General features: G+C 36.3%; 1 protein-coding gene across 1 annotated transcript; it reads right to left on the bottom strand.

Moving 5' to 3' along the window:
* Positions 1-23,398: 23,398 nt before the first annotated feature.
* Positions 23,399-140,938, bottom strand: LOC149556267 (uncharacterized). The gene is made up of 5 exons (XM_089830469.1): positions 140,426-140,938; positions 139,127-139,283; positions 25,110-25,194; positions 23,759-24,908; positions 23,399-23,642 (listed from the first exon to the last, which is right to left on the bottom strand). Exons 1-3 carry the CDS (start codon positions 140,431-140,433, stop codon positions 25,189-25,191), a joined length of 171 nt encoding a protein of 56 aa, XP_089686595.1. The 5' UTR covers positions 140,434-140,938; the 3' UTR covers positions 23,399-23,642; positions 23,759-24,908; positions 25,110-25,188.
* Between the last annotated feature and the right edge of the window lie 3,241 nt (positions 140,939-144,179).

The following is a 144,179-nucleotide window of genomic DNA, read 5'->3' as shown; positions in this document are numbered from 1 at the left end:
TTAGTTGATCAAGGGTCAGCATTGGTCAAACTTTTAACCAATATTTGGTGGAAATTCCAACCAAAGCATTGACTAGGATGTTGTCATGGGTTTGGCATCCCGGTCGATGCTTTGGTTGACATTTCAACCAATGGTCTTATTAACAAGGGAGGCCATTTTTTACCAACTACTTCATTGCAATTCTGACACCTTCAAGACTTAGTTGAATCTTCAACGAAAATAATATATTTCCAATATTGCTAATATTATCCGACTAAGCTATACATTAACACTCCCTCTTAGATTAGAAGGATAAACACATAATAGAACAAAGGAAGTCTTTGATCAGAAGAATTCCAATATGTATGATAGCATGCAAGTATTGGCCTACTAGAATATCAACATAAGATATTCACCAAATACTATTTTGATATCATATTAGGTAGCATGGGCATTGACCTATTAGAATATCAATCAAATGATATTCATCAAATACTCTGAGTAATGATCTATTAGTTGATCAACTAAATGATATTCACTAGGTACTCAATGCAGTAATGGCCTATTAGAATATCAAGGCAAGATATTCACCAAGTACCTATATCGATACAAATAGCTTATAGACAGTTAATTAAATGACATCTAACACTTGATTATTGATTTATGAGCCTTTCATGATCTATTTCAACAGTAAAACAAAATGTATATCATGATTTAAGTTATTGTAAGGTTGTTACCTTCCAATAACTTTTGCAAGTACAAGCGATAGTAATTTGGAAGTTGTCACTTCCTCGTGATCTACACAGGAGGTAGGCCTATACACACATGAAGTCACCACATATATTATCATGTGGTGTTGTCATGACATCCACCATGGATCATATTAGACCATAAGTTTTTCACCTCAAACTTATCTCTCAAAGACAAGAATGTATTACAAAAATTGTACCTGGGATTTCTTCTTCATGAAGAAATACTAACCTTTTGATCTCCTTGTCAAGGTTACCAATAAAGTGTCAAAACTCCCCCAGAGTCTAATATCAACTTTTCTGACCTTTTACTTCAAGGTTTTCTCTGATGAAGTGTTAGACTCAGTCTGAATATTTTATCATCCTTCTAACCTCCTACCAACAAGTCATGTCATGCTTCCCTAGTTCATAAGACATTCCAACCTAAACACATGAATGTTTATCCTATGAATTGTAGCCATTTAACCACTATAGTTTCTAATAATTGGAGAATCTATCTTGACATGATCTACTCCCTCTGAATCAATAAAGCCAAAATCATCAAAAGCTTGACTAAAGCATATCTTCTATCTTCTCCCTCTCATTCTCCAAGGTTGCCTCTAATGAGCTATTAAACTAATTAATATAGTGGGATACTTCATAATTTTAGTCATCAAAGATATTTGCTTCAAGAGCCTCACATTATCCAGCATGAGACTAACCAATTCAAGATGAAAACTTCATAAGATTGAGTTCTGCACAAAATTTAGTAGCATGTATAAAGTATCAATCTTCTTTTCTTGCAAGAACATCTCTAGAGACAAAGGAAAAGATCAAGGAAAATAGCTCTTTTAGTATGTGTAGAGATACAATTAAAAGAGAGAATACAGTGAGTAGATATTACAACACTTCAATTCTCTAGACTACTTATATGTGCATTATTAATACAAGTTTCTCCAATGAGGGTCCATATGCCTCCATACAAGTGTTTGTCAAACAATAGGAACGAAACATTGTTACTATTCCCCCCACAATGTAAAGTTTCCACTTACTACATAAATCAAGATTCTTCTTTCTTATTACAATGTCGCATTGTAATATCCCCTTCTAGGGACTATTCAATTTCTATTACTCACAATGTCTATTGTGCATTGTAGACTCATGGAGTCAATTAAGGATGCAAAATGTGAGTGTAATAGCCTTGTAGTTTATTCTACTATGACTAATGAAGCTCTACTAAGTTCTACATCATACTATTTCATTGTTAGTTCCTCTTATACCCATTGTATATATTCTACAAAAAATTCTATAATTATTCTACCAATGTCTTATCCACCTGGGGGCCATATCTCTATTATGATATACATTTTTACTTCTTTTATATATATCGTTCTTTCTACACTGTGCACCTAGGAATAACAACTTCTCGAAGACATTAGATCCATTTTTATAGACTCTTTTAGATCAGGCAAAGCTTTTGTCTCACTCTTCTTCTGGTATTGTAGCTCATTGATAAACTGAACTTGACAATCCTTTGTCCTTTCCACATTATCCATATCTCATAGTTGCATTGATTTTCTTGTTGAAGACAACCACCCTTAAACATCACACACTAAAGGAGAAAATTAAGCTTGGAAGAAGTCAACTTTGATTATTTAACACTTTAGTCTTGAAATGAAGCTTTGTGTGTGATTTTTACGCTGTTTGGTTGAGGACTATCATGGTGACAAATAGATATGATAAATTCTGTGATCTCCTCCAATAATTCATTGCCTAAGGCTCAATGCATATATATTTTGATTGGGCTTGGCATTTGATAGTATCAAATCATTGATCCCATCTATATTCTTGGAATCATATTTTCTTGTTATCAAAGCTGAAGGTCATGATTGATTTATTTGCTAATAGATGTCATTATAATACTAGCTAACAACCTTACTCTTCAAAGGAGTGCCCACACTTTTCACTGAAGAGTCACATTTCCTCAATTTGACAAGAATAGCAATGGAAGTTAAAAACTCAAAGGCCTTCTCAAATAAAGCCAACATAAAATAGATAGACCATCAACTTAGTCAACTAATAATGGATTTTTTAAATCGATATCCATTTAATACTTAAAAGCACACATCATGTGTGTGTGTGTGTGTGTGTGTGTGTGTGTGTTTTATCATATATATATATATATATATATATATATATATATATATATATATATATATATATATATATATATATATATATATATATATATATATATATATATATATATATATATATATATTTCAATATGTAAAATATAGTATGTTATAATGTGCAATAATGATATCAAACTATAACAATATAAATATATTACAATAATATATTTCCAATATTGCTAATATTATCCAACTAAGCTATACATTAACAAGTGGAATGACCCAAAGTATTTGTAGCTTCATTAACCCCAAAAAATTGGCCAAGGGAGTTCCCAATAGCCTCAAAGCAAGACATCTCCTAAAAATGGAGTGATAAATTTGGGAGGCAAATCTAAGTGAGAGATTGAGTTGTTTAGTGATAGGAGTGAATGAGACTGACCAGGGTTTGGAAAAATAAAATGCTTCTCCTTGTATCACCTAATATCTAGTAGTGTAAATTGAATACTAATACTAACAAGAGCATTAACAAAATTAAACAAAGCTAACACATAATATGGGACTCAATGGTTATCACCACAAAAGGAAGCAAAACAAGAATGGTAGGCTCCTTATGGTATAACCCATGATAAAGTGGATTTTTCCCTAATAAGTAGAGATGTGTGCTCACGATTGTGCTCAAGCTTCAAGTGGATGGATAGTGTGCATGAAGGATGGTTCCAACAATGGAGGTATGGAGGGATTTCAACATCATAATGGTATTTTGGTAGTTTTCAAGCTCTCAAAATAGCATTATAACATTGTTGGAAATAATCCAGACTAACAAGGTTACTGAGAGGGGAGGGGTAAATCAGTAACCCTAAAACTTTAATTCAATTCTGTATAAAAACACATTCACCATTCATCCATCTAATGTACTGTATGCATGAAAACATTTATAGCACATGAACACACTGATTTGGTGACCCAGAAACCTTCCAATTAGAAAGTAAAACTAGGGTGGGGATGATGCCCACAAAAATTCAATACTGCAGTATAAAGTTGACCGGTTAAGGCTTACAATGATCACTTCTGATGATCTGCCTTGTTAGGAGCAAGTAGGATTGCTAGATCCACCTTGTTAGAGAATTTACAAACATACAATGAAATATGCACTCTGTTAGGAGATTTACAAAAGACTGCTAAGTCTACCTTGTTAAAGGATTTACAAACTGGTTCACCTGTTAGGATGAAGCAGTGGATCTGGTTACAACTGATTGCTAATAAGATCCCTTGTGCTCTGATAACCTGATGTGATGGATATAGCTTTTTTGCATCAATTGTTGACCTTACTATATTCCTCTGTTGTGCTGGTGACTCGCTTTTCCTCTTTTCAAATATTTTAATATAATACCAACGATGATCAATATTTCATTATTTCAAATGATATATATCATTCCAATATTTACACTGGCAAGGTTGGCCAATTACAAGTGAGCAAACATTACTGAGTCGGCCAAATAGTAGAAAACTCGGGTTCCTCAAACTGACTCAGTGACCTTCTGATACTCGGCATCCACTACAATACACTGCATTGTCATGCACTCGGTAAGAGTAGAGGCACAGTCCATACTAATCATTCTAAGTAGCTTGGAACTTGGTAACCATTGGTGACTCGGTGAATATTGTGTCACTTGGTAAAAACTGAATCCATTGATAACCTTCTTCACTTGGTAAACATTGATTCCTTCATTTACCTTGTTTACTCGGTAAACACTGATTCCTTCATTTACCTTTTTTACACGGTAAACAATGATTTCTTTGATTGCCTTGATCACTCGGTAAACACTAAGTTCTTTGTTTACCTTGATCACTCGGTAAACACTAAGTTCTTTATTTACCTTGATCACTCGGTAAACACTAAGTTCTTTGTTTACCTTGATCACTCGATAAACACTAAGTTCTACTAATGACTCGGTGAGCACTGACTGCTTGGTAAACACTGCGAAGCTCGGTAACCACTAACTTCTTGGAGAACATTTTTCTGCTCAGTAACCATTATGAACTCAGTAAATACTGTTGAACTGCCCATATGCTCGGTTTCCAAAGGAATGCTCGGTATCAACTATAGACTGAGTGATGAGCTCGGTAATCATTCATAATCGAATAAGTGTTGTAACTAATGACAAATATATCATAATTCCAACAATCTACCCCTTTGGCATTAGTGACAAAAACACTTATGAGCCAAAACTTATACACAATATCTGACATACTGATGACTGATTCTACTGAATATACATGACTTCCTTACATATAACTCCCCCATAAAATATACACAAGGTATTTACATGAGTTATATGACTCTTATTCACAGTATCTCTTTGTCCCTTTGTACATTTATCTCACCAATATTTCTTCCTGAGTATCTCTTTCTCCCCCTTTTTGACAATAATGCCAAAGAATAAAATAATGTATTTACATAGAGACTCCAAAATGTGAGATAAACTCTGAATGTACCTGAAGAATGAGTTGCAGAGTCTTATCCCAATTCTCTTGCAAGATTTTAGATGTGGATAGAGCTATTTGAACTTCTGCAGAGAGTTCAATCACATGGTCTGCAACAGAGAAATTGTTGTCATGGATCAATGTTTTTGAATGGGCAATGTGCTTCTGCATTGTGTCCATGATGGGAAGGATCATATTCTAAATATCTAACAATGTAGATTAGATCCTTGACTCTTCTCTCAGCAATTCTACTTGCTTCTCTGAAAAAAATTTGATCTTGAGGTGATGAGATGAGGTTGAACTGGGGTCAAACTTCAGGTGTTGTGCGCTTGCCTTTAGATCCTCATCTATCTTATTCAATTTCTCTCTTATTTCCATAGTATACTCGGTAACATCACAAAGCTTAGCAAAAAGAGATGTTACATTATTAAAAGAATTTTCAATGTTGGCCAAAACTGTGGTTAATTCAACCTGTTTTATTGCTATATGTTGAGCAATGTGCTCAAGCACCTCATTATCAAACTTCTTTTCTGCCTTCTCTATCAACTTTTCTTGACCGGAGGTATCCTCATTGAATTTATTGACTGCCTCTTCTAATTGTAGCAAAATGTGTTGAGAAGTATCAACATCAACATCTATAGCCTCAATAATTATATTTTTCACTTCATCAGTAATTTTAAACTCTCTATCTCTCTCATTCCTTAGTTGTTTCTGCTTTGCCTTCAGTTCTATGCGCTGACTAAGTAGTCTTAGTTCATCAACTGAAGCAGTATCCGTATCTATCTTGGGAATGGCAATTTCAGTATCCAAGTCTACATCCTTATCAATTGTCTTCCCTGTAAGTAGAAGTTTTAATGGAGTCTTTGGTTTTTCTGATGTTCTAACATCTTTGTCTTTGAAAACAGAGACAATGGTTGATGAGGTTGGACTGGCTGTCAAAACTGGAATAGGACCAACTAAAGGAAGACTGAGAGAGGGGCTAAATGTATCCAAAATTGATAGACTTCCCAGAATTGATGTGCATACCGGAATATTTACAATTGAAGAGCTTACTGGTGCAAAAATTGGTGCTAATGTAGCTAAAGTTGACAAAATTGGAGAGCAAACTGAAAAACTTACTGTACATACTGTAGGAGGAATTGATACTTCTGATGTAGTGACTGCTGTAGTGGATGACTCGGTAACTGAAGAAGTTGCCTGCAGCTCGGTAGATGAAGTGCTTGGCACTTGCATTGGGAATACCTGGAGCTGGGAGGAGATTGGTGAAGATTGAACAATTGATGTGGCAGTAGTGCTCACAATGTCACTAGTGGAAGCTGTCTCTATAGTAACAGATTTTGGTGGAGAGTGAGGAAGGGATGCAATAACTGCTACTGCAATTTTCACCGGATCATCTTCCTCCTTATCTGCCTCTTCGGCTTCTTCCTCCTTGTCTTCTTCCTCTTTATTTTCCATCTGTGCATGTAGTTCTCCTGGTCAGACTGTGATGGATGGAGTGCTATCAAGCTCATCATCATTGTTGTTGTCATCATCTTTAATTTATATTGGGTCTTCACTGGGCTTATGTAGATGATAGATATTTTTCCACATGTTTGTAGCATCATTTACAACATGTTCAATGTCTTTAATCAAAATCAAACAGGTGTGGAATCTAATCATCATTTTACCTTCATGGCTTTTCATTTCAATTTTTACTTCTGCTCTAGTGAGACTTGGTCGAAGATTCTTCAGGGATTGCTCATAAATATCTTTTACCATTTGGGTGGCTAACTCCCATCTCGGTTGCAATCTCTCTAGTAGTTCTTTTGAGATTTGAGGGGCAATCTAGTCTGGGGAGTATTTCTATTTACCCATTTTACTGAGTACCAGATCCTCAATCTGCATTTTCTCAGCATCAGTTCTAGTTTCAAATTTCAATGCTTTGAAATTTGTGATGCCAACTCCTTCCTCCAATTGTTTGAGCCTTTGCTCGAATGAGGGTGCAGGCCTGACTAGTATAGGTTCCTGCTTACCTTTCCTGGTTCTTCTGGAAAACATTGTAGTAGGCTTCTTCTTAGGTTTAGTAATGATTACCTTACCTTTCTTCTTTGGCTGTTCTTCTGCAGATTCTTCTTCTCCTTCTTCTTCTCCTCCTTCTTCTTCTTCACCTTCTTCATCTTCACCTTTTCCCTCAATGAGAATAAGAGGACCAGTAGAAGTTTTTAATTTGTCTATTTTCCTCTTGCCCTTGCTTATGGCCTGTGGTAGCTTGATTTCAAGCTCAATTCTGGCCTTAGCTTCATCATAGGTTCCAAAAAATTGTTGCCTTAGGTCTACTGGCTCATTTACCAGTGCTTCTATGATATCTCTGGTTTCATCAATATTTACCTCATAGGGAAGAGGTTTCACCCATGCAACTCGGGGTTTGACTGCTTGAATGTATACCTTATCACAGTCAACCATGAAGCATACATCATCCTTATAATCTTCAACAAGCTTTGGAGGAATTCTAAATCTGTTATTCATTCTTTCCTTGAAGTCTTCAAAATAATTATCCATAATACTATCAAAATTTTCATCCATTTCTGCTACAAATTCATTTATTTGATACAAAACTAGAATATCTTTTCTCCATACAACTGTACCTTTTAAAGGGAAAAACTTTTGTACATAGAAAAATAAACAAACTAACAAAGAACCAAATTTACAAGAGTTGATTTTTGAGGTCCTTATACTATCCATGTTCTTATTAAGTTGTTTCAACAGCACATCTGCTAGGTCAAATTCCATGTTTTTCTTCACGACCTTATAGGCTAAGTCTACAGCCTCACAAGGCACGCTATTCAATCTGCTGGAACTATACATCTTATATGCAATTAAATAAATTCCAAATCTTAGCTCTGCATCAGATACATTGTTAGGTTTCAATCCTCTACCATCCCATCCAGCTAGGGTTAACTTCTAAAGTTCATCTCGACTTAGGGTTTTAGTGGTTTTGGATTTTGTTGACATAGGTAAACTCGTGATCTTATGAATCATCTTCTTTGTTATTAGGACGGGTTGCTCTAACCACATTTGACCATTATGCACACAACTTAAAATGTATCTTATCCATTTCATTTGAAAGTTCCTTGGCAAGTACGGGATATGGGTCAAACCTTTGGTTTCCAGGTGTTTGAACTTGCATTTGAGGGTTCCATCCACGCATAACTCAGCTAGGGCATTATCCATATATAGTGTCCCTATTTCTTGAACAGTGCATTTGAAATGAGTATGAATGTCGTTTATAAGTAGTACCTTTGGTGGAATTTGCTATTGGGCTCTGTGTAGGTCGAGCGATTCAGCTATGGCAGGAATGAGCTTGAAGCTAGGTGCTTTCCATTCTACTCCCTTCACAAGCATTTCAGAGCCTCTCTTTGCCTTGCTGCTGCTGGTGCTTGCGGATGCCATTGCTGCTCAGTGAGTGAATGATTTCGTTAAACAAATTCTTCGTTGGAAAATCACTTCAAATCGCTTGAAATCACTTTCGTGCTCTTGGAGATCTCTTCGCTCTGTAAATTCTAAATTCGTGGTGAAAAATGAGATCAAATTCTGCCTTTTTGAAAAAAAAAATCTGCCATTAATGCTCGGGTACGAAGGTAGCTGAGATGACCTAGGGTTTGTCAGATAGTCACTGACTTACTTGGTAAACCTAGCAACTCGGTGAACAAACAAAACTTTTCATATTCCCGACCTAGCTCGGTTAAGTCTAAAACCAACCTTGCTTGGTAGATGCACCACAATGAACTATGTCTTATATCTGAAATACTGATTTGTCTTTTGCACTCCTTTATTCTGGAACTGCTTAGGATATTGCTTGAAGATGCAGTCCCTGATCCCCTTTTGATGAGTCTAATTAGAAGTGGAGTCACCCACTTCTTGAGTGACATAGCCATTATTTGAATTTTCTGGCTCGGTAGATTTTGGAATCCACTGTTGTCTCATCTGTTTTCGAATGTTTTCAGCTCTGGCTTTCTTTTCATCTTCAATTCTTCCTATATTCATGCAATTCTTGGATATATGACCAAGTTCGGTACATGTATAACATCTTATAGTAGTATCCTTTTTTCTTAGGTGATGTCTTGCACAGTTTATTCCAATGTGTCCATATTCTCCACAATAGTGACATCTGCACCAAGTATTGTAGTCCCAACCAAATATTGCTTTGATAACCTGTTCTGCTGGATTGAATGCTTTGGATCTACATTCAGATGCCTTGTGACCTTGTTTCTTGCATTTGTGACATTTGCCCTCAAACTTTGGTTTCTCTTTGCATTCATTTGCTTTGTGACCATGTTGATTGCAATTGTAGCATTTACCATTGAATTTTTTTTACCATTGCTCCAACATCTGTTAGATGTATGACCTAACTTACCACAGTGATTGCAAGTAGGTCTTTGATTCTTTTGGGTACCCTGTTTGGAAGATTCACTTTCTTCATTGTATCCAAGGCCTGGTTTACCTTTTTTTCTATGAAAATTTTGCTCACTTTGCAAATTGAATTGATCCATATCTGCTTGAGATTTTATCATCATTTCATTGGCTTGTTTTTCAACATTTAAGTCATTTTTCAAAATTTCATTGATTTGTCTTTCAGATCTCAGATCACTTTGTAAGCTTGCATTGATTTGTCTTTCAGTGATTAAATCATTTTTCAAACTTTCATTCTCAGACCTTAGATTCATAATTTCTTCATTTGCATCAGATAGTTGCCCTACAAGATCTTCATGCTGAAGGGATTGATTATTTCTTACCTCTAAGTCTTCATTTGCCTTGTTTCTTTGTTCCAAAACTTCACATAGCCTAATGGATTGGATTTCTTGTTCTCTTTTGAGCTTTCTTACTTCTTCCTGTAGAGAACCATTCTTTGTTAGGAGTTCCTTGATTGCTTCATTAGTTGCATTTGAACTGCTTGATGGTAAAAGGTCTTCAATCCTCTTCAATATACTGATGATCATTCATTTGTCTTGCAAGTTCCTTCCTTCTTTTCAGAGATTGAGAAAGATTATCCTTTTCTTCATTGAGTTGAGTCATGGCCATTTCCAGATCTAGCTTTTCATTCTCAATAGATTTGTCAAGTCTGAATATCTCCATTGCCCTTGAATTTTTGCTCAATCTGTCAAACTTTATCCTGAGAACCACAAGGCTCTGATACCAATTGTTGGAAATAATCCAGACTAACAAGGTTACTGAGAGGGGAGGGGTGAATCAGTAACCCTAAAACTTTAATTCAATTCTGTACAAAAACACATTCACCATTCATCCATCTAATCTACTGTATGCATGAAAACATTTATAACACATGAACACACTGATTTGGTGACCCAGAAACCTTCCAATTAGAAACTAAAACTGGGGTGGGGATGATGCCCACAAAACTTCAATACTGCAGTATAAAGTTGGCCAGTTAAAGCTTACAATGATCACTTCTGATGATCTGCCCTGTTAGGAGCAAGTAGGATTGCTAGATCCACCTTGTTAGAGGATTTACAAACATACAATGAAGTATGCACTCTGTTAGGAGATTTACAAAAGACTGCTAAGTCTACCCTGTTAAAGGATTTACAAACTGGTTCACCTGTTAGGATGAAGCAGTGGATCTGGTTACAACTGATTGCTGATAAGATCCCTTGTGCTCTGATCACCTGATGTGATGGATATAGCTTTTTTGCATCAATTGTTGACCTTATTGTATTCCTCTGTTCTACTGGTGACTCGCTTTTCCTCTTTTCAAATATTGTAATATAATACCAACGATGATCAATATTTTATTATTTCAAATGATATATATCATTCCAATATTTACACTGGCAAGGTCAACCAATTACAAGTGAGCAAACATTACTGAGTCGACTAGATAGTAGAAAACTCGGGTTCCTCAAACTGACTCGGTGACCTTCTGATGCTCGGCATCCACTACAATACATTGCACTGTCATGCACTCGATAAGAGTAGAGGCACGGTCCATACTAATCATTCCAAGTAGCTTGGAACTCGGTAACCATTGGTGACTCGGTGAATATTGTGTCACTTGGTAAAAACTGAATCCATTGATAACCTTCTTCACTTGGTAAACACTGATTCCTTCATTTACCTTGTTTACTCGGTAAACACTGATTCCTTCATTTACCTTGTTTACACGATAAACACTGATTTCTTTGATTGCCTTGATCACTCGGTAAACACTAAGTTCTTTGTTTACCTTGATCACTCGGTAAACACTAAGTTCTTTGTTTACCTTGATCACTCGGTAAACACTAAGTTCTTTATTTACCTTGATCACTCGATAAGCACTAAGTTCTACTAATGACTTGGTGAGCACTGACTGCTTGGTAAACATTGCGAAGCTCGATAACCACTAACTGCTTGGAGAACACTGTTCTGCTTAGTAACCATTATGAACTCGGTAAATACTGCTGAACTGCCCATATGCTCGATTTTCAAAGGAATGCTCGGTATCAACTGTAGACTAAGTGATGAGCTCGATAATCATTCAGAATCGAATAAGTGTTGTAACTAATGACAAATATATCATAATTCCAACAAACATTGCATAAAAGGTGGATGATATTTGTGAAAGGAGAGGGTTTCATTTATAGGCTAAGGGGTAGAGAGATGGATGGTCAAGATGCAAGGATGACAAAATGGTGAGGGAGGGTCAAGATGCACTCAAAAGAGAGCACATAGATTTTTCTTTTTTATGGCCAATAGGGAAGTGACATATGTCACAGGGTGATTAGATAAAGGAAAGGGCAATGTGGATGGTCAACAAAGGAGGCTCAAGAGATATGGGCTCCATATTGTTCATAAATACTTTGTAAGAGTCATAAAGGGGGATGTAAGAGTCATAAATGTTGGAGGGTGAGGGGAGGAGATATTTTGACTTTAGCTTGGGTTAGCAAGTCTTAAACCTTGCTTACGGTTGTGCACATGTTTAGGAGGGGGATTAGGATTAGCTTAAAAAGGGGGTTAGGGGGTAAGTGGTTTACCTATGATGGGATGGGTTAGTTAGGTGGCTAAGTGAGGTTAGTATGGGTGAATGGGTTGAATTAGGGGTAAAGGTTAGGTTTATGGATGTTTTAGGGGTTTGGATATTTTATTAAATGATTTATTTAATAAAATGGAGATATGAAATTAAATTAAATAGATTTGAGGATTTATTTAATTTAATAGAGGAATAGGGATTTAATTGATTAATTGATTTTGGGTTATTATTTGATTTCATCAATTGGACTATAATTAAATTAAATTAATTAATTAACTAGGGGATGATGATTAATTAATTAAATAGTAAATATTTAATCAATAATGTCTTAGGAGATGACTAAATACGATTACCTATTTATGTAATTAGATTTAGGTGTCTACACTCCCAAATTTAACAACTTGTTCAAAATCAAATCTTAGTCCTCAAAATAAGGAAAATTAATCAATAAAATAAATCCTTTGCACAAGGTTAGAGTTGGAAACCCAATTGTATAAGAGTTGTTTAACTGTTATTGTATTTTGATGAAGTTATTTTTTTGTGGCTTTTATAGAAGATTTGAAATCAACATTATCCAGATGCATACAAGACTAACTTATCTATACTTATATACCAAGTTACCGAATTCTCTCCTAGACCTAGGAATTCCTGGTTCAATTCTCTCAAAAGTCTAGTCCTTCTCAGATTCTATCAAAAGTCTGCTGCAAAGAGAAAATTTCACTAGGGATTCTCTGAGAGGAACCCTGACAGAGTTCAGATGACTTTTGTGCGATCTTGATTTCCAGCAGAGGAACCCGAACAAAATTTCAAAGAATTTTGAGAGTTTGGTCAAAATACACATTTTGTTTAGTTTTTTATTTTTATTTTTAAATTCCAAATTACATAGTTAGTAATCATATTTAATTTGAATTCAATGCTACTTGAGAAAAGGAATCGAGATGTATAAAATTGTCGTGCATATCTTATGAAATATATGCATTACCATAATTCATGCATATAACCTAACATGTATAGAAACCTATGGATTGAACAAAATCTAAAGAGATCTTTATCGTGGATAATTTTAGACCCAAAGCCTGCTTTCTTGGTTTCATCAAGTCTGATCCAAATATGCTTTCTTTGAATCATCTAGTATGATAGTTAACATGTGAAGCATACAATTTGGTAAAATCACAACCTTGGCCTTGAATGGGCCTATAGCATTATTTTTTGTGCTTCTAATTTGCAGCAACAACAAATTGATGATGATTTACTTTGGTTTTATGATATTTAATCAATGATGGTTACTTATTAATGTTGTCATTATTGTATTTGAACAAACATCAATATGGTGGTGTATTTTGTTATGTTTCTTTAATATTAACATAGTGGTGTATGAGGACTTATTTGTTGTTGCATCTATGTACACACAGATATATATAGAACATATATTTTTGTATGGATGAAGCCAAAACAAATTTGAACCCAACCCCAAAAAAGTTGAACAAATTTCAAACCCAAATCTCATACCCAAATCCAAACCGACAACTTAGCTTATATATACCAAATCCTTTTAAAGGCACCCATTTCTATCAAATCCTAAATTTTTTTTGTGTGGGTTAGGATTTAATGAAAATAAGTGCCTTAAGAAAGATGTGTGTGTGTGTGTGTGTGTGTGTGTGTCTATGTATATGTATACATATACATGTATATATGTATACACATATATACATACATACATATATATATGTATACATGTGTGTGTGTGTGTATGTATGTTTTTATATCTATATATATACATATAGATATACAAATATATATACACACACACACACACACACACACACACAAATACACACACACACACACACACACAAAAGGTAGTAGTAGTCATGGCATGATATGAAAGCATTTAATGATTTTTAGTATTCAAATATATGATAGTAAGGGTTACTATTGTTTGTGTACAATTATCAATAATGATAGTGGTCTAGGGTTACAGTTAAGGTTAGAGGGAATGATAAGATATTATATGAATTTAAATCTATATTTACATAAGGGAAAAGTTTAGTGTTACAGATAGTGTTAGTATTACAATTAGGGCTACTATTATAGTTAAGGTTATGGTTAAGGTTGGTGTTAGGATAATAGTTAAGGTCAATGTTGTAATTATGATCCGTCTTAAGGCCAGTGTTAGGGTTAGGGTAAGAACTAAGGTTAGTATGTTAGCATTTCACCTATGGTCAATAGTAGAGTTATGGTTACACTTAGGGTGAACAATTTAAAGTTAGGAGTAATATAAAGTTAATGGTTACAATTATAGTTATAGTTAGGAGTAGGGTGAGGGTTGAGTTAGGGGCTAGGTGAGACTAATATTAAAGTGATAATTAGTATTATTATGTTAACAATTACAATTAAAATTATGATTAAGGTTACAGTTATGATAAGGGTTTAGGATTAGAGTTAGTATTTAGATTATAGTTTATTTGGGTTCATATTAAGGTACATACATATGGTCAAGGTTAGGATAAAATTTATGGTTAGATTTTAAGGTTGAGCTTAGGGGTAGGGTTAGGGTTAGAGTTAAGACTTAGGTTAGGTTGAAATCAACATTATTCAAGTGCATGCAAGATTATGCCATCTTAAGGGCAAAGGGCAAGTTAAATGGTAGCAGCCTTGTAGGGGAGGTGACCCACTAATGAAGCATGTTTCAATAGTTGTGATGACGCTTGTTGGCTACTTTCCATTATTTATTATGACAATATTGCATCAATAGTTGTCACTTCAAAGTTGTAATTATTGATAACGACTACCCATAATTGAATAAAAATTATTTGTTAGATATAAAGAATGACAAAACAAGTGGTGCCACTTCAAACCACCATTAAAACATGGCATGGTGCTCAAGCATAGATCTTACTTTTTGTGGTCCTTTTTGGACACCTCTTCAAAATCCATGTCGTAGCATTATATTTCATGACATGGCATTGAAACCATATGTATTTGCAAGGGACTCACCAAGTAAGCTCAATTGGCAAAATGGGAAGTGATTTGAAAGTTTCACTTAGGGTTAGGGTGGTTAACTTTTGGGTCCTTTCCTCTATATTGCTCTTATAGAGATCAGATTTTTGGTGGAAATGGTTATTTGTTTTTAAGCATTTGATCTCATCAAAGTTATTTTGTTTTTTTTTCTGTATTATGGATAGGGACACATTTTTTGGTGGGTGAATGTATTTCCCTCCCTTTCAAATAATACTCTATACTTATTGTGACGATCTTTAATAAGTTGTCTAAATCAGAATGATTAACATTTGTAATGAATGTTCTCCATCAAGTTATTGGATCGTACTATGCCATTCACAATGAATGCCCTCCACCAAATTATTCTTGGACCATTCATGGCGTTCATAATGAATGCCCTCCACCAAGTGCACTTGGATCATAATATGAAATTCATATCAAATGCCCTCCACCAAGTTGATGTTGGAAATATAGGATAGGCTAAGTTACTGAGAGAGGAGGGGTGAATCAGGAACCAATAAAACTTATTCTTATTTCACCAATTAATCATTCATATATATTCTGATCTAATTGCATGTATGAAAAACTAAAAGCATTAAAGCATTCATACACCTTAACACAAGATATGGTGACAGAAACCTTCCAAATAGAAAGTATAACTAAGGTGGGGATGATACCCACAAGCTTTAGTACTACAGTATAAAGTTGGCCAGTTAAGGCTTACAATTGATCACTTCCGATGATCTGCCCTGTTAGGGGCAATAAGGACTACTAGGTTTAATATGTTAAAGGATTTACAAAACATACAATGAAGTATGCATTTGGTAAAGAGATTTGAAAAAGACTGTTAAGTCTACCTTTTGAAAGGATTTAACTGTTCCACCTATTAGGATGAACCAGTGGCTGATCATTGATCTGAAACTCTGATTTGCTAGTTGAGATTTCTTTAAAGTGTAATGATCACCTTGTTGTGATAGATAAATATTTGTTGCTCCTTATATTGCTTATAGCCTTCTTACTTCGCACTTCTGCTCTTATTATATCACACACACACACACACACACACACACACACACACACACACACACACACACACACACACACATTCTCTCTTTAAATGTGATACAATACATTTCATATATACCAATCCAAATTATAATTCATCAAAGTCGGCTACAATACAAGTTTCACCAAAATACGTCTAATATCATTGGTATTATTTAGTCTATATTTCATTGGTACATATACTTAATCAAGGCTCATTGCACTTATCCACAAGATTTTTTTTTATTAGCTACCTCACCTTATACTTCACTACTAGTTTGAGACTTCCTACCAGATCCTTTTCTTCAACCCTTTTGTTTAAGTCATTTTGGCACTTTAGCAATAAGAACTACTACAAACATCCCCATAGAATCTCTAAGAATACCATCCACCCCCTCAAGATATCAAGGTTTCCTTTCAAAGCCCCATCAAAGTTCAAATTGATAGGTTTTTAATCAAGAGGTATCCATTTAACTTCTTTCTTGTTAATAATCTTTGGAATATTGCTTAGCAAACTCCTTTTGAATGAGATAGATGAGTTTCCATTTCAAGAGGATCCTATCAACAACAAGAGTAAATTTTTTATATGCTTGGTAGCATGCATTTATTGATTCTAATATTTATTTTTCAATATTTATGAGAATGGTTAAAGTATTTCTATTATTTCTAAAGATGTGCTTATTTCTTTCCCACAAGATGTTCCAAATCAAGATCGATAGGGCAACATTCCAAATTAAAGAAAATAAAAAGTTTTGGTGGAGGAGAGCAATATTTGAGCACTTCTAGAAAATTTGAATATAGTGACTCACTCTAATGTAATTTTCCTTGTAGCCATAACTAATAAGACCTTGAGTAGAGGGGGATAGTTCAAAAGTAAGATTTATAGTTTGATACTATGAATCACATAGCACATAGAGCAATTCCTAGAAGAGAATGGTTTTCATTGGTTGATTGTGTAGCCTTGTTTGACTAAATAATTCTCAAAGGAGACAAAATAAGAGCCTTGGGATTCTTTAAAGAGAAAAAATATTTGATTGAGTTCCATTTGTAGAATGCATTTTTTATTTGCAAGAGTGGGAAAGGTGGAGAGGTCTTTTCTAGGTTGTTTAGAGGAGGAAAGTCATTCCAAGATTCCTCCCAAAAAGAGGCCTTTCGTCCATCATGGATAACCCAAGAAAGAAAGAAATATGTTTCTCTAATTGACCATGAGGTACCACATTTGGGAACCTAGCAATACTTAGAGCTATGAAAATCCTTTCCAAAGATTATAATCTATATAGTTTTCTCTCATTATTATTGTTACCCATTTAGAGTTGTGGTTGGAAAACATTTTCCAAAACAATCTTCTACCTAAGACCACATTTTAGCATTCCAAAAGATGAAGTTTGTCTTTGTGATCCTTATTGCCTTTCTAAAGAAACCTCTTAATTTATATGCCGACCAAAAAATCCTTTGAAATAGGGAGAGCTAACATGATTTAATCAACAATGATAGCCAAACTAATTTTGATCATGAAGAGTCTACTTCATAAAGAGAGCCAAGTTTTTTTCGACAAATAAGGTTATTTTGAATTGAGTTTGACATTTCATCCAGAAATGGTCTTTTTATTTATCCATACAAAGTGAAGAACATTTAGATATTTACTTGCCAAAAATTCTCTTTTGAATAAGGAAACTGGATAATTTTTAGGAAAAAACAAAGTAATTATGAAAAAAACATTTTTGATTTGGCGGCATTAATTCTTTAACATGGGACATCTCAATACTTGTCGGCATTAATTCTTTAACATGGGACATCTCAAACATTTTCCAAAACAATCTTCTACCTAAGACCACATTTTAGCATTCCAAAAGATGAAGTTTGTCTTTGTGATCCTTATTGTCTTTCTAAAGAAACCTCTTAATTTATATGCCGACCAAAAAATCCTTTGAAATAGGGAGAGCTAACACGATTTAATCAACAATGATAGCCAAACTAATTTTGATCATGAAGAGTCTACTTCATAAAGAGAGCCAAGTTTTTCGACAAACAAGGTTATTTTGAATTGAGTTTGACATTTTATCCAGAAATGGTCTTTTTTATTTATCCATACAAAGTCAGGAACATTTAGATATTCACTTGCCAAAAATTCTCTTTTGAATAAGGAAATTGAATAATTTCTAGGAAAAAATAGAGTAATTATGAAAAAACATTTTTGATTTGGCGGCATTAATTCTTTAACATGGGACATCTCAATACTTGTCCGACACTCATTTGATAGTTTGAGCCTCTTACATAGTTGCTTCACCAAATAAAATTGTATTGTTGACAAAGAGGATACATGTAATGACCACATATAAGCAAGGGAATCCATTCCTCAACTAAAAGCGATGATCAACAACAACAAACCAAGAGCCTTAGCCAAATGATAAACAAATATGGAGAACATATCACCTTGCTTGATTCCTTGAGACAGAGAGAAGAAACCACATGGCTGCCCATTAATTAGGAAAGAATGTTTGACACCTCAAACAAATGAAATTATCCATTAATGAAAGTCCAACTTAAGCACCACTTACTTTAAGATTTTTTAGTTGACTCTGTCATATGCTTAAGCATATCTAGTATTATAATCATATACTATATACTTTGTCTATACTTATGTTTCTTGATAGAGCGAAGAATCTCATGGGCAATATAAATCCTTAGCAAGTCTGATTGAGAAAATCTTGGTGAAGATCTTGTGTAGATTGAATTGCAAAGAGAAATTTCTCTAAAATTAGCAAAGGTAGAATGAAACTCTTTAGGAGTAAGAACTAAGAATAATGTGTTTAACTGATGCAGAGCCACACCTTGGAAAGCTCAGGAGGAATCAGTCACTCAACTGAGTTGCTTCAAGGGGCATCTACAACCTTCAGGATCACACACTAAAATTAGATTCAATAAACAAAACTTTGAAAATAAATTCCCCAAAATATCTTCTTGCTGCCTTCGGATAGACCCGCACTCAGACATAAATAATTTTCGAACTAGAAAATATTTTGCGTAACTAGGTTTCAAACAACATATAAAAATTTGAGAGAAATCTAACGGTTCAAACTTGAGATATTGACCACGCATCAGAGTACATTTTTTTGCAAAATATTGCTTCTTGCTGTCTCTAGATAGACCTGCACTCAAATATGAATAACTTTTGAACCAGATCAAAACTCTTCGATCGCTCTGGTGAAGATGGGCGTAATTAGGCCTATAACAACATATCCAAAGCTCATCAAAATCCAACGGTGCATTTGGGAGATATTACAAACGCACTGAGACTGATTTCTGCAAACATACCGAATTCAACTCAAAAATAAAAACTTGTCTTCTTCCTCTCTCTTCCTCTCTAAAAACTGACTCCCTAAATAAGGAATATGAAACGTCCCTATCCAAGAATAGGAGACTGTTTCAAAAATTATGAATATTCCTGCTGCCAACTATCTATCCTTTTTTAGGATATGATTAGATTCTTCCACTAAAACAAACACACATGGTCCTAAGTGGCTATATTTGGAGAGTTTATCATTTCACTCATCCATTTATGCCACCACATCATAGGACATTATTTTAAAACATAAAACTCTAAACTCACACACAAACATTTCAAAATTTAGATTTTAAAATCAAAACTTTCTGATATTTGCTTTGTACCCTGCATTTTAGTCATATTGCAAGTTGTCTTCCTGTCGCCACCAAACTTCCTATCGCAGACGTGCTCCTGCACCATACTCCCAAATTTCAAAAGTTTTCAAGTCCCTTGGAAACACCTACAAAACAAAGCATTAGAAAAACATATGTATCCCTTCATCTTGACTTTTGGTTTGTACTTTTCCTCCATTAGAAAACTTGGCCTTTCTTGAACTTGTATCATTTGAATTTTCTCTTTCTCTTTCATCTTTACCTTTGGTTTGTTTTCCATTGGTAAGATAAAAATTATTTGCTGCTCACTATGCATCCACTTCATCATATTCTGAATTTGTATGGCTGCTACATACACTTGTAACTTCATCACATTCTGAATTTTTATTATTGCTACATACACTTGAATTTTTATTCTGAAATTTATGTCCCAAAAATAATTTGTTGCCCTATCATAAATATATCCAGCCTCATCTTTTTTGTCCATAACATCATCTGATACCTCTTCTTTGGAAACTTCTTCATGTTGAGTCTCCATACTACCACCATTGCGTTGCCATTCTCCCATGATGGCTGTAAACTCTTCCCATAAATCAGATTCTTCTTCAGAACTTGCTGCTACACAATCTTTATCTCCATCCTCATGCCATTGCTCTTGACATTTCACTACATCATGCATTTTGAAGGCTTCATTATTTTCCTCCAAACTCTCTTTCATAGGAGTACCTTTCAACATTGTACTCATCTCTATTTTCAAAGGACACATTACTGTTCCAACCATAACTTTATCACACTCAAATCCCATAGGACTTTCCTCTTTATTCTTCTCATCAACATTTACTTGCTGCAATTTATCTTCTTTCTGCTCTTCAGGTTCTTTCCCTTCCAAAGGACAACTTACATCTATCATTGTTGAGATTTTTGTACCAACTTCACATACATCTACACTCTTTATGGCTGCCTTCTCTGTAGTTTCATTTGCCTCTACCAAAACTTCTTTCACTTCCTCTTTCACTTCATCATGCATTGGAAATGCTATCCTATCAATAAGACCTATACTTCTTGATTCCTTCCATGTTGTATCATCCTTCAATGGAAATAAAAGCATCTTCTTCCCATTCTTGTTGACGATATATGTGTTCTCTCTACAATCATATATGGTTGACCTGTCATATTGCCATGCTCTTCCCAAAATCAAGTGACAATCTTTTAAAGGCATAATATCACATTCAATGGTATCAAAATATGGTCCAATTTTAAAAGAAACATATGACTTTTCGAAGACATCAATCCACTGTTCATCTCCTAACCCATAAGCTCTGTAAGGTAAATCATGAGGTACTCTTGGAAGATTCAGTTTCTCAACCATTTCTACTGAGATTATATTTTCAAAGGAACCACTGTCAACTATAACTTTGCATACCTTATTCTTGCACTTGCACGTTGTTCGGAATATAGAATGTCTTTGGCTATAGCTTTGTCTTTTTGCTTCTTCTTCTTCCATTATGATGCAGAGCTACAATTTGGAAACCTGTCGCGGATATACTCAACTCAAAGGGTTGCTTCAAAAGCTCAAACTCATCAATCTGGAAACCTTCACAAAGGCTCTGATACCAAAAATGATGCAGAGCCACACCTTGGAAAGCTCAGGAGGAATACTCACTCAACTGAGTTACATCATGGGGCATCTACAACTTTCAGGATCACACACTAAAATTAGATTCAATAAACAAAACTTTGAAAATAAATTCCGCAAAATATTACTTCTTGTTGTCTCTAGATAGACCTGCACTCAAATATGAATAACTTTTGAACTAGATCAAAACTCTTTGATCGCTCTGGTGAAGATGGGCGTAATTAGGCCTATAACAACATATCCAAAGCTCATCAAAATCCAACGGTGCATTTGGGAGATATTACAAACGCACTGAGACTGATTTCTGCAAACATACCGAATTCAACCCAAAAATAAAAACTTGTCTTCTTCCTCTCTCTTCCTCTCTAAAAACTGACTCCCTAAATAAGGAATATGAAACGTCCCTATCCAAGAATAGGAGACTGTTTCAAAAATTATGAATATTCCTTCTGCCAACTATCTGTCCTTTTTAAGGATATGATTAGATCCTTCCACTAAAACAAACACACATGGTCCTAAGTGGCTATATTTGGAGAGTTTATCATTTCACTCCTCCATTTATGCCACCACATCATAGGACATTATTTTAAAACATAAAACTCTAAACTCACACACACAAACATTTCAAAATTTAGATTTTAAAATCAAAACTTTCTGATATTTGCTTTGTACCCTGCATTTTAGTCATATTGCAAGTTGTCTTCCTGTCGCCACCAAACTTCCTATCACAGACGTGCTCCTGCACCATTAACGATTTGATTTATAAGTCTTGGTGAAGATCTTATAGATTATATTGCAAAGAGAAATTTCTCTGAAGTTAGCAACGGTACAAAGGAACTCTTTAGGAATAAGAGCTAAGAATGATGTGTGTAACTATTTGAGGATGTCTCCATTCCTTCTAGCCTCTTCAAGAGCTGACCAAATCTCAAATCCCAAGAATTCCAAACATTTTTGGAAGAAAAGGGTAGCTAGTCCATCAAGACTTTGAGCTCTTTGATGGGGCACAATCTAAATTATCTTGACTGGATACCAAAGGAGGGGGAAGGTTGTCTAGAAGACCTCAAACGTCATCAATATCTATACTTACACCCTCCTGTGGAGCAGCAAAGAGATGGGAGAAAAACTGAACTACTTCAAGCTAGATTTTGTCATTCACATATAAAAGTCAATGCCAATTGTTTATAACATTGATGATAAATAATAAACAAACCAATGTTGAAACCTGCTCTTCACAACTAGTGAATGCAATCAATGTATGTTGACACCCATACCCACACCCACACTTCATATAAAGTGTATAAATGCAAAGAAAGTAAATGTTAGTGTCAAAGCTCAAATATACAAGTGAATATTGAAATTCAAACAGATGCTTTGATAACTCAATCAATATCCAAGAACACAATTCACATTGAATTCTAAAAATAAATAAATAAAAACATCAAATACACACGTTTGGATCACAACCTAAAATAACACAACAATATTTTTTACAATGTCAGTAAATTACATTATAACAAAACGATATTGTAATACTTAAATAAATACACTACATAAAAAAATTCAAATCATTAAGTGTGATGAAGTAAACAAATATAAAAAAAAAATATGTTGATCATTATAAAAACATCAAAATCAACACAAAGTCATTAAACTGAAAATAATGACCATGACCAATGAGCACTCCCTCCAACCTAAAGGAGGGAACAAATTCAGCCCCTCCCAAAAAACAATATTAAACAAAAAACAAATTCCATCTACATATAAATTTACAAATTAGTTGAGTGATTTGATCCAATAGTACGATAAAAATAAAATTCACTCTGCATTGACTGCAATTAACTATTGAGATAATCTAGCATCAATCTACAAATATCACAAAGATATTTATTAATGATAAGATATTAATTATCAATATGCCTATAGCAGAGAATGCCAATAGCATCCCACTACTTGAGGTGACCCTTGGCTTGAGCAACCTGCACACAAGAAAATATAGTCAGTAAAAAGTAAAATTTAATTATTTAAGGTGTGCAAATTTAAGGCGGGCAGTGAGATAATAGAGCTGAAAACCCCAAAAAACTAAATGCTTTACCCCTCTTTATTCCAGTCAGCGAATTATGTGACCAGTATTAGAATGAGAGTCTACAAGGCTGTTCCACGATCATACCAGTCCAGATGCCTTATTTCAACATGCAATTTAAGTTTCCTGAGTATGCGATGAAAGAAAAGCAATTTGAGAATCTGGGAAGCAAAAGTATAAGAAGGCCCAGGGGTACTACAAAATATAGTAGCACCCTATGTTTACATGGGCTAAGGTTTTCGAACCTCTACCCACAGCCACGCCTATATGTTTCCATAAAGAATGAAATTTATAATACAATAGTGTGAACCGAAAACCAAATTGGCCAACTTCAAGAATTAGTCATATATAATTTATCCAACTTGTCCAACCTCAAACATATAATTTGATTAAACTTCTGCACTGTAATAGAATGCAATAAGTAAAGACAGATTTTGAAGGTTTAACTTCCTAGATTGTTTCCTTCCGGACCTTATTCAAGTTATGTGCACTTGTGGCTTGTTTTCCCTTTGCCATGTTTTGGCCAATTGTCAAAATTATAAAGCGGATCATCACCTTGTTTTCAAATACTTCTGTCTCAAGGACAACTCTCTTTCTGATGCTATTCATCTAATCTATTCCCTTAAAAAAAACTCAAAATTATAAAGCGGATCATCACCTCGTTTTCAAATTCAAGGACTCTCTTTCTGATGCTATTCATCTAATCTATTCCCTTAAAAAAAACTATCTTATATCATCTATCTCAAGGGCAGAATTCTCTTTCTGACGCTATTCAGTTCACCTTCTCCTACCACACAAAAAACCTCCTGATCCTAACCATTGAAGAAAAGGTTCCTATGCGGAACCGAAAGGCTTTCCACCCTTACTCCACTCAATAACTCACCTGCAAGTTTCATCCTTGTCCACGCTTTGACACATTCTATTGCAAACAAACATATGTTGATTTAATCTCAATTATTATTTACATTTTACCTGATAGAACCGGCTGTGAACCACTTACTACCTTTCTCAGTCCAAGTAAAATATTGTCATGTAGGAGACATTTTTCATGACCACTTCGCTATGTATGTGTAGTACAAAAAATCATCTTTGGTAGCTAAAATGTCACTATAATTCCATGGCTCTTGGGTGACCAGCTCCTTTTTCATTTGATATTCTGACACTGCATAAAGTCAATACAGGCTAAGCAGTTAGAAGCTTCCTAAATATATGAAAAGCCGGGGGTCGAAAATAGTGACGAAAACTTTTACATTTTGTAAGTGATCTGCATCCATCTTTTGTAATTACTGGATATGATATCTAGTATTAGGAGAACCTAAAAAATAAAACACAGAAAAAGAGTCTATTCACAGAAAGTTCATACCTGATGCCAGCATTGAAACGGAAACCTATAAAGATCATGACTTCCCATCCATTCAAAGTCATGCTACAGAAGTAATAGATCAAAACTGTCAAACAGTAAGAATTACAACAGATATCAGATTTTAGAAACCATATGCACCAGGACTAAAGGACCTGATTCATACACAGTACCCTGACCTAGGAAGTAGAAAACAAAGGGTCTTATTGATAAACCCACCAGTTCATCTCAATCACTAGGAGCCTGTAATAAGGTTATGCTTACCAACTAGAAGATTAAAAACTACATTTTGATACAAATGTAAAATCCTTGAAGTTGGAAGATTTGGAAAAGCTCCTTACCAGACGGATAATGCATCAACTTCAATTGCTGCATCTTTTAGATGACATGTCATAATAGTGAGTGGCATCATATACCAGAACACTAAATCGAGAATACCAACCACACAAGTGAATGTGACCAACACAATCTTAGCTCTTCAAAGATTTTGTTAATTCATGCTCTTAATTTATGCTTTTCATTACCAGAAATTGAGTTTGGAAGAGAAAACAAACACTGATGTTCCATTACTAACCATAAAATGATAGCTAAAGCCATTGAAAGTCGACCCAAGCCCACAGATCCAAAAAAGGTAGCTAGGAAAATCCACTCCAGGTATCTTAGCAAAAGTAAACAATATACAAAAATTAACTGATATCAACAATTCACCATGAGTAGCTAGTCCAACTAATTTCAACCCCAGTTTTAATATTATTAATCCAACTGAAAAAATGATGGATTATAAACCAATCAAGGCAATCCAAGCCACAACCACGAATTTCCTCTGTGCTTCAAGAAATTTCTGCTTTGGAATAATGGATGAAAAAGAAAACTGTGATAATAAAAAGAAACAAATTTCCCAGCTATGCTACATCAGCATATAAACACCACGACCATGACTTTTCTGTGCTTCAAGAAATTTCTACTTTGGAAGATGGATGAAAAAGGAAACTGTGGTAATAATAAACAACAAATTTCCCAGTTAAGCTATATCAACATATACTTTGGAATGATGGATAAAAAAGAAAACTGTGGTAGTAAAAAGAAACAAATTTCCCAGCTATGCTACATCAGCATACAAACACCACGACCATGACTTTTCTCTGCTTCAAGAGATTTCTACTTTGGAAAGATGGATGAAAAAGGAAACTGTGGTAGTAATAAACAACAAATTTCCCAGCTAAGCTATATCAGCATATATACTTTGGAATGATGGATGAAAAAGAAAACTGTGGCAGTAAAAAGAAACAAATTTCCAGCTATGCTACATCAGCATATAAACACCATGACCATGACTTTTCTCTGTGCTTCAAGAAATTTCTACTTTGGAAAGATGGATGAAAAATAAATCTGTGGTAGTAATAAACAACATTGTTCCCAGCTAAGCTATATCAGCATAGAAACAGCAAACATGTAAATTTGTTTCCTGGACCAAATGTAACATCCAAAGCTTTATGAACATAATAAAATAAATATTAAACACTAATTACGGAAATGAAAAGCTGAATTTGACAAGAACTTGATGAGTAGCAGTTAAAGTTCAAATTGCAGTTACTAACTACTTTCACATGAAACTGAAATAAACTAACTTAATCAATTTACTTTTTAGGAGATCTATAATACTTCACATAAATTTGAACTAAACAGAACCTAATTCTTTCCAGAAAGTTGGAACATCAAGGGCAAAAGAGTATCATTGGGGGTTTTGGCCACCATACCATGGATCTTTTGATCATGATTGTCATCTGCACGACTTACATGGGAAGTAGCCTAACCCTTACTAGAGCACAATGAGCATGGTATCCATTTTCTGGCCATCTAAGACTTAGAGTAGAATCCACAATCGTTATAGCCAATCAGCCTAACGACATCCTTGCCTAATAGGTGACCTTCCTAGCTAGATGTTGCACTACCGGTTTTCGTAACTAATGTGTGCTAGCCTTAACATAGTACCCACCTTGGCCAAGCTTTTTGAAAGAAAATACAAGCATATTCCCTATGCAATCAATGTCACCACCAATCTCATTCCATGGACCTTGTGTAGCCTGAAGGTTTGCATAATCCTACTCTAATGACATTAACCTTAATAGGTTATGTTGGTGTTTTTTGGACTACTTGGTTGCTCTAAACCCAATATTAGGATGCACAAGATTGAAAACAAGCCTAGGGATTAGCTAGGTCCCATACTCATCAAGGTTAATCTCAGCTCTGAACCAACTTCAACAGAGTACATTAGACTCTCTACACTTTAGGCTCTGCAAAGCCAAGGTGGGTGCACCTCAGGGATATGAATGTGGCTGGTTATTTGGGTTTTCTCTTCAAACACTTGCTCAACAATACTTCTTCTTTTAGACCTATCCCTTATAGCAAATATTGGTCACAAATTCTTCTTAGACTTGAAACAAGCTCTTTGATTACAATAGCTAGTTATAACTAAAAGGAAAGCTATTACAAAAAAGGGCTGACCAACAGTTTTAGTACTTCATTATATAAATGGAAAATTGATTTTTGATTGATATATCTATTTTGCAACCATATGAACCATCAACTTGCAACTGAGATTAATTGATTAGTGCCTAATCTATTGTTATATGGAGTCAAAACCAGCAACTTTAGACCTTTAGTATTAATCTCCTTTGAAAATGTATACAATAGTAATATAGACTCGAAATATAACTCAGAACTTGACAATTTGATCATTTATATTCACTATGTTTTCAAGTTCGCAAGACTGAATGAATTCATACAATAAACCAAACTGGACGGACTGTAAATGACGTAAAAACCAAAATTTCTACAAACTTCGGACCTCTACTCCACATCTTAGAAATCCTTATAAAGGATTGCAACAAGCTACAGATGGGAGGACACATGTCAAAACCCTAATGGAAGAAAAGGTGGCAAGACATGTACAAAAAGTTGTAATTTAAGACATTCCTCTGCGCTTGATCCAAAAATAGGAAGTAGTTATAAAGTCAGCAGGTAACAATTTATTGCTTTTAACTTTAATCTTTTGTCTTCTATTGTCTTCAGCAAGTAACTCCTCAACTACCTCTCATCGGCAGAGCTTTAATCTCTCCCACCGCTTCCCATACATAGATCTCCCTCTTGGTGGGCCACTCAGTTGATTTAACTTCTTCTAGGTCCTTTGTGGCTTTAGTCCACCTAGCATCGGTTATAGCTTTTGACTTCACAGAAAATTTATTTAAATCTATTTTAGCTCTGAACAAGGAGTCAATCAAATTGTTGAATGGGACATCACTATAATCTTCAAAAATTGATGTTGTAGCCTCCTGGGTCAAAACTGCACTGAATGAATCAGACCATTCCTGCCATTCTCTTAACTTGTTATCAGCGTCCATAATTAGCGGAATGCAGGGCTCAATTCCCTAAGATAAGACTTTCAATTTTCCTTGTATGATTTGCATTTTTCCAGTGAAGAAGCCAATTAATTCCTTTACCATTTCTATGTTAGTGTAAATAATTAATTTTTATTACACTTTACTTAAGTTTACTTAGGTTAAATGCATTATTTTATTAGTTGTCATGTAGACACCTAGGAGTATGCGTACTCATATGAGTTGTCTTGTTGACAACACAAGAGTTAGCAACTCATTTTAGCACATGGTGTCTACAACAAAAGAGTTTGCATATTCAACTAAGTTGTCATGTAGACAACACAGTTGTTCGCACTCTAATTAAGCACATGGTGTCTACAACATCTCTTTATGAAATACACCTATGTAAGCTTATCCTTTCATCATCGCACAAACTTTTGTACTCAATGGAGGATGATCCACTCTTGGTGGACATGTGCTTAGTTGTGAGGCTTATCATTTTGCTAACTCCTAGTCATTCTAGAGGCCTTAATATACATGCACTTCTAGTGTACATATACATTAATTATTCATTCTCATATTGTTATTATGGTCATAAACCATTTGGTCCATATTGTGCTTTGTTCTTGAGCTTCTTGATCTTGGTGTCATTTTGCTCTAAGGCAAATTCTTACATGGTATCAAAGCCATAGGAGTGTCATTGCATAGTCATTGGAGATCATTTTTGCTTCACCTCTTGGAGGACCACGATTCAGATCCAAAGTATCTGTAGTCATTGGGAGCATCTAGAGTCAAAGCGGACCTCACCATTGCGTTTGGAGCATCGATTCGATGAAATTTGACAATAAATTTGCCTACCCTAGGCTATAGTCAAATTTGAGACAATTTTTTTTTGCAAACCGGCACCCGAAGGCTCGATTTGCGGAATTGGTATGATCTTTTCAGATCTATGCATTTGATTTTCGAATCTGCATTTTTTTTTCATTTTTGTCTTTGCAATTTCTCTACAATTTTTTTAGAGTTGTATCTGCGAAATTTTTTGGCCATCACACCTGTAGAGAGCATTTATTGTAGGCAATCGAGCGATCAATTTCCAGTGCCCATGGCCGAAAATTCCTCAACTCGGTGGAAATATTTAGTCATCATAACCGGTATCTCCCACCATACCGGCCGGCACAACACATTCCAGCGGATCCAACAACATAGCAGATCAAAGACCCGACGGCTCCTTAAGCCACTTTAACCGTTGAGGGTTCTACCTTTTATTCCCCTCTACATCTTGAACGGGGTGCATGTGGGATTAATCCCACACCATCACTAGCAATACTCACCCTCGCCGGTGCCTAAAACCAGCCCTCTTCGACGCTGCTGGCACAAATCCACCGCCGGCCACCACAGAGCCAACGATCACTTTGTCGACCTCCCATCGGCTAACTCTACCATCGATGCCACATCAACAGTTCCCAGTGATGCCTCATCAACACCCCCTGCGATACAATCAGTGCCACGCGGAGACACATCAACTATTTCATATAGCCCACGTTAGCGACAAATCATTCATGCTGCCACGTAAGCCAAAGGGTTTTTTTTTGCTGACATCATTCATACAATGGCTTAAATTTGACAGTCATTTGACCATCAGCAGTAGGGAAAATTGCACTACCATGACGGCCATTTGGATGTCAAATTTAACCTCGCAGTTTCCCGAGCAGACTCCTCTCCATAAGCAGTTTTAATTTGACAGTCCAACTTTGGGAGGCCATAACTCAGTCATCCGGACTCCAAATCAGATGCAATTTTATTGATTTTTGGCTAGAATTTTCTGAATTTTTTAATGGTACTATTATTTTCGAGTTTTGGTGCACGGATTTGTCAGAAAATTCAGTTTTTGGCGATTGTACATGTCCAATCTTGCATTTTGCAACTTCAAATGCTCTATACGGGCTCATCTGGACACATAATCAGGTTTCGTTTTTTTAAAAAGTGCTTAATTTTTCGTCTACTTTCCAGATCTGCAATCAGATTATAGGCTTGTGTGGATAGAAATACCACTTTCAAAAATAGGTCCTTTTTTTGCATTGTATTGCTTTGATCAAACTTCAAAATTGTTGTACATCTAAGCTACAGTGCTTAGTACCCAATTTGAACTCCAAAATAAGGTTGTAAATAGCAAAATCAGAAGTCCACTAAGGCCAAAATTGGCAAGTGGCTATTGCAAACGCACTAAGTATAAAGTGCCAAAATCATTCATTTGGGGGGGGGGGGGGGGGTTGATTGAGTGAAAAGGGGGGGATTTCTCTTGTTGTTGTGTTCCTCTTTTCTTGTTGTTATCTTTCTTTCCTTGCATTATGAGAAATCTTAAGATTCCAAAATTAACACCACATAACTATGCCACATGGTTTGTTAAAAAATGGTGTGAATTGATGAATAAAGAAGTTTCTCAATATGCAGATGGATCTTTTCCTAAACCAATAGGTGATCGAGTATCTCAAAGTGATATCAATGCTTGGGAAACAGTAGATAGGAAAGCCCTAGGACTCATTAGGTTAGGGGTTGATGACAAGATCCTCTATCAGATCATAAAAAAAAAAAACATCCAAGGAAACTTGGGATGCCCTTAAAAACCTCTATGGGAAAGTGATTGAGGAGGATGTCTACAAGATTGAAGATGAGCTTATCTCCTTAGATCCTAAGATCTTTGATTCTATCCAGGATTTTATCATTAAGGTGAATGAATTGAGAACAAAACTTAATGATTATGGTAGTCCCATTAAAGATGACAGGTTGATTTATCTAATTCATAATAAGTTGTCATCTAAATACTCCACATTTGTCTCTTCTTTCAACACCACAAAGACTACCTTAGGGGGCTTCCTATAAGAAAATCACTTTTGATGACTATGCTCAGTTGTTAGACGATGAACAAGCTAAGTTGATAACAATGGGGATTCTGAAGTCTTCAAAGTCTAAGGCATTGGTGGCTAACAATGAGAGCTCTAAAAATTCAGCTGGTGAAAGTTCAAACAAAGGAAAGGGCAAAAAGAAGAAGTGGAAAGATAACAAACAAGGGGACACAGAAAAATCAACTCCTACATCAAATCAACAAGGAGGCAAGTCTTCTCCTAATACCAACAAAAAGGGGGACACTAATCAGGAAAAGAAGAAGTGTGCCTATTGCAAAAGAATTGGTCATGACAAACATTAGTGTTATCACAAGCAAATTGATGAATTGAAAAACATTATGAAGAAACACAATGTTCCATTGCCTAATGCTTATAAGGAAAAAGGATCTTCATCTTCAGATTATAAGAGCAAAGGGCAAGCTTTATTCACAAACACTATTAGTCAGGGAGAATGGATTATTGACTTAGGTGCCACACATCACATGGGTGCTTCGAGGAGAGATTTTTCTTCCATGACACCTTTAGAGGTACCTCACATCTTTGTAGGCGATGATACTAAAGTGAAAGTTGAAGGAAAAGGTGAAGTTGAGATGTAAAATGAAGTGTTCAAGGATGTTCTCTATGTTCCTAATCTTACCTCCAACATTCTTTCAAATTACCAAATCAGTCACTATGGAGGTGGAAATAAGGTTGAATTTCTTCTAGATTCAGTGGTAGTGAAAATCATCGAGGATGATTCTATGGTTGCAATAGGTGAAGCTAATCATGATTCAAGGCTTTACACTTTCTCTTCCTTTGTGCCTAAATCTAATGCACAAGCCTTGTTAATGCATTCAAATACAGAAAGCAAATTGTGGCATGAGAGGTTTGGACATCTCAACTACAGGTATCTTCAATAGCTTAGCAGCAAGAACATGGTTCATGGTCTACCTCAAGTCCAGTTTTTAGATGGTGTTTGTTCAGGTTGTACACTTGGGAAGCATCCCAAAAAAATATTTGACAAAGGGGAAGTCTTGGAGAGCACATTGTGTTCTTGAACTAGTTCACAGTGATGTGGCAGGCCCATTTCCAGTGCCATCATTTGGAAAGTCTCACTATATGCACTCACCTTCACTGTTGACTAGTCTCACTATACTTGGGTATTCTTCATGGCTCATAAGAGTGAAGTGTTTGAACAATTTCTCATCTTCAAGGCTCAAGTAGAAAAGCAGTTAGAGAAAGCCATCAAAGTCCTTCGAACAAATAATGGAGGGGAGTATGTGAACTCAAGACTTATAGACTTTTGTACTCAAGAGGGAATTGACCTTCAGCATTCAATACCATACACGCCATAGTAGAATAGTGTTGCCAAAAGGAAGAACAGAACCCTTAAGGAGATGACCACTTGCATGCTATTATATAAGTCTCTTGATCAAGTCTTTTGGGCTGAAGCAATGAATTGTGCTAACTACATCCAGAATAGGAGTCCTCATAAAGCTTTGGATGGTGTAACTCCTTTTGAAGCTTGGACTGGAAGGAAACCTTTGGTAAAGCACTTTAGAGTCTTTGGTTGTCCAACATGGGCACAAATACCTCCACAGAAATGCAAGGCATTAACCTCCACAGAAATGCAAGGCATTGGAACCTCAAAGCAAACCTTGCATCTTTGTTGGATATGCAAACTCTCATAAAGCCTATAAGTTGATGGATCCAGAGACACATGACATTTTCTATGAGAGGAGTGTACACTTTGAAGAAAGTTGTCCCAGCTTTACTTCTTCAACTCCTCCTTCCTCCTTCATTGAAGAGAGTGACAATGATGACAGTGACTTGGAAGACATTCATCCACGACCCAAACAGAGGCATCAGCTAGATGAGGTTGAGGATATCCCTTCTACATCTTCTTCCACTAGACCTAAATGGGCTCAGCTGACATTGGATGCAGTAGGACCATTGGCAAGGAATCCTTCAGATACTAGGAGGACAAGATCACAACACAACTCACTCCCTCATGCTTATATTGCAGTTGCTTCCAATCCACAATCATTCAAAGAAGCATCAGGAATTCCAGAATGGGATAGAGCAATGGAGGAAGAATATAATTCTCTTATAAGAAATGACACATGGGACTTAGTCTCTCTTCCTAAGGGAAGAAAACTGGTTTGGTGTAAGAGGATTTATCGGACCAAGTTTGCAGCAGATGGAAGTGTTGATAAGCATAAGTCTAGACTTGTTGCAAAAGGTTTCTCTCAAATACCTGGCAAAATGAACTCCATTCGTTTAACACTAGCTATAGCAGCAGCTCAGAGATGGTTGTTCATGAGATGGATGTGAAGAGCGCATTCTTGAATGGTGATCTTCATGAGGAGATTTATATGGAGCAGCCATAGGGATTCATTCAGGATTCTACCTTGGTTTGCAAGTTGAAAAAGTCTATGGGCTAAAACAAGCTCCAAGAGCTTGGTATGCCAAGATGGATTCTTTCCTTCTCACCAGATGTCATTCGGATCCAAATCTCATTATTCTTGAGAGAGATGATTCTCACTTGCTACTTGTGCTTTATGTAGATGACTTGATCATTACAGGGAGTACAACATCCATCATTGATAGTGTCAAGGCTACTTTGCAGGACAGATTTTCGATGGCAGACTTGGGTCTACTTCATTATTTCCTTAGTATCGAGATACATTAGTCTTCATCAAGAATCACATTATCACAACCCAAGTATGCTCTTGATCTACTTGCTCAGTTTCGCATGAGTGATTGCAAGGCTGCATCTACTCCATTTCTTTCAGGTGTTAAGTTAGAAGCAAAGTGTTTCACTCCACTTGTTGGTGCTACTTTGTATAGACAGTTGGTTGGAAGCCTTATCTACTTGACACATACACACCCTGACATATAATTTGCAGTTGGCATGGTTTCTCGCTTCATGCAAGAGCCACATGAACTTTAGTGGAAGGCAGCCAAATGCATCCTACACTATATCCACAATACACATACATATGGGATATGCTATGCAGCTGGTACTGGACTATAGTTAGTGGGTTATACCGACTTAGACTATGTAGGGGATCCTGATTCTCGCAAATGCACTTCAGGATACATGTTTCATCTTGGTTCTGGCCCATTTGTTGGTAGAGTAAAAAGCAAAACACTACTGCTCTTTCATTGACTGAGGCTGAGTATCAAGGAGCTGTCAATGCAGCTACAGAAGCTATTTGGCTACAACAAATTTTGAAGGAGTTTGGTTTTGACATACCCAAACCCACAGTCATACATTGTGATAATCAAAGTGCCATTGAAATCTCAAAACATCCAGTCTAGCATCAACACACCAAACACATTGGGGTTCATATGCACTGCATCAGAGAGCTGATTCATGAGCAGGTCATTGCATTGCAATATTGTCTTACAGAGCAGCAGATTGCCAACATCTTCACCAAGCCCTTCACTGAGGTCAAGTATCTTCATTTGCGAGATCTCTTGGCGGTGCGGGATTTTTCACCAGGGGGATCTCATGACTCTTCTATTCTTTATTGTACATATCTCTCCTTTTGGGGGAGGGTTTTTCCCATGAAGTTTTCCCTCTTTCTCCGTTTCCAAAGAGATTGCATTGCATAGCATTGTATGTAGAGCTTTGCATTTGTACATGGGTATCTAACATGGCCTAGTAGCCAGGACCCATCATGCATTTTCATCATAGCTTTTGTGAGCTTAAGTACATTCCCCTAAGTTGCAATTAAGGGGGGGTGTTAGTGTAAATCATTAATTATTATACACTTTACTTAAGTTTACTTAAGTTAAATGCATTATTTTATTAGTTGTCATGTGGACACCTAAGAGTATGTGTATTCATATGAGTTGTCTTGTTGACAACACAAGAGTTAGCAACTCATTTTAGCACATGGTGTCTACAACACGAGTTTGCATATTCAACTGAGTTGTCATGTAGACGACACAGTTGTTCGCACTCTAATTAAGCACATGGTGTCTACAACATCTCTTTACGAGATACACCTATGTGAGCTTATCCTCTCATCATCGCACAAACTTCTATGCTCAATGGAGGATAATCCACTCTTGGTGGACATGTGTTTAGTTGTAAGGCTTATCATTTTGCTAACTCCTAGTCATTCTAGAGGCCTTTATATTTAGGCATTTCTAGTGTACATATACATTAATAATTCATTCTCATATTGTTATTATGATCATACATCATTTGGTCTATATTGTGCTTTGTTCTTAAGCTTCTTGATCTTGGTGTCATTTTGCTCTAAGGCAATTTCTTACATTTTAGGCCTTTTCCTTTACTGTAATGATCTTATTAGGCAAATCTGACTTTTTAGCCATCAACATGATAAGCCTCTAAGAATTGAACATATGGCCCCCAAAGATTGAAAGTGGGTGATAGCCATGAAAATGCTTCATTGCAAAATTGCTTAGCATCTTGTAAAGAAACATATAATGTATGAGCTTGTTGTGATATACTCTTTAGAGTTTCAACCCTATGGCCAATCATACCTCTAAGGACAGTTGTCCTTACCTCATTAGCTTGTTGTGTTGGTTGAGCATCAATGCTCATCCTTCTAGACTCTGTTGTATCCTCTACCCCCAACTCATTTGTCTGTATTGTTGTCTCTATTGTGACCTTGGATGGTTGTTCCTGATCTCTTGTTCCCTACTTTGTTCTGCAGTAGCCATTTTTTCTACATTTGATAGTTGCTCTCTGAGAGATGCAACTCAACCTCCAATCCTTGGACCTTAGCCTCAAGCTCTTAAATATTTTCTTTGTATACATTGCTTTTCCTGAGCTCATCCTCATATTGTTTCCTGACATCAATGTAGTCATGGAAGGATTTGGCTAACCTTGTCTCTATCTCCTCTACCTTTGCCTCATTCATAAATGAGAAGTGTTTTAAGGCCTTGGAGATCTTTGTATCAGAGGTACCTCATATTACCCTATTTTGTGCTCTGCACATCCATCAGCTTGGGCTTGTTTGATGCAGGAGCCATGCTCCACACTGCTAGGGCTTTTGTGTCAATGTTGAATCTAGATCCTCTTTGCAGTCCACCAGCACCATATGCCTCATATGAGATGGCACTCTCTTGTCTTCTAATTTGGTCAAGCATAAATGTTTGTTCCAAATCCCAACCAGGCACTAATAGCATCCCACTCCTCTGCACTAGATCCCTTGCCTCCTCAGGGGTCATGACTTCACTTTCAAGATCATATGCTTGTAGTTTCTCAATTAACTCTTGCTTCTTTTCATTTGATTCCCCTAGTTTCATTTTCAACACTAGTTCACTTTGTTTGATTTTATACAAGAAGCTCTTGAATTTAGTAGATTTGATGAATTCATCATCTTCTATGAATTGTTGGGCCTGGATGATCCTGTCATCCAACCATGTTGTTGCAAACTCCAAGTCAGTCAAAGGTACTCTCTGCTACAGTGACTCTATCTTGGATATAACTTTGTCTTAAGTCAACAAAGTATTGACTTTTACCAAGCAAGATCTACAGTGTCCTCTATTTAACCTTTTTAGGGATGTGGACAACCTTTTGCCTCTTATTTGCCTTGGTGACCTGTGATGCCTCAAGGGGCTTATCTTCTTTAATCTCTAGGGTAACATCAGGTTCAGGGCTGTCTATGTTCACCCTCTCTTCTTCCCCAAGTGGTTCAGCGGGCATCTATGCCATGATTTCTGCATGGTCAACCAGCATCTTTCTTATCCTTTGTGGGTAGGGAATATCCAAGTAAAAACCTTTGAAGTTGGGATCTATTCTCTTCAGCTCACTCTCTACTCCCAACACATCATCAAACTTTGACAGTTTATTAGCTGCCTCCCCCCTCAACTAGGTAGCACATAGTTTCTTATTTCCTTGAGGGTGTTCCTCATCCAATTATTAGGATCATACATCCTATAAGGGCCAATGACAAATTGTAGTGGTGGAGGAAAGAATGAATCTAATCTAGAGATTCTTTTCCAATTGAAAGTCCCCTACCTTAAAGCACCTACATAGGAATGTACTTCTATGTACCTTAGGTCCTAGGTACTCCTTGTTTACCATGAATAACTATCACATGAATTCAATGATGGCCAGTCTAGGGCAAATGAATTTTGGCAATATATGTGGGGTTGGGGACAACCATAAACCCTCATCAAGGAAAAAGTTGGAAATAGGAAAATATCTCCCCAATTATGATCTAATATTCTATTCTTTGGGAGCAGGGCTGGTCTCAAAAGACTCATCAAAATATTAGGGGCTCTAAAATAGCCTAGGTCTAACATTTTCATTGTGATAGTTCTAAAATTATTGAAAAATAAGATAGAATCAGAATAATGATAGGAACTATCCCATACCCATGTCCACAATTGAACTAGCAACTCTTCATTGGCATCATATGTGTGATCAATAAAGTTTGGTCTTATATACCCCACATTCTTGTATAGGATCAGGTGCATCGGCAATGAGTAATGATGGAGTTTGATCTTTTCTATTTCTTCATTCTAGGCCAGTCCAATGTTCTACTTCATCCTCTCCACAATATACTCAACATAGTCATATTCTCCACATCTCAACATCTCTGACAATGATGAACTCTGCTCCATACACCATGTCAGTTCCATCCTTACCAACTACCTTGTGGACACCATACACAGTTTTCACAAAATAATTCTTGAACTTGTCCAAAGGCATCATCTTCTCCACCTACTTTAGGTCCATGGGAATATGCTGTAGCATTGACTTCCATATGTAGGCTTTGGTGTTTCTCTCAAATTTTTCTTGTAGGTCAACCAGATTTACAGGTTCACTCTTGGCACCATCCAATCCAAATGCTTGAATAAAAGAGGCATGGTCCAATGTGCACAGAATGGTTCCACCTCTCATATGGAATGATTTGGTGGTTGGATTATATGATTTAATTAGGGCCTTTACCAAATCAATGTCCACAAAGACCTCTGGAAAGATTAACTTTGCCAAGTTCTTCCATGGATTGCAAACATGGATCCTCTCTGCTCTGCTACGATAGAAATACCTGAAAAGTTCATAACCAGTGACTCCACGATACGTAGCATCTCTACACAGTCTATAAGGGTCCTGGAACTCATGGTCATCTATAGAAATGACATTTGAGGATTTCGAGAATAACTTAATTCATTCTTCCACAAACCTATTAGGTTTCTTCTACCTGGTTTTTCCTCGCTTTGAAGCTGAAGTTTCTACAACTTCCATGTCTGAAGCCTGAATTTCTTCGACTTCTTTGTTAGACATCTTGTAAATTGACTGGAAACACTCAAAAAAACTTCTGCAAATAGCTCTGAAAATAATAATCTGCTGACACTAAAAACTCTGCAACTGCTCTAAAATCTCTAATCTCTGCAAATGGTAATGGATTACTAGATTATGGAACGTTTTATGCGGAGCGTACTCTCATCAACCTTCTTTGTGCATTGATATTCTACATGCTTGAGCTTTAAATTTAGTGTTGTTTGTCACCTCAAATGGAGTGTCCACATAACTATCCAGCTCAGGAGCCTTTGTACTTTACTCAAATTTCATTGGCCAGAGTTTCTTGTCATTATTCTAGCTCAGAAAAGTAAAGTTCACTTTATCATTTCAAACTAGGGTTTAAGATCTTACGATACACTAAAGGAGTCCTTCATATTATCTTAGGCAGGGAACTTTGGCTGTACAATCTTACAATCGTTTGAAATCAAAACCTATATCGTGTTATCGTAAACTTTGAAAATGGCCTTCACAACCTCACCATACATTAATTACCATGACATCGAAGCTTACCTTTAAGTCTCTTACAATCTCATGACACATGGTTTATACACATTGGCATAGCATCTTATCTTGCTTTCCTTTGCCTCATGATCTTACAATCTCGGTTTTGTGGACCATTTCGTAACTTCAACAGTTACCCTTCAAACCCTTGCGATGTTACAAGCACAACATTGGCATAACATCATGTCTTCATTTTTTTTTCCTTACGACCTCTCAACCACAGTTAGTAAACTGGCTTTGTAGCTTTGGAGGTTACTTTTAGCTACTACCCTTGATCTACAACCACATGCTGGTGGTTTAGCTTTCTTCATCGTAGCCTTAGAAGCTCTACTTTGTATCTTTACGATCTCACGATCTAACACTACTTCATTGCTTTGTAAAGCTTTGAACTTGCCCTTGAGATCTTATGATCTATTACTTGTAGTAGCATCGGAAAATATGACTTGCCGCGTGTCTTAAAAACTCATGCAAATGTGCCTGACTCCATCTTGCTTTATCATCTGATCCTTATGATCTTATGATCATCTCTTTATCGTGCCATCGGACATCAAAAAATTTGCTTCCACGATCCTACAATCATGACCTTTTCGTATCTTCAGAAGTCTTCTTGAAAACCTTCACAATGCCTCGATCATCCCCTTGTCGTAAGATTAGAACTCGGTAAATCCCTTTGCACTTTTGTGCCCTTGCTATCATCTTACAATTACCACTTTATCACATGGTCAAGAGCCTCTCGACCACAATCAATAAATTGACTTTGTAGAATTGGAGGTTACTTTTAGCTGCTACCCTTGACCTATGACCACATGCTGGTGGTTTACCTTTCTTCATCATAGCCTTAGAAGCTTTACTTTGTATCTTTACGATCTCACGATCTAACACTGCTTCATAGCTTTGTAAAGCTTTGAACTTGCCCTTGAGATCTTACGATCTACTGCTTGTAGCAGCATCAGAAAATATGACTTGCCACGTGTCTTAAAAACTCATGCAAATGTGCCTAACCCCACCTTGCTTTATCATCTGATCCTTACGATCTTACAATCGTCTCTTTATTGTGCCATCGAACATCCCAAAATTTGCTTCCACGATCCTACAATCATGACCTTTTCATATCTTCGGAAGTCTTCTTGAAAACCTTCACGATGCCTCAATCATCCCCTTGTCGTAAGATCAGAACTCGATACATCCCTTTGCACTTTTATGCCCTTGCAATCTTACGATCACCACTTTATCAAATGGTCGAGAGCCTCCAATTCTTTTTTTATGATTCCATGACATACTATTTATTGTAACATCAAAACTTGACTTTAAAACCATTACAACAGACACTTAAGACAACATGACACAAAGGGAGTTGTAAGATCGGGAAACTCAAACTTTACCCCTATGATCCTCCGCTAACCCTTATATCATAACATTGGAAGAGGGAAAATTTTAGCTTACGACTAGACACCTAACACATGATCGGAACTCGGCACATCTCTTTGCATTTTTATGTCCTTGCAATCTTATGATCACCACTTTATTGCATGGTTGAGAGCCTCCAATTCTGTTTTTATGATCCCATGACACACTGTTTATCGTGACATCGGAACTTGACTTTAAAACCTTTCCAACAAACACTTAAGACGACATGACACAAAGGGAGTTGTAAGATCAGGAGACTCAAACTAATCCTTCTATCATAACATCGAGAGAGGGAAAATTTTAGCTCACAAATAGATGCCTAAACCCTGATTGTAAGATCATAACACATGATTTGGAAGATATACAATCTCCAGCTTAGAATCAAACCTAGGGTAAGGGTAAAATTATTGTGGATTTTAATGATTTTTTTCATGACAATGGTGCAGACACAACCTTAGGATATCACATTATTCCACTAGGGAAAACTCTTTAACATTGGGCTAGGGAAAAAATAACCAGTTTGGGTTGTTTCAGGAAACTGAAAATAAATGAAACACAAGCCCTAACAATACAACACAATTCAAAGCATTTTCACAATAAATTTTCAAATTTTTAGCATAGGGAAAATAAGGGCTATCAAGTTACACTAGTTTTACATGGGTTCAAACCGTCCCTGGGCTCAAATATAAAATTATGACGCAGTGGATATATACGTATACCTTTAAAGTTGGATTCATCGAGTTCAGGAATCAAGGCTAGCACAAGACCATTACACATACCCCCAAAGGCTTAGCATTAATTTTTCAAAACAAAAATATCAGTTTTGAACCAAACCTATATGTATTGCAATGAACTGACACATTCAAATCAAAGAACCAAAAATCAGAATTGGATCAGAATCGACAAGGCTTACTCGAATCATGAATCCCCTATGAATTGGCAAAGTGAAAAAAACTTTTTTTTTTTTAATGTTTTTAACGATATAAAACTTATTTCAAGCACCCTTTATTGAATATAACTTAAAAAAACTATAACATCATCAAATAGAAGTTAACATACATAAACAAGAAACATAATTGATAAATCCATCACATACATGAAATGTAAATTGTAGCTTAAGTAAATAGAAATCATAGGATCATAATGAGTCATCACATAGACATATAGAATTATAAAAATTGTCAAATCATAGATGTATGTAAGATGAAGATCCATGAAACATGTGTCTATCTGTAAACAAAATGAAAAAAACAAGGCTCTAGCTCAAGCCTCATCATCATCCTCAAGCTCAGCTTGTAACGTCCCCTTTTTGGAACATTAGAAGATTTAAAGACATTCATATAATATTAAAATTGACTATGAGAGTGTGAATTGAAGTTAAAAAGGGTCAATTTAATATTATAAGGTGTGCTAAAGGTGACAAGTAGGGATAAGATGAAAAGACAGGAAGGGAGTTGAAGAGTCACAGCCTTGGGGATTAAAAAGGAGAGAAGCTCATTCATTTGGATATAGGTTTATGATTCAAATTTCAGTTTCTCTCTTGTGAGAGTTATTCGGAAAGCTTCAACTTTCATCTAGCGTGAGGACGTCAACCCTCATGCCAGTAGAAAGTGGATGCAAACCCATTGTCTGTGGAGACATCAATTCAGGTGTCTTGCATGTGCTTATAGGTTCTTTTCTTAGTATTCCAATCCAGCTATAAAACTGTGTTTAAGATTGGATTTTGCATGCTAGTTATTGTATTGCTGAGGTATAATGCAATAACATTATTTTTAAGACTTTATAAGAATTTACTAGTGTATATCGTTGGTTTCTAATGCATCTTCATATGTTTAAGTTCTGAATATTATTTTTGGGAAGAAATCGGGTAAATATCTATTGGGGATATTTCAGTGCTATTAGAGCTAAAATCCTATCATCCTGTACAATTATATAAGACAAAGTAATGGATTTTTTCTTATTAAAATTAGTATTGGCTGAAAAGATTGCACTCAGAATATTGGGCAAATTAATAAGTAGAGAAAAAAGAAAAGGGCTCTTGGTATTGAAACAGAATACTATATTCTGAAGGTTTCTTGTTGGGCTTTATACATCTGCAAGCACATATTGATTAGGAATTTGAAACAGGCTTGGCACATATCCTAAGTAATATAAAGCTTTATTTGCCATTAAAAGCAATTGTGGGCCTTGGACATTTTTAATTGCCAGATCTATGGAATAAATATTTGACAAATATTCCATTTTCGTTTGGGTTCAATATTTTGCGGTGGTGCAAGTGATGGGTCAAAAATTGAATATGATTACTTGAGCACCATCCTTAAGAATTGAAGAAGAGGAATATTAAAGTTTGGATTTTATATTATGCGAGCATGATAGGCAGCGGAAGATTAAAAAGTCTTGCGAAAAAAAAATTTTGGTGTCGTTTTGCAGCTGCATAGTGTTACAGAGCAAAGGATTATGGTGCAAGGCATTTGAAAAATTCGAAGAGTTCGAATACTTACTGGGCCAGTCTTAGTAAGGCTTGGGAATTAATTCAATCGAGCTAGAAAATTCTCGTCACTAAGAACCATTCAATTCTGGAAAGTAATTTGTGGAAGAAGTGTTAGAATATAATAATGATTTGTTTCATGAATGAAATTACCACTTGTCCTAAAGTAAATCTTTAATCTACTATTGGACTCCGAGGAAATAATCACTATAGAAAAAATTGTGATGTTGATGGTAAAAGGATTGTGAAGGGAATAACATTATAAATCATTGGGCACTAAAAGGCTGTTGGAATATTATTATGGCCAAAAATTTGAATGATATTGATGCCAATAATAATTTAACCGGTTTTATAGAGTGAAGACTTGCCCTTCTTTTGGTGCCGAAACAATTGATGAGTGAGACTCAATAGTTTTTAATGAATGTCAAGAAAGTGATAACGGCCACATATCTTAAAGAAAAGAAACCGTCAAATGCAAAAACATACTTGACACCACTATGAAATGAGATTGTAAAGGAGGGACATTGTCAAAGGTATTGATAGGAGTCTTAATTATTGAACAAAAAGATGCAGGGTCTTTGTTACATTGGGCAATATTGAATCATGCCGACATGTGTCCATTTGAGTTAAACATGGGGGAACTATATTAGTGTTGTGCAGTTGTTACATTGTGTGCATTGGTGGTGCAGTTAGATACCAGACATTATGTTTGCAACTAAACAACTATCTTACTGAAATTTCTGGGAGTTAGAAATGGATTTGCAAAACTTCTGTCACCTATTGTTAATGGGGTGGTTTAGTAGTTGGAGACAAAATTGCCATCAATTGGTCTGGGTGGTCCGAGGTTGGTCATAGTTGTTCCAATTAAACAACTAAACAGAGTTAATCTCTAATTTTAGCAGAGTGCGGGAATGTAATTCACTAGCAAAGAATAATATTATCTGATAGATTTTCTTTGAGAAGTAGTTGTTTTCAGTAACAAGAAAAAATTGCTGCCACAAATTTGGAGTGTGTCCAGAGAAAACAAAAGATAGATCTAGTTCATAACTCCATCCATTTGAGCTATTCCTGAGACAAATTTCACACCCTAATATTATAGGTGTGCTGAGTAGTAACAGGTGAATGCACAAGATTGGACTTTGGGAATCTATTCATGTCTCTTGATTTGGTGAAAGAAATTGTGATCAGATACAAGGTGCTGGAGACTTAAGATTGGCTTTCCTTATAATCATGTATATTCGTTGTTTCTTGGCAGTGAATAATCTGACAGTTAAAGTTGTTCTGAAGAAAGTTCAAATTGGAACCATTCAACATGAGCGTACAAACTATTGACTAAATACCAAGCCCGTTGCATTATCATATTTTATTGCATTTATTGAAACCACACACATCTCCTATAAGTCATTAAACAAATCCAAACTTCAAATTTATGACTAAAAGTCAAAAGCAATTTTGAGGTTTGCACAAAATAATGAAGTCTCACGGAATGATATTGGTGGAGGTTGTAGAGGAAATATTGTGCAGATAACATATATAATCTATCATGGTTGTTCAAGAAGATACAGACAAGCATATACAATCTGAACCCTTTTTATGAAGGAGTCCAACAGTGTATTTTTTGGGGAATTAAGTAGTAGAATTTAAAAATCAGGTTTGTGGTTGGAGGGTCTAAGTAGCATGCGTTCCCTTTATTGTGAGGCTATTCCTTAATTTCAAAGCAGGTATTACCAGTTGATATTCATATCATGCTATGAATTAGTTTTGAGGGGCTAACTCAATTGCAAGAGTACTACAGTAATTTAACAGGTCAAAATTCATTGTTTATAATTAATTCTATGGTACCTTGTTGTTTCCAGAAAAGCTTCATTATTGTTAATTACATTGGTCACTAACTGAGTCTCAAAGAAAAACAATTCAAAATCTTCTGACTATCATTACTGCAATCAAGAGTATGTTGTAAGATGGAAATTTAATGCCCCCACACTCTCATGAATTGTTTGTCAGAATTCCTAAGTATTTTGAGTTGGGAAGTTAGTTGAAAAGAGTGCAGATAAATAAATAGGCATAGCATATTACATTAACATTTTACACTTGTGAGAGTGCCTGATTTGGTCTAGTTCAGTTTAGATAATGGAAAATCTGAAACACACGGTATTTTCAAAGGGTTTTAATGACATATTTAATGGTGAACAGCTAAGAAATTTGCAAAAAGAAAAACAACTGGGTCAGCTATACATACTTGGGTTGCAATTAGAAAAAATGGAATCTTTAAATGATGTTCTCTCCAAATTGGAAGAGATAGAAGCCTATTTGATCAATGTAGAGAAGGCAGATAGTACTCTTAAATTGGGCCTTACAACCCTCAATGGTGACCTTGGTGACCTTGATCCAGCTATACGGGTTAACCTTGTGGATGCTTCTTGTCTCAATAAGATTATGCGAATAACATCTCCTACAACAACTTACAATGATGTGGTGTTAAAGAAAATTTTATAGCTGATAGTGAAGAACTTGAAGGGTTTACAAATTAAACGAACCCCTATGAGGTAGCAATAAATTTGCTTGACCAGTGAGACCACTGGCATACTCGATCCAGTTTTGTGGGAACCGTAATAACAAAGGGGAGGCTAAAGAAATTCAGACCAGCACAAGGAAAAATGTAGATAGGGTGATTCTAGCTATGGATAATGAACATACAAGTTTCTGGTGACTTGGAGGTTAGCCTTGACAAACATGATGATGAGGCTGGTTGTACTCAAAGTGACAGCATGTTGGATTCTTTGTATGATGAACCATATGTTTTGTACATGTATGATATTAACTTCAATAAACTGTCCAAGATGACACTACAAGACGATGAGTTGTATCAACATGATAATGATGAAATGCATGCATTGAAGAACCAGCTAAAGGTTATTGAAGACATGGTTGTGACATCTTTGGTATGTTATGACAACACTCATAGGATGGTGGAGGATCTCCATAGGAAGGTTCAAAAGGGAGTGGAAGGAGATTGGTCTATTGCTGATTTGCAAGTAGTCAAAACAGCCCTTGAATCTATGAAATCAGATTATTTATGTTTTCTTTCCAACGAGGATTATCTTCTTAAGATTGCGGAATATATGTTCATCAGTTGAATAAAGAAAGGAGTGAGATTATGGACCTCAACATGGTGCTTAAGTATGCTCATGAGGCATTGGACGATACTCAGATTTCTCTTTAGGAAGCAGAAAATCAGGTTAGGATCACGAATCATTTTCGAGAACATAAGGGTAAAGAGAAGCAGGAGTTTTTCCAAGAAGTAATTAATGAACTTAATAGCATTCAGCAGACCTATTAGACCTATTACTTGGATAGTTGCCCCAAAAGACCAAGTACCAAAATTTCAAATCACATTCAGCTTGTAGACAACCCCATGTTTGAAGTGGATGGTGATTGGACTTCCGATAATCCCCTTTTTGAGATAAATGAGGGAATCCTTTTTTATTGTCATGAAGAGGATGATCTTGACTTAAGAATACTGGATCCAGATATAGTCCCTAGCGGTGAATATTGGTCACAAGATTGGTGTGGTGAATTGACTACGGTCGCTCATCCTTTGATCAGCCCAAATGTGGTCTCCGATTTCAACCCATATCGAAGTTGGATGGATTTCATACATCAGCCATTAAATAGATCTTGGTGGAGTATTGATGAGAGTTATATTTCAATCATAGGGAATGGTTTTTCAACTTCATTCTTACTCACAACACCTATGTACTTAGGCGTCTCCTAATTGATGATGACAGTAAGATATTTGATGTGCCCTTGGTGTTGTTTTCATCTTTTGAACAGATCGTTTCTTACATAAACTATTTAGGTCGGGTCGTCACTATCTATTGGGTTATACATAGCTCCTTGATACATTTCTACCTCATCATATCAACTGGTCATGACAACAGGGTTTGGGATCCAAATGTTGACCGTATGTATCTATGGCATTTTGAGGATTTTGTTGTAGTTATAGACACTTTGAGAATGGATGCAATTAGGATCAGAATTACACAACCTACTGATACAGTGATACTACATAGATTAACATGGGATCCAAAGATCTAGTTGATGGATGGGTTGCAGTTTGACACCTTGCTTCGTCGTAAGGCAGGATTTGTTTTCAGATTGGGCTACAGAGCTACCTGTAAATTCATATGGGATCCTGGTACTGATTCCTTGAAGACAAGCAATCTTGAGGAGGGAAGATTTGTATGTCCCCATTTTGGAACATTAGAAGAATTAAAGACATATTCATACAATATTAAAATTGACTATGAGAGCATGAATTAAAGTTAAAAGGGGTCAATTAATATTATAAAGTGGGCTAAAGGTGACAAGGAGGGATAAGATGAAAAGACATGGAGTAGAAGAGTCATAGCTTTGGGGATTAAAAAGGAGAGAAGCTCATTCATTTGGCTATGCATAGGTTTATGATTCATATTTTAGTTTCTCTTGCGAGAGTTATTCGGAAAGCTTTAGCTTTCATTGAACATGAGGACGTCAACCCTCGTGCTAGTAGATAGTGGATGCAAACTCATTGTCCATGGAAACGTCACATCAGGTGTCTTGCGTGTTTACAGGTTCTTTTCTTAGTATTCCAATCCGGCTGTAAAACTATGTTTAAGATTGGATTTTGCATTCTAGTTATTGTATTGCTGAGGTATAATGCAATAACATATTTTTAAGAGACTTTATGATAATTTATTGGTGTATATTGTTGGTTTGTAATGCATCTTCATATATTTAAGTTCTAAATATTATTTTGAGGAAGAAATCATGTAAATATCTATTGGGGATATTTCATAGCCTTTGAGTATCTTTTATGCCTTATACAAAGTTGTCTAAGGTAGGTCCTAGAGGACTAATGAGCCATAGCCCCTACATGTGAGATGGGTGCATGAACATCACTAGGGCTTATATCTCTGGCGTGCTTTGTGTGTGCACATGTGTGTCTGCTAGTATCTAAATGTGCTCTAGCCTCCTTTGTCATTGCTACAACCTCAACGTCTCTATCTACCTGGTCAACCCACTCATGGTCTTTCTCAGTGAATACTGTTGCATCTATAGCCTTAGTGAGTCACTCTGACTTTGGATCAATCTCCTCTAGAATGATCAAAGAGGAGTTAGTGGCCAAAATTTGTCTAATCCTAAGGCGTAGGTTGTAATGAACAAATACAAAATTATTCAACCTCTGCACAGACAACCTGTTTTGCCTCTTTGAGTGGATATGCTAAAAAATGGACCAACTGGGCTCACATCCAGAAGCATTGCTAGGCTGACTCAAAATACAAATAGCAATCTTCTAAAAATTTGGGGTTGAATGCCCAACCATTTGCCATCATCTATCTGAAATAAGGGAAAAGGGAAAACAATTAGTCTCATTTACAAGCACACCTTTAAAGACAAATTCAAAAACTAAAATTCATAAGTCATAACAATTAACTTAAAAAATATATTATTTTTACCTGGTTGTAATGAGAGCCTCAATGGCTATCCTGCTAGAGAAAAGCGTCCCTCATTATTGAATTTATCTAGCTCAATAGTTCAGCTGAGGCATTGTCATCAATACTCAACCTTTGCATGACTATAAATAAGTTGGTTAGAACCTCCTCATCCACCCTGAAGACAGGAAGGAAACGATATGCTGGATTCATAAATAATAAACAATTGCATGGATGGGCATGTGGATCTGATTCTACCATCTCCTATGAATAATGTCCCAAATGGATCCATACTTCTCGAGCACTCCTGCATACTAGGCTCTAATGGTCTCATATATGTAGCCCATAGAGGGCTTCTCCCCATCAGCAGTTCCTAAGAGAGATACAAGGGGCTAACTGATCTATATATAATGTAAAAAAACATTTGAGTCAAAACTAAATCATTAAACAATTAAATAATATTAAATGTTAAATTGTACAAAGTTTACCTTAACTATTTCTTGAGTATATGCCCAAAAACCATCCTCATCAAAGAGGTGATTCGCCACATCTATTCTCGCGGTGGAAAAGGAAATCAACTCCTCTCCAACAACCATGCACCTCAATTCTTCCCTTGAGTCATCAAGGAGTTAGTGTGATGAAATTCGAGGCAAACCTCATGATGCCTAGATGAACTAACTTCCAATTTCTCATATATTTACTCATTATTGCGAGGACAAATGCATGATTTTATATAAACTTGCATATATGTTTGGCCCTTTCTATGCATGATTCGATCTACTCAATCTTACCAATGTCCTCTAACATGAGGTCCAGGCGATGTGCGGCACAAAGAGGCCAAAATATTGTGGCGTGCCTCTCTATCAATAATTTACCTATAACAATTTTAAATTAATTAGAATTTTACACATGTTAAGAAACTTAGAATTAAGAAAAGTCAAAAACTTGATAAGTTAAACTTAAAACTTTACCTGCAACAACATAACTTAGATGCATTATTCGTCACTACTTGCACCTCTACTATGACTTCCTCAATAACTTTAGAGAAGTATGAGGTGTTTTTGACATGAGAGGATGTATCAATAAATTTGACAAACATGGTGGATCCACTAGCTCAACCTTCACGTCCTCTAACCATTTCATCTATGGGCTTTAAATCCCGTACCACAAATAGTTACGACATCTATCATGCCTTGCCAATAAGGAGACCTATCACAAATAGATCATGATTAGAAATTTACATAACAAATCATTGTGTAATCAAATCCCCTATAGAGGCCGAGTTGTGACTACCTCTTACATGAAATAGTAGAGGACATGAAGGTTGAGCTAGTAGACCGAAGAAAGAAATGAACTGTAAAGGGTTGCACCATCATGACTAATGGTTGGATAGATAGGAGGGGAAGAACACTCAATTTTCTTGTTTCATGTGGAGGTGATTGATCATTCTACTTTTCTACACGCATTGTGAATTATGATTGAATAATGTAAATTTTAATTTGTTGATTGCTAATTTGTTGATGATCCATGATAATTAAATGTTTTGCTCGATTTAAATTTTATAGGATCCACCATGTTCATCAAATCTATTGATGTTTCCTCTCATGTCAAAAAAGTCACATACTTGTCTGAGGTTATTGAGGAAGTCATAGCAAAGTGGGGAAAGAACATGTGGTGCAGGTGGTGACAAATAATGTATCAAGTTTTAAGTTTTAAAATTTACTTATGCAATTCTTAACTTTTCTAATTCTAAGTTTTTTAACAAGTGTAAAATTCTAATTAATTTATAATTGTTACAAGTAAAGTATCGATGGAGAGGCACCCCACAATATTTTGGACTCCTTGTGTCACACATTGCCTTGACCTCATGTTGGAGGACATTGGTAAGATTGAGTGGATCAAATCATGCATAAAAAAGGCAAAAAATATATATAAGTTTATATACAATCACGCATTTGTCCTCGCCACAATGAGGAAATACAAAGAAAATTGGGAGTTAGCTCATTCGGCCATCACGACGTTTGCCTTGAATTTCATCACACTGAAGTCTTTGATGACATCAACAAAAGAATTGAGGTGCATAATTGTTGGGGAGGAGTGGATTTTCTCTTCCTATGCTATGACCACCAAGGGAACAAATGTGGTGATTTGCCTCTTTGATGAGGATGGTTTTTGGACACATACTCAAGAAATAATCAAGGTAAATTTCTTATATTTAACATTTTGTATTTTTTATAATTATTTATTATTTAATAATTTAGTTTTGACTCAAATATTTTTTTTACATTTTATACAGATCAGTGAGCCCCTTGTATCTCTCTTATGAATTGTTGATGGGGATAAGCCCTCTATTGGCTACATATATGAGGGCATGGATAGGGCTTAGGAGGCCATTAGAGCCCAGCATGCAGGAGTGTCAGAGGTATGACCCCATTTGGGACATTATTGATAGGAGATGGCAAAATCAGCTTCAAAGGCCCATCCATGCTGCCTATCACCTCAATCCAACATATAGTTTCCTTCCTAATTTTGATGAGGGAATGGATAGGGCCAAGGAATCCATTAGAGCTCAGTATGCATGAGTGTCAGAGAAGTATGAACCCATTTGGGACATTATTGATAGAAGATGGCAGAATTAGCTCCACATGCCCATCCATGCAGTTGCCTATAACCTGAATGTAGCATATCGTTTCTTTCCTAACATCAGGGTTGATGAGGAGGTTCTAACTGGCCTATATATAGTCATGCAAAGATTGTATAGTGATGGCAGTGCCTTAGCTGCAACCATTAAGCTAGACAAATTCAATAATGAGGGGCCAACTTTTTCTAGCAGAATAGCCATAGAGGCTCACACATCATTACAACTAGGTAAAAATGATATAGCCTTAAAGTTAATTGTTATGACATGCATTTTAGTTTTTGATTTCATAATTTAGCCTTAAAGTTGTGCTTGAAAAAGATTCTAATTGTTTTTCTTTTCCCTTATTTCAGATAGATGGTTGCAAATGTTTAAGTCCTCAACCCCAAATCTTCATCTATATTTTGAGTCATCCTAGTAGTACTTCTGGATGTGAGTGTTGTTGGTCCATGTTCAAGCATATCCACTCGAAGAGGTGAAACATGTTATCTATGCAAAGATTGAATGATCTTGTATTTGTTCATTACAACCTCTGTCTTAGGACCAAACAAATTTTGGCCACTGACTCTTTGATAATTCTAGAGGAGATAGATTTAGAGTCAGAGTGGCTCACTAAGGCTACAGATGCAACAGTCTTCACTGAGGAAGACCATGAGTAGGTTGAAAAGGAAGATAGAGAGGTTAGGGTTGTGACCATGACAAAGGAGACTAGAGCACGTTTAGGCTTTGACAGACACATAAATGCACACACTGAGCACACCACAGATAGAGGCCCTAGTGATATTCATGCACCCATCTCACATGCGGGGGCTATGGCTCATCGGTCCTCTAGGGCCTACCTTAGAAGCCTTTATAGAAGGCATACAATATACTCATAGACTGAGGCAGAGGAGGAGGCTAGAGCATGTTCAGGCACACAAATGCATACATAGAGCACACCACAGACACAAGCCATAGTGATGTTCATGCATCAAAGCACACTGCAGATAGAGGCCTATTGATGTTCATGTACATGTTCATCAATCCTCTGAGACCTACCTTAGATGCCTTTGTGGAAGGCATACAATATACTCAGAGACTGAGGCAAAGGAGGAGGCTAGAACACGTTCAGACACTGACAAATGCACAAATGCACACACAGAGCACACCACAAACACAAGCCCTAGTGTTGTTCATGCACCCGTCTCACATGCGGGAGCTATGGCTCATCGGCCCTCTAGGACCTACCTTAGACGTCTTTGTAGAAGGCATATAATATACTCAGAGATTGAGGCAAAGGAGGAGGCTAGAGCACGTTCATGCACTGGGAGAGGCACACATGCACACATAGAGCATGACCAGACACAGGCCCTAGTGATGTTCATGCATCCATCTCACATGCAAGGCCTATGGCTCATCGGTCCTTTAAGACCTACCTTAGACGCCTTTGTAGAAGGCATATAAGATACTCAGAGACTAAGGCTAAGATTGCGACCGAGCTTGAGGATGATAATGAGGCTTGAGCTAGAGCCTTGTTTTTTCATTTTGTTTACACTATTACTATAGAGTCACAGACACAATTTTCATGGATCTTCATCTTACATTCATTTATGATTTGATGTCATTGGTTGTATAGATCTTCATCTTACATACATTTATGATTTGACAACATTTATAATTCTAGAGCACATTCAAGCACTAGGAAAGGCACACATGCACACATAGAACATGCCACAGACATAAGCCCTAGTGATGTTCATGCACCCATCTCACATGCAAGGCCTTTGGCTCATCGGTCCTTTAGGACCTACCTTAGACACCTTTGTAGAAGGCATACAAGATACTCAGAGATCAAGGTTGAGGTTGCAACCAAGCTTGAGGATGATGATGTGGCTTGAACTAGAGCCTTGTTTTTTCATTTTGTTTACAGAGACACTTTTCATGGATCTTCATCTTACATTTATTTATGATTTGACAACATTTATATTTCTATATATCTATGTCATGACTCATTATAGTCCTATGACTACTATTTACTCAAGCTACAATTTACATTTTACATATGTGATGGATTTATCAATTATATTTTTTGTTTATGTATGTTAGCTTCTATTTGATGATGTTATAGTGTTTTAAAGTTATATTCAATAAAGGGTGAATAAAATAAGTTTTAAACCATTAAAAATCTTTAAATTTCAAGGGTTTTTTCATTTTGCTAATTCATAGCTAATTCATAGGCGATTCACGATTCGAGTAGGGATTTCTGATTCCGATCCAATTGTGATTTTTGGTTCTTTGATATACACATGCACACACATCAAAGATAAAACATGCAAAAAGAACTACTTTAGATGATATGAAAATATTCAACAATATGATTAAGGAATTTATCGCTTACGTTCCCTTACTTTTACCGTTTGCTCATGTGCTCTGAAGCTAATGATATTTTCCCCTCTCATGGGACAACTCTCCTACATCCACTGACAAGGGTGGATTAGATATGCATAACATTATAATAATCTAAATTTCTAAACTAATCATAAATTCACATCAATAATTAAATTTTCCATTCTTAATAAAAAAATTAAATTCCTTATATAAACAAATATACACTAGAAACTCATGTTTTGAAATGTTTCCAACTCAAAACTCTCCCACACATTCGAAGACTCCTACTAGTGTTGGGAATGTCATTTGTACAAGGTTGTTGTTGGCTGAGGATCTATTGCTAATTGTGTCGTGCTTGGGGGTTGTTACCTTGGGTGATAATTGGAAGTCTTGTGTTGTTTCTGGCTTGGATATTATAGGGATTTCAACTACGCTCTTACTTGTCAAACAACTCCTACTAGTGTTGGGGATGTCGTTTGTGCAAGGTTCTTGTTGGTTGAGGATCAATCACTAATTGTGTCATTCTTGGGGGTTGTTACCATGGGTGATAATGGGAAGTCATGTGTTGCTTTTGGCCGAGATGTTACAAGGAGTTCAACTACCTATGGCATCCAAGAGCCCCCTTGGATTGTATGTTGCCCCTAAGTTAGCGGCTTCTTCTACTCCTACTTTCTTGTTGGGCAACAAAATTCTATTGCCTCTTAGCTTGGGTTATAGGCTCTTACTTGTCAAACAACTCCTACTAGTGTTGGGGATGTCGTTTGTGCAAGGTTCTTGTTGGTTGAGGATCAATCACTAATTGTGTCATTCTTGGGGGTTGTTACCATGGGTGATAATGGGAAGTCATGTGTTGCTTTTGGCCGAGATGTTACAAGGAGTTCAACTACCTATGGCATCCAAGAGCCCCCTTGGATTGTATGTTGCCCCTAAGTTAGCGGCTTCTTCTTCTCCTACTTTCTTGTTGGGCAACAAAATTCTATTGCCTCTTAGCTTGGGTTATAGGCTCTTACTTCTACTATTGGTATTGATGGTTATGGCCTAGGGATGTCAAGGATGGGGTCCCCCTTCTAAATGTTATTGTTACTAGTGGAAGGAGCTATGCTTGTAAATCTATTGTTACCATCTCGCCACAGGTAAGCTCAACCTATTGCCTGTGTCAAGACCTTCCTTGTGGTGGTTTGTGGCCCAGATTTGGTGGACAATGTGGATTTCTAGCAACATCGTGGGCTTGTCTATAAATTCATGTGCCTTTGGCTTTCTCTTTCGAATTTGTGTTGTTGGGTACTAGTTCTTGGCAACCCTTAGTTTTTTGTTTTTTTATTGCTTTATTTTCTTCTTATGAAGATCGTGTTCTTGTGGTGGTTTGTGACCCAGATGTGGTGGACAATGTGGATTTCTACCAACATCATGGGCTTGTCTGTAAATTCACGTGCCTTTGGCCTTCTCTTCCTGATTTGTGTTGTTGGGTACTAGTTCTTGGCAACCCTTAGTTTTTTGTTTTTATTGCTTCATTTTCTTCTTATGAAGGTCATGATTTGGTTTTAAATGAGCTATGAATTTGGGGGAATAACTCCCTTTCTGCCAAACCCTAGTATCCTTTAACCCTCTTACTGAACCACTCAATGTGCACTGAGTGTGCGTTCTCGCATTCCATTTCTAGGAGATGCCTTGCTTTGAGGCCATTAAAAACTTTCTTGGTCATTTCCTAAAGGTCGATGGAGCTACAACCACATTGGGTCACTCTACATTCCCTCAAGTTTTAGTTGGTATGTATATCTCCACATAACTTCCGAGGGATGTGGTGCACTGGATTATGAGGGCTTTTCCTTCTGTTGCTAGTGTCGCTTCTTTACTGAGCATATCGCTAAAACCTACTCTTATGCTTTGGAAAGTTGTGAGGAAGGATGCAAGTGACAATTTGTGCTTTTGTTTCTCTTTTTGATTCTTCCTCTAAGGATTCACAAGTTGTTATTGAAGATGAAACTCATGCTGAAAAATCTAGTTGATACCCCTGCTACTGATCGGGGTCAACTTTCTACAATTAATTTAGATCATAGCTGCAACTTTGGACGTCGACCTTGCTACTATATGTGTAGCCTCCTCTAGTCATGAGAACCATTCATCTCATACTGCTTTTTCTCTTGCTTTGCACCAAATGTTTGCTGACAACTCAACTTCTTCAACAATTTGGTCGTTGTGCTAACAAATGTCCTAGCAGAGGTTCCTTTGTCGAGAAGCCTAAGGATAACATTGTCTAGACAATTGTACGACGACATAGAAAGCGGAGGCTCTTGAAACTCTTACTCATCTTCTCATGGTGTGCTTTGCTTTTCCTTTGAAGAGCTCCTAGCCTTTGTGCTATGCATTCTGTCTTTTTCGTTAGCATCTATTATGATGTCTATGTGTCGTTAGTGGCCTATATCTCACTTTCGGGTCTTGTTTATGTAAGGCTCTACCCCCCAGCTCACCCCCCCCCCCCCCCCCCCCCCCTTGTTAGGTTGCTCTAATACTCAAAAACAAAATATATGCTAGAATCAATGTTACGCCAACAATGGTGTGGCAGTGCAAGTTTTGGGTGTAGGAAAAAAGGGCCTCAATTTGGGGACGACAGGAGTGGGAGTTGGTTGCATAGTATACATATAGGACCTGAAATGTTAATTGTGAAATGATGCTTCAATATAACATACCAAATATAGTTGAATATAGAAAATTGAACATGATGCAAGAACCATAAGTTCAAACTTCAAACTTCAAACTTCATAACCAATGACCATTGAACTTAGTAACGTACTCATAGCAAGTTGTAACATGAATAACATTAAACCAGTGAAACACGAGGTAAAACCTAGGTGCATTGGATGTGCATATGTCTCGAGTGTGGAGACGCCATGCTCCACCACTGTTGCCTGGACAACTACACACCGCAATCTCACTGATCAACACACCCAACCGAGACATGGGGGCGTCAGTGCGTCTCAGGTGCACAAGTACCTTGATGCGTGCGGGGTGCACTCACACACACGAGGGGTGCGTTCGATGCCCAAGTTAAAAAGCCATTTTTTAAAAGATTTTTTATACTTTTTTTTATTGTCATTTTTTAAATGGGAATAGTAATTGGGTGTGAGTCCAATGAGGTCTCTTTCAAGTCAATACACCTCGTTTCCATTTCACATTTGTATTTCATTATTTTGGAGCAAGAAGCAAAGTGAGAAAAATAGATTAGAGGAGTTTGGGAGAGCTTAGTTTGTTATTTTGCAAAGGATTGCAATATCAAGAGTAGCAAGAAGATTTTATTTTACAAGTGAGTCATCAAACTCAAGATAGGTTTTTTACTAGTTTTCATTCTAGATTGTAGAATTTATTTTTACTTTCAGCTTTGCATTTAATTTTTCAATGTTCCATTCTTGATTCTTGAATCTTGTTGATACTAGATAATTCTACGTTATTATTATTTTTATTTTATTAATGTTTTATGATTTTTAATTTTGTTATTAAAATAGGTTGAAACATATTTAATTTATTATTTTTAAATTTCCAAAGTTTTAAGTATGGTGAAACTAGTTTATTTTAATGTATTAAAAAAATTAAATTGCTAATAATTAATTGGGCCGAAATGTATCATAATCATTTTCATTTTGCGAAATGCAGTTTCTAGTTTCCTAATGACACCCAGTCAAAGTGTAGAACACAAGGAAATTAATGAGGAAAGTGCATTTGAATATAAGCCCAAGGGAAGTGATTGTGGGGCTAATGTAGATGCTCAATCTAATTCAGAGTCTCCTTATGTTGCACCATAGGTGCCTTCTATTGATTGCCCTTCACAGATTTTGGCACACTTTGCTAGGGGTCCTTATGATCCAAAGTCCTCTCTAAACGAATTCGTTGTCAAAATTACACTCCCTATAGTTGCAGGTGGTGGCAAACGAAAATGGAAGTTCAATATATGTGGCACAGAATGGTATGGTAGCATTACGAGAGTTAACGCACACCTTTTTTGGACTGGATATAGTGTGAGCTTGTGTCAATTCTTGGTAGATCCTAGAAATGCGAAATACAAAATTGAAGTGAACAAACTATAGGGCCTAATGATAGTAGTCCCAGTGCCTAAATCTTACGCTACTAGGTAGCAAGTACAAAATATAGAGTAGTTATAGGGGCAACGAGATACATCTACACATATACTACATCAAAGAACAAGGACTATGTTACCTACATCATTCATTCCTTTATCTAAACATAGTCCAGTAGGGGATAGCAGCAAGGGGAAACGGAAAAAAAGTACAAATAATAGTTCAGTAGAGGATAACATTGGGGGAAAAAGGAAATCAAGTACAAGTCCTAGTGGTAGTAACCTCATTGCTCAGTTATTTAACATGCACATAAAGTTATGATTAGATGATGTCATTGGTAATTTCTTCTTTGCCAATGACATCCCAACACATATGGCTCAATCTCCCTATTTTGAGAGGATGATGTCCCTGGTGGTGAAACAGTGCCTAAATCTTACGCTACTAGGTAGCAAGTACAAAATATAGAGTAGTTACAGGGGCAACGAGATACATCTACACATATACTACATCAAAGAACAAGGACTATGTTACCTACATCATTCATTCCTTTATCTAAACATAGTCCAGTAGGGGATAGCAGCAAGGGGAAACGGAAAAAAAGTACAAATAATAGTTCAGTAGAGGATAACATTGGGGGAAAAAGGAAATAAAGTACAAGTCCTAGTGGTAGTAACCTCGTTGCTCAATTATTTAACATGCACATAAAGTTATGATTAGATGTTGTCATTGGTAATTTCTTCTTTGCCAATGACATCCCAACACATATGGCTCAATCTCCCTATTTTGAGAGGATGATGTCCCTGGTGGTGAAACAGGGAGGGCCATCATTTGTGTCACTAGGTGAGCACAAGTTGAAGACCACGGTGTTGTATAGGGACTATGACATGTTTGGGGTCTTGATGGAGCAGATGAAGGCATGTTGGATTGAGTCAAGATACAACATTACCAGGAATCGGTGAATGGACATTAGTCATGGTATTTTATTCCTAATATTAACTTACTCTAAAGAGTAAACATCATGTTAGGCATACCACTAATGTTCTATTATTGGAACAACTAGACCTTGCCTTGAGCATTATTGACTGAGGAATCCATGAAAGAGTAACATCATGTTAGGCATACCCCTAATATTCTATTATTGGAACAGCTAGACGTTGCCTTGAGCATTACTAACTGAGGAATCCATGAAAGAGTAATAGCTTGGACATTGCTGGAGCATACATACCCACATGTATCTATCTATCCATGAGTGTACTTTTTTCTGAAAAAAGGTACCGTAGTGTATTTCCCTTTATTTATCGAAATTCGGTACCTATGGGTATTTCTCTTGGAAAAAGGTCCCTACGGGTATTTCCAATTCTAATCAAGTCATAGGGATGCTTGGAAAAATGTCCCTATGGGTATTTCCAATTCCAGTCAAGTCATAAGAGTGGTGAAGCCCTTTTTAAAGGTGTGACATACTATTTTTCGCACCCGTTGCTCATTTTCATTATCTCAATATAGCAATTGCATAAGTGGGTAGCATACAAGTATAGTCAGTCTTAGTCCTGAGACAATGGCCAACCTAGGAACTTCATGACTTGTTGCAACCATTGGACCTTGTCTTGAGCATTACTAACTAAGGAATCCATGAAAGAGTAACAACAACTTGAGGCATTAACTTATTCTTTATAGTCAATTAATGCCTCAAGTTGTTACTCTTTAGGGATTGGATTCGTTCTCCCTTGATGGCATCCTCGTTAATTTGGTGGAGGGTATTGTCTGCATCATTTGGAGTCTTCTAGCATATTCTTCCTTGAGGGCGTTGTAGGCATCCTCTCACGAGGGCACTGTCATCATCTAGCTTGAATCCTCGTTAAGGTTGTCGAGGGCACTGTCGACATCCTCAACACTTTAGCGAGTTCTTTTGAGAGCACTATCGGCATCCTCCCATAAGGGTAGTTTATTCAAATCGAGGTCACTGTCTTGGCATCCTCAAGTCTTTAGCGAGATTCATCTATTGAGGGCATTGTCAACATCCTCATTGAGGTCTATACAACTGTCTTGACATCCTCTCACAATGGCTAGTTACCTTTTTCATGGCTACCATTTTGGCTAGGCACCTTTTTTGCTAGTCACCTTTTGTGCTTGGTATAGACACCATTATTTTGATCTCCTATGCTACCCATGGATAGAAACAAGCTCACCAAAACATCCCTAATACCTTTTATCTCTAATGTTTAGCTACACGGCGACTTATGCCTACTTGGGATTAGGTAATTCCCATAAACAGTCATGTGCAGTTCAGATCTATACCCAACTTCAACAAAATCAGAAAGATCTTCTACTCTTTAGGCTCTACAAAACCAAAGCGGGTGCCCCTAAGGGATGGAAGATTTACAACATCATATTACATATACACTTCACTCATTCTATAACATTCAATAACAATACACATCCCTTATAACAGATTGGTCACAATTCTTCTTAGATTTATAAGTAACTCTGGGCAATAGGAGCTAATTAGGACTCAGAATTTAAATGTAAACAAGTGTTGACTAGCTTTAATATTCTTCAAACATTAAAGTAAAATTGATTTTGAAATTAAGCTTGATGCTTATTCATGGTTTCTTCATATGCAGACTGGACTAATTGATCAATGCCTCATCCATTGGGATTCAGAGTCTATTCAAATTATGGACCTAATTGACTGCATTACAATCAATATTATTAACAATTCTCACTAAAACTCATTCTTGTACACATCCTTCCTACTACCATGGAAATTTTATTAACTTCACTGGAGTATTTACCTAGTCTATTCAAATTATGGACCTAATTGACTGCATTACAATCAAGATTATTAACAATTCTCACTAAAACTCATTCTTGTACACGTCCTTCCTACTACCATGGAAATTTTATTAACTTCACTGAAGCATTTACCTAATTCATTGAATTAAAAGCAATAGTGAAAATGATATACAACTTTAACATCACTGCATTCAATTGAACAAGCTTTGCTTATACAATTTCAATATATCCAGGTAATAACAATGGAGACAAGATTCAGTAAGAAAATATATGGGGACCGTTTATCTTTGTATTAATTTTCTTTGAAAATTGTATAACAATTGTAATAGGACTCAAAATAACTCAAGATAAGACATCAAGATCCTAATACATCACAAAGTTTGCATCGAGACTGGACTGAACAATACTTAGCAACACTAAAATTGTAAGTGACTCAGACCATTTCTCTAGCCTTAGAATCTCACTTTTATAGTATGAGATGCAACAAGCTTCAGGCATAGAGAACTGATAGCTGTCCTAAAGACAAAAAAATGTATAAAATATTACTACCAGAAAAAGACAAAAAATTGTGCAACAGAAAAACTTTACATCATGATATTCTTTTGTGGGACCACTTTCTGTTGCACCTTTTGTTGCGTTTCTTTATTGGTGAAAAATTGATGATTGGCTTCATTATTGTTGTAACCCCTCAGAGGATGTAGCCATTGGGATTGATGTTGATTTATCTAGCTTTATTTGTTGTAGGCTTACTTCCACTCGAAGTTCTTTATGTTCATCATCATAAATTGATAAGACAACAGTTATATCTAATCTCTCTTCTGCCAAGTCACCAATCTGGGTTTCTGTGCTTATCACTAAGGATGATTGTTCTATTTTGTCTTCTTCTGCTGACGTATCATTTGTTTGATCTCTTTCTAGTCCACATCAGCTTCCTCTCTTTCCAATTGCTTAAAATATACAAAATCTTCCATCCATTTGTTGAAGACTGTATCATCAAGCCAATCAAAGCTTAAGATATCACGCTGCTTCTGGATTACAAAGTCTCATATTTTTATTATCTCAACAAATTCTTCTCTAATGGAATTATAGAACAACAACACCTTAATAAACTCCTCATTATTCATTGCCCATAGTAGACATCCTTTCTCATTTATGACTTCATTCATCCTCTAGCACAATAAATCATCTAACTCTTTTCTCCACTCTTCCTATCCTTTTATCTTATCAATCTTTTTAAGTGCCTAGGGAAAAAGATCAAATTTCTCACCTAAATATCTAGAAAGGAAAATCATTATTCTTTTATGAACTGCAACCCTATTTTCATAAAACTCAGAGAGATTATTAATCATATCAAATGTTCTTTCTATCTGTTCATAAGAAAAAGTAATAATTGAGATACACAATAGGGTTCACAAGAAAGAGTAATAATTGAGATACCAAAAAGGGTGATATCTTAAATCTCTTCCACCTCATTTTTTCATAATAGGCTTTAAAGTGTCTTCAACACTTCTTATTTCATTCCACATGTCTAAGATTTTCACCAATTGCTCATAAAATGCTGCCCAGTCAATCTTATCTACTAGATATAAGATTGTTTTTCTGAATTTTTCTTCATACTGATTATTTAAATCAACATGTAAAGCTCACAGCTTATTCCTTTCCTCTTCAAACTCCTCAACAGTATAAAAATCTGACCTTTGTGGAGTGTCAAGTAGCTCTACAATTGGAGTTGACTTAAATGACTCAATTGGGGGCGAGGATAAACAATTCTAGGCCTATTAGACTCTCCCACTTTTCTTCTTCTCAATTGCTTGCCCATCAGGGATACTTGAGTCTCCAATTGTTGTATCATATTCTCTCTCTCTTCATATGCCTTCAGTATTTCTTGAAACTTGGCATTGAGCTCTAGGAATTTATTTTTCTCTTTTCCAGCAACCACTATCCCAAAGTCCACCATTTCTATAGTCATTTTACTTATATCCTCACTGTCCACTTCATCTGCTCTATATACTATGGAAGTGCTTGTATGCTCAAGATTTGAAATTTCTTGTATCCTTATTTTGTTTCTTTTCTGAATAGACCAAATCACCAATGCTTGGTGATCATTGATGTACTTTATTCCTCTATGTGCTTGCAAAATCTCCTCAATTTTATAGTGGACATCGTTTTCTTTTCTAACAGAATAAAAAATCATAGCATTAGCTATGTCCCACTCAGGTAATATCAAAACTCCCGACTCTTTCAATAACTGTCTTCCCCCTTCAAGGGTCAATTGTGCAAAATCTTCTATGAAATTAGCCTTAACTTCTTCCTTAATCTCAAAGTCCAACTTATTTGGTTGCTCTGTTTTTAATGATTTGCTTTTATTTTCAAAATTTTCAATGTTTTTTCTCCATAGAAATTGTGCAAAGGCCCTAGATTTTACAAAAAATTTATCATCAATGAATTTTTGAGAGGCCTGTGCAATTATAGAGTCTATCTCCCTACCTCTAAAATCTGAAACAGTAAGATCCAAAGATGGCACCGAAGGCTCTTCAAGTATTCCTCCTTGAATATCAGCAATGGTAATCACAATGTCTCCTTCCCCTCCAATTTGCCTCAACTATTCTCTCAAAGATGCTTCATCATCTATTCTAAGCGGAGTCTGGAATAGTGAGTATTCTTTTGCATGAGAAGATGACCCTTGTTCTAACATCTGTTTCTTGAAGGCACTTGTGTCAAATGGGCTTTCTGATCTTGGCCTCTTGTAAGAGGGAACATATTGTATGTTCTAAGCCACTACATACCCTGTTTTCTTATGTAATGTGTTTAGTCTTCTTTCCACCTCAACAACTTTATCTACATGTGCCCTTGCTATAATGTCTTTCTTCTCATTTAGGGTTTTCATAATTCCAGCAAAATTATTCATCAACATATCCATTTTGGCCCCCCAATATTTCTTATCTGCCACAGGATCATATTTGGGCTCAAAAACATTTATAAAATCCAAAACTTTGCTATAAACTATCCATTTTTCTTTTCTGACTTCCTATTCCTGCAGTGAGAATTTGTTTTTGATTATATCCTCAGGGAAATATATAGTTTGTATAAGAGCCTTAGCTTTACTTCTTTCCTTGAGGAGGTCATAAAATCCCTCTGGATCAATATAGTGAGCGTAGGATTGGGTCATTTGATACTTATTTAAACAAAATTCCAAACTTCTCTAACCCTTCTTAACAAATACAAAATCATGAACAATAGTAACCACTAGAAAGAATCTAACTTTGGATTTTCTTAGTAAATCCCTTTCATCAATTGACCCAATCTGCCATAACAATCTGCAATTTCTACCTTCAAAGGGACCTAATATGGTAACACATGGGGTTTTCCTAAAAAACTATAAACTCTAAAAACAATAAAAACAGGATATGAAATGATATCTCCCCAATTATGACTTATCAATAGTCTCTTAGCATGATTCCTAGGGCTGTGGTATTGTAGGGCTATCCCCTCTTAACAACAATTTGAGTCTTGAAGCGAAATATCTGTGAAATCTAACAAAACTAGCATCAGTGACCTCCCATATCATGTTTGCACTTCACAACTAAACTGGAGTCTCTCTCAATCTCTCGCCAATTTCAATTTCATCTCTTTATAGAATAAAGTAACTCCTTTATATAGATATATATACATCAATAAAGAGTACAAGCAAAGAAGCCTATTAACCTTAGCCTGTGTTATTCCAATTAACCCATTATGAATCTCCTCAACTAGAAAAGTTGTTGTTACAAAAAATTTGCATACATGTAAAATTTAAGTATAAAAATAAAAAGTGCATAAATATTATTCATTATGTGTCAATAGAATAGATAATGTCCTATTATTTATCATAAAAATACAATTGATATTTACAATCATTGAACAATGAAATGATTTAAAAGCTAAAAGTAAAATGTCTCTCACACAACTAGCTATGAGAGAAGCTCCTAGACTGTTGCTACTAGTTCCTACTTTTTAAAAATAAATAACATAATAGAATTAAAGAGCAAAGAAAGGGTCATGCTGTATCTTTTTGTCCATGTTTGATTCTTGTTCTGCATCACGTTTGCTCCAAGCTTCCAAATCCTACATGGTAGGAGGGAATATGTTAGATCCAATGGATCTAAGCAATGCTACTATCTCATCTTTCCATCACTTTCCAATTCCTAAGATGCTACGCATTTTCATGAAACAAGAACACATACCAATGGTAAAGGAAGTAAGCAAACATATCAAAAAAAATTATTGCTAACGTGTTTGTTAACTGTGCAGCGTCCTATTTCTAATAAATACAGAAATATAATAGTAGGCTCCCCACAAGGGTTATTGAGTCTAGTGTATTTTTTAAAAATAAGACAAACATGAAGTTGTTCAATTTCAAACCTCAAAACATATATATAACAGAGAAGATAACATTCAGAAGTAACAATGAAATGTAATGAGTACAAGTTCAGCACTTTCTAAGATCAAAGATAGAAAGGGAAAAAGTAAAAACAGAGTCAAAAGAAAATACTAGATATGCATACAAGAGTTGTTTTATACATCGAACAATACAAAGATAGGTAAATAAGTAAATGGAGAACAAATTCAGAAAACGACTAGCAATGTATAAGAATAAAAAATGCAAAATTATCAACAAGTAGATGGAACAGTTCAAAAAATGCATTTTTGAACCAATCAGATTGTTTTCGGGAGTTCAATTACAAGAACGGAATAATGTTTCTTGCATTAATCATACAAACATATAGAAAATGAGAGTATAAATATGTGAGCAGTGAGGGGATATCATAATTGCTACAAATCACAAAAATTTATGTCATAGTAATAAGAACAAAGAAAATTGAAAATGACATAATGCATAAGTAGTGAACTTGTATACCAGTTGCTATAGGAAGATACTATTCAACTATAGCATAGAATAAAAAAACGGTTTCCAAATAGAGCGGCAGTTTCACATAAGCAAAGAATGCATGCACTCATCATTAAACATTTTTTTTTCAAAAGGATGCTAAGTACAGTTGGGATCTCTTAAAATACAATGAAAGGAGAAGTGATACAAATGAATATCAACAAAGAGTTCCCAATCAATCAACAACATATACTTAACAAGGTTCAATGTTTATTTGCAAACTTTCATTCCCAAAGTGTCATGGTCATGTCAAAAGTAGAGGGGTTTTCAATTTTCAAAATTAAAGTAGCATGGAGGAGCTCAATTCTAATTTCTTTTATAGAATTTTCAGCAAAGGCTCTCATGGTGACTTTTGATACAGATATTTGAAGAGACTCGTTATTAAACTTCTAGTTTTTTTCCAACTTCAAAATTGAAAAAATCAATCATTTCCAGAACATCAAAGAGAAATAGTAACTGTTCGTAAATAGGAAGAAAAATATTATCATTTCTTTCATACACAATGTAAAAATTTTGACAGTAAAAAACCTCTTACATTTTTCAGAAAAGGTTGTGATAAACTTTTAGATTCTCCAGTTTTCTAAAACAAATATAAGAATGTCATGATCTTCAGCCAAATGCAGAGATGTATTTACTATTTAAACTCAGAAAATGGATAAAAAGAATGGCGTCTTTTTATTTAAGCCAAGGAAGAGAGAAAGCATTCTTACCGCGATAAAATACAACAATAAAATTGTTATTTGAACTCAGAAATCTTCTATTTATCTCACCAAAATGCTCATAAAATCATAACAACAAGAAAAACAAAGCCAAAACGTGCCCAAAAATCTGTCAATTATCTCAGAAAAATGTCCTGCTATAAAAAACGGCCAACAAAAGAGAAATAGAGCCCTAAAAAGCACAGAGATCTCCATTATTTTCTCTCTTTCAAACCCTCTTCTCCTTCCCATGGCGGCGGCGGCAACTCAAGCTCAAGAACAAAATGAAATGAAAGAATGAGAATCCTTTTAGAGTTGGATTCCTAAAATCCACGTGAATGAGAAAGGTTTTTCTCTTTGTTATTTTTTCACTTCATAAAATCTCATTTCTTTTTATAAATTTACAAGTCCCTAACGTGAATAAAGGGAAATGTTTTATTTTTCATAAAGTTCAAAAAAGACTTTATCTATTTGTCTTTCCCTTTTTCATACTCACTTAAGTCTATGCAAGAAGGCACAAATAGTAAATGTTTTAACTATTAATGTTGTTCAACATGAATATAAAATGATTTTTATTAGTGATTGATGTGAGATAAAATTTATTTATTAGTTACTATAAAATAAAAATATTTCTTATATTCATTATGTTTTAATTTCTATTTGATAAATCATTAATATTAATAATAAATATATTACTATCTTAATATTATTAAATTGATTTTATAATCAATTGAATAATATTAATATAGTTCATATTTATCATTAATAAATGTATTAACAATAAACACTAAATGTTAATGTTATTAAGTGATTTCATAATCATTTAAATAACATCAATGTACTTCGTATTTATTATTATTAAGTTTTTTTTTTTTTCAAATAGATATTAAAATATATACAAAATAAATATCTATTTTTATTTTATATTTAATTAGTAGATTTTTTTAGTAACAAAGAGTTAGAATAATGTGCAAAAAACAAGGAGATAGTTTCAAAGAAATTATTTAAGAGTCATTATGAGTCTTTAATGATATATTTGACTTCAGTGGATGGCCATTATGATAAAGATAAGAAAACATACTTGTTGGAGCATTGATTTTGAGAACTTTTTGAAATATTTTGAGGGTTAAGACTGCATTTGTGGCGAGCATTTATGATGATATTATCAAACCATGGCATTTGGGCCATTTGTACATCTTTTGAAGTCTTTTTGTGAGCTCAAAAAGTGTCTTTTTGACCGAATTCACCCAAGAAGTGGGTGTTTTGCATTTATGATGCAAGTTGGCTGTAAAAGATATAAGTATTGAGCTTTGAGCTCATTTGTAAGGGGTTTCAGGTTTTGGTTATGCAAGTGAACTTCTGTGACACATCTTTGTCACTAGTATTCTTTTGTAGAGTTTTGTAACTCAGTTTGTAGTTTTAACCTTCTTTTATTTCTATAATTTGTGTTCAATGCATGTTTGATAAAAATAATCAATGAATTTGTTATTCCTTATTGTTTTTTTCTTAGCGAGTACCTTTTTATAGAAGTGTATGTTGTTTGCAGGTCATAATTTGTGTCCGCAATATTGTTAAGTAAAAAGTTTATTTTCTTAATTGTTATTTTCAAGATCTGATTGTGAAATACTTGTGCAAGCCTATATAGAAGAGTTTTTACCTACAAAATACAACCTTGCAAAATTCAGACCAGTTACCTATTTATCATTTTTGGTGTATCATATTTCTAATTTTTAAAATTATTTTTATTTTCCTTCTCTCCCTTTTCCTCCCAAGTTTTATTTTTCTATCTAAAAGAGCATACAGGTGATTATCTAATAGGAACTGACCTAGAACTCGGATATTCACTCATATTTCTAGTATACCCACTACTCAGGAGTGTTTTCATGTTTCTCAGAGTGACTGAGTTTTAAGATTCAGTCAAGGTGCAACTTTTAGAGATAACAATAGCAAAATTCAGAATTGAACTCATTCCAAACTGCAGAGTTTGAGCTATGATGAGAACAATAGAGCTTTGAATGTGATCTTGCTCATCCATTCTAAAGATTTTGCAAAGAAAAATATATACAAGGCCTGTGTCTTAGGATTAAAATATTTTTTCAACAAGGGTTCTAGGATATTTAGTGTCCTATTGCAATGGTCCAATTTTAACAAAATGTTGTTGCAATGGTCCTCCTCTTAGGTATACCCTCTGTGCATCATACCTAGCTTGAAATTCTTCCATATCAATTCTCTCATGGATAGCATGGTTAGGGTTAAGCTTGAACACTTCTCTAATTAATTCATGTCAAACCCTAAAAAAGTTATCTCCTTCATAGTTTTTAGCAATCTTGGTAATTAGATCATATTTTTTACTCATGTTTGCTAGTAAGTCACCATCAAAGAAAACTCTAGGGACAATTAGTTTTCCTATATCAAATTCTGAGACATTACTCATTGGAGTATCTAAATTTCGCTTTGCAAACCACTTCTTGAAAAGCTATAAATCTCCAATTGAGACCTCTTGTCTTATCATAGAAACTCTCACTGACTAACAACTTAGAGTTTTTTGGAATGAATTCTCTACCCTTTGTTAGCTTGTTTACTGATGGAGACATTTATTCAAGAAAATATCATGAACTATTCTTTTTAGGTAATCTACTTTGCCAGATAATTTCTTATGAAGAAGCATTTTCTCAACTTACCCTAGCACAATTACAATTTTTCAATATTTAGAAGTTTCAAACCACTTACCCACTTTTTTCTTGCTTATTTTCCTCTGTAAATTACTCTACACATCGCTGAAAATCTTAAAGAATTTCGTGTCCTAGTTTTGGAAACACTTGCGTTCTGATAATTTTGTGATCTTCTACTTCAAAGAATGGTGAATTCCAAATTATACTGTAGCATTAAGGTCGCACGAAGTGGCACTAAACAAAATTAATGCTCCTAATAGTTGATTTTCATATCGCACCTTGAATTTGAATTCCATTTGTTGATCATGGCTAAAACCATTGCTCACAAAGTGATGAGAGCTGGGTTCTGGTGGCCTTCCCTTTTCAAAATGCTTAGGTATTGGTTAGAAAGTAGTGATGCTTGCCAAATATTTGCAGGCAAGTTAAAATTTTTTGAAACACTCCATTGAAACCAATTGAGGTCCAAGCACCATTCCAATAATGGGGGGTGGATTTTACAGGTGAAATTTTTTCTAAATGTAGCACTAGTTATTCATGGATTCTGGTAGCTACTAACTATTTGACAAAATGGGTAGAGGTTATTCCAACAAGGAATGCTACTAGCAAGGTTGTGAATAATTTTCTTCTCAGTGATATCATTTCAAAATTTGGATGTTCTCAAAAGATTGTGACAGATAATGCAATGTGTTTTAGATCTAAGGAATTTATAAAATTCTGTGACAAATATGATATAATAAAGTCAAAATCTTCCCCATATCATCCACAAGGAAATGGACAAGTTGAATCCACAAATAAAAGCTTGTTAAAAGTTATTAAAAAGACTCTAGAAGATAACAAGAAGGCTTGGGATACCAAATTGCAGTTAGCAATATGAGCTGATAGAGTAAATGTGAAGAAGGCCATAGGTGTAGCACCTTTCGACATTCTATATGGAATCCAGGCAAGGATGCCTCAAAATAACCTAGTAGGTCTATATAATTACATTCAAATGTATGATGAGGACAGTATTGATGATATGCAGGAGAGGTTGGATGAATTAGTAGGGCTAATTAAGACTACGAAGGAAGCTTCTCTCAGGAATCAAAAATTGCAATTACAAGTCAAAACACTCTATGACAAAAGAACAGTGAGCAAGAAATTTGAAATTGAAGATCTGGTCTTCATGTAGAATGCCAAAATTGAAGATAAAGAAAAACATGAGAAATTTGAAGCCACATGGGGGGAAGACTCATTTTTTGAAGGATTTATTACACAATATTCTTGAACTGTTAGTTCATGGATGGTTCTTGAAGAGGTATTTTTGCTAAAATACTTGTTTCTTCCATGAACAATAGTCTAAGTTTTCTCTGTATATTTTGTAAATTCTTTGTGTCTTTTGTGTAGTCTCTGTTTAGTCCTTTCTTGGTGTTGTTGCTCTCTTAGAATTGTCAAATAAGAGAATTGGTCAGATGTGTGGTCTATTTCTTGCAAGGATTTTGAGCCCTCATATGAGTTATTGCTTATTCATTTTCCCCAGATAGAGCCTGGTTTTTCACCCTTAATGTTGTATTTTGCCCTAGAGTGGAAAACTTAACTTTAGGGTTTCAAAAAATCTTGTGAAATTTGTTAAAAACCTTGGATGAAATCTTTTGGTATTTCATAAACCCTTGTTTATTTTGCCCTAACCCACAAGAGTGGTCAAAAGTAATATTTTAAATAAAATTATGTGGGATACTCATATCCTAAGTTTTCATTTTCCAAAATTATTTTATTACTTCCTGTGAAGTAAACCCTTTCACTTTAAGCATGCCTTAACTGCGATCATTTTTTTAAGTGTCTGACGAAGCATCTTAACTGTGGTGGTTTATTTGGTCCGGTCATTGATCTATCCAAGATCAACGCAGGGTGCATTTCCCGCAAGATGAATTTACTCAACGTTTACGTGAAGCGGGCAAGTGCCTTTGTGCCACGTAGCACTTGGTGTAGTTGGGTTTTAACTGCACCGCAAAGACTGGAGCTTGTCAGTACGTTGTCAGAACCTTTTTCAAAACTATCAGTAAAAGTCAGTGCACGTTCTATTCTCCAACAATATCATTGGTTAAGCCGAGTAGTGGGGTTACTTTTGATGCCATATCACTAAGTCATTGATCTTTGGAAGATCAATGGCGAGTGTATTACTGCTTCGTCAAGATGAGAAGATTTTAACCAAAGCGGGGAAGCGCCCTAGTGACACATGTCCATAATGCCATCATAAAGGATGTTTCATATAGTTCAAAGGACACAGGTTATGTATGTCATTGATCTTGAAAATATCAACAGTCATTGATCTTGAAAAGATCAACGGGCAGCACATTCCTGTAACATAAAGGTGGAGGATTTTTAACCAAAGCGAGGAAGCGCCCGCACGCCATGTGGCAAAGTGGGACCTATCATAAACAAGACTATCGGGGCATGCCAGCGTGGAAAAATATGATGATATGGAATACAGTAATTGGTCAAAAAATACATGTGTTGGCTAGGCTAGAAATGAGCAAGCTAGTGGGGCCATAATTTTAAAGCCATATTTGTCAAGTTGTAATGATCGTCGATCCTTGGAGGATCGATGACCAACGCTTCACCGCTTTGTGAAGATGCTCAAAATAATGCGGGGATGCGCTTGTTTGATGTGTGGCATATTTTCTAAAATTTTAACGTAGCTTTTTTGAATTTAAAATAGGTCGTCTAATGCTTTACGATCGACGAAGGAAATTCAAATTCAAGGTGTGACATGAAAATCAACTGTTAGAAGCATTAATTCTGTTCATTGCCACTTTGTGCGACCTTAATGATATAGTATAATTTGAAATTCACCATTCTTTGAATTAGAAGATTGCAAAATTATCATAGCACAAGTGCTTCCAGACTAGGGCACAAAATTCTTTAGGGTTTTCAGTGATTTGCAGAGTAATTGACAGAGAAAAATAAGCAAGAAAAAGGTGAGTAAGTGGTCTGAAACTTCTGAATATTGAAAAATTGTAATTGTATTACAGTAAGTTGAGAAAATGCTTTCTAATAAGAATTTTTTTAGGAAGGTAGATTACCTAAAAAGAGCAGTTCCTGATATTTTTTTAAACAAATGCATCCATCAATAAACGAGCTAAAAAGGGTAGAGAATTCATTCCAAAAAACCCTAAGTTGTTAGTTAGTGAGTTGTTAGTTAGTGAGGGTCTCTATGATAAGGCAAATTATTTGAGGGATGCAAAGGTCTCAGTTGGAGGTTTAGAGTTTTTCAAGAAGTGGTTTGCAGAGCGAAATTTGGATACTCCAATGAGTAATATTTAAGAATTTGATATAGAAAAACTAATTGTCCTTGGAGTTTTCTTTGATGGTGACCTACTAGAAGACATGGCTATAAAATATGATCCAATTTTCAGGATTGTCAAAAACCATGTAGGGGATAAATTTTTTAAAGTTTCACCCAAATTGATCAGAAAAGTGTTCAAGCTTAACCCTAACCATGTTGTCCATGATAGAATTGATATGAAAGAATTTCAAACTAGGTGTATACCTAAGGGGAGGACCATTGTAACAACATTTTTTTAAAATTGGATCATTGACTCTGGTTACATTGAATACCCCAGAACCCTTGTTAAAAAAAAAATTAATCCTAGGGTACAGGCCCTATATTTTTCTCTATGCAAAATCTTTGGAATGGATGAGCAAGATCACATTTAAGGCTCTACTATTCTCATCATAGCTCAAACTCTACAGTTATAAATGAGTTAAATTCTAGATTTTGCTACTGTTATCTTTAAAAGTTGCACCCTAACTGAATTTTAAAACTCAGTCACTCTGAGAAACATGGAAACACTCCTGGATAGTGAGTATATCAGAAATAGGAGTGAATCTCCAAGTTCTAAGCCAATTCTTATTAGGTAATCGCCTATTTGCTCTTTTAGATAGAAAAATAAAACTTGGAAGGAAAAGGGAGAAAAGAAAAATGAAAAGAACTTTAAAAATTAGAAAGATGATACACCAAAAATGATAACATAACAGGTAATTGGTCTCAATCTTGCAAAGTTGTATGTTGTAAGTGAAAACTTCTCTTTTATATAGGCTTGTACAAGTATTTCACAATCAAGTCCTGAAAATAATAGTTAAGAAAATAGACGTTTTACTTAACAATATTGCAGACACAAATTATAACCTGCAAACAACATACACTTCTGTAAAACTGAGACAAAACAATGAGGAATAAAAAATTCAAAAATTATTTTTATCAGTTATGCATTGAACACAAAATACAGAAAGAAAAGAATGTTAAAACTGCAAAAGAATTACTCCAAAATGTTTAGTCACTACGTAGTTAATTTTCAAACTGAGTTACAAAACTCTGCAAAAGTAAACTAAGAACAAAGATATGTCATAGAAGTTCACTTGCACAATCAGAACCTGAAACCCCTTACAAGGAAAAGGGAGAAAAGAAAAATGAAAAGAACTTAAAAAATTAGAAAGATGATACACCAAAAATGATAACATAACAGGTAATTGGTCTCAATCTTGCAAAGTTGTATGTTGTAAGTGAAAACTTCTCTTCTATATAGGCTTGTACAAGTATTTTACAATCAAGTCCTGAAAATAATAGTTAAGAAAATAGACGTTTTACTTAACAATATTGCAGACACAAATTATAACCTGCAAACAACATACACTTCTGTAAAACTGAGACAAAACAATGAGGAATAACAAATTCAAAAATTATTTTTATCAGTTATGCATTGAACACAAAATACAGAAAGAAAAGAATGTTAAAACTGCAAAAGAATTACTCCAAAATGTTTAGTCACTACGTAGTTAATTTTCAAACTGAGTTACAAAATTCTGCAAAAGTAAACTAAGAACAAAGATATGTCATAGAAGTTCACTTGCACAATCAGAACCTGAAACCCCTTACAAATGAGCTCAAAGTTCAATACTTATATCTTTTACAGCCAACTTGCATCATAAATGCAAAACACCCACTCATTAAGCGAACTCAGTCAAAAAGGCACTTTTTAAGCCCACAAAAAGACTTCAAAAAGTGTACAAATGGACCAAAAGTTATGGTCTGATAATATCATCATAAATACTCACCATAAATATAGTCTTAAACCTCAAAATATCTTAAAAAGTCCTCAAAATCAATGCTCCAACAAGTATGTCTTCTTATCTCTGTCATAATGACTACCCACTTAAGTCAGATATATCATTAAAAACTCATAATAACCTTCAAATAACTTCTCTAAAACTGTTTTCTTATCTTTTGCACATTATCCCAACTCTATGTTACTAAAAAATACCTACCAATTAAATATAAAATAAAAATAGATATTTATTTTCTATATATTTTAATATCTATTTAAAAAAAAAATAACATAATAACAATAAATACTAAGTACATTGATGTTATAAATGATTATGAAATCACTTAATAACATTAACATATAGTATTTATTGTTAATAAATTTATTATTAATAAATATGAACTATATTAATATTATTAAATTGATTAGAAAATCAATTTAATAATATTAAAATAGTAATATATTTATTATCAATATTAATGATTTATCATATAGAAATTAAAACATAATGAAAATAAAAAATATTTTTATTTTATATTAACTAATAAATAAATTTTATCTCATATCAATCATTAATAAAAATGATTTATAAATATCATTTTATATTAATGTTGAACAACATTAATAGTGTAAACATTTACCACTTGTGCCTTCTTGCATAGACTTAAGTGAGTATGAAAAAGGGGAAAACAAATATATAAAGTCTTCCTTAGACTTTATGAAAAATAAAACATTTCCCTTCACTCACATTAGAAATTTGTGAATTTATAAAAAAGAATGAGATTTTATGAAGTGAAAAAATAACAAATAGAAAAATCTTTCTCATTCATGTGGATTTTAGAAATCCAATCTTAAAAGCATTCTCATTCTTTCATTTTTTCTTATTCTTGAGCTTGAGCTACTGCTATTGGAAGGAGAAGAGGGTTTGGAAGAGAGAAAATAATAGAAATCTTTGTATTTTTCATGGCTCTATTTCTCTTTTGTTGGTCATTTTTTTATCGCTAGGCAGTTTTTTAAGATAAATGACATATTTTTGGGCACGTTTTGGCTTTGTTCCTCTTGCTATTCTAATTTTATAGGCATTTTGGTAAGATAAATGGAAGATTTATGGGTTCAAACAGCAACTCTATTGCTGCATTTTATCACGGTAAGGATATTTTCTCTTCTTTGGCTTAAATAAAAAGACGTCATTCCTTCTATGCATTTTCTGAGTTCAAATAGTAAATACATCTCTGCATTTGGCTGAAGATCATGACATCCTTGTATTTGTTTTAAAAAACTAGAGATTATAAAAGCTTATCACAACCTTTTCTGAAAAATGTATGAGTTTTTTTACTGTAAAAAATTCTGCATCGTGTATGAAAGAAATGATAACATTTTTTTTTTTATTTACAAATAGTTATTATTTCTCTTTGATTTTCTGAAAATGATTGGTCTTTTCATGGAAAGAAATTAAAAGTTTAATAATGAGTCTTTTTAAATATCTATATCAAAAGTTCGTCATGAGAGTCTTCTGAAAATTGTATAAAAGAAACTACAACTGAGCTCCTCCATGCTGCTCAAATTTTGAAAATTGAAAACCCCTCTACTTTTGACATGACCATGGCACCTTAAAAATGAAAATTTGCAAATAAAAGTTGAACTTTGTTAAGTATATGTTGTTCATTGCTTGAGAACTCCTTGTTGCTATTCATTTGTATCATTTCTCCTTTCTTAGCATCATCTTGAAGAGAATGTTCAATGATAAGTGCATGCATTCTTTGCTTATGTGAAACTGTTGCTCCATTTCGAAAGCATTTTGTTACTCTATGGTATAGTTGAATAATATCTTCCTATAGCAACTGGTGTACAAGTTAACTATTCATGCATAATGTCATTTTCACTTTGCTTTGTTCTTATTATGATGACACTGACCTTTGTAATTTGCAGCAATCATGATATCCTCTCACTGCGCACATATTTATGCTCTCATTTTCTGTAGCAACTGGTGTTTGTATGATTAATACAGGAAACATTATTCCATTCTTGTAATTGAAGTGCTGAAAACAATTTAATTGGTTCAAAAATGCATTTTCTGAACTATTTCATCTACTTGTTGATAATTTTGCATTTTCGATTCTTATACACTTGGTTATTTTCTGAATATATTCTTTATTTACTTATTTACCTATCTCTGTATCTTTGGATGTATAAAACAGCTCTTGTATGCATATTTAGTATCCTCTTTTGACTCTGCTTTTACTTTCCCCCTTTGTGTCTTTGATTTTAAAAGGCACTGAAGATGTACTCATTACATTTTTTTGTTACGTTTGAATGCTATGTTCTCTGTTGTATATATGTTGAGGCATGAAATTAATCAGCTTCATGTTTATCATGTTTTAAAGAGTACGCCAAGCTCAATAAACTTTGTGGGAGCCTACTATTATATCCGTGTACCTATTAGAAACAGAATATTGCACAGTGAACAAACACATTAGCAATCAAAAGTTTTGATATATTTACTTACTTTTTTTTATTATTGGTATGTGTGTTCTTATTTCATGAAAATGTGTAGTGTCTTAAAAATTGGAAAGTAATGGAACGATGAAACACTAGCATTGCTTACATCCATTGATTCTAACATTTTCTCTCTTATTATGCAGGATTTGGAAGTTTGGAGGGAACATGATGCGGCACAGCAATCAAAAAAGGACAAGAAGATACAACATGACCAATCATTACAGGCAATGACTAGTGCCCATGACCCTTCCCGTGCTCTTTAATTCTATCATTTATTTATTTTCAAAAAGTAGGAACTCATAGCAGCAGTCTAGAAGCTACTCTCACAACCAATTGTGTGAGAGACATTTTATTTTCAATTTTAAAATCATTTCATTGATCAATGATTGTAAATATCAATTGTATTGTTATGATGAACAATACAAGTCAGAATAATACAAGGATATTATCTACTCTTTTGACACATAATGAATAACATTTATGCACTTTTTGTCTTCATACTTAAATTTTATAGGTGTACAAATTTTTTGTAACAACTGTTTTTCTAGCTGAAAAGATTCATAATGAGTTAATTGGAATAGCACAGACTAAGGTTAATAAAACTTTTTGCTGGTACTCTTTATTGATGTTTATATGTCTGTATAAAAGAGTTATTTTCTTCTCTAAAGAAATAAAATTGGAATTGGAGAGAGATGGAGAGAGACTCTCAGTTCAGTTGTGGAGTGTAAATATGACATAGGAGGTCACTAATACTAGTTCTATCAGATTTAACAAGTATTTTGCTTCAATGCTCAGATTATTGTTAAGAGAGAATAACTCTAGAATACCACAACCCTTATTAGAATTAATAAGACCTAAGGATCATGCTAGGGGACTGTTGATAAGTCATAATTGGAAAACTATCATTCCATATCCTGTTTTTACTATTTTTAGAGTTTATGGTTTCTTAGGAAAACCCCATGTGTTACCATATCAAGTGTCTTTGAATGTAAGAATTACAGAATTATTATGGCAGATTAAGTCAATTGATGAAAAGGTACATTCAAAGGTACATTCTAGGAGATTCATAGCTACATTCTAAGATTTTTCTCCTAGAAAAATCAAAAGGTACATTCTTTCCAGTGGTTACTGTTGTTCATGATTTTGTATTTGTTAAGAAGAGATGGAAAATTTTGGAAAAAAATTTAGATAAGTATCAAATGGCTCAATCCCACGCTCGCTATATTGATCCAGAGGGATTCTATGACCCCCTTGCCAAGATTACCTACGTAACATACCTACGCTATCGAGCTTAGCCCCCCACTTAATCTACCAGAAGACTACCGGGATGGCCCTACCCCCTACTATTAGAAGGGGCAAGGGGTCCGCCTACCGATGTTGGGGTTAATAATGGTTGGGTCGCCCTCTAGTATCTACCGACTAGAGGGATTCTATGACCCCCTTAAGGAAAAAAGTAAAGTTAAGGCTCTTATACAAATTGTATATTTTCTTAAGGACATAATCAAAAACAAATTCTCACTACAAGAACAGGAAGCCAAGAAAAAAAATGGACAGTTTATAGCAAAGTTTTGGATTTTTTAAATACTTTTCAGCCCAAATATGATCCTTGGGAAGATGAGAAATATTGGAGGCCAAAAATGGATATATTGATGAATAATTTCGCTAGAATTATGCATACCCTAAATGAGAAAAAAGACATCATAGCAAGAGCACATTCAGACAATTTTGTTGAAGTGGAAAGAAGACTAAACAACAAGATGATTGTAACCCCAGGCCAGTACACATTATAGAAGAAGGCAGAGAAGGCAGGGTATGTAGTGGCTCAGAACATACAATATGTTCCCCCTTACAAGAAACCAAGATCATAAAGCCCACCTGACTCAAGTGCTCCCAAGAAACAGAGGTAAGAACAAGGATCACCTTCTCATGCAGGGGAATACTCACCATGCCAGACTCCGCTCATAATAGATGATGAAGCATCTTTGAGAGAACAGTTGAGGCAAATTGGAGGGGAAGGGGGCATTGTGATTACCACTGCTAATATTCAAGGAAGAATACATGAAGAACCTCTAGTGCCATTTTTGGATCTTACTATTTCAAATTTTAGAGGTAGGGAGATAGACCCTATAATTGTGAACGCCTCTCAAAAATTTATTGATGATGAAAATTTTGTAAAATCTAGGGCCTTTACACAATTTCTATGGAGAAGAAACATTAAAAAATTTGAAAATAAATGCAAATCATTAAAAGCAAAGCAACCAAATAAGTTGGACTCTGAGATTGAGAAAGAAGTTAAAGCCAATTTCATGGAAGATTTTGCATAATTGACCCGTAAAGGGGGAAGACAATTATTGAAAGAGTCAGGAGTTTTAATATTACCTGAGTGAGACATAGCTTATGCTATGATTTTTTACTCTGTTAGAAAATAAAAGGATCTCCAATATAAAACTGAGGAGATTTTGCAAGCACATAGAGGAATAAAGTACACCAATGATCACCAAGCATTGGTGATTTGGTCTATTCAGAAAAGAAACAAAATCAAGATACAAGAAATTTCAAATGCTAAGCATACAGACACTTTCACAGTATACAGAGTAGATGAAGTGGACAGTGAGGAAATAAATAAAATGACTAAAGAAATGGTGGACTTTGGGACAATGATTATTGGAAAAGAGAAAAATAAATTCTTAGAGCTCAATGCCAAGTTTGAAAAAATACTGAAGGCGTATGAAGAGAGAGGAAATAGGATACAACTGAAGACTCAAGTATCTCTAATGGACAAGCAATTGGGAAAGAGAAAAGTGAGAGAGTCTAGTAGGCATAGAATTGTTTATCCTCGCCCTCCAATTGAGTCATTTAAGTCAACTCCAATTGTAGAGTTGGCTGACACTCCACAAAGGCCAGAGTTTTATACTGCTGAGGAGTTTGAGGAGGAAAAGAATAAGTTGTGGGCCTTACATGTTGATTTGAATAATCAGTATGAAGAAAAATTTAGAAAAAACAATCTTATATTTAGTAGATAAGATTGACTGGCCAGCATTTTATTAGCAATTGGTGAAAATTCTAGACATGTGGAATGAAATAAGAAGTGTTAAAAACACTATAAAGCCTATTATGAACAAATGGGGTGGAAGAGATAAAGATATCACCCCTTTGTGTATCTCAATTATTCTTCTTTTTTGTGAACAGATAGAAAGAACGTTTGATATGACCGAGATAGAAGATTTGAAGGAGAAGAATTCTGGTTGACAAGATAGAAATAGAGGAAGTACATTTCAATTCTATTATTCTTCAAGGAATAAAGCAGAGATCACTTGGACAGTGGGTTCTTTGATATTAACCTTGAAGTTGTTTGAGTAGTGGGTTCAACTATCTTCCACAACTCCTAACAGGGTTGGCACAACTCTTAATAGGGTTGGAATCTCCTAACAGGGATTCAAAGTCTCCTAATAGGGACTCATATGTATTGAATGTTGTAACAAACTCCTAATAGGGTCTATCTTCTAAAAAGGAATATTTATATTGGTACATCATCTTGTGGGTACCATTCCCACTGGGGTTTTCCCTCTGATCAAGGATTTACCTGGTTAACATATTTGGTGTTAATTGTGTATGAGTATCTTGTTGTGGTTTCAGTTTGTATTACTCGCATGGTTAAGTTTGTTTAAGGTTAATGATTGTGCTAATAGTTGTATAACCAATAACCAATGAGTTTGATGAAAAGAGGGTGGTAGTTCAAAAAAGAATAATGATTTTCCTTTCTAGATATTTAGGTGAGAAATTTGATCTTTTTCCCCGGGCACTTAAAAAGATTGATAAGATAAAAGGATAGGAAGAGTGGAGAAAAGAGTTAGATGATTTATTGTGCCAGAGGATGAATGAAGTCATAAATGAGAAGGGACATCTGCTATGGGCAATGACAAATGAGGAGTTTGTTAAGGTGTCGTTCTATAATTTCTTCAAAGAAGAATTTGTTGAGATAAAAAAAAAAGGAGACTTTGTGATCTAAAAGCAACGTGATATCTTAAGCTTTGATTGGCCAAAAGACAGTCTTCACCAAATGGATGGACGATTTTATATACTCTAAGCAATTGAAAACAGAGGAAGATGATGTGGACTAGGAAGAAAATCAAACAAATGATACATTAGCAGAAGAAGACAAAACAGAAGAACCATCCTCAATGGGATGCACAGAAACCTAGATTGGTGTCTTGGCTAAAGAGAGATCAGATATAACTATTGTCTTATCAATTCATGATGATGTACATGAAGAACCTTGAGTGGAAGTAAGCCTACAACAAGCAAAGCCAAATATATCACCATCAATCCCAATGGGTACATCTTATGAGGAGTTATAACAATAATGAAGCCAATCATCAATTTTTCACCAACAAAGAAATGCAACAAAAAGTGCAACAAAAAGTGGTCCCACAAAAGAATATCATTATGTAAAAAATTTATGTTGCACAAATTTTTGTCTTTTTGTGGCAATAACATTGTATACATTTTTTTGTCTTTAAAACAACTATCAGTTCTCTATGCCTGAAGTTTGTTGCATCTCATACTATATAAATGAGATTCTAAGGCTGAAGAAATGGCCTGAATCATTTACAATTTTAGTATTGTTAAGTATTGTTCGGTCCAGTCTTAATGCAGACTTTGTGATGTATTACGATCTTGATGTCTTATCTTGAGTTATTTTGAATCTTATTACAAATGTTATACAATTTTCAAAGGAAATTAATACAAAGATAAATGGTCCCCATATCTTTTCTTCTTGAATCTTGTCTCCGTTGTTATTATCTAGATATCTTGAAATTGTATAAGCAAAGCTTATTTAATTGAATGCAGTTATGTTAAAGTTGTTTATCATTTTCACTATTGCTTTTAATTCAATGAACTAAGTCAATGTTTCAGTAAAGTTGATAGGATTTCCATGGTAGTAGGAAGGATGTGTATAAGAATGAGTTTCAGTGAAAATTGTTGATAATATTGATTGTAATGCAATCAATTAGGTCCATACATTGAAGAGTTTAAATTCCAATGGATAAGGCACTGATCAAAGAGTTCAATCTGCATATGAAGAAACTATGAATAAGCATCAAGCTTAATTTTAAAATCAATTTTACTTTAATGTTTGAAGAATATCAAAGCTGGTCAACACTTATTTACATTTAAATTCTAAGTCGTAGTTAGCTACTATTGCCCAGAGTTACTTGTAAATCTAAGAAGAATTGTGACCAATTTGTTATAGGGGATGTGTATTGTTATTGAATGTTATAGAATGAATGAAGTGTATATATAATATCATGTTGTAAATCTTTCAGCCCTCAGGTGCACCCGCCTTAGTTTTGCAGAGCCTAAAGAGTAAAAAATCTTTTTGATTTTGTTAAAGTTGGGTTCAAATCTGAAATACACATGATTGTTTATGGGAATTAGCCAATCCTTAGGTTGTGATCTTTTCAACTTGATATTAAGTATTTTGTTGCTTGATAATGTGAAAACACCAACAAGGCCCACCCCCACCCATGTTGTAGAATCTAGATGCAGTCGAGTTCACTGATAGATAAGTTTCATTGAAATGCTAATGATAATCCCTCATATTTACTTTGTTCATATGAGTAACCAGATTCTATATGTAACATGCTAGAGACGGCCCTACTATTCGATTGATTCCAAGACAGAGTACGACACTATGCCTCACACTCTAATTTAAAGACAAATATTGATTGAACGGAAGGTTGTCAGATATTCTGAAAATGCATTGATTCGAATAGTTCTTCCTCGCCCACTATATACTACTTTGATTGCTCTATCATATCATTGTCTTCCAATAGCTACTTTTATCTGTAATGCCTCTACAATCACATAGATAGGATAGTCGAGTCGAAAACGTTGATTTCTCTATCCCTTTGATATAGTGAGAATCAATAGTCTTGAAGCTAGAACCTGCAACTATCTCTAATTGTAAATGACCTAACAATATTTAACAATACCAATACCGATTTCTTCCTTAAATAGTAAGTACTGTCAGACTAACCCCTAATGATTGAGATGTCTAACCCTAATTACTCAATAGAGTTTTTGTGTGGGAAAGATAAGTTTCGTTGAAATGCTGACAGTAATTTTTTTATTCACATCGTTCATATGAGTAACTAGATTTTATACGTAACATGTCAGAGAGAGCTCTACTATTCAATTGATTCCAAAATGGAGGACGACACTATGCTCCACACTCCAATTCGAAGACATATTGATTGAATGAATATAAAGTTGTCATATTTCCTGAAAATGCACCAATTCGAATAGTCCTTTTTTGCCTACCATATAATACTTCGATTGTTCTGTCATATCATTATCTCCAAATAGTTGTTTCCATCGATGATGCCTCTACAATCGCGTGGATAGGATAGTCGAGTCAAAATCGTCGATTTTTCTCGATATAGCAGAAATCAATAGAGCCTTGAAATTAGAACCCACGAGCCAAAACCGTTGATTTCTCTAGATATGGCGGAAATCAATGGAGAACTTTAAAACTGGAACCCACAACTATCTCTAATTGTAATCAATTTAGTGTTGTACTTTCTCTCACTCTTCTCTCTTGAAATTGGTACTGATCCCTTTCCAGTACCAATACTAATTACTTCATTAAATAGAAAGTACTATCAAACTTACTCTTTATGATTGAAATGGCTGACTCTAATTATCCGATAGAGCTTTTGTGTGGGAAAGAGAAATTTCTGGAGAGTTTAATGATAAATAAAAAAAAAAGCGATGCATCATGTTAGATTCTTAGGTATTCTTATTTCTCAAGCCAAAGAAGAGTTCATTCCACATTTAGCAGGTTGGGTGGCTACAACTGCTATAAAATCAAACTCTCAATCCATCTGTTTTACATTGACCTCTTGACTATTGATCTGATTGTCAAAACTTGCTATCCTTGTGCCCCCATGGTGGCTTTCATATTGATACTACAAAAAGTTGGAGCTTTGTTCTTATCTCAACAAGGGTCACGCATCTTTTTTTTCCTGCCATCTTTCTGCGACGCACTACTTTGGAAAAAAAAGGGTGGTCGACGAGGAGGTTGCTCCATGAAGAAAAAGTGAAAGGTGGATTTTTTGCTACTTGTTCATGAATCTCGAATTCTCAATTCCCTCTCTTTTGACGAAATAAAACAACAATTTCTCTAGTCCTAGGCGACCTCTTAACTATTTATCCGATTGTTAAAACTTGCTATCCTTGTGCTCCCATAGTGGCCTTCATATTGATACTACAAAAAGTTGGAGCTTTGTTCTTATCTCAACAAGCGTCGAGCATCTCTATTTTCCCACCATCCTTCTGCAACACACTACTTTGGAAAAAAAAAAAAGATTGGTTGATGAAGAGGCCGCTCCATGAACAAAAAGTGAAAGGTGGGTTTTTCGCTACCTACTCATGAACCTCGGGTTCTCCTCAATTCCTTCTCTTTTGACAAAATAAAACAACAATTTTCTTAGTCTTAGGCGACCTCCCAGGAGATCATAATTTACAATCTTGGTGTATGCGTCATGATCCAAAACTTGAGCGGCCTTCATGGCTCCATTGATCACGATCTGACATGTTTTCGGAATGCAACTAGAACTATTTTAATACATGGGCTAAATCCCTCAAAAAAATGGGTGGAAAGACTGATGTGTTCCGCTGGTCAGCCACTACCTAGACCACCTCTGGTGAAAAATATTATAGGCTATGCGGATAATTATGTAGGAACTATGTATTTTAAGTTTGGTTGTTTTAGATAGCTTGATAGTAACTTTATTTGTTTAATGTGTGTTTGTACCAAACTATCTAAAACAACTAAACTAAAATTACATAATTCTTACATAGTTATCTCCATAGCCCATAATATTTTTCAGGAGAGGTGTTCTAGTTAGTGGCTGACCAGTGAAACACTTCGGTCTTTCCACCTATTTCTTTGAGGGTTTTAGCCCATGTATTAAAAAAAATTCAACCTATGTTGCCCCAGTTGCATTGAGGAAACATGTCCACCAGAGTATGACCGATGGAGGAGCTGCGAAGGTCAGCCAACTTCTGGACTGTGACGCATATGCCAGACTCGCCGAAATCATAAATTATAATCTCTTGCGAGGTCACGCAGGACCAGAGGAATCATTGTTTTATTTCGTCAAAGGAAGGAGAAATCGAGGAGAACTCGAGGTTCACGAATAGGCAGCGGGAAAACCCCCCTTTCAATTTTTTTTCATAAAGCGGCCACCTCGACTACTCTCTTTTTATTTCTGAAGTAGTGCATCCTCAAGGGATGGCAGGGGAACGGAGATGTGTGGCCCTTGTCGAAACGAAAACAAAGCTCCAACTTTTTGTAGCATTGATACAAAAGTTGTCATGGGGGCGCAGGGAAAGTAAATTTTGACAATCAGGATGTAGCAAGTAGATAGGCGAGAGGTCAATGTGGAACGGATGAATTGAGAGCTTGACTTTATAGCGACCGTAGCTGTAGCTACCCAACCTACTAAATGTGGAATGAACTCTTCTTTGGCTTGGGAAAGAGGAATACCCAAGAATAGTAATCAGTATCAACTGCAGAGCCAGCCTGACATGCATCGCCCTTTTTTTCTCTATTATTAAACTCTTTAGAGATTCCTCTTTCTCACACAAAAGTTCTATCAGGTAATTAAGGTCAAACATCTCAGTCATGAGGGGTTAGTCCGACAATACCTACTATTTAACGAAGGGATCAGTACCTATTTCGAGAGGGAAGAGTGGGAGGAAAACAACATTTCTGACTTACAACATTGAATTAACTATAATTAGAGATAGTTGTGAGTTCCAGTTTCAAGGCTCTCCATTGATTCTCACCATATCGAAGAGAGAGGGAAATCGACGGTTCCGGCTCAATTATCCTATCTATGCAATTGCAAAGGCATCATCGATAAAAATAGCTATTCAAAGATAGCGAAATGACAACATAATCAAAATAGTATATGGTGGGCGAGAAAAGACTGTTCAAATCAGTGCATTTTTGAAAAATCTAACAAGCTTCCATTCAATCAATATCTGTCTTCGAATTAGAGTGTGGGGCATAGTTTCGTCCTTTGTCTTGGAATCAATCGAATAGTAGAGCTCTCTTTGGCATGTTACATATAAAATTTGGTTATATGAACGAAGTGAATAGGAGGGATTACCATTAGCATTTCAATAAAACATATCTATCAGTGAACTTGATTGCATCTAGATTCTATACGTAATGTGGATGGGTTGCCACTACTATTACAATCATGTTTGCGATAAAAATGATCAAGTTAGATAGGGTTTATTAGGGGAATTTATAAAAATCACTTCACCAACCTATAGAGCCAGATTTTTTATCAACAAGGTGTTCATGTGGTAGCCAGAAGCATTGGAGTTTGAAGAGGTGTTAGGGCTATAATGGTGGTATCTCATCATCGATCTCTCAAGTTAGTAATAGTGTTGATAGAAACATTGGTCCCAATAGCATTAGTAGCTCTCTTGTGGTAGCAGGAATATAGCCGGATTGCCAGTTTTGTTGGTAATCAGACCAATCACTCTAGTATAATCCCAAGTAGGCATAAGTCACCGTGTAGCTAAGAAATAGAGATAAAAGGTAGTAGGGAGGTTCTGATGAGCCCGTCTCCGACTGTGGGTAGCAATACAAGATCAAAATAGTGGTGTCTATACCAAGCACAAAAGGTGAGTGCCAAAAAAATGCCTAGCCAAAAAGGTAGCCATTAAAAATGATAGTCATGAAAAAGGTACCTAGCCATCGTGAGAGGATGCCAAAACAAGTGTATATAGACCTCAACGAGGATGACAATAGTACCCTCAATAGATAAATCTCGCTAAAAAGTCTTGAGGATGCCAACAGTGCCCTTAAGGGGGGTGTCAAGAAGATGACCTCGACTTGAATGAACTACCCTCGTGAGAGGATGCCAACAATGCCCTCAAGAGAACTCGCTAAAGTGTTGATGATGTCGACAATGCCCTCCACAACCTTAAAGAGGATTGAAGCCAGATGAATGATAGTCATGAAAAAGGTACCTAGCCATCGTGAGAGGATGCCAAAACAAGTGTATATAGATCTCAACGAGGATGACAACAGTACCCTCAATAGATAAATCTCGCTAAAAAGTCTTGAGGATGCCAATAGTACCCTCAATAGATAAATCTCGCTAAAAAGTCTTGAGGATGCCAACAGTTCCCTTAAGGGGGGTGTCAAGAAGATGACCTCGACTTGAATGAACTACCCTCGTGAGAGGATGCCAACAGTGCCCTCAAGATAACTCGCTAAAGTGTTGATGATGTCGACAATGCCCTCCACAACCTTAAAGAGGATTGAAGCCAGATGATGACAGTGCTCTCGTAAGAGGATACCTATTGTGCCTTTCGGAAGAATATGCTAGATAACTCCAAAGGATGTGGACAGTGCCCTCCACTAAATTAACAAGGATGCCATCAAGGGAGAATGAATCCAATCCCTAAAGAGTAACAGCTTGAGGCATTAACTGACTCTAAAGAGTAACAGAATATTAGGGGTATTTTTTAGTGTAAGTCAATGCCTCAAACTGTTACTCTTTCATGGATTCCTTAGTCAGTAATGCTTAAGACAAGGTCTAGCTGTTCCAACAAGTCATGGTGTTCATGGGCATGGTGTTTCTTGGTTGGCTACCGTCTCAGGAATGAAATTGACTATACTCATGTAGCTGCTATATTGAGATAATGTTAAAAATGAGCACATAAGTCAACGAGTGCGAAAAATAGTATGTCTCACATTTAAAAAGGGCTTCACCACCCCTATGACTTGACTAGAATTGAAAATACCCATAGGGATATTTTTTTGAGCACCCCTATGACTTGACTAGAATTGGAAATACCTGTAGGGGCCTTTCTCCAAGAGAAATACTCGTAGGTACCGAATTTCAATAAATAAAGAGAAATACCCTACGGTACCTTTTTTTTTTAAAAGTACACTCATTGAAAGTACAATTATCCATTGCCCATCCCCTTCCCTTTACCCCCTTCAACTTTCTACCCTTTTTCCATAGTAGGACGGGTGCGTGTAGAGGTAGATTATTGTAGGGCCATAGAATTTTAGGGGCGGGGGATGGGTATTTTAATTGCATCCACACTACCCTCCCTAAAATTAGATGGGGTCACTCTACTCTTCTATATGCTGATTTTGGCAACAATACAAAAGATATCCATAGTTCATTGTCGAGTTCATTCCAAATCCCCAATATAGCATCAGAACTACCAACTGATGAAAGTCGTTTGAAAGCCATCATATTGCATTGATCCATATATAGTTCCACAATAAGTCAATCTTGCAATGGAGTACAATTGATTATTGTAGGGTAGAAAAGAGCATGTGTTTCGTCATTCTTTGTAGTTATTCTAGGCTTTGCTATAGCATTTGCATTGTTAGTAGCCTCCTTGTGATGTTCCAACATTAGATAGTGAGTGCTATAGTTCCACGACCAGCACCAGCTCGTAGGGGCCTTTGCCCTATCATTTTCTAGGCAGACATACCATCCCTGGGCCCTACAATTCTATGGGCCCTATGGGGGAGCATGGTAGTATGAACCGGTTGAGCCACCTGAGCTTGTATCCTTTCTGTTGAGCCACCTGAGGTGTGGTCGGAAGGGTGGAACCCATGATGGAGTTAAGGATGGAACCTGTTGGTTCCCAAAATAGCAGATTGAAAATCCAAGAGTCTGTCACTTCTTCGATAGGACTTCTCAATCAATTCTTGCCAACGAACGAGAATACTTCTCGATTACCCTGCACTTCAAGCTTCGCTACAACTAGGCGGATAGACCTTCTCCTCGAACCTGATCACTGGGTTTAGAGATTTTTTATAGCGAATTTAAACTTTAGAGTTCTCTAGCTGGCAAGGTCCTTGAATTTGATGAAAGTGACACTAAATGCTAAGTACTTGAAATAATTGACTGCTTTGTATAAGATCTTGTTAATAAAGGATTTGATGCTTGTAGGAAGGAAATATATAGATTTCTGACTTAAATAATAGAAAGACTAGTGTCTCTGCTCATTCGGGCAATAAAGTCAACTTCAGTGAATTTTCACGTACAACTTTATAAAGTTCTTATGCACTTATATTGCCAACAATTTAATAATCAAGATGCGACAGACCAAAAATTACACAATCTTAAATTAGTCCAGATTGAATTTTAACTCCTCTAGTAGGGAGACAAACTAGACACGAATATGGAAACAATTTGATATTTCACAATATTTGTGATGATCAAATTTAAGATGCTAAATGACCATGTCCACTTATCCGATATTTAAATTGTATACAGAATTTCAAAAATTAATTACAAAGGACGATTCATCTGTAGTTTAAATCTCCATGCCATTTAGAAATAAACAAAGAACTTATTTATTATTAAAATAATTGAATTTACATTACAAAGTCAATTAAACCCCTTATCCCTCCGTACAAGTAATATAAAATATTTTTTCAGAATATGAATGTTCTTCAATATGTCTTCTTGACTTCCCCCATTTTTACAAATGAATTCTCTTACTTATATACATGATATTGTGACTTTTTAGAGAGTCACGTCACGTTTTAAATGAACTAAATCTTTGTAAATTATTTATTTATAAACTATGGTAAACACATTATGTGACATTGTCCATTGAACCGTAGGAGATAGACTTTGGTGATAATACTTTGTCATCACTTTAATCTTTTAAATCCATATACTCAGATTCACCAAGGATGGGTAGCTATTGATAGTTATCTCAATTTACTTGTCGAGCTTTGTCTCTGTCATGATCTCAAAGCTAATATTCAACATATAGGAAATCTATCAATTGTCGGATTTCTTCATCGGTTTTTGCTCAATTAATAAACATATGCAGTATATCGCCATCTCCTTGAACATTATAACTCCTCATCTATGTGTGGCGTTCAAGACATAAGTTCCTCTATTGCTTGTGTGGTTCCATTCATACTAAAAAATGTGTTGTTTTCTTCAACATAGAAATAGTCGACTCCATTGTGACATATTTACATCTTTGCATACATACTAATATCCTCGGTGGCACTAGATTTGTTTTCATTCGATTCAAGAATTTTCATCGCTAATCTCTCTAGAGGCAGCAACACATCTAGGTGGATATTTATCTTTTGTATTATGGTGCAACATTATCAATTTTCTTCAGAACTCTACGTTTTATATCTGTATGGCTCCTCCAATCTATGCTATACCGAATCCTTCACAATTTTGGCTTGAGATACAAGTATGTTTGCTCCCTTTGATTTCTGTGATGTTTTCCTATTTGTAATGATCCCATCTTTTGGTCTTCACGTTCTCCAAAGTCTAAGTGGAGGATAAGAAGAAATTAAATTAATTTCTTATAAAGTCATTCAATTAAAAATAAAAAGGTGACTTTGTATTTAATTAATTTAATTATTATTTACAAGGGAGTAGTTTCTAGGGTATGTATTAATTATTGGAAAGACGAAAGCCTCTCATAATTTAATTAATTATTGCTAGGGAGGGATTTCTAGAGAATGCATTAATTATTGGAAGGAGGAAGCTTCTAGCACTTGCAATTAATTAATGTTTTAGTTCTTTCTAAAAGGATGAAGGAAAGGATAAATAGGGGTGAGAGTCTCATTGTTTAGCATGGGATTATTGTATCGGATGATTGTGAATTGCATTTGATAAGAGTTTGGATGTGTGAATCACATATCTTTCTTGGCATTAGAGGACGTTCATCCTCTCTTGTAACATTCTAGACGTCATTCCCTTAGGGTTTGGCCTTTGGAATACATCTCTTTGTACTTGATTGCAGTATTTTTAGAATTAATATAATTTCAGCCTTGGTTCAGCTTTTGGGCATTCCTGGGTGTCCATTACAGTGGTATCAGAGCTATTAGTCCTGCCATCCTATGGAGTTCTTATAGGGAATTTGGAACAGCGAGATAAAGAGAAAAGAGTCTAACAAAATGTATACCAATCCAGATCAAGAAAATGCAATGCTTAGGTTACTTAGTTCATTAGAGGAGGGGCAGCAGATGCAACAGGAGCATAATAGGCGAATGGATATGATGTTGCAACTTATGGCTAGACAGATGGGCATCAATATTGAAGATTTGTATGTTGCTCCAGTGCAAAAAGAAGTTGTTTCATTAGGTGGGATCGAGACACATATAGAGCCACCTAGCTATGATGCTGGTGATATGGAGTCCATCGATGTGGGATTAGAAGAATGCAAGGATACTATCATATCAGCAGCCACTTCTATGTCAGTTGAACCATCCAATGAGGAGTTTGGTAGTATGCATGCGGTTTTAGATGTGTGTTATGATGATAGTACACTTGTTATTGCTAATGAGGTGAGCAATATAGTGACAGAGTCATATTATACTATTGATCAACAAAGTGTTAATGTTCACTCTTGGGATAGTACTATGTTCAACATGGATGCAACATTGTCTTATGACAATTTGATGTTTGACGCTGATGTTGATCATTCACTTGAGGGGCAGCAGATGCAACAGGAGCATAATAGGCGAATGGATATGATGTTGCAACTTATGGCTAGACAGATGGGCATCAATATTGAAGATTTGTATGTTGCTTCAGTGCAAAAAGAAGTTGTTTCATTAGGTGGGATCGAGACACATATAGAGCCACCTAGCTATGATGCTGGTGATATGGAGTCCATCGATGTGGGATTAGAAGAATGCAAGGATACTATCATATCAGCAGCCACTTCTATGTCAGTTGAACCATCCAACGAGGAGTTTGGTAGTATGCATGCGGTTTTAGATGTGTGTTCTGATGATAGTACACTTGTTATTGCTAATGAGGTGAGCAATATAGTGACAGAGTCATATTATACTATTGATCAACAAAGTGTTAATGTTCACTCTTGGATAGTACTATGTTCAACATGGATGCAACATTGTCTTATGACAATTTGATGTTTGACGCTGATGTTGATCATTCACTTGAGTGGAGTTGGGCTCAGTTTTCACCATCTATAAAGATTCAATTTTGTGTTGCAGCAGTTGGGAGGAAGAGGTTTCATAGATCTTCTATGGAGCCGCCTTCTGGTGACATCTAGACTTATACTTCTTCAGCACAAGTTTTGAGAGCTAACTTGCAGGACATGTAGTTGGTCTTAATGATGTTCATTTGCAGTTTGTTTAATGTCCATATGGGATATCACATATTACTTCAATTGGGATCCAGGTGGAGGTTGGAGTCCATTATGTTACTTAATTGCTTGAGGACAAGCAATTTCAAGGAGGGCAGATTTGTAATGATCCCATCTTTTGGCCTTCACGTTCTCCAAAGTCTAAGTGGAGGATAAGAAGAAATTAAATTAATTTCTTATAAAGTCATTCAATTAAAAATAAAAAGGTGACTTTGTATTTAATTAATTTAATTATTATTTACAAGGGAGTAGTCTCTAGGGTATGTATTAATTATTGGAAGGACGAAAGCCTCTCGTAATTTAATTAATTATTGCTAGGGAGGGATTTCTATAGAATGTATTAATTATTGGAAGGAGGAAGCTTCTAGCACTTGCAATTAATTAATGTTTTAGTTCTTTCTAGAAGGATGAAGGAATAGGATAAATAGGGGTGAGAGTCTCATTGTTTAGAATGGGATTATTGTATCGGATGATTGTGAATTGCATTTGATAAGAGTTTGGATGTGTGAATCACATATCTTTCTTGGCATTAGAGGACGTTCATCCTCTCTTGTAACATTCTAGATGCCATTCCCTTAGGGTTTGGCCTTTGGAATACATCTCTTTGTACTTGATTGCAGTATTTTTAGAATTAATATAATTTCAGCCTTGGTTCAGCTTTTGGGCATTCCTGGGTGTCCATTACACTATTCTACTTCATAACGCATCTCTCAATAGTAATTTCATCACCACATTGAAGGTATAGGATGTGTCATGTGTTATGTACAGATGGAGAGGGGATTTATAATCTGTTTGACACCCTTACTTCCTATGCAGAGGATTCTTGGTTATCATTTTGGATCTTTCACGTCATGAAAGTGATCATCATATATATATTTAATCTTGTTCAAAAGGCATTTTTCGTTCACCAATTGCTCAATTGGTTCTTGAAACACTAGTGGACAACGGAGGAAGATTACTAATATCCTTACACAATCATTTTTGAATATAGAGGCTTCTAATGATAAATTTTATCCCATTGAGAAAACCCAAGAATATGTCATGATTCTATCGCATACACATTCACAGCTTTGAAATGAAACTCACTGCTATAGAGCAGGTTGCTGACGGGCTCTCAAAATGATGATATAGGTTTTTTCAATTCTGTCATACTTGCTATTTTGTATGCCTTCAATGTTTGGTCTTTATCACATGCCTATGATTGCTTATCTTTTTTAATTCATGGCTTACATGCTATCTAGTGATCTTGAAGGTATACCAAGTGCAGGAGCTGAGAAAGTGAAACCATTCAATATCCTTTTGTCTTGATTCAAAATTAGTTGCTTGACCATTTTTGGCAGCCCATACTAAGATGGATATATTGCTTTGACTATTCTATTGTTATCTATTTTCCTCAAACTTTGAATTGCAACAAAAATTCCTACTTTTCTATGATAAGCTGTAAGATTACCAAGGTTCTTTTAGCTTGAATCCTAATATTTGAAAACGTATCTATTCAATGTATTCTTCTTCTATCTTCAGTAGAACATCCCTCTTTATGACATGTTTGTTTGTAGGACATTAATGGTCATATTTCCATCATGAATCTCCAGCATCGCTTCTCAAATGGAGGCCAAAAAATTTGAGCTCCATCAGAACCCTCGAGCATGGACAGGGAAGAGGAATCAGCGATAGGGGGGAACTATACATTGACTAGCTATCAATCCAATGCTTATCGACGATAAAAGATTCGTTGCTTCACTTGGGCATAAATTTGAGGTAAGGGTATCTCGTAATCAACCTATCCTATCCCTTACCCATCCCTGCTGCCCGTAAAATATATTATTGTAGGGGGAGGATTCTGAATTTTACATATAGAATTGCCTATAGAATGGTAGGGCCCGTTCCTTGTGCACACGTTGTCAAGGCCCTTAAATAAGACTACCTATAGTTTATAAGGGCATATTCTATAAGTAACATGCCTGTAATCTACCTCTGCATTAAGTAAAGATCAGAAGGTTGATTAACCACTAATAACAACCCTATATAGATTAGTAAGGCCTTCACCCCCGATTAGCATCCTTACCTAGGGTCCTACAACCCTCACCCTCGATTAACCACTAATAACAACCCTATATAGATTAGTGAGGCCTTCACCCCCGATTAGCATCCTTACCTAGGGTCCTGCAACCCTCACCCTCAATGGACAATGGCCCTACTCTCTATAGGCAAGATCAAGATTCTCAAGAAAGAAGCAGTAGTTCCAGTTGCTTATGATCATGATGCTCCATGGACCACAAAATGTGGTCAAAGTTGTGATAAATGCAGCACATGTGTGCAAAGTTGTAGGGAGGCTTGTTGAGGTAGCCTATAGGCATATTTGGTGGACTCCATGTTGTATGCATCCCATCAACAATGCACTCAAAGATATGGGGAATTAAATAGGTGGTTAATGATGAGAGAGAGGTGCAAATGTTTATCTACAATTGCCATACATCACATGCGCTTTTCAGGGGTCTTCGCAAAGAAGAAGCTCCTGAAACAAGTTGAGACTAAATACGCCTCATATTACACTATCTTGGAGAGAATGATTGAGTTGTCAGAGCCATTGCAACTCACGATTATTACACAAAAATGGAATCAATGGCTTAAGTCTAGAAAAGAGCAGGGGAAGAGGGTGAAGGACATAGTGACGAGTGATCAATTTTGGGGTGATGCAAAATACACAATCTCCATCATTGCTCTAGTATTCCATTTGATTAGGTATGGCGATATAGATACACCTAACCTTGGAGAGGTTTATGAGGTGAAGGACGAGTTCTTTCGGTGCATTGTCAAGATGTATGATAATGACACTACTAGTGAGATTCGCTCTGAGCAATCAAAATTTGTTAGTCTTACAAGTAATCCTTAATTCTCGATTCAATGTTCTAACTTCTTTATAACTTATTTTAATATTATGTTATAACTTGTAGGATACTCAAATATTGCAAAGGTGGATCTCAAAACTATGGCATAGAAGCATCCCATTTTGTGGAGGAAATGTCATATATCACAGAAGTTAGAGAGCACCTCACTAGCCATCTGATTGCTTTCTCAGGTTTGTAGTTCCACCCCTTTATAATCTTAACTTTAAGATTTTTATTTTATTGATTTATGATTCATTGATTTATCATATATCATCTCATAATTTAATGAACATTTTTTGCAACTTTCAACTTTGTTATCTCAGGTTTCTAGCTCCTCAGCTGCATAGAGGAACTGGTCTTAACAATAGCTTCATTGACTCTATTAAGAGGAACAAACTTACCTCTAAGAACGTAGAGAAGCTAGCTGTTGGACATGGTTTCTTGCAGATCAAAGATCGCAAGAGGCGCAAGTACAAAGAGAGCCTAGCAACACGATGAAATTTATGACACAAAAGCATCCCATTCAATTGCATACAGGAACTAGTCTTAACAATAGCTTCATTGACTCTATTAAGAGGAACAAACTTACCTCTAAGAATGTAGAGAAGCTAGTTATTGTACATGGTTTCTTGCAGATCAAAGATTGAAAGAGGTGTAAGTACAAAGAGAGCCCAAGAACACGATGAAATGTATGACACAAAAGCATCCCATTTTGTGTTTGAAATGTCATGGATCACAAAAGTCAAAGATCACAGAAGATCCCAAAACTATGGCACAAAAGCATCCCATTTTGTGATGGAAATGTCATGGATCACAGAAGTCAAAGATCACCTCAATAGCCCACTTTATGATCTTAACTTTAAGAATTTTACTTTATTGATTTATGATTCATTGATTTATCATTTGTCATTTCTCACAATTGAATGAACATTTGTTTCTAACTTCGGGCTCCCTAATTATAGAGAGGAATTGGTCTACCTATAGCTTCATCCACTCTATTAAGAGGAACGAACTTACCTCTAAGAACACAAAGAAGCTAGTTGTTGTACATGGTTTCTTGCATATCAAAAATCACAAGACACATGAGTACAAGGAGAGCCCAATAACACGATGGGATGTAGAGCCAAAAGATCCCACAAAAGCATCCCATTTTGTCGTGGAAATGTCATGGATCACTAGCCATATGATTCATTTATCAAGTTTGTAGTTCCACCTCTTTATAATCTTAATTTTAAGAATTGTATGTTACTGATTTATGTTGCATATATTTTACCATCGACATATCCATTGCACCTCCTTTTGGTGCAAGAGCTACAATCAATTAAGAAATATATATTATAACATATATTATAATACATCTTATAATATTAACAAACTAATGATACTAATAGCAATGGGTAGTAAGATGTGATCATCAAGTTGCTAACAACTCATTCATTGCACGGGTATATAGGAGAGGAAAAAGGAATAGAGTTTGGTGAATTCATTGAATTATCAAGTCAAGCAAATACATTTATTAATACAATTCAATCTAGCCTTGGAACAATTCATGGAATATGCAATCAACAATCAACGATCAAGCACCATCAAACAAGGTATTGATAAGGAGAATGGAGAAAGCAAGACATATCGTCAATACCCATTTTCAACCATCAATCCATAAGAGAATGAATATTCATCAGCGAGTCGATCAATATATGAGAGAATCAAATACATACCAACACATTGGAAAGGAAGGAACTCGACACTAGAAAGATGGTAAAAATTTGAATAAGAAAGGCATTGAACATGAGTTTCTCTAAGATTCAGATCAATAGTAGTGAATAACAACTTAAGAATGACATTAGGAGATAAGACACAATCAGCACCAAATAATAGAGTGAATGTCGAAGCAATCCATTCATCAATAAACATAGATCAAGTCAAATGCAAAGTCATAGTAATCCAATTAGTAGATAAAACATATGCTTAGCATCAATATCAAGGCAAGTTTATCATATGTTTTTAAACATATTTCAGATTCGTTGTGTTTAAAACAATCGAAGCCTTTGGCTCATTTGGTGCATGGACACAACTTGTATCAAGACAACATCAACCATTGCATGAATTAATAGATTGATTAGACGAGGAGTAAGATAACAAAAATTAGGTATTTCTCCCAAAGTCACATATTATCAAGAAGGGGGATAACAAAATTCAGGTATTTCTCCCGAAGTCACATATTATCAAGAAGGGGAATTGTATGAATTAATAGATCGATTAGATGAGGAGTAAGATAACAAAATTTAGGCATTTCTCCCAAAGTCACATATTATCAAGAAGGGGGGTATTACATTTCTGCTTCTATGGTATTTCTCATGTTTCGGCATGCTAATGTTCACTGTAACTATTTGTTTTAAGGGCAGAAAATAAAATCAGATATTTGGGTTTCGAGCAAAAATCTAAAGTTTCAGAAACCTAGGCCAGAAATTATAAATTTGATTACAAAATTTTAGGGCAGATCCCATTGGAGATACTTCAAGATACTACTATGTGTGTCAAACTTGCAGTTCAAGTTGATTGGATTGTTGATTAGGGTTTCTTGTGAGATGACAATCTCTGATCACATGGCCTAAAGTTTTTAATGAGCATTTGAAGGAAGATAGTGAGATGAAGCACATTAATCTCCAACGTAGCTGCCAAATGCACTAATTCAATTGCAAACATCAAACATTTTGTTGTCAAGTTTGTTGCATGGCTTAGATTTGTTCTTCAATGAGCTGAGGAAATGTGTCTTCCCTCAACTCACTCCACATGATCCCTAGCCAATCCTTTATAATTTATGCTAATTTGACAAAAAGAGAGAAGATATGAATACAAATTTCCTCAAGTATTGATTCAAATAATTTTGATAGATGGCAATCTACTGACAATTGGGTTTATTAGTGTTTTTTTAGTGTTTGACTACTTGATTTTTGTTAGATGTTTGCTAGTTGAATGTTGAATCTATATTTGGGAGTACTCAGCTCAAATGGAATTCATTTGTGTTTTGTCACTATTTACTTGATTTTTGTTAAGTGATTTTCTAAGAGTATATGATTGTTTTTCATTTCACTCTTCTATTAAGTTTATTTAGGTGAACTCATAAATTAAGAGTTGTTTATTTTGAATATTATTATTAAGAGGATATGGTTGAGTCATCCTTTTGACTCAACTACTTTTAAGATATGGTTCAATCCAATTTAGACACCACCCTTCTAGATTGTAGGTGGATGGTAGGTGGTCGATTCCATCAGGACTTTACTTCCTCCAAGTTGAGACACTAGCTCTTTGTATTTCATATCTAGGATATATATCAATTATATCATACAACACATTAGAAAATATTGATATTGTTATGCCTCTGAGCATTTACATCAGAAATTGGTCTCATATTACTATTATGTCAATTTCATTTTCTATTGTTTAATCTAATTCTTTCAATAAATTTTGGAAAAAAAAAAAATTCACACATTCTATTATAGTATCAAAGTCAAGTTATTGAAAGATTAGATTATTTTTAGTGGTCTTGGAAAATCCTGTATGCTCTTCTTTTGCATTTCTATATGGACCGGAGAATTAGAAAGGATTTATGGAGACCCATTAATCTCTTGTGCATATATAATGTTTTTTTTAATCTATTAATTGCAACACTTTGACGGATTTGGATCTTGAGGAAAACACTCCACATTGAGTGAGGCCCACCTCCAGGCCCACACCAAGTGGGGTCCACATCAACCAGGGCGCACTTCTAGCTACCCCACATTTAGCGGGGCCCACCTCTAGCAATGCCCACCTTCTTGTGGTAGCACTTTGATGGATTCAAATCTTGAGGAAAACACTTTTCCACCAGTGGAGCCCACCTACCTACGGGGCAACTTCCAATGGTGCCCAAAGTGGGGTCCACATCAACCAGAGCCCACCTCCAGCTACCCCACATTTAGCGGGGCCCACCTATTATGGGTCCTCCTTAGAGTTCTTGATGACAGTCCATGTACAATCTTGAATTTTAAAACTTCTGAAGCATCATTCAAGCTCATTCAAACACTTTTTCAGGTGCTTTTTTTTTTTGAAGTGCATAATTTTGTCTACTTCTCAGCTTTGGTATCAATTCTGAGATATTATGGGTAGACATAGTACTTTCAAAATTTGATAAAATTGGCATAATTTGGCACTTGTACTCTATTAGATCCTTGAGTTATCTAGTGTCATTGTTGTATGAGTCTCTTATTCCTTCATATTTGAAGTTTAAATTATCAAAATCAAAAGTCCACTTTGGTCCATTCTGGCAAGTGGAAATTGTACACACACTACATATAAAGTGCCTAAGTCGTCTATTCTAGGAGGGGCATTCCTTGGTTCATTGCATTTTGGGGAGTGGACTGATTGGTTGATCTCAATATTCTATGTGAGAAGTGCAACAGATGATCTAATTAGATTGACAAAAGGAAACTATATGCAATGGACTAAATTAATTCTCTCTCATCTTAGTGAGCACAAAGTATTATCATGCTTATAAGCAAAAGAAATTCCTCCTCGTTAGAACTGGTAATCTCATTTCTGGTTTTGACAAGGTAGTGACAAAACACTTAGTCATTATCTAGCAGAAAACAGTCTAAGTTGAGTGCATAGCATATGCCGAGCATAAGCCTCCAGATAGTACATGCTGAGTAATACGATTGATCAGTGTTAAGCACTAGTATGTGTCGAGCAGATAGTATGTGTTGAGTCACTCCAGTGCCGAGTAGTCTATACACGCCAAATGATTTAGGTGTCGAGTAACAGTAAGTGCCAAGCTATACAGAAGCCGAGTTATAGCATTCAGAGCATAGTGAAGGTCAACCATTTTTCCTACCACCAGATTGCAGTGCTTCCTCCATCAATGATCACATCACAACACTTATCTTCACATTTGCACCTTGTGCGAAACAAACTCCTCCTTTGATCAAATTCACTCTCGCCACTCAGTAAGACTCTCCTATTAACTAGGACTTCTCCTCTTTCAGCATCTTCAAAATGGGATGATTTGGAATCTTCTTCAACATGCGCAACTTTGGACTAGCCTTCTCTTCTATGATCTATCTTACCTTGTCGATGGGAACATTAATATTCTTTATGCCCTTCTTCTTCGCAGTGAAACCATTTTCCACAGTAACCTCCTCTTCCCAATCCTTGCCCTCTGCCTCTTCCTCTCTAATCTCTACTCTTTTGATCATGGAAATGATTGAAATTGTTTCCCCTCTGGTTCTAACTACTACTGCTGACCTTATCCTTGTTCTTATGATCATCACGACCTCTACCACTATTTTTGTTATCAAACTTTTTGGTCAACTTCTCTTCGACTCTTAGGGCAAACTGGTATGCCTCCTCAATACTAATCATTTGAACCACATTTAGCTCCTCATGAATGCTTGACATTAACCCATTATGATAACGGGCAACTTTCTTCTTATCAACTTCCGCATGAATGGTTCTAATGAGGTACTCTTCATTATACCTCTTGAATAGATCTTCCGCTTGCTTCAACCCTTGTATTTTCTTTAATAGATCAAGCTCATAATCCATGCGAATGAATTGTTGCTCAAATTTAGCTATCATCTAATCCCATCTAGTCATTTTGTCCTTCCCTATAATATTCTAACAAAAAATTTTACCAGAAGCTAAATATGTAGCTTATAGTAATTTCGTAAACAGCTCTTAGACAACCAGTTTATGATTGAATTCATTATAGAAAACCTCTATTGATTCTAATTGACTAATTAAATTTGAGCATAAAAACTTATGACAACAGCTCTCATGAAAAATGTTAGATTTCTTTCAGAACTCATGCATTTCAATTAATCCTAACTCAAGAAAAACCAATGCTACATCTTAAACTAGGACCAAGGGAAATGTTGATATTAAGTATTAAGAGTTACGCCTCGCAGACTTTATAATGAATACTTATGTGCCAAGCTCTAAAATGGTAACATTCCACCCATGTTGGTACGTAGATTTAACACTAATGTCCCCAGCAAGGTGTATAGTCTCGCAAGATGAGATGCTATCTACCCTGAATTCTGTTCATGCACCTGACCCTACTTTCCTTATTTCTACTCAGACTGATATTGGTGGTCTCTGAGATTAAACCCACGAATTAGCAGTGGTGATGGCTCCCTGTGGATTGTTATTCAGCTGCACATATGTTTTCCTTTCAACGAGGAGTACTGAGTGCTATTGTTTATGCCACCGAGATGGTCCCTGCCAACGTCTGTTGGCAACACTTAGACGTATCCAATGTCCACCATTTTCCTCAACACATGACCCAGCAAAACCAATTCACGACCCTTGGTCATTCGTGGCTAACTCTCAGCTCTGAACTTGGCCTTCTAACAATGCCAACATCTGCTATGATGAAGAAATACTCACGCTCTTACCTCTTCGAATGAAACCTTCTGCCACAATTCCAAACGTCTACTACATTCTGTCTCTCATACGGCTTCCAAAGATGATGGTCTTCGCATGCAATGTGATATCCTCCTTATGCAAAACCTGATATGTCTCCTTAGTGAAAACCAGTGAGGAGCTGGGGTGTCGTCCAACCTCTTCGAAAAAGTAAACTGAAAGGGTTTCATCCTCACAGTTCAGTCCAGTCACAATAAGCAACCAAAAAATGAAGTATATTGATTCCATAAACTTCTTGTGTGTGTTAATCCCAATACAAGCTCTTCTTTTATAACCTCAAAGTGAGGGAAAACACAAAGAGCAAGGAATGTGGGATAAAAACATCATTTTCGTCTTGTAGTCACTTAAAGCCACTTTATAAAGTAAATAACTTTATAACATAAAATGACTTAATTCAACACACTTAATAAAGTTCTGAAGTAAATAAAATTAAACTTCCATTGTGATCGGTAGGCATCCTGTTAGTTAATGTTGTTAACCTATCTGGATGTGGAAATAGATTAAACTGGCACCCAAAATGCTAGCGCTGAGAAGGGGACATGACAGTCCTCCCTTCTGTGATTACTTGCCTTCAAGCAATCTCAATGCTGGATGCTGCAATATAGACTCACCTTCCCAAGTGGTGTCCTCATATGGTAAGTCTTTCCATCAGACTAAATATTCCTTGACGGTTCTGTTACACAGCTTCCTCTCTCGAGTTTCAATCACTTCCTCCGACATTAGAATAAGCTTACCCACTTCATCAAGCAGGGGCAAGCTCTCTAAGAGTACAATCTGTTGACCCACGACCTTCTTGAGGCATGTAACATGAAAAACATTGTGGATATGGCTGTCATCTGGCAAATCCAGCTCATAGGCGACCTCTCCTACCCTCTTGGTGATACAATAAGGTCTGTAAAATTTGGGCTTAAGCTTCTCTGACCCACTTTTCTGCAAGGAACTTTGTCTATATGGCTGTAGACGAAGAAAAACTCTATCACCAACCTCAATACTCCGCTCAATACGATGTTGATCAGCGTATAACTTATGCTGGTTCTATGGCTGCTAAATATTATCCCTGAGAGCTCGGAGGATATCCTGCTGGTCCATAATCTAGTCTTTGGCCAACAACGCCCTGTTGTCCTATAAGGCCAAATCAATAAAAGAAAGGGGCTCATAACCATAAAGGGCATGGAAAGGAGTCATCCGAATGGACATATGGTAAGTGGTGTTATAACAATACTCCCCCAAATACAACCACTTAACCCAAGCTCTCTGTTGCCCTGCAACGTAGTTCCTCAATTGCCCTTCCACCCACTTATTCACTATTTCGGGCTGACCATCCATTTGTGGGTGATAGCTAGTGCTAGGAGTCAGCTCTGTACCCGTCAATCTAAAAATCTCCTGCCAAAAAGTACTGAGAAACCTACTGTCCCTATCACTCACAATAGTCCTAGGTAATCCATGGAGCCGAAAAAGCTCTCGAAAGAACAACTCAGCTACCTGAGAGGTTGACCAATCTATCTACCACTACAAAGAAGCAATCCTTGCCCTGGACCCTCAGCAACCCGGCAATAAAATCCATGGAAATACTCTCCCACCTTTGGGCTAGAATAGGGAGAGGCTGTAGTAAACTTGTAGGAAAGCCCTGTTCAAACTTGTTCTGTTGACAAGTTTGACACTCTCTGACATGCTGCAATACATCGTCCTTGTTGGGTAGATATTTTGCAACCGACTGTTTTGGATAAAAATCCAGTGGCAAAATAGGATGACCAGCCACAGTGTGTGAGACAGTCTCTCCTACCTTAAAGGGAAGGCTCCCCCTTCTCACCATTCCTTGGATCAACTCAAGGTAAGCAAGAAATTGAGAGATTTTGTAAATAGGGTGTTACTAATATCCTTTCTTCTTAACTACACTTCTATCAAGAGTTGTAAACAGTGATACCGATAAACTTTTACTAACTCAAAGGCTAGCTAAAATGTACCAATTTAGCTCTAAGTCCAGTCATACTTCTATATAGAAAAAACATTACAATTAGGGCACAAAGACTCCTAAAAGTAAGAACAATCTAACTATTTTGCGAATTAAGACGAAAATACAAACTACAGACAAAGCTTCTAGCTATAGATTTTCACAATTGTTCCTGGTCAAAGCTCTAGCTTCAATTGTTTCTTAACTCTTTTATATTAATTCACGGGATACAATACCAATAACAAAAGATAGTATCAATCAAAGATAACTTGAATGAATTATAGACAAAGCTTACAATTCACACAAATAACAATCTCACTTAATCAAAGTTAAGTCTCAAATGCTCTTTTGTATTCACTTTCTCTCAAAATAGTGCTCACACTAACAAAGTTCTACTGGCACAATTTCTCCAGACTCTCTTGCATAAAGATAATAATGATTTTACAATGAGGGGGCACTCCTTTATATAGGCAAAAAAGTTGAAAAAAATGTGGAGGAAAAAGTGGGAGCAACTCAACCAACTTTGACCAAGTCTAATTACAGAAAATAAAGGGTTACATGCAACTGCACATGCAATTCGCATTACATCCTTTTATATACATGTAACTCCCATTAAATGTAATTGCACTTTTTCATGTAATGCATTCTAAACAACTATTAACATAAAAACTAAACAACAATCTTAGAGATTGTTTCTTAGTGCCTTGAATTTGACAATGATGTCACGTACTATGGGAAGATTTTCACAATTGTTCCTAGTCAAAGCTCTGGCTTCATTTGTTTCTTAACTCTTTTCTATTAATTCACGGGATACAATACCATTAACAAAAGATAGTACGAATCAAAGATAACTTGAATGAATTATAGACATGTTGGTAAACAGATTTGTTCTTTTTGATTTGACTCTTGAATACCCGAAGTTCTGAACAATATCTAGTTACAACAATTGAAAAGCCATCTGTGAATGAATGGGCTTTTCTCTGAATTAATAGGTACAGCTCCCTATGATAGATTTTCAATGAATTATGTTTATTCTTATCAACTAATTGGGGGTGTGTTCTTAACCATGAGAACAGTAGAGGTATAACCAAGCTAAACTTAGGCAAGATCTAACTCAGGCGAATAGAAGTTTTTAATAATCTACTTGATTTTATGCATCCACACATCTTATGAATTCACAAAACTTGCCCACGAGCTAAACTACAAGAACTTAAATCTATACTTTAACCGATAAATTGATAACACTTAAAATTCCTCTCAGAACAAACAATAACAATACTTATCGCGTTCATTCATGGTGTAACAAACAGGGGAAGTAAAACTCAGTTTCTTCCTCGTTCCAATGCAAACCATAAGAGAAAGATAAAAACTTAATTTAACACCAACTGGAATAGAAAATGATCAATATAAAATACTCTCAATTGTCTCTGCAACAAGAAGTATTTCACACCAAAAAACTTGCCGACTCTTTATTCATCATTCAACTTCATACATATAGGGTTTAAGAGATGACCGTTACAATAGAAACTTAATCAGTTCATCTTCTAAGAAGGACAAATGGCAAGATGCCAATTTTTCACATTACAAAATTTACGAAATTGACAAAAATTGTAAAAGAAAGTGAAAAAGAGGCATCATTTGAATCACTTGGACTTCTTCCCCTTTTCAGCTTTCGCCCTATGTTGGCAGCAACTATAACTCAAACTAGTTCCTCATGACTAGGCACATGTACATTAGTGAACCTCAAGAGCTACTTTGAATGTTCTCGAGCCAGTTCCTTCACAGCATTTAAATGATTTGGTAATTCTTACATAGCCACGTGTACACATTTGCCAAGCGTTTGCAACTCTACCACTCTGTTTTGACTACTTGAAGTCATTCCAAACAGATTACTCAAGTATGTGGAGAAGTTGTTCTTCATTACTTATACTCCAATAAGAGCCTTCCCTTGCCCACTAGTTTGTGAATCAGTGTGTAATCCTCGCATGAGTGTGAATGCTCTGTCTTGGGTCTTCTTCACTTTTTTCCTTGTTTCTTTGAGTCCTTCTTCAGCTTCTTGAATCATCTCCAGCTTAAATTGCATACTTTGAAGCCATTCGAACAGAGGCTCAGCCCCTTTCTTCAAAATCTTTGCTTCAACCGCCTCTTTTGCCTTCATTTGGATGATCATTTTCAGGAGGGAAATGCATTCATCACATCTTGCCTTCTCTGCGGCCAAAGTGTTGCAATTAGATATGATATTATCTTTCTCAGTTTCCAATCAAAGGATAACATTTCCAATTTGATCAATCAGAATTGAGTTTCTCAATCCATTCCTTTCCAATCAAGCCAAAATGCCTATCTTTCTGGAGTTGCAAGATAAAAGCCTGTACTTCTATTGTGGTAGGATTATGAGTAGAAGGTACACCAGTGATGGTTGCTAATGGAACAACCAGCAACCAGTTGCCTGATAAACCTATTCAATTCTTCTATCTCGGCCTTCATCTTAACTTTTGACGATTTTAGGCTTTCCAATTGTTCTTCTATCACCTCATTACTTGATCTTCACAAGCCCACTTTTGTATCGTGTCTAGCTTCTCCAAGATCAATTGAGTGTAGAGTTAAGACATCAGGTGACATATCTTCAATTCTTCCCGCTTTATTCGGCTTCGCTATCTCCATGGTCAAGTGCCCTGTTTCTAGATCTTGCCCAAGTATCGATAAGGTCTTTTGCTTCTTAGCTTTCACCATTGCAATCTCAGAGTGAACCGCTTGAGACACAATGTCCTTTGCAGGTACACTCTCACCTTTTCTTTTCTTCTTCTTTTCTAAGGTGTCTTCTAACCAAGACTCTGTAACAATCACCTTAGAAGCTGTCCCAAGTGACTCTATGCTAAAAATTTTCTTCTTTACTGAAGTCACTGCTACTGTAGTTGCAGAGAAAGGATTCTTTGGGTCCTGAAAAAGAAGCCTAGATGAACTCGGGGCTTTCTCTTCCTCTTGAGTTTTCTCCGTAGCTTCATCAAATTTAGTGGACTCACTGCTACTACTCTGCTCATCTCCAATCTCTACTATTTGAATGTGGGAACCAGTTGACTTCAAAAGAGGAGCACTTGTAGATGGAACAAGACTATGATGAGGAGATGGAATTAGAGTAACGTGAGGGGATGAGACTGGAGTAACATGAGGAGATGGAGTTGGAGTAACGTGAGGAGATGAGACTGGAGCAGTAACACCATCCTTCGACTCTTTCGTCTTCTTTTCTTCGGTACTAGCTTGGGCTCCAATAACTGGTAGAGGGTCGCCCTGGCAAGTTGGAGCTATTGAAATGTTCTTCTCCGGGGGTTGATCACCTCCTCCTGCAGATTGAGCAGGTCCTTGAGCAGTTGTAGTTGTAACACTGGGTGTGGCACTCTGAGAAGAAGTAGGAGTAGCAGCAGCTGGAGAAGCTTGAGTAGTCTTTCTCTTACTCTGGCCCTTTTTTGCTATCCACTCAACCTATTTCCCAATCCTCTTGATGATCCAAGCCATCATAACATCAAAATCTTCCTCTATATTCCACATAAAGTTCAGAACTGATAGGAGTATTCCTTAGTTTAGTCAAATATGTATTACTATACATATTTTGCCCATCATCTTCTAGCCCTTCCACATCCAACTTAATGTCATATGTCTTTACTTGATCCACTGTAAATCAGGCAAAAGCTCGATCTCAGCTCTCCAACTCATCTTTACAATCTGCCCAATAATCCTCCTGCTTGATTACGCTTCCAATTTGAAGCACATCTCTAGCATACCCATTTGGGTCAAACATAGGCCTCACCACTTCATACTCCTCTAACTTATACTTGTTCTTGAATGCCTTAAGCATGTTTTTAGCATCTAACCGAGACTCACAATTGTAGGCTCCAACTTTCATGGGGAATTCATATCCCTTCTTCCTCAAACTAGCACTTAGCACGTTCACCTGATTTGCTTGTCTCACGATCTCAATGAGCACGATCATGTCATTCAAGTATCTAGGCAACTTCAGGGGAAATCCATCGAAAGCTACAAGACATAAATACGAAAAGGATGAGAATTGACTAAAGTAGCTACCAAACTGACTAATGGCTGCCATCACTTCTGGACTGAATCTCCTCTCTGGGCATCCTTGGAGTTCCCTGCAAATCCTCATTGTAAATGCATCATTAACTCTGATATACTCCGCATAACTGTTCTGTAACTGCAAGCATGGGTAAAACTCATAACTCTTTACATCATCTGGAAAATTCTCTATTCTGGGAAGGCCCGGCCATAATTGTAGGGAAGCTAACATATATATTCAGAAGGAAGACATGTAAAATGAATTGTAGAACTTTGCTGCCCTAAGGGCTCTAGATAGATGCTCGCTTACCTCATACACCCAGTCAATATACTGTGTATCTGAGCAAATAATTTGCACCAAAAAGAAATAATGTTCTACAAAATTAAGTGCTTCTACCTCACCTTTCAATCGATGCAAAAGGACCAAAATGTCCACGATCTCGGGTTTGAGATCAGTGCCGAAGTGCCGAAAAGGGATTTAGGAACCTTACTCTTAGCTCCCTTTGGTTTCTGAAACCAAGACCTCATAATCTCTTTTTGCCATACCATTTTCTTCAGAGAGAATTCTGACATAGCTCCTCCTATTGTCAATTCAAAGAATTCTTCTCGCTCTAGAATCCAGAGACAATTGACTACTGCTTGTCTATCAATTGAGATTAACACCATTTGATCAAGCAGTAAGATTTGCTTAGTATCTAGGTTGTAGTGACTGATACATTCAATGATTAGCTCCAGGGCTTGTACTGCTACTGGAAATATGACTGCTTCTACCAGTTCGCTTCCTTGGAGTTTCTCCATCATGGGATGGATTGGTTCCATCCTCAAACTTCTTTGGAAATCTTGCATGTCGAAGAAACGAAGTGAAGTGTCTGTGATATTCTGCCATATAGACTTGATTCCACCCAGTCCATCAAAACCAGTGAATCTTGTTGCCATTTTGTCTGATATAGGGGTAAACTAAAATTCAACAATTGCAAATAGTGCAAGGAGTGAATCTTGTAACTTCAAAATTTTTTGAAAGCACTATCCAATACAACAGCATAACAGTTCAAAAGAGAAAGCAGTAATTTGAAAATCTATTACATTCATCTTTATATAAGAACCCTTAATCTGTCCGTTGATTTTGATGATCCGCGCCACACAAGTGAATTTAAGGATAAATCCATTGAATTAGTAAATGTGAGGGTTCTAATAGATTTTTTCCTATCTTTTCACTGTTTTCGTTGGCCCAACGGTAACTTTCTTTAATTACAGACTTACTTTCCCATTTTTACCTAGTTTTGGAGAAATAGAAACAGAGTACTCCTTGGAAGAAAACCCGCCTGGCTGAATTCTGTCTAAAATACTTTCACATATGCAACAAATTTGCTTCCACTACTTTCCTAAAACACCTCGTGACCAATTGGCCGAATAACCATGCTTGCAAGAGTAATTTTCTATTAGATGCGAAAAATTGCTTTCAAGGGTAGAAACCCTGCAGAGGAGAAGGCAATCTCCTCTTTTCCGCATTTGTCTTTGTTTTGCCTCCTATGCCCAAATCACTTGACTTTAAGCGTTCGGAAAATATGAAAGAGACTTCGAAAGTGAAAAATGGGAGCCACTGACTTACTTTACCTTTCCGAAAATGCCTTTTCGGAAAACTAACTTCTTGGTTCGAAGTCCGCTGAGGAGAAGCTGTTTCAGAGTTTTCCGTCGGATCTTATTCCAATCATCTTAATGAATTTTGAATGATTCCCACCGTAAAAATATGGCAATACTTGAATGATCAATCCATAATATAATCCTACTCTCCTTCAATCTCACAAACTGTACTCATAAATCTCGGCAGAGTTTCACCTTCAGGGTGCGAAAACCTGCCAAGGAGAAGACAAAACTAGATTTTCCGCAAGTTCAATTTTCTTTATGCTCGGATCAAAATGAGCTACAAGTAAGTTCATCTGAGATAACATAATCCAAGAATCTCCATCGAGCAAGGTCCTAAGCTACCCACAAGACCCATGATGATAAGGAAACCCACCTGGTTATGTAATGCGAGAGAACTGAGAAGATGGAAATCCGATGGAGATACTTATCACTTAAGGAGGAAAGGACCAACCGACTCGACCAGACTAAACATGATACAAGTTAAATTTCCACTTTTGCAAGATAGGTACAAGATGAAAAGTGGGGCAACAAGATAAAGCTTACAATTCACACAAATAACAATCTCACTTAATCGAAGTTAAGTCTCAAATGCTCTTTTGTATTCATTTTCTCTCAAAATAGTGCTCACACAAACAAAGTTCTGCTGGCACAATTTCTCCAGAGCTCTCTTGCATAAAGATAATAATGATTTTACAATGAGGGGGCACTCCTTTATATAGGCAAAGAAGTTGAGAAAAAGGTGTTGGAAAAAGTGGGAGCAACTCAACCAACTTTGACCAAGTCTAACTACAGAAAATAAAGGGTTACCATGCAACTCGCATTACATCATTTTACATACATGTAACTCGCATTAAATGTAATTACAATTTTTCATGTAATGCATTCTAAACAACTATTAACATAAAAACTAAACAACAATCTTAGAGATTGTTTCTTAGTGCCTTGAATTTGACAATGATGTCACACACTGTGGGAAGATCAGCAATCTCCATAGTCTTTGATATGGCTTCAATTCTTACTGCATTCTCATATGCTAACTGCACAACTTTGGAATTTGTTGCTGTAGTATCTAACAAGTGTTTTGTCGAGGTTTTGTACAAAATAAATTTGTTCATTGTGTGCCAACCAAAATATTCAGAATCTACATCAGCACTAATCCTGATTGTATATTCAGAAGTACTCTCTCTGCTGCCAAAAGATTACCAAAATCATCAGTAACACAACATCCCATTTGTTCCAAATCATAAGTAACACTTGTCTCAACTACTTGAGAATCTCCCCGAGCCACCTACAACTTTGTAATCAATTTCCTTAACGTCTCTTCCTTATAACCAATGAGCTCTTGAAATCTAAAGAACATCTCACATGATGGAAGAATATCACATGAGACCATAGCATCTAGACTAAATTTTATCATTTCATCCCAATCATCAAGGATTTCTTTTAGGTTATCTACTTCTACGGTCAAAGAAGAAATCAAGTTCTGTTCCATTTCATTCATCTCTTTGACACATCTAAGAATTGCAAATGCCTTTGTGATGGCTCAAACTCCTTCAGAAATGATTTCTTGTATCCAAGACTTGGTAGCTTCAATTAACCTTTTCTCTTTAGATGTTTGAGATATTACAACACTCTAAGAAGATTGTTTCTGGATAACCTCATTTAAACGAGAAATCTCTTGTTTTAACTAATTCTTCTTTTTCCAAAGTTCATGATTGTTTTTCAATACATTTGTCAATGCATCTTGAGCATCTTACAAATAACCCAAATGAGATTGCTTTCCAACTTCAACTTTAGTAAACTTGTAGTCAGAACGAGTAAGTTCTTTAATAGGTTTATCTACAACAAATTTGGAAAAAGAAGAATTAGTTAAAACAATCTCAACTATAGATAATTTGGCTTTATCAACAATCTTATCTTTCAAAGATTTGGATTTAGTCTTCTTCATAGGAAGATTGTCAGGAAGATTCAACCATGCAGACAGGCTGAAGCTTTCATCTACAGAAGTAGGCATAGTGGAGACCATTAGCATTGATCCAAATTGTATATCTGTAGTAACTAAGCATGATTCAGTCTGTACTGCTAAAGGCATCAGAACATGTCGAGAAGACTCCATCATGAAGAGTTCAAATCCTGTCAAGTTGAGAAACTTGACCACTGGTAAGAGTCGAAAAATCTTCAAACACATTTGCTAAGTGTTCATATTGTTCATGTGCAGGAACACGAGGAGCAGCTGATGAAATACGAAGAGCCATGGTGTTAACCTCCGAGACTGGAATGGAATGAGTGAAAACAATAGAGAATGAATCTACATCATCATCAGCCTCCTGCAAAAAAGGTTCTTCGTGTATAGAAGACATACAGGCTTGTGTAGGCTTTGGAGGAGATATAATCACAATTTCTCCTTCTTCATCTAAATCTTCTTTATCAGATTCTGTTTCCAATTCTTCTTCCGATTCTACTGCTGATTCTTGAATTGGCTCAGGAACTTGAGATGATTTAGTTGCTTTTCCGCCCTTCAATTTGAATTTGAGGGCACTCTTGACATTTGAAGATGAGGTACCATCTTTCCCTGTAATTTCTTACCAGGAGGACCAAAACTTCCACAATCCAAACCCATCTTAAGATTTACTCTTTTAAGGCATTTACTATCAAAGACTATGAAGATTGCTGATCTTCCCACAATGCGTGACATCATTGTCAAATTCAAGGCCCTAAGATTAGTTTTTATGTTAATAGTTGTTTAGAATGCATTACATGAAAAAGTGTAATTACATGTAATGCGAGTTATATGTATGTTAAAGAATGTAATGCGAGTTGCATGTGCAGTTGCATGTAACCCTTTATTTTCTATAGTTAGACTTGGTCAAAGTTGCTTGAGCTGCTCCCACTTTTTCCTCCACCTTTTTCTCAACTTCTTTGCCTATAAAGGAGTGCTCCCTCATTGTAAAATCATCATTATCTTCATTATCTATATAAAGGAGAGCTCTAGAGAAATTGTGCCATCAGAAATTTGTTTGTGTGAGCACTATTTGGAGAGAAATTGAATACAAAGGAGCATTTGAGACTCAACTTTGATTAAGTGAGATTGTTATTTGTGTGAATTATAAGCTTTGTCTATAATTCATTCAAGTTATCTTTGATTCGTACTATCTTTTGTTATTGGTATTGTATCCTGTGAATTAATAGAAAAGAGTTAAGAAACAATTGAAGCCAGAGCAATTGTGAAAATTTATAGCTAGAAGCTTTGTCTGTCGCTTGTATTTTCCTCTTAATTCGCAAAATAGTTAGATTGTTCTTAATTTTAAGTCTTTCTATCCTAATTGTAAAGTTTTTTCCATGTAGAAGTATGACCGGATTTAGAGCCAAACTGATACATTTTAGCTAGCCTTTGAGTTAGTAAAAGTTTATCAGTATCACTGTTTCCAGCTTTTGATAAAAGTGTAGTTAGAGATTCACCTTGCCCATTACTCGCTCCATAAGTAAGTGGATCCTTTTTTGAAAGTTAAGAAGAAAGGATATTAGTAACACCCTATTTATGAAACCTCTCGACTTCTTGCTTACCTTGAAGTTGATCCAAGGAACAGTGAGAAGGAGGAGCCTTCCCTTTAAGGTAGGAGAGACTTTGTCTCACACGCTGTGGCTGGTCATTCTATTTTGCGACTGGATTTTTACGCAAAACTGTCGGTTGCAAAATATCCACCCAATAGTTTTTTGGTGACTCTATTAGGGATACGAATGCATTTGGAAGCCTCAAGCTTTTGTTTGAAGTTTAATTCCTTATTCTAATTGGCATTACCGATTATCACATTGGCAAGTTTTGAGTACGTGTATTCTCGGAGGAAGAAGGGAGATAGTTCTTCAAGCTCCGCTGGATCATTTTGGGTAGAACAGGCCCGTTTTGATTTACTTGCTATTATTCCCTCTCTCTCTCATACTACAAGTTATCCTCCTTCTAAAATGAAGTCATCTATGCCTAGTGAAAATTCCCAATTTTTCCTCAAACCCTTGTTATATGCCGCACAATTACACCTAGCTACTACTAACCTTCCAGTTATCACTATGGTTGTTGGTCCGTGGGGAGCAGCTTTTGGTCCGTTAAATCTTGTAGCACCATTGTATGCATTACTTCAAAGTTCTCGTAAGAATTTTCCCAAATTTTATGGAGACGGTAAGCAACATCCTGATGAGCACATTAAAGTCTTCTACATTGTTGTAGGAGTCTTTGGTGTTGAACATCAAAATATATCTATAAGACTCTTTATTGAGACTTTACAAGGTATAATAGCTAACTGGTTCTATAATCTAGAACCACAAAAATGCTACTAATTAGCTAATAGAATTCCTACTACTTCTCAGCCCACTGCCACGAATTTGAAGTGTTTCTTCATTAACACTCAACTTCCTAAAGTTAGCTTTTTACTTCGAAGGGCTGGCCCTGCAACATTAGCTCTCGCACAATCTTTGGCAATTGAGATTGAAGATGATCTGATCCTTGCGGAAAAGATTCACAAAGATGCTAGCCGATTCAAGAATAACTCCACCTCGGCATCCTCTTCGTCGAGTACATTTGATCCACTAGTGCAAAAGCTGGCAAATGAACTTCTTGCTCTCAAGAAGCCAATATCTCAAGGTTCATATGCAACACCATATAAGGATATTTCAAGGCGACCTTATCTTAATACTGCAAATAATTATGCAGCTAAGAATTAGAATAAGCTTCCTCCTCCTCCAGAGAGGCTTGCGCTCGAAGCACCACCAGCTACTGGTTACTTCGAAGTTGATCCATTGAATGACAATCAAGATGAATATCCTTCCAAGGATAATGTTGCTCTGTATCATGACGATCCTCAAGCAGTTGGCGACTCTACTATTGGTTATATGTAATACAATGCTGAAGAAGATCATGAAATTGATTTTGCACAAACTTATGCGATGATGACACGTTTACAAACTAAGTTGGCTCAACGACAAGAAGAAGCTGAAAAGAAGTTGGATGTTCCTCAGATGCTTGTTACTATTGCAAAGAGGGGGACACATAGTTTTTACATGCTATTGCATATAAAAAGTCCACTTTTGAGGCCTTTAAGTCATGTATTTCACTTAAATTTATAAAAATGCCATCAATATGGGTCAAAAATAATATTTATGCATCATATTATTCAATATAACACATAAACATTATTTTAAAGTGACATTTAATTAAGTATTTGATTTTAAAACCAAAAATTTAAAATGCAACTATATAGTTCTATAGTCACTTTAAGTGAAAAAATAAAAAGTAACTCAACTTAAAATTATAATATAAAGTGCATTAAAATGTCCACTTTTGAGGCACTAAAACGGGCATAACTCTTGATTGACAACTCTAATTGACCTCTAGGTTAGACTGAATTGAAGAGGAAATCGAAAGTCATGACATGAGCAAATCCAAAAGACTAAAAACAAGCAAAGCAAACTCAAAAGAAAAGAACAGACTGTGAAGGTTTCAAAAATCAAGCAAAGGCTCAATAGAAAGCAAAACAAGAAAGACTTGACGAAGGCCTTCTGTAAAACAATTTGATATTCGAATTGATATGAATCAATTGATCAACATTAAGCAATTGAATATCAAATTCAAGCTTAGAGAAACATGAAACTAGCTTGAAATGCAGGACAATAGTCCTTAAGCCCCTTCCAGGAGAATCCCTCCCTGATCTGCCTGTAGATTTTGAAAAACCCTAGGTACCCTGCTGATGGTGCATCATGTACAGTGCACATAATATCCCCCTTTAGTTTAGATTTAGGTACTAGGTAGATTCTATTTTTGTAATATATAACATCATTCATTACCTTGTACCGCTTGTCCTAAAGTATACCATCCATAACCTGATAAGCATGGGCCTTTTTGGAATACTCCACTAATAGCTAGGACCTCCAATCTGCAGAAATCTCAGAAATAGCATAACATGTTAGCACTAGGGGTCGTCGGAAAAGAGCATCAACAACTATATTATTTTTCCCCTTGATGTACTCAATGTCAAAATCGTAAGCTTGTATCTTGCTGACCCATTTCTGTTGCCTTTCGTTCAACTCCTTCTGTTCCAAGAAGTAGCTTATATCTTGCTGACCCATGATCAGTCTTTATTGTAAACTTACTTCCCACCAAGTACTGCCTAAATTTGGCTAAGGCATGCATTATAGCCAGCATCTCCTTATCATAAGTGGAATATAGTAACTTGCCGCCCCTAAGTTTTCTGCTCTCAAAAGCAATGGGATGACGATCCTGCATCAATACTGCCCCTATTCCGCTTCCCGAAGCATCACACTCTAAAACAAAGAGCCTAGAAAAATCAGGAAGTACTAGCACTGGACATGTACTAATCACCTGTTTCAATTTATCAAACGCTGCCGCAGAATCCTCTGCCCAACTAAATGTCCCTTTTCGTGGCAGATCGGTAAGGAGTGCTACTACCTAGGAAAAACCCTTGGCAAACCACTGATAATAAAAACAAAGGCCAAGTAAACCCTGCAAATCAGATACATCTCTCGGTGGTGGCTGATCCAAAATTGTCTGTATCTTCTCTTGATGCACCTTAACCCCTTCAGCACCAATCACATGCCCCAAATAGAGAATCTCGATTAGCCCAAATTCACACTTAGACTCTTTTGTGAATAAGAAATGCTCCTCCATGAGACTAAATACCTCATCCAAATGCTACAAATGTTCTTCCCAAGTCCTACTGAAGATTAAAATATTATCAAAGAAAACCAATACACTCTTCCTTAACTATTTTTTGAAAATATGGTTCATAGTGGGTGCACTAGTGAGCCCAAATGGCATCACCAAGAACTTGTACTGTACGTAGTGGCATCTGAAAGCAGTCTTATGCACATCCTCCTCAGGAACTCGAATCTGGTGGTATCCTGAGTGAAGGTCTATCTTCGAGAAATAAACTGCCCTATGAAGTTCATCTAGTAACTCATCAATACGGAGAATCGGATACCTTTTTTTAATGGTTCTCTTATTCAGTGCGCAATAGTCTATACACATCTAAAGGGTGTCGTCCTTCTTCTTAACCAACACCACCGAAGAGGCAAAGGGCCTAGAGCTAGGTCTAATATGCCCCATATCTAAAAGCTCCTTGATCGTCTTCTCTATCTCTTCCTTGTAGTTCCTGGGGTGACGATAAGGAGTAGTAATGACAGGTTTGGCACCCTCCTCTAGCTCAATAATATGCTCAAACCCTCTATCTAGTGGGATTCCCAAAGATATATACTCAAATAATCTCTTGTGGTTATCTATAACTGTTTGAATGTCATAATGATACTGCTTCCCTGTATCTTGTGTCTCCTTTGAGGAGATGAAACATCATGTCGCCCACTCTATATCATCATGTCTCAAAATGGCCTCCATCTGTGAGCTGTAATTAATCTGGGTCCACTATTTGGTATGGCTTTGAGGACTACTAACTGATCACCCTGTGAGAATTCCAACTGCATAGTCTCGTGATCAAAAGTGTACCTGCGAAGAGTCCTTAACCACTGTCTACCCAAAATGGCATTCAAACCATCCAAATCAACAACATAGAAATCAGTCTCTAAAAGATAATTGTCAAACTGTATCTGAAGACCGGCTACCTTCTCCATACACCTCAACACTTCACCTCAAACTCGGGAATGTCAACTGTCTGCAAACATTTCCTAGATACCATCCGTGTACTAATGAAATTATGTGAGGCTCCTGTATCCAAGAGGCACACAATGTGTTGTATTTTAACCACGCCCCTCGCTCTAAAAGGATGACATGTCGGATCATTAGAAAGAGTGGCTATAACTGGAGGTTGTTCCATGACGTTTTTCTTCTTATCTTTAAGGGGTTGCTCTTCAACTTCTTCCTCCTCGTTGTTTTGAACATCTTCACCTTCTTGTTGCTCCCCTTCATCCTCGGAGAGAAGCTCAACATAATGTATCTTGCCTTTCCCAAGGCATCTATGATCGGGGGTCCAAGGCTCCCTGCAAGTAAAGCACAATTTCTTCCTCCTGAATTCATTCCGCATTTCAAAATCCAACTTGGGAGGAGTTGGTTTCTACTAGTTTTTATTTCCTTGGCTCAATGTAGATCCCCTGTAAGTTTCTCTAGAAGTTGTAATATCGATGAAGGTGAATCCAAATCATGAGCTATCTTGATCGCCTCATCTAGGGTGTTTGGTTTAAGGACCTTAACCAAACCCCTAAATCTATCCTATAAACCCTCTGTGAATAGCATCACCTTTCGTTGTTCTGACATATCTGGCACCATAACTGATATATGTTGAAACTCATCAATGTACTTATCTAAAGATCCACTCTGATGTAACTGAGTCAAATCCCTATAATAGACTTCAACATCCTTCCTATCAAAGTGGGTAATCAACTTAGAGCTAAAAGTCTCGTATGAAGTTATGAGACCATGATTTTGTGTGACTAATCCATGATGCCACCAATCATACGCGGCTCCCTCTAGGTGCATGGTCGCAAATTTGATGGCTTCCACTTCAGCCATGGGCTTAAGTGTCAAATAAATATCCAGCTTGTGAACCCAAGCTCTAGCGGATGTCTAACCACTATCATCAAAGGTGGGGAGAGTAAGTTTGTTCATAACATGTTTTAAATCCCTATTAGGTGCTCTCGGTCTCTGATCCTGCTACTACCTATCAGCCTCTCTTTTTTGATTTAAATATTGAACGAAGGTCAGATTTTGTTTAACTAGATTTGGAAACAAATCCCACTCATCTGCTCTTTTGCATTGCTAAAGAGCATTTGCAATGTTGTTCTGTCCATCTCTAATAGCCTGTAAAGTTTCCCAGACTTCCCTGTCCTGTTCATCTTCATTACATGTCATTTGAATGTTGTTTTCTGGTTCAGTCTGTCCCAAATGATCAACCTATTGAGTAATATCAGCTTGTTCACCTATTCCAAATGTTATTTCCTCATCAACAAAAAAAACTATCTTCAATATCAATATGTACTGAAGAGTTTGCTTGTTCTGGCTATAGGTGACTGAATTTATGATGTCTTTTACTCATTCTTGGCTGTCATTTTTAGGGTGATAATGGTCTGCAAAAATTTTATTATTTCCCACAAGATGGAAGGTCTTGTTGCTCTAATACCACTGTAATATTCTAACAAAAAATTTAACCAAAAGCTAAATATGTAGCTGATAGTAATTTCATCAAACAGCTCTTAGACAACTAGTTTATGATTGAATTCAGTATAGAAAACCTGTATTGATTCTGATTGACTAATTAAATTTGAGCATAAAAACTTATGACAACAGCTCTCATGAAAAATGTTAGATTTGTTTCAGAACTCATGCATTTCAATTAATCCAAACTCAAGAAAAACCAATGCTATGTGTTCAACTGGGACCAAGGGAAATGTTGATATTAAGTATTAAGAGTTACGCCTAGTAGACTTTACAATGAATACTTATGAATGAATACTTATGTGCCAAGCTCTAAAACGGTAACAGTCCACCCACATTGGTACGTTGATTTAACACTAATGTCCCCAGCAAGGTGTATAGTCCCGCGAGATGAGAGCGTTATCTGCTCTGAATTTTGTTCATGCACCCGACCCTACTATCCTCCTTATTTCTGCTCGGACTGATATTGGTTGTGTCTGCGATTAAACCCACGAATTAACAATGGTGACGGCTCCCTGTGGATTGTTATTTGGCTGCACATATGTGTTTCTTTCAGCGAGGAGTACTGAGTGCCAATGTTTATGCCACCGAGATGGTCCGTGCCAGTGTCTGTTGGCAACACTTAGACGTATCCAATGCCCACCGTTTTCCTCAACACATGACCCAGCAAAACCAGTTCACAGCCCTTGGTCATTCGTAGCTAACTCTCAGCTCTGAACTTGACCTTCTAACAATACCAACGTCTGCTATGATGAAGATATACTCAATCTCTTACCTCTTCGAATGAAACCTTCTACCACAATTCCAAACGTCTACTGCATACATTCTCTCATACAACTTCCTAAGATGATGGTCTTTGCCTGTAATGTGATATTGTTATGCAAAACCTAATATGTCTCCTTAGTAAAAACCAATGAAGAGTTGGGGTGTCATCCAACCTCTTCGATAAAGTAAACTGGAGGGGTTTCGTCCTCACAGTTCAGTCCAGTCACAATAAGCAACCAGAAAATGAAGTATATTGATTTCATAAACTTCTTGTGCATGCCAATCCCACTACAAGCTCTTCTTTATAACTTCGAAGTGAGGGAAAACATAAGGAGCAAGGAATGTGGGATAAAAACATCATTTTCGTCTTGTAGTCACTTAAAACCACTTTATAAAGTAAATAACTTTATAATATAAAATGACTTAATTCAACACACTTAATAAAGTTCTGAAGTAAATAAAATTAAACTTTCATTGTGACTGGTAGGCATCTTGTTAGTTAATGTTGTTAAATTGGCGCCCAAAATGCTAGCGCTGAGAAGGGGACATGATATTACCCCTTTTATTTCACTCCAATTGAATCTCCTTCCCCCAGAGCTTTGCATGTCCCATCAATTTTGCCTTCGCAAACTTGACCCTATCAGGGTCCTCAATATCTTCATACTCAAAGTATTCCTCCAATTTATTGATCCAATCGATCAACTCCTCTGGGTTAAGATTTTCTAAAAATGTGGGAACCTCAAACTTAGGTCTTTTTCAATCTTCAAGATGGCCTTAAAAACTATTTTTTCCTCTGGGTTCAAAACTACCTCTACTTCAACGTTTTCTCCTTCTTCGCCTTCATCCTCACTTTCATCCCTTACACCAAGATTTATTCATCTGTGCATTTGTTCTTCCAATGCTTGCCTTTGTTTTTGGAGGGCTCTAAATCCCTCGGGCATAACTCTTACGACTTCCACCATGCTCTCTTCGTAGAGGAATTTTCACGCCTTCGATGAAACCCTAGTGCAGACAACCTCATAGTCGACTATCTATCCATGCTCTAATACCACTTGATGAAGGGTGCTCTCATTAATATCAAAAACACATAACAGAAACAAAGAAATAATAGCAATTGGCTAGAATAAAATGTGGGCTTCTTATTATCACCACAAATGTGAAATTACAAAATTTGGAACTACAATATGCAAACCCACATGGATGCCTTCCTTACAATAATTTGCATATTTTTTAGGGTATAGAGCCACCCCCCAGTCAATAATTGAAAATGCCCCTTCCCTTCCCTTTTAGCCCCCTCCTTTAGCACCGCCCCTTCCCATTTAGCCCCCCTCTTTCAATATTTTTAGAGGTATAGAGGTATAGCCCCCAAGGCTTAACCCACCTTGTGTCGACGGCCCCCATGCCCCCCTTATATGATATTCTTTAGGGCCCCACCCCCAAAGCCTAGCCCACCTTGCTAGTGGCCTTATGCCACTCACAAGAGGGTACTCACAGGAGGGCATTATCATATAATGAACCAGTATGGATTTTTTTGAACTTGGGTCCCCATAAAGCAGTATGGCTAGGTTCACGAGGACTTAAATGCGAAACCCTTATGAGCCAATATGGAAAAGTCTCATGAATGAATTAGTTGTCATTTAACCCACCTATCCCTACCTCATGAGCCAGTAGCTTCATTTATAGATGAGCTGGTATCTTCATGAGCAGGAAGGGAAATCCCTTACCCTCACCTATCAATCATAGGCATAGAACAAAACCTTTATGTGTGTCGTAAAGGTGACTTTTTTTCAAAGGCACTGTCAACATCCTCATCCTTCTCATTCTTTTGACGGTGGGGTTCTTGAGGGCACTGTCGGCATCCTTGTTTAAGAAGGGTCAATAGATATTTTTGGGCAGGATAACCGGTTTTACGCTATCTGAAGGGTAAATCTTCCCACTCATACCATTTTGGGCAAGATAACCGATTTTAAACTATCCGAAGGGTAAATCTACCCACTCATACATTTTCATACCCCTCCCCTGGCAGCACACAACTCAACAAGTTGCAATGCCAATACGCCTTTAAGGCTAATTAGTACGCTATGGTGAGGCCACTGTTGGCATCCGATCCGGGTGTCAGCATCCTCATGGATATATGGTGGGCACTAATTCGAATAGTCCTTCCTCGCCCACCATACTATATACTACTTCACTCGCCCACCATACTATATACTACTTCAATTGTTCCGTCATATCGTCAGTTGTTTCCATCGGTAATGCCTCTGCAATCGTAGGGATAGGATAGTCGAGCCGGAACCGTCGATTTCTCTATCCTCTCGATATGGTGGGAATCAATGGAGAGCCTTGAAGCTAGAACCCACAACTATCTCTAATTGTAGTTAGTTCAGTGTCGTAAGTCAGAAAAGTTCATTTTCTCCCACTCCTCTCCCAAAATAGGTATTGATCCCCTCCCACATCAATACCGATTCCTTCTTTAAATAATAGGTACTATCGAACTGACCCCTCATGACTGAGATGTCTGACCCTAATTACCCAATAGAGCTTCTATGTGGGAAAGAGGAATCTTTGAAGAGTTTAGTAATAGAGGAAAAGAGCAATGCATGTCAGCTCGACCCTGCAATTGATATTGACTACTTCTATTTCAGAGTATTCTTCTTTCCTAAGCCAAAGAAGGGTTTGTTCCACATTTAGCAGGGTGGGTGGCTACGCTCGCTATAAAGTCAAGCTCTCGATCCCTCTGCATTCACCTCTTGGCTATCTTTCTGTATTCCAATTATTAAAAATTTGTTATCTCTGTCAATTCCATCCATGGCAGCTATCGCATCTTTCTTGAAGAAAGTCAGAGGTTTGTTTTCATTGAAACGAGGGCCACCACGCTTCTTTGTTCCCTCGCCTTCCCTCAAGGACGTACTCTTTTGAAAAACAAGAGAAGAGAGAGGGGTCGTCGGAGAAGAGCGCTCCACCCCCACAAACAAAGAGTGAAAGGGGGTATCCCACTACCTGCTCGTATTTCTCAAGTTCTCCTCGAGACCCTCTCTAAAAGTAATAAAACAATGATTTATCGAGTCCTAGGAGATCATCCAAGAGATCATAATCTACGATCTTGGCGATGAGTCCAGTAGGGAGGATCGTGTATGCATCATGATCTGGAACTCAAGTGGCCTTTGCGGCTCCTCCATAGGTCATAACCTAATTAGCATGTTCTCCGAATACACCCGGGGTAACATAGATTAAAAATTTTTTAATACTTGGGATTTAGCCTTCAAAAAAATGGGTGAAATGCCTAAGGTGTTACACTACACTGCCGCTATCTAGACCAACTCTGCTGAAAAATATATTAGATTATTTTAGACATAGACAGGTTGTAATTTTATGCATTATTGTGTGTTTGTAATTGTAGCTACAAAATATTGTACTTCTTTCTATTTTCTAATAAAAAGAAAACATAATATTTTGGTTAATTGATTCAATCGACTCAACTTTTTGATTGAGTATATTATGGATAATGCGCAAATCGAAGATTCTTTGAGTATATTCAAATTTATAGTCTACAATATGCAAATTACTCACAATATACTCAATCAAAAAGTCGAATCGATCAAATCAATTAACTAAAATATTATTTTTTAAATTAGAAAATAAGAAAGAAAAAGTACAATATTTTGTAGCTACAGCTACAAACACACAATAATGCATAAAATTATTACCTATCTATATCTAAAACAACCTACTATATATTTCAGCGGAGCTAATCTAGAGAGCGGTAGTGTAGTGTAACACTCTAGGCATTTCACCCATTTTTCTGAAGGCTAAATTCCAAGTGCTAAAAAAATTTCAATCCATATTACCCCGGATGCATTTGGAAAACATGCTAATCAGGTCATGACCTATGAAGGAGCCGCGAAGATCGCTCAAGTTCCAGACCGTGATGCATACGTGCACCTCCCCACTAGACTCGCCGTCAAGATCGTAAATTATGATCTCCTAGGTGGTCTCCCAAAATTCGATAAATCGTTGTTTTATTATCTTGAAGGAGGGCCACGACGAGAACTTGAGGAATACGAGCAGGTAGCGGAATACTCCCTTTCACTCTTTCTTTGTAGGGGTGGACGACCTCCTCTTCTCCAATGACCGCTCTCTCTTCTTTTGTTTTTCAAAAGAGTACGTCCTCGAGGGAAGGCAGAAAAATAGAGAAGTGCGGTGGCCCTCATCTCGACGAGAACAAACCTCCAACTATCTTTAAGAAAGATGTGATGACTGCCATAAATGGAATGGACAGGGATAGCAAATTTTTGATAATTGAGATACAAAAAGATAGCCGAGAGGTGAATGCAGATGAATCAAGAGCTTGACTTGATAGCGAGCATAGCCACCCACCCTGCTAAATGTGGAACAAACCCTTCTTTTGCTTGGGAAAGAAGAATACCCTAAAATAGAAGTAGTTAATATCAACTGCAGGGCCGGACTGGCATGCATCGCTCTTTTCTCTATTATTAAACTCTTCAGAAATTCCTCTTTCCCAGACATGAGCTCTATCGGATAATTAGGGTTAGACATCTCAGTCATGATGGGTCAATCTGACAGTACCTACTATTTAAAGAAAGAATCAATATTGGTGGTGGAAAGGGATCAGTACCTATTTCAAGAGAAAAGAGTGGAAGCAAAGGAACTTTTCTGACTTACGGCACTGAACTGACTACAATTAGAAATAGTTGTGGGTTCCAGCTTCAATGCTTTCAATTGATTCCCACCATATCGAGGGGATAGGAAAATTGACGGTTCCGGCTCAACTATCCTATCCGTACAATTGCAAAAACATCACTGATGGAAACAACTAGCGATATGACGGAACAATCGAAGTAGTATATGGTAGGAGAGGAAGGACTATTCAAATCAGTGCCCCCTATAGAATTAGTAGAAAATCAACCTTCCGTTCAATGTTCCATGAGGATGTCAACACCTAGATCGGATGCCAACAGTGACCTTACCATAGCATACTAATTAGCCTTAAAGACGTACTAGCACTGCAGCTTGCTGAGTTGTGTGCTGCTAAGAGAGGGGTATGAAAATGTATGGGTGGTTAGATTTACCCTTCAAATAACGTAAAACTGGTTATCTTGCCCAAAATGGTACAAAATTGGTATGGGTGGGTAGATTTACCCTTCGGATAGCATAAAACCGGTTATCCCGCCCAAAAATTTCTACTAGCCCTTCTTAAACGAGGATGCTGACAGTGCCCTCAAGAACTCCACCGTCAAAAAGATGAGGATGTCAACAGTGCCCTTGAAAAGGGGTTACCTTCACGACACATGAAGGTTTCGTTCCGAGCCTATGGTTGATAGGTGAGGGTAAGGGATTTCCCTTCCTACTCATGAAGATACCGACTCATCCATAAATGAAGCTACTGGTTCATGAGGTAGGGATAGGTGGATTAAATGGCAACCAGCTCATTCATGAGACTTCCATACCGGCTCATAAGGGTATCGCACCTAAATCCTCGCGAACCTAACCATACCGCTTTATAAAGACCCAAGTTTAAAAAGTCCTTACCGGCTCATGATATGGCAATACCCTTCCATAAGTGGCATAAGGTCGCCAACAAGGTGGGCTAAGCCTTGAGGGCAGGACCCTGAAGAATATCATGTAAAGGGCATGGGGGTCGCTGATACAAGGTGGGCTAAACCTTGGGAGTTATACCCTTATACCCCTAAAATATTGAAAGAGGGGGGCTAAAAGAGGAGAGGCGGTCATAAAGAAAGGGGCTAAAAGGGAAAGGGAATTTTCAATTATTGACTGGGAGGCGGGGCTATACCCTAAAGAATAGAAAAAATGGAGGGGCCCCTAATTACTGAACGTTGGTTGGTGTTTATTCTTAAAAAATATCAAAAGTGGCACATAGTTGCGAACTATCACCCAGAGTTGTCTTAAACAATGTACAACTAGCATTTCTTAAGTAGACATTTTACACCACCCAAGAAGTTTCTAAACATCAAACCCTAACCCTTGAGATCGACTAACTCTAAAATTACATGCAGAGTCGGCCCGATACACCTTTGACACTCATTTTGAAATTTTTGGTCAGCCCAACTTCAAAAGGCCATAACTTTCAAATCGTTGCTTTAATTGACTATTACTTTTTGTAATCCTTAGCTTTCAATCCTAACTTCGGAAGGTTTATTACTTTTTGTAATCCTTAGCTTCCAGTATAGAGAGCCCAACTCACGCAAGCTCCAATTGACCCCATTTCAAAACCCATTAACTTTCGAACCGTTGCTCTAATTGGCTATTATAGCCACTTTTCAGAATTCTTAGCTTCCGCTATAAAGGGCCCAACTCGCGCATACTCCAATCAACCCCATTTCAGAGCCCATTTAGAGCCTCTAAGATCTTCAACAATGAGCTTAAATTTTTTATACCAAAATTGCACACCAAAAATCTGCAATAAACCCATGAATACTCATGATATTGCACTGAGCCTCAACTAGTAGGTTGATATATCCAAGAGGAAAATCCACCTTTGAAATTAGGAAAATTTGAGCTTGTATGATTGACTTACTAGGTAACAAGCCTCTGGAAACAACTCTACACTAAGACAACCTTTATTCAATAAACAAAAAGGATATTTTTTTTTTAGGCGATGTAAAATTGCTTTTACACCTAGGATGCTCCTACATCACTCCTTGTTTCCTTCCTATGGAGGGATACTTGATTGTATATGCATGATGTGTGTCATAATGGGAGTATCATGATTATACTTTCCATTTATGCATATTATTTTTTCAGTTCTCTCTTTTTAGGGGAGAGTTTTTCTCATTTGGTTTTTTCCTCTTTTTGAGAGATTGCATGTTTTTACTTGTACATGAGTACCTAACATGATTTTGTTGTCTTGACTTATTATCTATCTATTGCATTATAATACTCCCTAAGTTGCACTTAAGAGGGGATGTTAGATTAAATGATTATTTTTTATTTCACTCGTCTATTAAATTTACTTAGAACTCATAAATTAAGAGGAACGGTTTATTTTGAATATTATTATTAGAAGAATATTGTTGAGTCATCTTTTTGACTTAACTACTTTTAAGATATGGTTCAATTTAATTTAGACACCACCCTTATAGATTGTAGGTGGATGACAGGTGGTTGATTCTATAAGTAAGGACTCTACTTCTTCCAAATTGAGACTCTTGTCTCAATCATGTGCAACTCTCATCCTAGCTCTTGCCTATATAAACAAGCTAGCACTTTGTATCTCATATCTTAGATATATATCAAATATATCATACAAAACACATTAGGAAATATTGATGTTATTATGCCTCTAAAAATTTTCATCAGAAATTGGTCTCATATTACTGTTATGTCATGTTAGAATTTGTGAAAACAAATATAAATCTAGAATCTATTCAAAGAGTTAGATTAAACAACAAGACATGAAATTGACATAATAATTATATGAGATCAATGTCTAATATAAATGCTCAAAGACATATTAGCATCAACATTTTCTAATGTATTATATGATATATTTGATATATATCTAAGATATGAAATACAAAGAGCTGGCCTATTTATATAAGTAAGAAATAGTAGAAGACTTTGATAAGATTGAAACAGGTGCCTCAACTTGGAGAAAGTAGAGTCCACCTACCATCCACCTACAATCTCGAAGGGTGGTTTCCAAATTGGAATTAACCAAATGTGACATTTTAGAAGTAGTTGGAGTCAAAAAGATGACTCAACATCTTCATAATAATAATATCCAAAATATATAATTTCTCCTAATTTATGAGTTCACCTAAGTAAACTTAATAGAAGAGTGAAATAGAAAATAACCATTTATTCTAACACCCCCACTCCATTAAGTGCAACTTAGGGAGTAATTTAATACAATATATAGTTTATGGGTCCCAACAACAAAGCCATTAAGTACCCATGTACAACTAAAAACATGCAATTTTTCAGAAAAAATGATAAAGAGGAAAAACCATATGAGGAAAACCCTCCCCCCAAAAAAATAATTGATAAAAACAAATAAAAACAAGATGGATGAATGAAAAGTATAATCAAGACCCGCTCATTATGTCATACATCATACATATAATATCAACAAGTATGAGAAGAAGAGAGACATAATAGACCTTCTTGAATGTAGAATGTTGACCTATGGTAGATGCTCTAGGTTCAACGTACAAACTATGCCATGGCTAAATAATAACATTCCTCCCTTTAGGAAGAAAGAAAATAAAAAGTGAATCAATGAAGCCTCCGCAATCTAAAGGAAGAGACCTCAGAAAGTATGGAATCACTAGAATGTGCTCAAGTTTACCCATGTCAAGGCTAAACGAAGATGTCACAACATGGCCAAGAAGTATGATCCAATTACTAGGGTTGTAAAGAACCATGTAGGGGATAACCTTTTTAGGATTTCACCTGAACTAATCAGAGAGGTTTTCAAGTTGAACCTCAATCATGTTGTTCATCAAAAAATTGACATGGAAGACCTCCAAGACAAATATGATGCACAAATGGTGTATTTAAGGGGAGGGCCATTACAGCAACATTTTGTTAAAATTTGATCATTGCCCTTAGCTACACAAAATACCCCCGAGCCCTTGTTGAAAAAATATTTTAACCATGGGTGAACCCACAATAATGGGTTCCACTTTAGTGGGACGAACACAAATGAAAAAAAATTCAAAATGAGAAATTGAGTTTACCATATGTTCGCGCGAACACACTTATTGTGTTCGCGCGAACTTTTTTTTAATCATGTTCGCGCGAACATAGGTTCACGCGAACATGGTAAACATGTTCGCTCGAACGCCATGTTCGCACGAACATGCAAAATCACAAAAATTTTAACCTTTTTTTCTTTTTTTCTTTTTTTTTCTCTTTTGACTGCCATAATTGTAGGAGAATGATCTCCTACTGTAAAATAAAAAATGTCAAAATGTGCTTCTCGGAGCAAGCTTTCCAACGACTATAATTTTATTACATAATTTAATCATTAAGACTTTCAAATATGAGTTTAACTCATTATAGGTTCATTACCGATTGAATATCAACCGACTTTGACACCTCGGGAAAATTAGTAAATTAGGTCAAAAAATTTTGAAAAATATGAAGGCACTGGCTTATTGAGATACCTTTCTATTCAAAAAAAAAAAATGGTTTATGATAAATTGACTTCAAATTATCTGTGTCAAACGGAACGTATGTCTGAATTACTGTTCATGTCTCTTCAAAACTTCATAAACTATACAATATTCAACAAAAATAAATCAAACCAAATGCAGACACTGGATATTGATGCTACAAATCCAACGCAGAAAGAATTACTTCATTATCATTTCTAGAAAAAAAGTTATGTGTGTCAAACGGACTGTCACTTTTTAAAATATTGAATTTTATTATGTACCACTTTTTGGAGGAGATAAAAAAAATTGACATAAATAAATTTTTTTTTTAGATTAAAAAATATGGTTACAAAGTAGGAACAAAGTACTCAAAATCACTAGTTTATGTCATCTTGAAATTATTTATAGTTTTGGAGATATAGTCACTTGAACGTGACGTTTGTTGCAAAAATATTGATTTCAGAGTCAAAATTGGTCAAAAAGTGGAACCCATTATTGTGGGATCACCCCCATGTAGGGGATAACTTTTTTAGGGTTTCACCTGAACTGATCAGAGAGGTTTTCAAGTTAAACCCCAAACATGTTGTTCATGAGAAAATTGACATGGAAGACCTCCAAAATAGATATGATGCACAAATGGTGTATTTAAGGGGAGGGTCATTACAGCAACATTTTGTTAAAATTGGATCATTGCCCTTAGTTACACAAAATACCCCGGAGCCCTTGTTGAAAAAATATTTTAACCCTAGGGCACAGGCCTTATATTTCTCTCTTTGCAAAATCATTGGTATGGATAACAAGATCATATCTCAAGCTCTATTGTTCTTATTATTGCTCAAACTCTTCAGTATGGAATGAGTTCAATTCTCGATTTTGCTACCTTCTTAGCTGAAGAAATTCATAATGGTTTGATCGGAATAGCATAGGCTAAAGTTAACAAGCCCTTCCGTTGGTATTCATTGTTGATGTATATTTGTTTATACAAAGGAGCTACCTTTTTCTCTAAAGGAGAGATGAAGTTGGAATTAGAACGAAATGGAGAAAGACTTCCTGTGCAATTATGGATTGCAGACATGACATGGGAGGTAACTAATGCAAGTTTTGTCAAGTTTGATAGATACTTTCCCTCCAGACTCAAAATGTAGTTGGTAGGGCATGGGAGGTAACTAATGCCAATTTTGTCAAGTTTGATAGATACTTTCCCTCCAGACTCAAAATGTTGTTGGTAGGGGATAAACCTAAAGATCATGCCAAAGGACTATTGGTAAGTCACAATTGGGGTGATATTATTTCATATGTTGTTTCCACTATTTTTAGAGTTTATGGTTTTTTGAGAAAGCCCCATGCGTTGCCATACCAAGTGCCCTTGAAGGTAGGGATTGTTGAGTTGTTATGGCAAATCGGATCAGTTGAGGAGAGAGATTTACTCGATAAATCCAAGGGTACTTTTTTCCAATGATTACTGTTATTCACAATTTTGTTTTTGTAAAAAAGTGATGGAGGAAATTGGAAAAATTCTTAGACAACTGTCAGATGGGAGGTAACTAATGCCAGTTTTGTCAAGTTTGATAGATACTTTCCCTCCAAACTCAAAATGTTGTTGGTAGGGGATAGCCCTAAGATACCACAGTCTCTATTACAACTAATTAGACCTAAAGATCATGCCAAAGGACTATTGGTAAGTCACAATTGAGGTGATATTATTTCATATGTTGTTTCCACTATTTTTAGAGTTTATGGTTTTTTGAGAAAGCCCCATGTGTTGCCATACCAAGTGCCCTTGAAGGTAGGGATTGTTGAGTTGTTATGGCAAAACGGATCAGTTGAGGAGAGAGATTAATGTTATTCACAATTTTGTTTTTGTAAAAAAGGGATGGAGAAAATTGGGAAAATTCTTAGACAACTGTCAGATGGGAGGTAACTAATGCCAGTTTTGTCAAGTTTGATAGATACTTTCCCTCCAAACTCAAAATGTTGTTGGTAGGGGATAGCCCTAAGATACCACAGTCTCTATTACAACTAATTAGACCTAAAGATCATGCCAAAGGACTATTGGTAAGTCACAATTGAGGTGATATTATTTCATATGTTGTTTCCACTATTTTTAGAGTTTATGGTTTTTTGAGAAAGCCCCATGTGTTGCCATACCAAGTGCCCTTGAAGGTAGGGATTGTTGAGTTGTTATGGCAAAACGGATCAGTTGAGGAGAGAGATTAATGTTATTCACAATTTTGTTTTTGTAAAAAAGGGATGGAGAAAATTGGGAAAATTCTTAGACAACTGTCAGATGGCCCAATCTCATGCCCGTTTTGTTGATTCAAAAGGATATTATGGTCTTCTCAGAGAAAGGAGTAAGGCTAAGGTTCAGATGCAAACTGTATATTTTCCTAAGGATATAATCAAAAATAGGTTCTCATTACAAGAGCAAGAGCATAGAAAAGAGAAATGGGTAGTTTATAGTTAAGTCTTGGATTTTATAAATTTTTTTGAGCCGAAATATGATCCCTTAGCAAATAAAAAATGTTGGGCAATGAAAATAGATATGCTAATGGAAAAGAGCTCATAGGAAATTTCAAGTGTTGAGCATACAAGTAGTCTCATTGTTTACAGAGCAGATGAGGTAGACAGTGAAAAAGTGTCTAAAATGACTAGAGAGATGATGGACTTTGGTGGTAGTTGCTAAAAAAGATAAAGGTAAATTCTTGGAACTCAATGCCAAGTTTGAAGAAATATTGAAAGCCTATGAAAGAGGGAACATGATAACATCAGATGGAGACTCGGGTAACCCAAATGGACAAGCAACTAGGAAAGAGAAAAGTGGAAGAGTCAAGTCGGCCCCAAATTACCTAAGTTGAACCATTCAAGTCAACTCCCTTGGTAGAGTTACCTGATACTCCACAAAGGCCAGAATTCTATACTGCTAAGGAATTTGAGGAAGAAAAGAATAAACTCTGGGCCTTACATGTTGAGCTGAATGATTTGTATGAAGATAAAATCAGGAAAACAATCTTACATCTAGTAGATAAGATTGATTGGCCAACATTTTATGAAATGATGAAAATCTTGGATATGTGGAATGAAATAAAGAGTGGTGAAGATGCTTTAAAGCCGATCATGAATAAATGGGGTGGTAGGGATAAAGATGTCACCCTTTTGTGTGTCTCAATTATTAGTCTATCATGTGAACAGATAGAAAAAACTTTTGATATAACTAATAATTTATCTGATTTTGATGAGAAGATGGTTGCATTTCAAAAAAGGATAATAATTTGTCTTTCTAAGTATCTAGGTGAGAAATTTGAACTCTTTCCCCATGCACTTAAAAAGGTAGATAAAAGAAAAGAAAAGGAAGAATGGGGCACATAATTAGATGATTTACTATGCTAAAGAATAAATGCAGTAATAAGTGAAAAAGGACATTTGCTATGGGCAATGACAAATGAGGAATTTGTTAAAGTGCAGTTATTTTATAATTCCAGCAGAGAAGAGTTTGTTGAAATCAATAAAATAGGAGATTTTGTGATCAAGAAACAACATGAGGTCTTGAGTTTTGATTGGCCTGATGACACGATTTTCAATAAATAGATGGAGGATTTTATGCATGCAAAGCAAATGAAAACAGAAGAAAATGATGTGGACCAGGATGAGAATCAAACAATTGATACATCAGCACAAACAGAAGAAGACAAAAAAGAACAACCAACTTTAGTGATAAAGCACAGTGGTCCCAACTGATGAGATGGCAACTAAGGAATCAAATATAACTATTGTTTTAATAGTACGTGATGATGTGAATGGAGAGCCTCAAGTTGAAGTAAGTCTAGAAAAGTCAAAGCCAAGTCCATCACAAACAAGTTCATTGGCTACGTCTTCCAAGGAACAACAACAGCAATAAAGCCAATCATTAACTTCTCATCAGCAAAGGGTGAAACAGAAGTGGTCCCCACAGAAGAATATTCATGATGTAAACCATTTTGTTCCGCCAAAATTTTTGTCTTAAGGATAGCTGTCAGTCTCTCTATGCCTGAAGCTTGTTGCATCTCACACTATTGAAGGGCTCCAATTTATTGTATAACTTTTAGTTTTGTTAGTCTATTTTGGTCTAGTTTTTTCTTGATATCAACTCTTTGATGTATTTTCTCTGCAAATTCTGAGAATACATTAATTGACCATGATCATGATGTCTTATTTTGAGTATTTCTAAGTATTATCCAATGTTATATAATTTTGAAAGAAGATTAATGCAAAGATAAACTGTCCCCATTACCTTTTCTCTCTAAATCTTGTCTCCATTTTAGTGGCTAGTTATTTTGAGATTGTGTGAGTAAAGCTTGTTCAATTTAATGCAACTAAGTTAAGTTGTATGTCAATTCATTATTGGTTTTGATTCAATGAATGGAGTAAATGCTTCAATGAATGTGACAAGATCTCCAGACATTAGGAAGGATTTATGTAAGAATGATTTGTAGAGAGAATCGATGATTTTATTGCTTGTAATGCAGTCAAAGCCAGGTCCATCACAAACAAGTTCATTGGCTACGTCTTCCGAGGAACAACAACAGCAATAAAGCCAATCATTAACTTCTCATCAGCAAAGAAATGCAGCAAAAGGTGAAACAGAAGTGGTCCCCACAGAAGAATATTTATGATGTAAACCATTTTGTTCCGCCAAAATTTTTGTCTTAAGGATAGCTGTCAGTCTCTCTATGCTTGAAGCTTGTTGCATCTCACACTATATAAGTGAGATTCCAGGGCTAGAGAAGAGCTCCAATTTATTGTATAACTTTTAGTTTTGTTGGTCTATTTTGGTCTACTTTTTTCTTGATATCAACTCTTTGATGTATTTTCTCTGCAAATTCTGAGAATACATTAATTGACCATGATCATGATGTCTTATTTTGAGTGTTTCTAAGTATTACCCAATGTTATATAATTTTGAAAGAAGATTAATGCAAAGATAAACTGTCCCCATTACCTTTTCTCTCTAAATCTTGTCTCCATTTTAGTGGCTGTTTATTTTGAGATTGTGTGAGTAAAGCTTGTTCGATTTAATGCAACTAAGATAAGTTGTATGTCAATTCATTATTGTTTTTGATTCAATGAATGGAGTAAATGCTTCAATGAATGTGACAAGATCTCCAGGCACTAGGAAGGATTTATGTAAGAATGATTTGTAGAGAGAATTGATGATTTTATTGCTTGTAATGCAATCAATTAGATCAAGAAATTGGATAGACTCTGAATCTCAATGGATGAGGCACTGATCCACTATTTCAGTAAGCATAAAATGTCAAGAAAACATCTAAAAATCAATATCAATTTTACTTTGAATGTTTGAAGAATGTCAAAGTTAGTCAGCACTTGTTTACATTCAACCTCTGAGTCTTAGTTAGCTACTATTTCCTAGAATTATCTGTAGATCTAAGAAGAATTGTGACCAATCTACTATAAGGGAAAAATATTGTTATAAAATGTCATGGAATGGATGAAATAAGAATGTTTTATCAGGTTGTGAATCTTTTATCCCTTGGGTGCACCCGCCTTGGTTTTGCAAAGCTAAAAGAGTAGAAAATCTTTCATGATTTTGTTAAAGTTGGGTCCAGATCTGAAGAACATATAGTTGTTTATAGGAAGTAGCTAGTCCTTAGGTTATTGTGATCTTCATCATCTTGGTATTAAGTATTTTGTTGCTTAATAGTGTAAAAACACCAACAAAATCCATGGTTAGTTAATGTAACTGAGAGTTAACTAGTTAAGTGTACTCAAAAATGTAGTTTCAAAGACAAATTTAGTATAAGGGCACACAAAATGCAATACCCGAGCAACACCGGACGGAGGTGCTAGACGAGGGCTCCCGTTTTAGATCGAGTTTTAAAATCACCAAGTAGACGCGGTGAGGGCTGGCAACCGCTGCCAAACCTTTTTCCGAAATTGCGCCAGCTGAGTGACAAGAAAACATGATCTAAAGGAGAGTCCAGGAATAGCACATCCAGGGTGTGGGCTTCATGCCCCTCTAATTGATTCAACGTCGGCGTCCACCGTTTCAAAATCCGACATATCCATCCGCCTTGACACCGGCGTTGAATCAATGAGAGGGGCACGAGAGAGGCTCGCGGCAACCACCTCTCCTATATAAGCTATTAGTGCGAGGCTCGCTCTGCATTAGAAATTAGCGAACACACCGACAACCGCCTTAAAAATCCAAATCCTTTAAAATTCCTACCAAACAGCCATTTCACGACCCAATTTTTTATGAGGTCGGCAGAGGAGCAAAAGATTGTCATCGGTTAGGAGATGTGAGTTCATGGAGCAAAGGGACTGAAATGGTCATCGAGCTCATCCGATCAACTGGATGAATTTCACCTTGAAGGGGCCCAATCCAAAAAGTTCCGGAGGTCATCTCCTGGAACTCTCGAGAACAAGGCCCATCTTACATGCAAACTCTGCTACTGCGCAAACATAGGTTGCAATTAAAGAGAAATTGCGAGGCCATCACAATGGCCCGAGGCCAATGCTCCGACTAAGTCAATTTTCTCTTGCAATCACCATGCCGCCGTTCACAGAGAGATCTCCCCATTCACTTGTGACGCGACGCACAATCCAAGTGCTAGACGCGAGCTCGCCCTTGAAAGAAAGACCACTTTCCAAGACATCCCCCATTCACTTGTGACGCGACGCACAACCCAAGTGCTAGACGCGAGCTCGCCCTTGAAAGAAAGACCACTTTCCAAGACATCCCCCGATGACACATTGGAACGACAACCGCTGTCGAACCATTCCCAATGTTGTGCCGATCGAGTTGGCACAGAGGCGACCTTAGGGAGCTCCCGCGTAGCAATCGGGATGTGCTTTCATACCCATCTCTCACAAGAACCAATCTTAGCTGTGAACAAATTTCGCCGCAATGACACCATTGGAACGACGACCGCTGTCGAACAACTCCCGAATTTGTGCCGATGGAGTGAGAAAGAATAGCAACTTTGGGGAGCCGCGCATCGCAAACGGGCTGCTACTTCATTCCGCTCTTATATATATAGATCCGATGTTGTCGTTGATTTCGTTTGGAATCCGAGGCTGCATTCGTCCTTGCTCACACAAGCAATGGCTCTTCTCATCGAATGGCCACGGGGAGCTTCCGATCACAAAGGCTCCCTTGTCACTCGTGACGCGCAGCCCAACTGCTTTCCGAAATTGCGCCAGCTGAGTGACAAGAAAACATGATCTAAAGGAGAGTCGAGGAATAGCACCTCGAGGGTGGGCTTCATGCCCCTCCAATTGATTCAACGTCGGCGTCCACCGTTTCAAAATCCGACATTTCCATCCGCCTTGACACCGCCGTTGAATCAATGAGAGGGGCACGGGAGAGGTTCGCGGCAACAACCTCTCCTATATAAGCTATTAGTGCGAGGCTCGCTCTGCATTAGAAATTAGCGAACACACCGACATCCGCCATAAAAATCCAAATCGTTGAAAATTCTGACCAAACAGCCATCCACGACCCAATTTATTATGAGGTCGTCTAAGGAGCAAAAGATTGTCATCGGTTAGGAGATGTGAATTCATGGAGCCAAGGGACTGAAATGGTCATCGAGCTCATCCGATCAACTGGATGAATTTCACCTTGAAGGGGCCCAATCTAAAAGTTCCGGAGGTCATCTCCTGGAACTCTCAAGAACAAGGACCGTCTTACTTGCAAACTCTGCTACTGCGCAAACATAGGTTGCAATTAAAGAGAAATTGCCAGGCCATCACAGTGGCCCGAGGCCAATGCTCCGACTAAGTCAATTTTCTCTTGCAATCACCATGCCGCCGTTCACAGAGAGATCTCCCCATTCACTTGCGACGCGACGCACAATCCAAGTGATAGATGCGAGCTCGCCCTTGAAAGGCCACTTTCCAAGACATCCCCCGATGACACATTGGAACGACAACCGTTGTCGAACCATTCCCAATGTTGTGCCGATCGAGTTGGCACAGAGGCGACCTTAGGGAGCTCCCGCGTAGCAATCGGGATGTGCTTTCGTACCCATCTCTCACAAAAACCAATCTTAGCTGTGAACAAATTTAGAATCCAAGGCTCGTATCCATCGATATCGTCGGCACTGGGTCTATATATTCAAAGGCCACGGAGAGGTTCCGATAAGAGAAGCTCCCCTGCTCGCTTGCACAAACATCCCAAATGCTAGACACAAGCTCCCGCCCTTAGCATTGCTCTCCAGATCGCCGCAATGACACATTGGAACGACAACCGCTGTCGAACAACTCCCGAATTTTTGCCGATGGAGTGAGAAAGACGAGCAACTTTGGGGAGCCGCGCATAGCAAACGGGCTGCTGCTTCATTCCGCTCTTATATATAGATCCGATGTCGTTGATTTCGTTTGGAATCCGAGGCTGCATTCGTCCTTGCTCACACAAGCAATGGCTCTTCTCATCGAATGGTCACGGGGAGCTTCCGATTACAAAGGCTCCCTTGTCACCCGTGATGCGCAGCCCAACTGCTAGACGACGGCTCGCCCTTCAGATCGCTGCCCAGGCAACCAAAATATGTCATGCAAGCAAAAATTGTGTGCAACTTCACTGGTTCAACCAATATAAGATCAACTCAAAAGGGGTGGCCCTATCACTTCACAGTCAAAAAAAAAAAAAAAAAAAAAGAAACAAAAGCAATGAAGCATGGGAGTTTCACAAATAATCATAGGTTCAAATAAGACAAAGGAGGTACTATGGGCCAACTTAACACTTCAACCAAGTTTGGATTACCTAAGAGAGACTTAGTCATACTGTGTAGGTCATGTGTTGGTCCATCAAGTCATTATTAGACTTGCCATGTATGCCTATTCATTTTAGGTGCTTACAGTTCCAGAACCAAAGAATCTGTATTTGGGAGTAGTCATTTGACCGCTACAGTAGTGGCAAACGCGTTGTCATCAGAAAGAGAAGAAAGCCAAGGTCAGATCTAGGACATGGCCAATCAAAACCTAGATCAGAACCAAGACTGAAAGGATTGGACACTTATGTAATTGCTAGATGCACAAGACTCGACACCAACCTAATCCACACAAAGTCTCTTCTGTTTGCCAAACTAAGTATTTATTTCTCAGCTAGAAAGCAAAAAATAGGACAGTTCTAAAGGGGCATCGTGATTTTAACTTAATTCAGAAAGTAACTTGATTCACTATCCTTCTAGTTGTACAAGAACAATAGACAACAATTATTCCCCAGACCCAACTCCCGACTCTCTCTTCATCCAAAGTTGAAAAACAAATTCGACGATCTAGGATTTTAACTCTTTACTTTGAATCTTGTTTATGCTTTCTAATCTAATTGACAAGAGACTTTTTCAATTTTTTAAAGCTATCCCTTCAAGCATACTTGGGTTGCGGCACCATTAATTTTATTATGTTTTAGAATTATGGCAACCTCCAATGTCTTTAAAGCATAATGAAAGGATATAACAAAATTAATTCAATACGAGATAGTTTATATAGAGAAAGCAGAAATTTCAAGCACTGCAAGATAGCTATTTGAACCCAGTCTGCAAGCTACCACACTCTGGAATTCATACAAAATTCACACAAGTTCCTGGGATCAATCATCAGAGAGAATTTGAGGAATTTACAACTATTCAAGGTCACAACATGCAACTGGAGGTATCTGCTGTATTTAAAACCTTCGGGGGAATATGTCGATGTCAATACACTCATGAGAGATGTGGAAATTTGAGGCAAGAGCATCTGCACAGCTGTCAAGTTGAGCAAAGTTAGGAATTTGTTTTCTTTTGTTATGAGCAAATGTAGTTGTTTTCTTTTATTTTGGAAATTTTGTTATCACTGCCTGTTAGGCAGTTCCAGCTTTTTGGTTTCCTTTTTTTTAACTGCCTAGCATGCAGTTTTGGTTTTAATTAAGAGCATGCTATTTGGAAGGGGAGAAACTGAACTGCCAGAGACAAAGAGAAAGTACCAAGCCTAGGAAAACCACTAATAGTAGAAAAAAGACAGCAATAATTTCAGTGTTGTCTACTTCTTTTTTCTAGAGAAAAATGAGTGAAATAACAATTTTCTAAATTCTTTGTTTGGCGTGTGATTCGAATAGAAGATATTTTTAAATATAATTAAGTGGCAGGTTACATATTGGAAGGCGCAACTATTGTTTTTATATTTTTTTGAACTTTAAAAATTGCATGAGAAGCCTATCATTGTCCATTGAAGGCAGAGACAACAAAAGAGCTCGAGAGGGAGAGGGAGGGGGAGTTTTCCAGAGGAAGGGGACAACTTGTTAGAAAGATAAAACAGCAGATTCAAAAACAGAGAAACTAATCTTGGAGATTGTTATTCATCATTGGTAATACTTATTACAAATATATAGACTCATATCACTTCACCAAGATCTTATAATTATGCTAATACATGTGACAACAAACTAGATGTGACTAACAACAAGCTCGAGCTTATTGACAGATAACTCAAACACGTCTACAATCTAATTTGATTCCTTTTCTAACTCTCTAAGGGTCCGTTTCATTCCTGGAAAATGAGAGGAATTGGCTTTTTCAAAATCCAAATTTGAAATTTTTTTTGTTTGTTTCAAAATTGGAAAAATGGAATTAGGAATTGAAAATCAAAACCTAGTTTTGTTTTTGAAGGAGTGTAAAAACAATAGATTGAACTACTTTTTGAAATTTTCCTTCAACTCCAAGCTTAAGCATAAAAATGTGCCTTCACATACATCTTCTGAGTGAAACAAACGGTTCAAGTAAAATCCCCAAAATCGGAATGAAGATTTGCAAAACCTTGATTTGGTTAAACCAAGGTTTGTAGAAATCCCGGCTTTTTAAATTCCACGAACCAAACAGACCCTAAATGTTGAAATATTAAATTCCAACAAAACTTTGTTGGTAGAGGACAGAAATCAATGATGGAGACACAAGTAGTTTGCAGGCCCAGAACTTTAATGCAAGAGGAAGAGGAGGTTATGCATCAAGAGGAACATAATTCATGGGAAAATGTTTCCAGCACAGAGAAGCCCTCTCGATGAGGGGTGGTTTCCAGCAAAGGAGACAAATGAACCATTGGAAAGAAAGAACCTCTTCAGGACAATTAGCAAATGTGGAGATAAATATTGTAAGTTAATCATTGATGGTGGTTAATTGGAGAGTAGTCTGGACGAAAAACTAATAATAATTATGATATTGCTATCAGGATTTAACTCTGTAGTTTTTTGGATCAGACTCATCGACTATGTATCATGAGTAGTGATTCACACATGAATCCATCTCTCGTGAGAATAAATGGAACACTTAGCACTCATTGGATCTAGGTGATGCTCACAAAGGTCAAGCACCAGGACTTCCCAAAAGGTCACCCATCCCAGTACTAATGCAGCTGGAGCACACTTAACTATGGAGTTTCCTCTATAGTAAAACCCACTCTGCTCACAACCACATTTGCAAGCAGAATGGGCTAATATAATTGTTGATTCAATAATTTTCAGAACATTATTTTTCATAACATTTAGAGAAGTTGAGAACACACTACTGTATATAGAGTTGAGAACATACCTGAAATATACAACTAAGTACAGAATTAATGCTCATTATCCTTGACAGATTCTTATGGATTTTGAAGCCATCATGATGTGATTCAATATGATATGTCATCCTACAGATATCTTCACTATTCCTCAAGCTTCTCTTAGGCCATTGAGTTGTATATGACCTGATGGAGAAGATGATTATTAATGGCAGTGCACTACTTACAAAACTCACAATTCCTTTTGAAGATTGACAAGAATAACTTTACAAAATTGAATAGACATAAATGCTGAAAGACAAAATAAGTTTTTCAGATCTTCCCAAATTACTAGAAGTTGCCAAAATGCTAAAGGAGGAAAAAGACATTAACTACATGCCGTAAAAGGATAAGCTGGCAACAGTGAACACATCAGTGGTATAGAATACATGTAGTAAAGTATGACATGCCATTTTCTAATCTGGTTTAGATAAAATTCTGTACTATTCAAGGATTCCCTAATGTCGTATTCATTTATGTACTTTGATAGTCCTAATGCTGGATTACAACTAACAATCACTGAAAGGGAATATTCTACTGATCTTTAATCATCTAAGATAATGAGTAGATTGTGGGCAATCTATATCAGAAACAAAGATTGGCTGCCCTGAAAAACAATGAATGTAAATAATATATGAAAAGGAAATTATTATCCCTGGATCAACACAAGCACCCCACCCCACCCCAAACTCTCCTCCCAATGTCAACATATTAAGTAGAGAGTGTAGCTTGATCAGGAAGAACTTACAGTTGTTACATCCTAATTCAACTTCAGTGGAAACAAAACCACTAGCAGCAGTTGACAATGAACCAATTACAACGGTCGGCTGTTAAGATGAGGCAGCTTGAGTTAGACAGGCATTGCAGGGAGGGAGGAACAACCAATTTCATATCTTTCTTAATTAATAAGATTGCTGCCACTCTATGTGAGATGGCTTGCACTAGGCAGGCATAGCAGGGAACAAGGAACATAACAAACAGTTCCACACCTCCCTTGATGGGTATTAGTAATGAGAGTAATGATTTGGGAGCTTCTGGATTAATGCCCCATCTCATCAGATTGGACTTTCATACTATCAAGCTGGTTGTTGAGAACCCACTTGAGCTATTGGGGAGAGAAGCAAATAAAAATAATTTTCGAATCTATCTTGACTAATTTTAGATGAGGGCAAAACAAAAATCCAGGGGATTTACTTCAAGAAATAAGCCATAACAAATTCTATATAAATTTTAGTCATATCAAGAGATAGAAATGATAGGATAGAGTCATCTAATGAGGGAATGCATACCTGGTCATCCCACGGACCACGAATCAATGTTAATTCGAAGGACATGTGCCCACTTTCCCATCTGCCCTTCCAAATGCGATCCTCACTGCCTCCAAGCAATGAAATGTAAAGAGTTAGCAAAACGGATAACATTTCTCCTGCTGCTTCCATGTATCACTGTCACATTATGATTCCCCAAACAGCTAGATATGAACAGAGACAGCAGAACAGAAAAAACAAACACCGCACCCAGCATGAGCTTCAATCCGTCAACCGTTTCATAATCCCCATAACAAGGGGCTTCTCTAGGGCTAACGCACGCCTGGTGAAGGAGGGAGTTTGCAGAAAACATAGAGCCTTTACCTTATTATCTGAGAGGCCCTAGAGTTATTTTAAGACATTGGCCCTGAACTTATATGAAAGTAACGGTTACTTCGCTGTTTTTTTTCCAACGGTCATGGTGAATCTGATCACCGATTAGAACCGTTGGAAACCCATCTGTTTTTCAGAATTTATTTCCAAATAAATTTTCAAATAAGTATAGCCGCAGAAAAAAGCATTGAACACATTTTATTTCTCAAATATATTTTTTCCCAAATCATAAATTCAAATTCAAATTTCAAATGTAAAAGAACAAATTAAATTAAATATGGAGAAATTTTGTCCACTCAACTGAACCTTGTACCTCGGTGAATCTGATCACCGATTAGAGCTGTTGGAAACCATCTGTTTTTCAGAATTTATTTCCAAATAAATTTTCAAATAAGTATACCTGCAGAAAAAAGCATCGAACACATTTTATTTCTCAAAATTATTTTTTTCCAAATCATAAATTCAAATTCAAATTTCAAATGTAAAAGAACAAATTAAATAAAACACTCATTCTTTATGATGTCTTCGAGCCTTGCACTCAGCAAAACTTGCCTCATCTCTTATGATGTCTTCAAGCCTTGCACTCAACAAGACTTGATCACCAAGGGCCTATAGACATTTACAATATAATTTGAATAAGTCGATGTAGAACATTAAAGCAAGAGCCTACAACACATTGTTTACTAGGTTGCTTAGTGCATGTATAATTAGAATAATTGTGGATAAGAAGCATTTATCTTTGAGATTTTCTCATCATTTTGATCACTTGATGAATCTTGATAGGGTTGATTGATACCCTTAATTTCAAAAAATTATAACCCCTCTTTTATCATCAAGCCTACAACACAACAACAAATTTTGAACCACTTATCTAAGAGGTCTTGGGTTTGAGTCTACTACTCATTAAAAAAAGTCTAGGTAGACCATTAATTGAAAACTAACTCTTTCAAGAGTTGGAATTTGATTTTAATATAAATAATTTTGAAAGTTAATTTATATTCTTAAGTGGTTGAATCCTTATCTTAATGAACTTTTTATTGAATGTTAGTTGCTAATGATTACTATTAATAAAAAATAGAAATTTTATTTAGGAAACATTGCTTTTAACATTCTTGTTCTCTATTTCAATATATTGAATATAAACATTAGTTTCACAAAGCAAATAAACTATCCTATTTGGTTATCGAAAGATATTTTATGAATTTGAAAGTATATAATTGGAGGATTAAAATGATATCACTCTTTTCATGGTGGCACTATATGAGTTAGATAAAAATTTGGACAAGGTGAATGTCTATCCATTTCGTCATCTACTTAGTGTTGACATCTCATATTTTTTATTATTCTCAAACTAATTACTTTTAGCCAATAGAATTTCAGAATTAATCTATCAGAGCCCGAGTTTCTACATTGGGAGCTCTGCGTATATTGGAATGCCACTAGTGTTAACTAGTTGAAGTGAAACTTAAACTTAAACTCCTAGTTGTATATTTTCGAACTTGAACACTTAGTTTTCAAACTAAAATTATACGTAAACCTAAACATAAGAAAACTAAAAATTGAAACTTATTCTGTTTTCAAAACCATGTGTCTTTTATATATATGCTTACAGTAGTGTGCTTTATGGTTGTTTTAGTATCTTGTATCTCGGATATTATTGTAGGATGATATCTCGAACGAGATCTTCTATTAGAGGTTGTAGCCTTGGCCGTGGTAGAGGTTGTGGACGAGGCAGAGCTATCAGTGCACATGAGTCTATCCACGAAGGCCCCATTTAGGAAGAGAATAGGGAAGAGCATACCAGTGAACATCAGGAAGAGAGCCATAGAGAGCAACATGTCAACTCTAAGGAGATTAATCTAAGACAAATGATGTAGACCATCATTCATGATTAGGATAGAGCACATTAGGCAAGACATGAGCATAGACCCAAGTCTAGGAGCCCTCGGAGGGGTCATCATAGATCCATAATATCTACTCAGATGAAGGACCTTCAGAGATCCAAGATCAAGCCCTTCAATGGGCATGGTTCAGAATATGTAGCCAAGTAGTGGCTTATTGCTCTTGACAAGGTTTTCGCAGTGCAGGACTTTGACAATAATGTCAAAGCAAGGTTTGCTATTACCAACTTGGCAAACTTTGGAGCCACTTGGTGGACTATCGAGGAAAAGAAATTGGGCATAGACATGAACAATGTTACATGGGAGATATTCTTGGAGAACTTTCGTGAACTATTCCTACTAGAAGAATGGAAGTAGCATAGGGAAGATGAGTTCCATAACTTGAGACAATACACTATGACCATTGTAGAGTATGAGCACAAGTTCTATGAGCTCATGCCCTTTTCAGGATTTAGTGACAACCCAACACAATTGGCATAGCATTTCATTAGAGGCTTGAACAACAATATAGTTGGGGGTGTTAAGGTGTTTGAGCCTAAAACCCTCAAGGATGCAGTACATTGAGCCACCCTTGTAGAGCAGAGTGTCATCCTTGGACATGGAGATTTTGTGGGAGCGCCTATAGCATCAGGATCTAAGGGCAACCATAAATCAGGTGGGAATAGAAAGCCTCATTTTCCTAAGGGGAACCAGTATCAGCAGTCATAGCAACAGAAGGGATCACACCCTTAAGCACAAAGTGGCGGTGGTGGTTCTAACTCCAAAAATAATCACAATACTCAATGCAATAAATGAAATCAGCACTCTCAGCCTGCACAGGGCAGCCAGTCTTTTGCTAGTAGGGATAGCCACCAGCAGTTGAATGCACCACCTATAGGGAGAGGATCTGGCAGAGGCACAAGATGTTATACGTGTGGGCAGATTGGACACATTGCAGCTCACTGTCTACAGTGAGCACCTCAGTATTCAGGTCCTAGGCCAACAACATCTGATCCCATGGTCAAAGATGCAGGTAGAGCTCATAGGGTTTTTGCAACAGTAGATCATCATCGAGGAAACCATCAGGGGACCATGGTTGAGACTACAAGAGCTATCTGAGGTACACCTCTATCTGTATTGTTTAATTCAAGTGCCACAGATTATTTTATTTCACCATCTCTAGTTGCTAAGTGTAAGTTGGAAGTGGTTAAGCAAGATCATGGTTGGCAAGTGGAACTAGCCTCGGGCGCTAAGGTTTCCATAGATTCCATAGTTCATAAGTGTGGGCTTTGCATAGGAGGGTTTGAGACATCAATTGACCTTCGGGTTATTTCTCTTGGCTCCTACAATGTGGTCTTAGGTATGGATTGGCTTGGCTCTCATAGAGCTAGTATAGACTATAGAAAGAAGACCATTGTGTGTTAGGGTGATCAAGGGAAGGATGTGCAGATTGTGGAGATACTAAGACCTATATCTGTAAGGATGATATCTGTTATGCAATTAAAGTGGAGCTTTCATAAGGG

This window comes from Cupressus sempervirens, chromosome 5 (genome assembly GCF_028749045.1).
Source record: "Cupressus sempervirens isolate cs-2001-9-10 chromosome 5, ASM2874904v1, whole genome shotgun sequence".
Lineage (NCBI taxonomy): Eukaryota > Viridiplantae > Streptophyta > Pinopsida > Cupressales > Cupressaceae > Cupressus > Cupressus sempervirens.
Note: the sequence above shows the minus strand (reverse complement) of the source record. Positions and strands in the feature narration are given on the sequence as shown.